The sequence below is a fragment of the Rosa chinensis genome, chromosome 3 (genome assembly GCF_002994745.2).
Source record: "Rosa chinensis cultivar Old Blush chromosome 3, RchiOBHm-V2, whole genome shotgun sequence".
NCBI lineage: Eukaryota > Viridiplantae > Streptophyta > Magnoliopsida > Rosales > Rosaceae > Rosa > Rosa chinensis.
The window spans coordinates 19,444,234-19,584,660 of record NC_037090.1 but is presented as its reverse complement, the minus strand read 5'-3'; the positions used below and the strand labels follow the sequence as shown (position 1 = coordinate 19,584,660).

Genomic DNA, 140,427 nt, shown 5'->3' with positions numbered 1-140,427 from the left:
TTCGTCTTCATCATCTCCAAAACCAGGACTTTCTTCTCGGAGTACTCCAAACAGTAGCAACACTACGTACCCCACATTTTCAACTTTCCATTACTTTAGTTTACTGGCTCGGCTTCGTTTAGTGCAGCTTTGCTAAGCCCTGGTCTTAATCCAGGCACTAATTAATGATTAATAAAACTATAATTAGTCATTGTTTACACTAGCTAGAGTGATTTGGTGCTTAATCATTGTCTACATGAGGCAGTTAAGCTAGGGTTTATGGGTTGCTACGTATTCATGTAACTAACAAATTCCCTCCATTTTTTTATGTGTGTGTCCATGGATTATATTCGAGATCCATCAGAGTAATCCATTTTTGTTTCTGAATTTATTATAACAAATTAGTTAATTAGTAAGTTCTTGATACTTTTAGATGAGAAGTCCCAATCCGGCCAGGGTTTAGGTTTACCTACCAGCTCACTCTCTCCCTAGCTATCTATATATGGTGATTGTAATTATATATTTAAGTAGTACTGGGATTAAATTTTTCATCTTAATTTGTAGTTATTCCCCTGGAGAAGACCAACTTCCTTCAGTCTTATTTTAGAGGAGAAGATTGTTGCCATTTTAAAGCAATATTAGGAATCATGATGTAGGATTTATTATTAAACAAATCATGTTAGTTTTATTTGGTGTTGAAATATTTGAGCACCGTGATATTTGGTAGGTATATTTATCGTATCTCAAACCAATCTTGTGATAGATATATAATTATTACACAAAGAAATTGGGTGGTTGGAAACAGTTCATGGTTGTTAAATACTGCTGGAAATTAGCTACAACATTCTCCGATCACTAAAAAAGCTAACAGTCTCCTGTATATATTGTTCAAAAAGAAAATAAACACTAGCACATGAAATTTAAAAACCTTTGAAATTATGATTGATCATAGCCTGCCAATCAATTGGATCATGGATGACTATATCTTTCAAAACATATCATCAAACATATATCTTGACATAGCTAGAAGCCTAGAACTACATTTTCACTTAAAAAATTGAAACTCTCTAAAAAGCACAGTCGGCTAAAAACTCTAGAAGCTTGTTGTTATTGTCGACTATGCATGGTCAACCACATTGGCTTTCCTACTGATCTTTGGTTGTATGCCCTTCTTTTTTTTTTTTTTTTGTAAATTATTGTATGTGTTTTATGGTGCTCGGTATTTAAAATTAAGTATTGTTTTTTGTTATACGTCAAATACCATTTAAGCCTTTTTACCCTAATCAAATATATATCATTGCAGTAATTTTTTCCACTTCTTGATCACGAAGTTTCTGATCAATTACTGAGTAGCTGAACAAAATTGGATAAGAAACTATTACGAATGTATATATGGAATAAATTAATACGGGTAATTTATAGTATCAAAAAAACTGTAAACTGTAATTCTAAAAAAAAAAAAAAACTGTAAACTGTAAAGGAATAATTTGACGTACATAAAGAAAAAGAAATAAATTACTATGATCCTTATATGTGTTCCTGATGTGATAGATCGATCGCGATTGACATGGCAAACTACATGATATAAGTGAAGAGCAGACATGGAAACCTAAACACATGCAATCATGCACGGATGCTTCTTCAAGTCAATTGGTTATACTATGCTACCACTTCATGATTCTGTTTTTTCCCTGATTTTAAGGCAACTAAATAGAGATCCATGCCATTATGCTACAAATTGACCAACCACCTGCATTGCCGGCCTCACTTGATGTTTAAGAGATTTGTCTGTTCATAGTTAAGTTTCATATGATTCGTACCCTAATATGTTAATTACATACTATGCTCTTGTGTTTCTTCTTTCACTCTCTATTAAAGTAAGAGTAAGACATCAATTCTAGCTAAGTTTATGTTTAAGTAAGGGATAATTCTTAAATGAGCATATTCACCCTCATTATCGATTAACATATTTGTACTTAATAAATTTATAATTCAACGGTCCATATTTTAAATTAATCTTTAAAGATCATTTTTGCAAAAAATCAATCCAATCGAAAATTATTTAATTATCTAATTAAATCAAACAAATAGATGTATATATGACTCTCAAGATGCTCTTCTCGATCAACAATTGTAATCGTGATTAATTTCAATATACACGTTAATGATAATTTGCTCTTGGAACAAATTGTTCTTTACTTTACTTTATCTCTACTGCATAGTATTAAAGTGGGCATAGTACGTATAGATATTACTATACTTGATAACTTTGAGAACAGATTGAAGAGAGCAAAATACAACACTTTGTTATTGATCTAATTGTCATGATAAAGAACATGTTCAGGTGAAGTGATGCTCGAGCAATCCAATTGTCATTATCTAGAAGAAGGCGGTGCCATATATGTCCAAGCAGCTCAAATCTATTGGAGTTGGCCCTGGGAACAACTGGACAAGATTGCACATCTGACTTATTGGATCACTAGAGCAGTTAAATAAAATATCTATTGCAACTAGTTGTCATGGAATATTACTAATTCATCAGCATTTTTTTACTAAAACAAAAAATTTATTTTGTTTTTGTTTGTTCTTGTTAGATTTTGCTTTCTTTTTTATTGTTAGATTTGGTCATCAATTCATTTGAGACATTCGTTTTTTTTTTTCTTTTTCCTTCTTACATGAAGTATAGTACATATTTTTTCAAAATTTTACATGTGAACTGCACTGAAGAAATGCAGTCTAACTAAGTGTTTAGACCTAATTTTTGATCAAATAAGAACTTCATTAACAATGAATGAATTACAATGAGTTGTGGAGCAAAAGTCCGCAAGAGCACCAACACGGTTACTATTGCGGGACAATTGACCCAACTAGACTTCACACTGGAAATCCATAATGACAGACTGATGGAGCCAAAAAGACCCCGACTCCAAACAAAGTAACGGTTGACTAACTTTTAAAGCCTCTTTTGCTAAACGGTGAGCAACCTTGTTCCCCTCCCGTTTCACAAAATGGCAACTACAAAAAAGAAAAGACTGAATTAAAGACTTAACTTCATCAATTAAATGACCTTCAAAACTCAAATCCGGAAAATGATTTGTGGCCTCAATGAGGCCTAAGATTTATGGCCTCAATCTTAGGTGTCATGCCATGTCACCTACACACATCAACTATTTGTCAAATCATGTTATGTAACTCTTGAGAAAAATACCATTTTGTCATTCCAAAATCTAATGACTATGTTATTTTGGCTTTCTAAAAAATATTTTAGTTTTTTTTTTTTTTTGCATTTTTTCTTTTCATTATACTCATGCTTAGATTTCAATAACAATTTTTTTCTCCAATCAAGAATAGAAAATTTTCATGTAATTCAGTCAATGGATTTGCACATACATTCGATCACAATAGATTTGCTTAACACATGTATATGAATTCAACCTTTGTTGTTTTCTTGTAAATATTGAGAATATATATAGTGTGAAAAATACATATTCATACGATTATATATATATATATATATATATATATATTCTTTTGTTCATTTCTTCTCTTTATGTAGCTAGGGTTTAAATGTTATATTTGAGTTTAATATTTTTTTTATTTTTCCCCTATATATTTAGATTGTAGATGATAATTAATGGCTGCTACTAACATGAAATTTTTTCTTATCTCTTAATTTAGACATGTGTATTTTCCAAAATCAATTTATTAATGCTAGTTTTTTGGATGAAATTAATCAATGTTTGGAAAGAAAAGTTAATGCCTATTTCTTGACACCTAATTTAATATATTAATACTATTTGGAAAGAAAAATTATAGGAAAGAATTTAATTAAATTAAGAAAAATATTGGTCAAAGAATTTGTAGACATATCTCTTAAACTAATACATAATTAATAGCTTATCTTTTTTTTTTCGTCACCTAATTAAATTCATATTGTAAGTAATTCACCCCCTAACATCTAAAAGGAAGTATAAAAGGGTAGAGTTGATGTTGCAATAGTATGATGTGGCAAGATATATTATGTCAAATTAAAAATAGAATTTATATTTGCTTACATGGCATGACACCTAGGATTTGAGGCCACAAATCTTAGGCCTCATTGAGGCCCTATATCATTGCCCTTATCATGTAGACTATTGATAACTGAGAGTGCATCACCTTCAATTTCAATGTGAGAGAAACCAACATGAGCTGCGAATCGAAGGCCATGCAGTAACGCCAATGCTTCAACTGATCTTGGGGGGAGGTGGCCAATCTGTGGGACAGCAAGTGCTCCTTTCATAATTCCTCTATAGTCTCTGAAAATTACTCCCAAACCTCTAATTCCATTCTTCAAGTCGCATGCACCATCAAAATTTAGTTTGAGGTGGCCAATTACAGGAGGAGTCCATGCAATCCGGTTGGAAACATTACCAACCTGCCCTCCATTACAGTTTTTACCATGCTTGGGAAGCGCAACTGTTGTATATTGCTTCAACCACTCACTAACAGAACTCACCATCTCAGAGGGTTCTAGAATCTTCTCACCATGCCTGTGGAGATTTCTGTTTTCCAAAGCCACCATGCAATGGAGCAAAAGTGATCAAACTCATTCTCAACTACAGTAGAGATGACATGATGCACAAGGTCGAAGAAAGATGGTTCCTGCCAAACTTAGTTTAGCAAAGTTCACATGGTAGATATGGGGGTGGTCAATTAATTTCACCATGCAATTAAGACATTTAAAAGGAAGTAATGACGACAGTAAATGCGATTATTATTATAGCTGTAAATGCGACGATTAATGCAACATTCAGTGTGGCAATCATGGCCACTAATAAGTGATGGTTATCGCAGGAGTGAATACAACCTTAATGGTGGTTTGCCGTCCAAGTACAAGAGACTTGCCGTGCAAGTTTACTTGCAACCCAAGTTGTAAGTCGCCTATAAAAGGAAAGCAAAACCACCAGGTATGGCATGGAACTCTAATTGAGCCTTCTATACTTGACTCAGAAAAATACTGATTTAGGCATCAGAGGGTCTTTTGCAGGTACCCCCCCCCCCTCTCTTTCTCTCTCACCAACAGCGAAGAGGAGTCTTCGCTTCTTCATCAAAGCCAAGAAACAGAGAGAGATTACGGAAAGAAGTTTATGAAGCTAGGGAGGTTACAGAGGGAGCTTGCATAGGGAGGCTACGGAGGGAGCCCGCATAGGGAGGCTACGGTGCGAGCCTCCGTAGGGAGACTACAGAGGGAAGCGACGGAGAGAAGTTACGGAGTGGAGGAGTCTTTGCTTCGTCAACATCCAGTCAACGACGAATAGAAACTTCTCGATTGTCCCCGATTCAGCTTCCGCTCTAGTCCGCATTAATTGTTGGGTCAAATTCCTAAACAAAATTTTTCACCCCCAACAGTAGACAAGAGGTTATGTTCCTGTGTCACGTTTAATTTTCTTTTCCTAGAAATATTTTTCAAAAATCAAGTTCTTTTATGGGTTTTGCGGGTCCTCCTCAAATGCATGATGACTTGGTGCAATATATGTCAACCTAAAATTTCAGCAAGATTGGAATGAGAATATATATAATGTTCGAGTTGAATTAATTGATCGATGTCTGCTTGGAGTTCAAATGAGATAATAGTTTCCTATTATCACTTATAATTATGTACTCCTACTTTTTTTTTTTTTGAATATGGTTGATTTTATTAATAATCAAGTCATGATAAACATACCAAAGCTTAAAGAACTTACATAAGAAATTCTGAGACAAACTGGATAAACCTATCTAAGCCACAATTAAACTCATTAAAGTCTAAAGAGACGCTAGCTGAACAGCAAGCCTAACCTAAACAAGAATAACCTCTCCCTCTAAGGAAAAACATATTCATCTAGTCTAATCTGCCAAGCATGCAATTGTGGTACAAACGTAAACTAGAAACGTCTTAGAAAAGCTTATAGAAATTACCCCTACTGCAAGGGCTCATGTCTAGAATGTTTTATCTTGTTGAAACCCCTAAACACGTACCTTCTCCTTCCCCTTGGGGTCAGAGTTAGTACCTGCCTCAAGCTCTTCAGCATCCAACAACCTCGGCATCAGGTTGGTCCTCTTGCTTTCCAGCTCTCCATCTTGAAACTTAGGCTTGTTCCGACGACCCTTAGGCCGACCCTTCTTCTTCAGAGTCTTCCCAACAGTAACCAGGACCTCCACAAGTTCACCAACATAAAATTCATGAGGTATCATTGCCAAGGTAGGTTTTTGCCGCTTCTCCATAGTCCATTCACCATGGCTGAATTTTCTCACCCCCAAAATTTTTTGGTAAATAGTAGCATCAGGCCCATATGCCATCTCAGAAGCTGGCCCACCAACATTCTCATCCACTAGCCCATCCAACTCACCACCCAAGTCCAAAGTCAGTCCCCTAGACCCACCTGTAGGCCCACTGTCACCCGGCTCAGCAGAAAACCCTATTTTCAAAATAGGGTTTCCCGCCTAGAAATTCGGATCAGCTGCACCCTTCACCCCAGAACTTGAAGACGCCGACCCAGCAGCCCTAGCCTCCTTCATCCAGAGCTCCACACCCAGACCCACCGCTGGCAGCACCTCAGATTGACCTGGTGACCCATCTCCGGACACATCAACTGCCACCAACACGCTACAGTAGCGTATGTAGTGCACAACTTGGATCATTTGCACGTGATCTTTCTTCTGCAGCGCAGCTTGGTCATACCTTACAAGGTGTTCTCTAGTAGGGGTAGGGCACGATCATTACGCATAGCCATCCGCAATCCTTTCACCGCCACCTAAATCTCCATTGAATTCAGCGAAACCTCCGCTAGATCACAGATGCCGTCATAATCCGCCAAGAGAAGCATCGAATTGTTAAAGAACCACGGTCCTCCGTTTATGATGTGATTCTTCATCTCCTGCTCCTTGAACTGGAAAACAAGGATCCCTCCTTCCTCTTCACGAATAAGAACTTGCTCTTTCAAACCCCAGATACCGGAAATCGCCGTGGAGAACGACGGAAGCAACACCTGTTTCTAAGAGAGCAAGCGGCCACATACATAGAAAAAAGGATCTTGGATTGCATCCTCGCCCTCAACTAAATGCATGATAGTCTCCTCCGCTGACATCAGATCAGAGCTCGATTAGTTTCCCCGCTAAAGAAAAAACCCTAGCAGAGAGAAAAAGTCGACTATTCTAACTCATACACCTACTACCCTCTATTGCGGAGTATTTCTGGGACCGTTCATGATTTTTACTTTTTAAGCCTAAAAAACAAATTACATTCTACGTATGCTACAAATTTCAGCCAGTCTTGTATACAAGAAAAATGAACATATACCTGCCTTATATATAAAAATCTAGATTATGTCCTCCTACTGTGATTAAGTTTAGGAAGAAAATAAATTAAAGAATGACTTTCCTTATGAAAACTCCTCTCAATGGATTATATCAAACTAACTAAATTTTGATAGAACTTCTAATTCTACTGAAGTCTATGCACATTCTATTCTTAGAGATGACGATGGCGATGCACTTTATGACCCAGGGTTAGAGCTGTCACTTGGTCGGTTCGAATCGGTTATAGGTATTACCAACTTCAAAACCAAAGCTTTCGGTTTCAAAATTGAGCTACCAATTACCAACCAAAATTTTTGGTTTTTATTCATATCTACCAAATTCGGTATTTCGGTTTTCGGTATTACCAACTTTAAAACAACTAATTCTTTGTAATATAAATTAAAATGAACAGAATTAGGTTTTTCAATTTTATAACCGTAAACTTCATATTCATCTACTAATCATAGCTTCCTTTTGTATATATGACATCAAATTTTATCTATTTTCAATAAAACTAGGTTATTTAACCATCTTGGACTAGGTTACTCAAAATACATGTACTATTAATTATGTAGTATATTGAGTAATGTTCATACTATTATTAAAACTTTTATGTTTATTTCTTAATATACATGTATGTGTATTGAAGGGAAAACATCACCAATGGTCACTGAGTTATGACTTATTCGACACTTAACTCATTGTATTTTCAACAATATCACTTAACTCACTCAGTTTTATATCCGTCTTTCACTTAACTCACTGTCGTTAATTCTGCCGTTAAAAGCTATTAAAATTGAGGGTATATTTGTCTAAACGCTAAAAAAATGCATTTCTAACTTTTTTTTTTTAAAAAAAAAGATAAACTTTTTTTTCAAATTATATTTAAGTTAAAAAAAATTCATTTTTTATTAGAAATCTCAGAAATTTAAACAATTGAAAAAAATCTAATAAATGTAAATTGAGGGTATATTTGTCAAAACACTAAAAAAATGCATTTCTAACTTTTTTTTTAAAAAAAAGACAATTTTTTTTCAAATTATATTTAAGTTAAAAAAATCATTTTTTATTAGAAATTTCAGAAATTAAAAAAAAATTGAAAAAAAGTCTAATAAATATAGTTTTTTTAAAGTTAAAAATGATTTTTAAGTGTTTTGATAAATATACCCTCAATTTTAACGGCTTCTAACGGTAGAATTAACGGCAGTGAGTTAAGTGAAAGACAGATGTAAAACTGAGTGAGTTAAGTGATATTGTTGAAAATACAGTGAGTTAAGTGTCGAATAAGTCATAACTCAGTGACCATTGGTGATATTTCCCCGTGTATTGAAAACCATAGTATATAAAGCTAATATTTAGACAATCAGTAGATTCGGTATTTACCAAAATCAAACCAACTTTTTCAGTAATTTTCGATTTCGGTTACCAAAAAGTCAGTTTACCAAACCTAAAATATCGGTTGGTATTCGGTCGGTTTGGTAATTATCAAACCAAATGGCAGCCCTACCTAGGGCTATCCAATGTAAGCCTTATCCTTTGAAATAAATCTTCTGGGGTTCATAGATGTGATTGGTTTGTCATGAATTTCAGGTCTCGTATTTTGTGTAAAACAGTAAAAGAGAAAAAAAAATCAAGGACCGGTAAAATGGGTGCGCGTGAGGCGATGGCCTGCATGTGTTAGGAATTGGGGTTTCAGATTAAATCGTAAGAGTTAATTTAAGTTCAACATTCAACTCAAAGCTTTCGTAAGGTAAGTTATAATTGATTTCCCAAAACATTGTACCAAAGTCTCTGATATCTGCCGAAATTTCCTGGTAGATGAAGTATGAAAGCAATGGAATTAAAACCAGGCATTTATTTTCCTCAGTTTATCCACTAATAATTTATTAGAAGATGAATTACGTACATTCTTTAAAGTCCCACAAAGTCAATCCAGATTCAAGGGATTATGTCTTTGGCAAGTTTGGAACCATTTGGAGTCTTATAAGATACGTAGGGTCATGGTTAATTGTTTGGAACTTAATAATTACCACGGTATATTGATTTGTTGAAATTATTTCTTATTTCTTAAGTAAAAAAACTCAGATGGGTGCTATATTACATCTTAATATGTGTTTCATGCACCTTTCATATTGTCTTGCTCTCTTAGCTTCAGTCACTAGTTAAAAATTTATCTTTTGTTACAAGAAAATTATCAATTAACTAAAGGTTATCATAATTATGAGATTTTCATTTTTTTCTTTTCTTGATACGTTAATGTACCAAGAAACAATCTTCCAAAAATAATAATCGAGTGAAGATTAGTGACACTAGCATGAGTGATCAAGTGATCAACAACTAGGAATTTATTACTAACTAATCCCGCTAATCTTGCACATGAGTAGCAAATCAACATGAAAGCCCTCTTTCAAGCCGAGCCGAGCCGAGCCGAGCACGAGTAAAACAAACATTAAATTCCATTAATAAAATTTAAGAGTTAATAAACAAGTTGATTAGTGAAGTATAACCTAATGCAATCAGCTCGTACGTAAAAAGCAAATCAGCGTTTTGCACCGTCTGCTTTGCTTTCGTCTTATTTTGACGAACCAAAAAAAAAAAAAATATCCCCCTTTCTCTTTTCCCACATGGGGTCTCTCTAAAGTCTAAACCAAACCACCAGGTAGAAGAGTCAACCGGTTAAACTGTAAAAAGCCCTAAATATTTACCACTCTTTCAGGTCTCGGAGACTTAAGCCTCCAGAAAACACATCTACCTCTCTCTTATATAAGCTCCTCTCTTTCACACCCACCTTCATCTTCTCCAACCTTCTCTCTCTCTCTCTCAGATTTTCTTGCTCTTCACTTCTTCCGTGACATGCCACAAGTCGATTTGGAAACCCTAGTTGCGGCCTGCGCCGGCGGCTCAATGGATCGGAAAATCGCCTGCGAGACGCAGGCCGACGGCGGAGACCATGACCGGCCGGAAGACGAGGCCGCCGACGCCGACGAACCGGTTGTGGCGGCGGATTTCCCGCCGGAGTCGTTCTGGCTGTCGAAGGACGCCGAGTACGACTGGTTCGACCGGAACGCCTTCTACGAGAGGAAGGACTCCACCAAAGGGAGCAACTCCAACTCCACGAACCTGCATCCGAATTCGAACAACAATTCGCAGCGGTTCTCGAAGAACTTGAAGTCCAAGGCGGCGATTATTGGCCTACCGAAGCCGCAGAAGACGAACTACGCCGATACGAAGCACCGGAGGAACTGTAAGGTCGGGAACGGGAGGCTGTTTCCGAAGCGGTCCGGATCGGTCGGGAAATCGACGGACGGGTCGATGATCGAGCCGTCGTCGCCGAAGGTTTCGTGCATGGGGAGGGTCAGATCGAAGCGCGACCGGAAGCGGCGGTGGAGGAACCGGCAGCGGTCGAGCAACGACGCGCCGTCGATGGAGAAGTCGGTTAAACCGGTCGAGAGACGGAAGTCCGGGTTTCTAGCGAGTTTTCGGGGGTTGTTTCGGCACGGCCGCCGAGGTAAGTCTAAGAGTGACAGCCACGCGCCGTTTGGTGTGGCGGAGTCGCCGCCGAGAAGGAGCAGCATGGCGAGGAGAGCGGCGTTCGACTACGAGACGGCGTCGTGCGACTCGCTGCCGAGGCAGAGCACGGAGAGCGAACCGCCCGGTCTGGGAGGGATGAAGCGGTTCGTGTCGGGTCGGAAATCCGGGTCGTGGGTCGGGGAGCACGGCATCGACGTCGCGTAAAAGCGGCTCCGGGCCTCGGGAATGGAGATTTCTTGATCCGACGGCGATCTGTGGGGGCCCCACAAGCGACTCGGGAAAGGGAAGGAAGTGCGTGCGTGGCGGTCGTGAATGGCAGTCGTGAATGGGACCCGCTTTTCCCTCTGTTTCAAAAAAATCTGTCGTTGGGATGACGTGGCACGTAGAATAAAAACGGTTTTCCCTCCAACGGGGTTTTTGAGAGGTATAAAAAAAAGTCTCATGACCACTTTTTTGCCGTTTTCTACATTTCGTTGTCGTTTGTATTTTCATTGTTTTAGGCGATGAGGGTATTTGTAAATAGATATGTCTTTGCGAGCGAGCCGTTGTAAATTTCATTGTAATTTAGGGTAATATGGTTTTGACGAAATTCTGGTTAATTCTGGTGGGTGTGAAAATCAATTTTGAATGATGTGAATTGAAATTTACGGTAAGATTAATTTGCGACGACACAGTGGTAAAACCTGTTCAAGCATGTGCGTTCTATCACATAGACCACATGTTGAGGGCCTTCAATGGAGGTGTTCTCGCCTACCGCAATATAGAAGTTGGGTTGTCTTTACTCACTTTTCAGATTTGGATACTTTTCTTCATTATTGTACTATGGAGATATGCCGAGATGGAGATGGAGAGCAACCTTTGAAATTAAATTTATAATTTCTCTAAAAAAAAAAGAAAAGAAAAAGATTATAGTTGCTCTCTTTTAAGATAAGAGTCAAAGACACAAAGTTAATGCAATTTTATACAAAACTTTCGGCGAGTCCGACACAAATCCTTTAAATAAAAATGAGTTCTATAAATGGTAAGAAAAGCAAAAACTGTATTAGTGTAAAAGATCACAGTGATGAGATGGCTCTGTAAGCTTTAAACTACTCCAATTAGAGAAGCTACACTCATACCCTAAGATAGAACTGGTAGTTATAGATATCAATAATTGGAACCTCCATCAAACCACCAATTAACTATCGTCACTTCTTTGGGAAAAGAAGTAAACATCTTGCAGCACATCCCAACTCAAACCAACACTCATCTCCAACTTAAATCGCGCTTGTTTGATTCTCGACTGAACTAGCATCAATACCTCATTGTGTTTTTCAAAACTTAGGTTTTCTTTGAAAGATTAACCTCGCAGATATAATGAGTTTGTAAATTGGAACAGGTAGTAGTTTTATAACGTCCCGAACCTAAATTCACCGGTTTACTAGTTGTTGGACAGTGAACGACAATTTGTTTTACCTTTACTCTTTTTCGGTAACTTTAGTGGCCCTAAATTGTTGACTTTTGTTCGGGTCAAAATTTGAGAAAGTTTTCTTCATGAAAGTTGTAGAGGGCGTTAAACCGAGCGCATGCATATGTGGTACGTAAAAATCGGAGCTCGTATGCGAAATTGTGAAAGTTACTGTTCATGGTAAGTAGTATAAATTTGAAAAAGTTACTGTGGCCGGTAAGTTTTTTTTTTTTTTTTTCTCTTTTCTCTCTTTCTGCCGCGTTTTTCTTCCTCTCCTCGGCTCTCTCTGCAACTCCGGCCATCTCCCTCTTCCGGCCACCTGGGAGCGAACAACCAGCACCTGTCGACTCCTCTATCCCTACCCAACCTCCCCACGGCGGTAACTCACGGCGACTTGGCCGGAAAATGACGCATCGGGTCCTTGAAGTTTCACTGTAGCAGAAGTGGTCAACGCCGATATCTTCCGTTTCCGGCCACCAAACCGGCGTCGAAGGTGGGGTTTTTGCCAAAGATCATTTCCCCCCTAGCCTTGAGCCGCGATTTGCAGCGTGGAAGGAGAATCAAGGAAGCTCGATCCTAGGGTTTGGGATTTTTCTGGAAATTTTTCACCGGCCGAATTGGAGCTCTTAAAGGTAAAATTGGATTGTGTTGTGGTTGAGAAAAATGTTGGGTCTGATGAGTAGGTGGCGCTGCTGAAATTTGGTGACCATTGGAGGTGGTGGCCACCGGCGCGTGAGCCCCACGCGCGGCCACTGTAGGTGGCGCGTAAGGCAATGTTTTAATTCCGGTTTTTAGCCCATTAAATCCTATAAATTGTGTAGAGCTTGTATGTGAAGTTTGGTAATTTTTGGAGAAACTTGGAATTATTTATGAATTTTGAAGTTTAGGGTTTCGATTATCGAATTACGAGAATCCGACCGTCGGATATCTCTGGGTTCTGCCTTGGAACCTTTAAATTAACAAATTGGTATTAGTGGTATAATTTGGGCTAAATCCGAGGAGAATTGGGAGGTGAAATTATGAGGAATTGATTTTAGGAATTGTATTAAATTATTAAAGAATTATTTACGGAAATATAATTGTGTACAGGACGACGTACCGAGCTATTGCTAGATGACGGAACACGAATGCGTGATCGTCGGAATAGTACTGTGAGTGGACTTTTGTTTTAAATAGCGATGCATGCATTTATTTTCTTAAAATAATGCTCTAGTGATTATTCATATTACTTTTTGAGGAAATGAATTAATTTTCGGAAATTGATTTCGAATTACATCATGGATTTACTTTCAATAATGAGTTTCAAAGGTTGGTTTTGATTTATAATATTATTTGATGAATTCCTTATTTCCGAGGTAAATTTCCAGAATTAAGCATATCCCTAATCACCGAGTTAAGTTCCTGGAAGATTTTTAAGATGAGTTTCAATGGAGTTGGATATTCTCAATTGTTTATTGACTTTCGATTTTGGCATCGGGAATGCCTAATTAAGGATTTTGGATGTGGTTGGCTTCTTGGAGATTTTGAGCGATTTTTGGAAATGGGATTTACCTATACTAATTTCCTGTTTTGGTTACGGATTTGAGAATATTTGGGCGTGTGGGACACGCCGTCGATTTATTCCTATTTCTCACTTATCCATTTTGAGATTGAGAGTAATCTTGGCGTGCGGGGGTCACGTCGTTGAATACATGGTTTGTATCTTGTGAGAAATGTGGGGAAGCTACATGGATTTACTGGTTTTCGATGATTTTTCCTCACCATATGCGGGTTATGTGATTAGGTCTCCTCCTCACTGACTTTGTGTTGGTGAGTGGCAGTTGAGGTAGCTTGTTCTCCTCCTCACCTACTTTGTGTTGGTGAGTGGCAGTAGAGGTGATTTATTCTCCTCCTCACGGGGGTGGCAGTCGAGGTTATTTGGTCTCCTCCTCGCACAATCTATGTGTGAGTGGAAGTTGAGGTTATTAGTTCTCCTCCTCGCACAATCTATGTGTGAGTGGCAGTTGAGGGTAGGTAGAGCCTGGGAGGCTCCATTTCCCGTATGGTGATATCTCTTCCTCATATCCTATCATTTCTCGACTAGCGAGGCCTAGTCTGATTTCTGTGTAACCAGCGGGGCTGGTCTTATCCTGTTGAGTATCGGAGTTTCGATCTTTCCTCTCAGTTGTTTATGACTAGCGGGGCTAGTCGGTTTTTCTTGAGCGGAGCTTCTCGTGATTTGTTTTCTAAATCGTTGCATGCATCGAGAGTTTTTTAAGGAAATAAATGTGGGAAAATATAAAATCCATTTGGTTTAAAAATTGTTTATTTTTGTCCACTCACGCTAACGTATTTTATGTACTTTCCCCTGGGCCCTTCGGTTTCAAATGCCCAGTTTGCAGGCGAATTGGTTGAGGTCGGGCGTACACGGAGTTGAGGCATAGTCCACAGCATGGCTTCCGCATCTGCCTTTGAATTAGGTTTTCCTCTTGTATCTTTCTGTTAGAATTGCTCTGATTACCTATGAGATTTATGCTATTCGAGTTGAGATGTGTGTTTTGTGAATTGGAGACTGATGTTGATTTGGGGAGCAGGGTGGCTCCAGGAGCATAAGGATGAATTGATTGAGAAGTGTAAATGTTTTCTACAGGTTTGGGTAGCCCATTTTATCTGCCTTTGAATTAGGTTTTCCTCTTGTATCTTTCTGTTAGAATTGCTCTGATTACCTATGAGATTTATGCTATTCGAGTTGAGATGTGTGTTTTGTGAATTGGAGACTGATGTTGATTTGGGGAGCAGGGTGGCTCCAGGAGCATAAGGATGAATTGATTGAGAAGTGTAAATGTTTTCTACAGGTTTGGGTAGCCCATTTTATGGGAAGTTCCGCCAAATTTTTGGTAGAATTTCTTCTAAGGTGGGCCCCGCAGGGTCACTTCGGATTTCAGGGTGAAATCCGGGGCGGGTCCTGTCAAGTTTGATCTACATGGCTCCTAGTTTTAGTGGTAGAGTACATTGTCAAATTGTTAACACATGGTGTAGTCATGATTACTGTTCAATGGACACAAATTGAACCGAAAGCTTTACCAATTTTCTTTTATCTTAAAAAGGACAGACATTTGAACTTGAAAATTCATCGATTTTTGTCAAGAGAAATACGATTGGATTATCACTATATTCAAAACATACTATTGGATAAAATTTTATTAATCTTTATTAAAAATTATTATTGGACAAAAATAAACAGACATTTAAACTTGAAACTTTATTAATCTTTATTAAAAAATTATTATTGGACCATGTCTCATTATTTATTTAAAATGTACTACTGAAATGACTTCTTTAAATATTGACGTGAGCAGCTCTCCACACATATATACTGAAACAAACAATTCCTCTAAATCTAAAGTGTGAAGGTTAATATTTTGATGACTTTTGGCAGAAAGGACCAAGATGTTAGATGTTTGCATCATCCAGTCGTAGAATTTTGGAGTCTGGTCATCTATTTGGACATTGTGTTCTGTTGACTCGGAATGTGAAGGTGGAACAATTCTGTGAAACTGTATATATATCATTGAGAATATGACTGGATTCTCACTCTCATTTTTTGATGCGGAGAATATCACTCTCTTTGAAAATGTCCACCTTGCCGATTAGTGTAGAGAGTTATGTCATTGGAGAAAGTTGATCCCTAAACTAATTAAACTAAACATATTCACACGTTTTTCAACCCTTTGAGTCCTCCAACCCACATTTGTTCTCATTGTAATCATTCCACTTGCTTACCAAACCTTACATTATGTTTGTCTGGGTTTTCGTCACAATACAGTTGCCCAAAATAGAGTTAATAACTCGTCCCTCAAATTATAAAAAAAGTCACAAATAGTATGCTAATTGATATTTCTGTGAAATTTTTTATTCGTTGTACTTGGTTCTAACACAATCCTGCCAGTCTGTTCATCCATAAATGATCAAATCCAGTTGCTATGATTGTAAGAACAAAATTAGGGCGGATATTTAGGAGAGAATGAAGCTAGTAGTTGTGACTTGTGACTTGTAGGGTTAATGAGCCACACAATTAGTTGTTTTTGGTCCTTGTGTAATCTTGATATGCAACCTTCTCATTATCAAAACTGAAAGGGAAAGGCATCGACCCCAACTATACATCATCCCAATATCATGCGTTTCATGCTGAAATTGATGCATATAGATGAGGTTGATTCCTTTCAAACATGAATGTTCTAGCTAATCACCCTTTCAGAATGTGATATACATAAATCGAACTGTCTATTCATAGAATATCTTCGCAGGAAGTCAAACAAGTTTTAAAATATGATCAAACATACATACAAACAAACAATTATCACTCAATAGGACAAGCATAATATTTTGGATAAAACATTGAATTATATGTGATACAAAATAAATAGTTAAACACAATTGTTTTTATCTAATTTTCTGCAAAAAATAATCTTTCAAATAGAAATTAAAAAAGAGATAGACTGTCCAATACCATTTGGTCTAATGGCATAGTCATCCCTTTATAAATGAAAGGTTCTGAATTCGACTCACGAAAGAATAGTTATAGCATTTGATTAGTTGTTTATCTAATAACCCCTTATTTTCTGCCTCCTGAAACTGCTGTGGAGAGCTTGCCACTCGTTTTTGCCTTGTGTTGAGTGTTTGTTTAAGTGTAGAATTTGTTCCCAATCGGGGTGTAGTGCTAGAAGTGGAGGTCCGGAAGAAACAGTGCTTCATTGCCTTTGGGAGTGTCGTGTGGTTAAGGAAATCCATTGGTTATGGGCAGTCTACAAGATTTGGAGAGAGCTATATTTTGTTGATCTGTTTGCACATGTGATGGCATCAGGGGAGCTTGAAAAAGTGGAACTTTTTGGCCTCTTAGCTTGGTGGATCTGAAAGGACCGAAACAATGAAGTTCATAGACAAACTATTATGGATCCTGGTGAACTGCTAAGGAAATGTTGTGACTGGCAGGGTGAATTTTTGCAAGCATTAGAGAATAAGCAGGTAAGACAAAATATTGATAGAAGCTAGGGATGATGAGGAGGTTGTGGTTTGGCAGAGACCTCGGACACATTGGTGTAAGCTGAATTTTGATGGAGCTTGTGATACAAATGAAGGAAGATCAGGGCTGGTTGCAGTGATCAGGAATGATATTGGAGATTTGGTGGGTGCGTTGGCTGTTCCTATCACTGCAGCATTGAAGCCTATTGCTGTTGAAGCTTTGGCGTTGGAAGAGGGACTGTGGTATTGCAGGCTGCTGGGCATAACAATACTAGAAATTGAAGGTGATGCGTTGTGCATCATTAGTGCACTTTCAAGCACAGAGTTAAACTTAGATTGGAGCAGTGTAAGAGGGAGTCCATTTGCTGATACAAGATTTTGAAATGGTGAACTGGAAGCACGTGTGAAAAAGCCAACCAAGTAGCTCATGGTCTGGTGAGATCGGCTTTTTTAAAGATGGTCCAGTCTATGTTTCGTAGGGAGGTTGGTCCTCCGTGGCTTGGTATCAATATCAACTTAAGAGAGCATAGACAAAAAGACTTGAGAAAGGCATACACAAACTTATTTTTCTCTTCCATTCATCAAAAAAAAAAAAAAAAAGTACACTAATGTCGACAAAATATCAGCTAGATGGTGACTTATACTACTCTCTTCTAGTTGCTAAGCTCATGGAAGAGCTCAATTTTGCGTCCATTAAGAGGCTGCAGCGGTCTCGAGTTGTTCTTGTAATCTGCTCCCAATGGTGCTTTTATAGCGTCTATCTGAGCCTTGGAAATGTACCTCACCTGCACATATGCATTTATGCTTCATCATATGTTCCATCATTTTCATCAAGCAGATCGATATATAGGAACATAAGATGCTTATGCATGTTATCTGCATTCAATCTGCCTCGAATCTAAATCATTCATTCAAACAAGAATCAACAAAATCAATTGTCCAGATTCACGGTCTGTGTTTATGTTGCCGGATTCTCTGTAAGTGAATATTTCGATTATTTCCAATATATACAAGTATAACAGGGAAATGAGTGATTAGTAGTACCTTTCCAAGGATGTTCCAGATGACATTCTCAGTGCATGGAGGAGAAGAGAGAGAGCCAACATATCTCCAATATTTGCGGGTTCTTTTATCAAACTCTTTCATGTCTATATTTCCGAGGGGAATATGTGCATCCTTATCTCTTCTACATACCTCCTCGGCCAACTCCGCCAGCTTGTCCTTGATCTGCAAAATCATAAATTGTAGTTATATATGTCAAATTATTCCAACTAATGTAATTTTTAAATAATCCATTGAATCTTTGAGCAAATTTGGCATGAGGTTTGGTGCATTGGAATTAAGTTTGTCATGGAATTAGCTGCATTCATATAGAATGGTATTCGATCATTTGATTAATACATGATTTGTATTTAATGGTTTTTTCCCCTCATGTTAGACAACCATTTTCCCCAAAAACTTAAGCTACCTGGGAATGGATCATCCCAGCAGGGAGAAGGGAATGGCTCAACCAGGCGAAGCTACATAGGGTCTGAGGTCGCCCCAGCTAGAAACCTCTATGTACCATGTTAACCCACATCTTGAGACTCCTCGCTTCAAACCCCCAACTCGGACTAAGGGATCATATACTAGTTCTTTGGTAAATACATGCATGTAACAGGAAACTAAATATATGTACCTGAGAGATGAAGATATCATCTTTGCCATATTGGAAAAGAATTGCCACAACTGCGATGCTATTATCATCTGCCAGGTGAACTAGATGAAGCTCCGCTGGAAATCTGTAGAACTCAATGAAATGCCAATAAGCTCTGCAGCTTTTTTTTGTAATTAGGACACAAACAACTCTTTTTTTTTTTACAGAGAATTCCTGGCTAGATTTCATCTCAGTTTGTAATATTCATGTGCTAATCTATTCTCCTCTGTAATTTCAAGTGTCATCAGTAAACCAGAAAGAGGAGTATATTGGCTATGAGAGAGAGAGAGAGAGAGCACATACTGGACTCCATTAATACGGTGTTCAGATGGAGAATGCCAGTGCAGCTGCTTCAAGTTGTAATTCTTACCATCTATGACTAATGTTCCGGCAATTTGTCCATCGAAATGCACCTGCATAGTGCATACAACAAAATCCGTTCCAAACTTTGAGCTAGCTTAGTGGTTAAAATGAATGACAATACGTATATCAAGCTAATTACTTGACATTCTCCCTCACTTGCAGCCTCAACTGGCATGGCACGTGGGTGCAGACAGTATGGGGGAATGGGGTACGCAATACAAGACCTTTCGTAAATTAGGGCGCTCATACCATGTTAGGTAATCACTAACCCCAAACGTTTAATGGAATGGACAAACACTATACATCAATATCTAGCTATAACTAACAACTTATGGATCGCATAGACAACAAGAACATATATATATATATATATATATATACACACACGCGCGCGCGCGCCCCTTTTTGGTGAGGGATTCCTTTTTTTGGCAATTTCAAGGGATTGCTTATTAGACCGACTTTTCAATCACATATCGACATCTCTACCGTTTAGTTTTCAACAAATTTTTAGCCAATGAAGTTGATGATTGTTTAGGTATTCATAATCATGATTTACTATTTAGAACATAAACAATTCAGGTTAGACAGATTCGGTTTGTCAATTGATTTGATCTAGTTCGGTATTCTAACGATTATCAATCTAGCTGAAAATTTACAGAAATAATATACTCATAGAAACCTAAAAATAGAATGGTGGAGATGCTGATATGTGACTGAAAAGTCGGCCTAATAAGCAATCCCTTAAAACAGCCAAAAAAATGGATCTCTTAGTGGAATATATATAGTGGATCTCCTTACTCTAAGAATTATATGATTTTTACTAGTTTACACTAATATATGACCTAACTAATTGATTTCAACCGTTGATAATTTAGATTCCCATGCAAGAATTGTGTTTACAAAAAATTAACCAAATCCTTAAGCATTTGGTCATTCAAAATTGTATAAACAAATGTAGTCTATTAGATAAAATGAAAACAAACGTTATGCTAATTCAATGGTTAAACGGTTTCCGATTTGGCTAATTTTTTATAGAATTCATATGTGTGTATGCAACTAGAGAATAAATGGTTTGGATTATTAAAATACATGCTAAAAATAAAAACATCATCACATTTCAAATTTAAGGAGGTTCTCTCTAGATCCTCCCTGTATATTGTCAACTCACCTTAACGGAGTAGCAAAAGAAGTTTCACGTAATCCTACCAATATAATGATAGTAATAACATGAGGACTATTTTGACTATAAGATGCACAAAAGTGTGGAGGAAGTTAAGGAACGAGTACCCCAATGTTAAAGCCATTGTTGTATAATGTGGCATTCAACGCAAGGTAATTTCGGGTTAATGGCTTGAAATTCCTGCTACGAATAACCTTGTCCTTGGCAAGGTCCAGAGGAGATTGCTTCTTTCCATTACATGCTGAGAAATATGGACTCAAGTTTCCCCATCTCTGAGGGCCAGTCGCACCCGAGTAAGTAAATCCAAGCGACTTCAGCTCTGGTACATAAGCGGATACGTTTGTTTCAAACAGAAATGATTAGCAACAAGTTCAACCATTTTATGACAATAACCAATCAACTCAAACTCATAGCGGATAATTGTAAATGCATGGAAGATAACTAACACAATTGATAGCAGAAACCCAGCAAGCTTAGTCTGCACTTTACAATGAGAATTGGGGGAGAAACTAACAGAGAACATTCAAGAAAACAAACAGGGGAAAGGTAAAACAGAGTAATAGATTAGAAAACATCATCTAAGAGCCCAAGAAGTTGGACATGAACTATGAGCATATGTATATGCTAAGAGCATCTGAGGGAGATGGAGATGTCATACCTTCCACAAAGCAAGCTGAAGAACCAACAAGCAGCAATGTCACCATGAGGATCGACACCGAAATTCTTGTACCCATTTAATCTGTTCAATGTATTCTAAGCTCGTCCAACCTTAAGATTCAAAAGCAAAGAAAGAGTGGATGTGGCTAAGTTTTGATCCAACGCCTGTGCTTATATAGCCGTTATATCTCGACACTCTTGAGCACCTTAGCACATCTGTCTCTACCTATTTATACACTTTCTGCTAGCCCAATATTCCATTATTTACAGTTGATGATTGGCTTTCTAATTAGTATTATGTGCTTATTATGATATGTCCGTCTCTTTTGATCTATCAGTTTATTTATAGGGGCCTTAGATGTAAAGTGTAAAAGTAGCTTTTCAAGGTTTGATAAGGAATTGACAAGCAGAAAGTGGAGACACAGAGAATTGCACTATAGCATAATTTTTTTATATTTTTTTTATAGAAGTTGCACTATAGCATATTGAATAATAATGAATATGCATTTCAGCCTTCAGCTCAGAACAAAGGAAAAGAGAAGCAACCTACCTCCCTCATCTCCTATTGGGTAGGGGTCAGAACATGCTTGCCTAATCGAACACTTTGCCTCCACCTCAGAAATATATAAAACTGAGAGGTGATATGTCCCACTTGCTCCAACATAGATCCACCGCCCATTGAAGCCATTGGCTTCTGATCATAATCTGGAGATTTCGTTTCTTTGGTTGTCTCAGCGTTCCAAAATGTAACGCGAGTTTCGTGTCACAAATTCAAAAAATACTCGCTGGGAGTTATCTTAGATATTATTATTATTATTCTTAGAGACTAAAATTATTTTACCGTTCTGAACTTTATACTTAAAATTAGTTGTGCCTCTAAACTTCTAATTTGATCGCATATGCTCTTCACTAATTTATTAATTTATTCATATATTGTTGTTCACTCAAACTAGTTTTTAGCTTTTAATCATACTAAAAACACACTATTTACATGATCAAAGCTAAAAATTGACCCTAAGTGGACATGCATTGTTACTAATTTATGAAGAAATTAAGGAATTAGTTTACTAATGATTATGATTGATTATATTAGAGAGTATAAGGGCATATGTGATTAAATTAAAAGTTTGGAGGCATAGACGATTTTAGACATAAAGTTCAAGAAGGTAAAATGAATTTAGCTCTTGTTCTTATAATTACTGCTGCATCATGCTGAGTTGAACTCAAAACTTTTCATTTTAAAAAAACTGATGAAGAAATTAAAAAGCTTTACATTTTGAACTCAAAACTTTTCATTTTAAAGAACGCGCTTGACCACGCACTTGACAGAACAATGAGCTTTTCCTCCCTGTCCGGCGGCGAGCCTTTTGCCGTCGTCAGACGAGACTTGTTGACTCCGTGTGAGTCCAGTGAGTGACCGGACTCTTCGATTGTCGTTTTCGTTCGTGTCGGGGAGATTCCAATAGTGGTGTGTGCAATGAGGAAGAGGGAGATCACGGAGGTTGCCGAGTTTGAGTTTGTCCCTTGCTGGTCTGGTCGGCAGAGGAGACTGGGGTTGTGCCGTCGGAGGCGGCTCGGGAGTGCCACGGTCGGGCTCTGCTTGGACGAACCCAATCTGGGTTGGTTTTCTTGGATCCGATCTGGAGAAGGTGTTGTTTGGCTGGGGTGGTGATCCATGGCGCGACGGTGGCAGAAGAATGCTGAAGGTAGTCGGGTGAAACCGGCGGGGCGATGCAGTCGGCGGTGGCCAGGGTGGGGCTGGTCCGAGCTTGGTTGGTAGCCTACATTCTCTCGGATTCCTGGGTTAAGGCATGGGCTTGGGCCTTATCTTTGGGCCTTGCCTAGGTTTGTTGCTTTACTTTTGTTTTAAGTTTTATTTATTTTAGTTGGTCTGTTTTGTCTCGCCTTCGACGTGTAATAAATCCCTGCAGGTATTCTGTAGGACTAGTTAGGCTAAATGCTTTTGTATGCACTCTATGTGCCTTGTCTAGCCTAACGTACGAGGGGACAGTCCATGGTTAAATGGTCGCACCCTCCTAGTGACAGGATGAAACTAAGTGCCGTTAGATTTCTTCCCTGGCGGAAACATAGTAGGAAAGCTGTGATTTTGGTAATTATGTTTCGTTGTAATCGAGTTATATTTCCGGTATGTCACCGGTATGTCAAAGCAAATAGAGTAGCCAGTTGAGCACTCTTTGCTATTTGGTGCTTGTTAGAATACAGGTATTTTGTAGAGACTCCTGATATAATTTCGGGATGTTCTCTATATGCTTATTGTAATAAGGGGTTTAGGCTCAATGTCCCCCCCCCCCCTCTTGTATTCGGCAATTTCATTAATCGAGACTTGAGGGCAGCGACACCAGCCCTTTATTTCAAAAAAAAAAAAAAAAACTGATGATACTAGACTAAATGGTTGTAGACAAATTTTTTTTTTTGGCCGGTATGACTCTCAATTCTCTATTAATGAAACTTTTGAATACAATGTACGTGGAAACAATACTAAACTTATAGGGTTCGGATCAAGAGACACATAATTATACACAATTTTTTACACTCCTTATGAGCCCTTAGATTTTAAAATATTAAACGGTTTAGATTAAGTATGAGAATGACATGGCATTATATTTATTCCCTAACATAAATAAATAAATTATTTTTTTTCTGAAGAAAAAATAAAGGACTAAATACTTGTTACTCCTCATATTTTTCCCTGAAAAACAGTTTAGTTCCTCGCCTTTTAAATTAAACAGAATAGTCCTTATTCTCCTTAATTCTCACACAACAGGTCCTAAAATGACTATTATACCCCTCACTTCTTCTTCTTCTTTTTTGTCTCTTTTTATTTATTTATTTATTTACTCTCTCTCTCTCTTTGAGATCGATTCTTGTTCTCCGTTCGAATTCGCCAGTAGCACCAACGAACTCAGTGTTCCAGTGACCAGTCTCTGCTGCCTCCGGCGTCAGACCTCTCCTTCCTCAACAACAAGCTCCGAACTGATCAAAATCTGAGCCAGGCTCCGACTCTCCTCTCGGAGCTCCAGGCCTACTGCGGCGAATTGGATCAAGCCCTAATCGAGAGGAGAGTCGGAGCCTGGCTCAGATTTTGTGCCTTTATTTTTTTGGACAGTTGTTGTGTTGGACAGACTGCGAGAAGAGAAGGAAAGGAGACAAGACAGATTCGTGATTCCAGACCCCGACAGTAGTTTTACTCGTCGTAAGCCCCGGAAACAATAACTGTTCTAAATTTTTTATACCAATCGCCAATTTCAAACAACGCGGCTGATGCAATTAAGACATTCGATAGAACGTTAAAGTTAAGATAGAACGTGCACGCATTACTCACTAACTATTGGCGCAATAACTCTTTATCATTATGTTCTTAATGACTCTGCAGCGTTATATAAATTTTACATTAATTAGTTATTACATAGACATGAGGAGATCACTCGTTACCCAAAAAAGCAAATCACTGCTTTATTTTAAGTGCATTCTTTAATCACTCCTCAAATCAATCACAGGAGGAGCCCTAGTTCTTTTTCATCTACAAAAAGTTACTTCTGCTTCAACTAAAATCTACAAGGTCAGAGTTAAAAAAAAAAAAAATACTGAGTAGGATATTTTTTTTCCAAAAGAACTTAAGAAGAGTCAATTTTTTCTTATTGACAATATCACAATAATTTATTATTTGTTTTACAGGAAATCATTGAATTTATTAAGAAGGATAAAATTATACATAATGAATTTAAAAGTGGTAAATTAATTTTCCAAAAAACAAAGATTCGGGGTGACAAATGGGCTAATCCGGCCAGTCGGTCCATTCGTGCTTTGCGCCGTGCTTGAACAAGCCCGTTTAATTTTTTGTCCACAGTTATTACCCTAAACATATTTTGATTGTGGAATTGTCTAGAATTTTGAGAATTTAAATGATCTGATACATAAATAGTGTAATATATAATGACCACTTGTTGAATACTTATCTTCATTCAAAACTTGATAATTTAGCGGTAAATCATTGAAACATAATCGAGCTATCGAAACACGTACGCACTGTTTAAATGTAACTCTCTTATTTAAAGTTGATAGGCAATTAAACACGTTACTTCTTTTAAAGAGCACATAAGCGTTTACACAGTTAGTTCATTTGAGTCTTAAATGCGATTATGTTTTCTCCCTTATAAATATATTATCACATGAAACTAAACTCCAACAAAGCGATCATTACCATAAAACACATTCGTGAGTGATTCACATAACATTGCAAAGGGAGTTATGGCCGGACCAAGCAGGTACCATCTTTTGGTGATTTTTCTCTTGCAGGTGACATTAAATGTTTTTGCAACCCCAACACTGGAGGGGCCAGCAAATGTTAAAGACTGTGAAAGACAGTTCACTGGAAAGTGCGGGATCGAAATAGAAAACAACATTTTCAATAATGGATTTTTGAGTGATGATTGTTGTCGAGATCTTGTAAAGTTGGGTAAACCATGCCACGATACCTTCCTCAACACGTCCCTTGCGGCACGTCATCCTAGTGTAAACAAAGCTCAAACTTTGGCAAAGGGCGAAAAAATTTGGACTGAGTGCGTTGCCATCGACAATTCAGACAAACACGAGACCAAGCCCGTAAAGGAATGCTTGGAAAAGTTCCCCCTAAGTGTGGAGAGGAAGTAGAGAAAAGCATTTATCAAGGTACGGTTGTGACTGATGCTTGTTGTCGTGATCTTGTCTCATGGGGAAAATCATGTCACGATATCATCACAGAGCGAAACCACTATGTACGTCATCCCAGTGTCAACAAAGCACAGACTTTGGCAAGTAGCGAAAAAGTTTGGAATCTATGTGCCGCGATCTCACGTTCCCCTGCTTCTTCTCCATCGAATTAGAAAAATTAAATTGGTTACCAGACATGCTATGATGTGAAATACGCGATATTTTTTATTATATGATAAATTTTATTCTTCATTTTAGAAAATGGCCCTACAGTTTGTGTTTAAATTATTACATTTTGCATTTCCACAATACATGCACATCGAAGAACACAATACACCTATAATTAAGCGCCCAATTTGCACATCGGTCTCGAATGCCTATTTTCTAGTAATGTTTCTTAAAAGGCCCGTAAGCTGTCCGACGGATGTTAGATTTCGAGATATTGTAATACAACTTGTGTAAACTTCAGTGCTCAATTTTATTAGTCGGCGTGTACGTGAATAAGCGGCAAGTCTTATTCCTCAAAATGTTGCACAACTTTAAAGTTTATTGGTTGCATTAGCAAATGGAAGATGTTTGTTGACAATAACATCTAAAGCTTCACTTCTAAAATAAAATGATAATGGTAACAATAATTGCTAAGATTAAAGTGAGTGCATGCCAAAATTAAAGATTTTTTAATACAAAAATGCTTGAGATCCCAAATAATTATACCAAATATCAATACCAAATGATGTGACGGGTGTCATATCATCAAACTATTTTTAGCATGTATTTTTATGTTTATTTTTATTCTCTAAAATGGAAAGATCAATAATTAAAAGTTATTGTTGTTTAATTAGAAAAAAAATGTATATGATAGACAACAACAAAAGGAATGAAGAACCCTAAACCAACCCCTTAAATCATGGAGACTTTAACACGCAACGGTAGGAAAAGGCCATCAACCAAAACAGAGTAAATAGAATACGAAGTTGTGTATGGCTTAATTAATTAGTTCATTGGTAATTGAATAATGATCTATTATATACTATTAGTGGTGGTGGATTTCATCCTGTTAGAAATAGAGATATGTAGTGATGGAATAAATGAGAAATGGTGATTTTCAATTGATGGCCAGATCCATCTCTACTGGGTTTCAAATGAGTTTCAAATGAATTTAATATGAATTCTTATATTGTTAGAGGGAGAAAGAAATAGTTGTACTATGATATATACAGTCTCTCAGATTTTATGTAATTTCTTTGCGCTATTCTCTAGATTTCTTTGCTCTTTTGATCTTGCAGATGTGGTTGCTTGATTTGTTTGAGGAAGAGCGGTAGCAGATTTGGTTGTTTGGTGAATCACGTTCTTCTTTTTTGCTGACTAATTAGTTTTTTAGATAAAATAAATGAAATTTGCTGGAAATTATTAAATTGAATGTCATGACACGTAAGACGCCAACTCAGACACCATGTCATTTGGTATTGCTTTTTGGTATAATATTTTGGGATTCAAATTTAATCACCACCAATACTTTGGTGGTGATACCACCACTCAATACAAAACTGTCATGTGTTATAAAACACAATTATAGTTAATCATGATGTTTTATTAAAAAATTATATTTTAAGTATTCAATTAATTTTATATGACGTGGCAAGTTTTAATAGGGTGGTGATATCACCACAAAATAAAAGTGTTGAGCAAATTTGAATCCAATTTTTTGGTGTCCGTTGCACCGCTCTTCTTTTAATTCCATTCTTCTAATTCCAGTATTATTTATTTTTGTATTATACTCTTTATAAAAAATAGTTTAATCCATTTTTATTTATTTATGTTAGAGAATAAATATAATGTCATGTCATTCTCATACTTAATCTAAACCAACCGGGTCCGGATCAAGGGACACATAATTGTACACAATTTTTTACACTCCTTATGAGCCCTTCAATTTTAAAATATTAAACGGTTTAGATTAAGTATGAGACTGACATGGCATTATATTTATTCTCTAACATAAATAAATAAAAATGGATTAAACTATTTTTTATAAAGAGTATAATACAAAAATAAATAATACTGAAATTGGAAGAATGGAATTAAAAGAATAGAAGGATATTGTACAACTAACGAAACAGAGCACCAAGAACCCCAAAAGAAAAGAAAAAATCATTGTTGTTCTTTTACCTATATCTAGACTCTTACATGGTAAGTAGGATTATAAGATCTCCTTCAATTGAGATTAAATCATGGCAACTGTGTTTCTCTTATTGAATTAGTCCTCAGATATTTGTTCTCTAATATTCAAATCTACCTGATATTCTTTGAATATGATAGAATAAAATCACAAGATATGCAATTTTGTTGATGCTTCCCATAATCCTCCCTCAGCTTGTACAGGGTTGGAAATCTGGGATTTCTGTCCCTTGTTGTTTTTTTTTTTTTTTTTGAATCAATGAAAGAGCTTTATTAATAGAACTCAACTGAGTTGATTACAGTCATGTAGAAGCACATTTCGAATATCCTTGGGTGCTTGTTCAAACCAAACAAAACCTTGCTCTGCCTCAAAACCTAAAGCAGCTAGGCGGTGAGCCACCGCATTACATGATCTAGGAGTGTGTTGAATTTTCACACCTTGCAGCATTCTCCAACTTTGTTTTATATCATCAATTAAACCTCCATTGGCTAGTAACTCGTATTGAGGGCCGGAAACTTTATTAACTGCTTCTAAGCAGTCACTTTCGATTACAACATTATGTAACTGTAATGAGAAAAGAAGATCCATACCTTCTCTAATAGCCAGCAACTAACATATCATGAAGCTTCTTTGTTTGGTGTTAGTGAAGTAATAGATATATATATAAAGAGACAAAAAAAAAAGTGCGCAGAGGCAATGCACAGATCATCATGAATCTCAACTCCAATATTTGGAGTTTGAGGAAGGTGATGGGGATGAAGATTTGGAAAGGGGATCTGGTGTTCCAGTTCTTGTTATTCTGTTCTTACTTTTTTTAAATATTTTTTTTATCGTGCTCTGATTCGAGTGTTCTTTATTTTTGTATTTTATTTTTTCTTCAGAAAAGAATAATTTATTTATTTATGTTAGGAAATAAATATAATGTCATGTCATTCTCATATTTAATTTAAACCGTTTAATATTTAAAAATCTAAGGGGTCATAAGGAATGTAAAAAATTGTGTACAGTTATGTATCCCGTGATCCGGACCCAAACCTATATATATTCAAACATGCACAGATTTGTCATATATATTGAAATCATTCAATAATAAAACATTCGGATTAAGTAATACCAAACCGGAATTGGCATGTCTATTCCATCTCTTCATGCGTACGGATTAAAGGTGACAAGCAAACAGGGTTTTGTGGGGGACTAATAGTTGAACCACTCTTAGATCTGGCCTATGCCTCATCATCCACCATTCCATCTTCACTAACGTGGGTTAAAATCACTCTTCAATATTCATCATCACGTCAAAATTGATGCCTTACAAGGAAAGTTTGCTGGCAGCATAATCTTCTTGAAGAAATCCTCAGGCTGATATGGGATATGAAATCAAATGGGAATATCCTTTAACGCTATAGATGGTGTTAAATCCCTGTGCAAATTGGTTCCATAGCTCAATTTATTAGCTGCTAAAAGAAGGTTCAGTGCTTAACTCTAAGTCTCTAACCACTATGAACGGTTTTCTCTTGATTATGATGGCAAGATTCGAACCTAGGTGTAGGGATAAAATACTCTGACACTAAAATTAGAAGTCCACACAACTACGTAGCTTAATCAAGTTCATATTAAACAAAAACTTGGACCTGAACCAAATCTCCGTCAACCTATGTTTAGGAAAAAGTTAAGGACCATAAATAAAAGAAAAGGAATAAGAAAATCAGGGAAAACCAGTAACACAAAGTGTAAGCTTTTCTATAGAAGCTTCAAGATGGAGAACACAGCATGAAGAAGAATGTGGCTAACAGATGCTCCTATATCACATTTGTGGACCATCTAACACAGATGACCAAACCAAACTTAATGGCTGGAGCACCACTACAAGTCAACTATCTTGGTCAACAAGTGCTTTTGCATACTGGTATGTTTCACTAAACTCATGAAGGAATCAAAACAAAAGGGCGCAAGTTCAAAAGGTGATTGCTGCTCTTGGTGTCAAGGACATAGCCAATTTGGATTGGGTGTCCTACATTCTTGTTCACATTGACATGATAACCTCAACATGCACTAAAGGAGAGCACAATGGATGAAAGGATAACCATTTCATTGTTCCTTAACAACTTAACCCACACAAACCTAAAATGCTTAGGATAATAAAGAGAAAATTGTTGTCTATATCACCGGTAGAAACAGTTATCCTCATATCCGTTCCTCAGCTCTATTTTTCAAGACAAATACTACCCCACTGCTACACATGGTTTGGTTCCTTACTGATGTACACCAATGCAAGACTATGTCCTGTTGTTGCGCTTGTGATGGGTTTCTGGTCCCTTGTTCAGAAGATATATGCTAGGCCTGGTCCCTTGGTTCTGGAGTATTCTAATGTGTTGTCCCAATACACCACTGATATAATTTAAATATAATATGCAGATAAACATTTGAAATTCTACAACGGATACACCTCTATATCCTTCTATATCCCCTTTTGTGTGTCTCTGAATTCTGCAGAAAATATAGTTCAACGTGTTTGTCAACCTAGAAAGGGAGAAAGCAGGAACCTTTTCGTGATGGGTTCAAACACTGGATGTATAGATTTCTGCAACACAGAAACACACTACTAACCAAACTTCCACCATACAGCCTACATCTAGAACATAAAAAGTGACTAAAGACTGAATAAACAGATAGCAAGAGAGTAGCACACAAGCTCAAATATTTACCTGCCAAGACTTAAAATTGGCGAAGCTTGGGATTCATTACGGTAATGAAGTTCCACAATGGTGACATGATCCAGTAATTTCAGTAACCTTTCAAAACATAATCAGAAAACTTAAGTAACAAACTATAACGTCTAGTAGAACACAAAACGATAATATGACAAGCACATATCGGTAATGAAGGTAAAGTGATTTTAGATATGTAGTTGAACACATACGAGATGAGTAATGTAACTGATATTCATGATAAATTATTATGGAGGATAATAACTTAACCGAGACACAAGAATAATTTTGAAACGTGGTATTACAATACTTTAATAGCAATAATTTTCTTTCAGTATTGGCTTTAGTGTCTGATTGCCTGCTAATCAGATACTTCATGGAAAAAAAACTAATGTTATGAAGATCATAACCAACAAATGCATGATGACCAAGAAACCCATAATTTTCCTTTTGAAACGTTGCCCGACAATGATGTGAATGACTGGACTGGAGTACTGGACATACAAATTGAAGCTCGTTTTTGTTAGATAAAGTGAAGAATCAAATGCTTTATCTGACCATCACAATTCACGAGCACTTGGATTCAAATCTCTTTGTGAAAGGGGAGTGTCTGGCACTCTGGTATTATGTCATGATCAATCATGTAACATGCCCAAGTTGCCACAAAAAATGGCCACATTAGTCCTAAACTGTTGACAACTCTTTTCTTCTCCGCTTCAAAACAGAGATAGAGATTCTCCACCTAAGTAAAGGCTCCACTTTAGATATACTTCAATCACCCAAGTCAGATGATCATAGACGACACTCCTACATTCTTTTGTAAATTACCTTCAAAGCTAGGTTTGTAATCTTATACTCAGTCAAAAGTTTTGATTAATTAGATAGACAAGGGGCAGAAGTTATAGTAACTCCTATTCCTCTGGGAAAGCACCAGTACTCGCGAAATCTAATATCAACCATTTTCTCAGGGAGAGTAACAGGAACATACCTCAGTCCAATGTAATGGGGACTGGGTACTCCAGAAAACATTATGAAGATACTTATTCCTAGAGTCAGTGAATGAAATCCACTGTATATCTTCTTTCTTGGTTGGGTAACATTTTTGAGCATTCAATCTTGTCGGTTAATGTTTCTAGTTGAGTAAAGTTAAGGTCAGCTAACAATGACAAATCCCTGACCGAATCACTTCTACACACTAAGCAACACTGTCCAACGAATCAAAGATTTGTTCATCTTCAGCCTTTGAGTTTGCTATTAGTTTTTACTCATATTGCACGAGTTCTTTTTGCGAACTGATTTTAAAAGCTTCTATCTTATGAACTTCTTAATCAAGACTTGAGGACAGCAGCACCAGCCCTTTATTCAAAAAAATAAAAAAAATCTTATGAACTTCTTAAGGATCACCATCAATGACACATGGGTTTAAGATGATAAGCGGATAATTGTCTTCCACACACAAAAGTATACGGTGTGATTACATACTAAATTTAAAGCTAATCAGCACATATATCTTCAAACATCATTCTTCAAGTTACTTCACATTATGCAGTGAACATATGGTGACGTACTCTAATTTAAAAGGAATTTGGAGTAGCCAATATGGAAAAAATTAAAGGAGAATGCCATTTTTCTTTTCTTTTCAAGAGCAGCCTATCATTTGCCAATAACTGAAGTCAAATTCTATTACAATTTCCTCCAAGGAGGGAACTTAAGTCCACAGAAAAAGTTACTATTCTGCTAGAAAGAAAAAAAAAAACGTCTAAATATCTGTTTATTCCGGTAAGAGAGTAGGGCATACATATATATACTTATAAATGTGAGAAAATATACAAAGGAAAACTCTTAAAAATGAAAAGAGAGCCCACATGCCTTCAAAACGTATTGCTCATTGAAGAGCATAAGTTGCTTTTAGATATTCGATAATTTCTGCACTTTCAAACATGTTCACCCCAGTATTGGGATCTTCCAGGTATGGTGCCTGTCAACCACCATTAATGCTAGATTAGTATTTGTATTATGCATGTCAAACAGCAAGTAACTTTTCATTATCATACGATCAAAATCAAACTTCAGGAACTGACTGCATGATATTGAAAGTACCTGAAAATGTCCGACTTTCTGATATAGTATCTGTCGTTTGGGGCTGCCACGAGCACAGCTGAAAAGAGGTATTGATATTGTCTCAATAACACAGATACACAAACAGAAAATACTGAAAGGAAGGCTGAACAAAAAGCTCCCAAAAAAGGTAGTGGATTGTTTCACATCAGAATAAACAATGAGACAGACGCAAAAATCTTTTACAACACAAAAGAAAAAATTATCATTTAGAAATTTTTGAGATAACATGTATATTCACATCTCAGAGGAATACATGATAAACCCCTGAGCTGAGAGAGTATAGCTATGAAATGCTACCTATAGAAGATTTAGAACATAGAACCACACTGACAGTGCCAGCATACTGTAATGCATAAGGGCTAAAAGTATACATAGCAGATAAAATGTAACAGTCGATGATTTGTTCATCATATGCAATCAAGATAAGTACAACTAAGCACACTAAACAATGAATACCAGAGATTTAGGGAGAAACTATCACTCTATGTCCACCTAACTCGTTGTTTGTGGCTATACGTGTTACTGTGTTAGTGCAGATTCTGTTATGTTTCTATGAAAAGCATTGTGCATGAACATATAAAACATTGTTGCTAAGGTCATATAAATTTCTGAATTTACACCAGACTGCCAAAGAGATGATATTGTAAGAATTCTTCGTACCAAGGAAAAAATCATCATCCCACAGCACAGCCACAAACAAAATCAAAAGTGTGCAGATAAAGAGTTCCAGTTTTATAATTGTGCAGTACCCCGTGCTGGATCTTTTCCAATGACTGGATGAGGGTTAATTATAATATAAAGATGGTGCTTATTTACCTGCGATATAAGTGCGGCAGTTCTAACTCTACGAGTACTTCACGTACAAGTTTGCAGAAAGGGGATCCCTGAAAGAGAAAAATGGTTAGAACTAAAACTTGAGAGAACATGAGTGATTGTACCTACGAAATAAACCAAAATTCAGATCATGTAGGAGCAGTGTGCATATCTATGAAATAGATCAAGTCATATGCATCTAGTATCTTACCAAGGTGACCTCATCACAAAATTATGATCTAAAGTTAAACTCAAAGATCATGATAGTCTAACCTCATATGCCCATATTTCTAGTGGTTTGGGTGGTAGTTTTGATGGAGTATAGATACTTCCCTGAATAGAAATAGAATACAGGGGACTGGTCAGTGAAGTTTATTTTGCATATAATAGCAAAAACTTTATAATCTAGCATGTGCATTCCGTGAGGATAAACTAAATACAAGAAGTAATTTTGGAGATCAACCTGCAAAGAAGATAAATTTTGAAAACAATTGGCATACTTAAAGCAATTCAAAAATCTAACCTTTCCCGAGCGACCAATCAGAGCAAGGCCAGCAGTCAAAGTCTGCAATAGACAAATCAAATAAATATATAAACAATAAAAAACTAGCAAATTGACCATAGATTGAGAAAACTGCTAACAGAAGAGTCAAATGCTAACCGTCAACAAACCAAGAGACAATGCAATAGGAACATTTCCATCACCTGCACAAACATTGAGGGGGAAAAGGAACTATTTAAAAGAATTTGAGGTGAAAGTTGGCATGAATGATAAGAGACCAAAAGGTAACATAATTGCTAGAAGTGAAAAATAACTTCCACCAACAAGTAAACAAAGGAAAAACTGATCATCATGGGAATCTAGAGAAGCCAAATTTGTAAAACTTTTCAAAAGGGACAGTCTCTAATTGCCCTTTAGAAAAAAACACTAAATCTCTAGTTGTCTATCTATTCACTGGTTTGTGAATATAAATGAAGGTGATACAATAAACATGATAAAACATATTGATCATAGTCAGATTAACATGATCACACACCATACTTCCCAACCAAGTACTTGATTATGTCATCTGATTCGTACATTGAAACTCCAGTGTTTGGATCCACCTGCAACCAGACACAAAAGTTTTAAGCATAGCTGCAACTCTAAGCCCATGAGAAATCACAATAAGCTGAACAAAAACAGAATATTGCAATAGACATAAGAACAAAACTAGAGAATGATATTAAAGATTAAAAACCACAAAAAAAAAAAAAAAAAAAAAACTACATTATAGTATTAGAAAACTGTGAAAAAAAATCCTAGCATCTTTGTCAAAAAGAAAATTTAATGCCAAGTGCTTTCTAAAAGAGTTTTTATTCACTGGATAAGTGAACTATATTTTAATGAGTCTTTATATATGAACATGACTTACCAAATATTGAGATAAGTCCTGTTTATGGAAACGGACTTATAATCTCAAAAGAATCTGAACAAAGAAGGCGTTAGAGATCAAACATCTATGCCAGCTTATCAAACATTTAGGCACTAAAGAATCTCAAGTGCTTTCTCAAACGGATTTATCAAACATTTTTCTGCCAGCATCTGACACAAAAGAATCTCAAACCAGCACTAAAGATCCTAAGCTTATCTGAAACTATTACAATTGAGGATGACCATAATAATGACATTATGGAAACAATCCATAATCTCAGAGATTAAAGAGTGCAGGAGAAATTAGAGATAGAATATGCATTACAGACATGTATTTACAAGCTGAAGTTTTACGAACAACAGAGAAAGCTACTTAAATCCATCTAATTTCCAACAAGCACGGTATAAAAAGCAATTGTCTTTCTTTTAATTATAAATTTCCCATGTCTAGATTATTATCAGTTGTTCCCCACAGAAGTGAGGATAGCTGGGAAAATAGTAATTAGAGAAAGCTATGATATCTGACCATGTAAGGAAACTGCTTTTTGCCGCCCATCTCCCCAACCTTTGGACGGAAGTTTGGACCATTTCTTGGGCAGGGATAAAATATAACATCAAGGTCCAGTACTGCAACAATTTCCCTAACCTGCATACACTTAGAATGTCATCCCCCAAAAAACAGAGAAAGCGCAACATGTAGATTCAGTGATCTACCACCACTATAATAATCAATTGATAAACACGTGATGAACTTCAATTACAAATTATAATATTTTGGGGATCTTAAACACCATACAAGCACATTTTAAACCAAAATATTGACAATCTAACAACTCTCTTAATCGGTCGGAGGGAGGTGACGCTCAAATTTGGTTATCTACCAGATAAATATAAGATCACCGGTATGATCTTGATTACAATACTTTCTATCAATATGCCTAAATCTAAATGCCTGAAGTTGAACTAAACATCTTATCATATTCATTAGAACACATTTTAGCATGATACCGAATTGCCAATGGAAAATCAATGTGCACTTAGTGTCTATACACATGAATGGTTTTTGAAAAGTATCCCAGCTGGACATTTTGTTTCATCAGGTATTATATGAAAAATCTTCAGAAATAAAGATAAGTCCTTTGTTGTTCAAGTTACCTTTCGGCAGAATGGACAGCTGCAAATTATCCGTTGTAATTCGTACGTGTGGGGAACAAACAAAAATACATGCAGTCAGTTTTACGCCGGTATAGATCAAACTCTGGGCGGGGGCAAGAAAATGCTGCCAGAAAGTATTGAAATAGGGGAAATGAAGTACCCTTCAAACTCATATATCTCAACAGGCTTATCTGGCCGTGGTCCTAATTTTGAAGTCTCCTTGACCTTGGAATCTGTCACATGAAAATTGAAAAGAAAAACTCTTAAAACTCTAATACACTGAACATTAGCACACTATTGGTTATTCTTCAAAAAGACTGATACACAATAAACCAAAACTCTATATTTATAATGAGAACAAAATGTTCAATGCTTATCATTGGAACATACACTACCACCAGTCATTTAACAAAAACTACAGAAATCAATTTTTATCAACAATGCCATAGCAGGACATTAATTAGATTAACATCTACCATTGAAATCGAGAGCATACTGGTCTGGAGGAATCTCATCCTTCGGAACAAACGAAACCGAATACCTGCCATTGTACATCCAAAAACAGAACATACAACATGTCAGCAACCATACATTGCTACTATTATAACTGGAGCTCAGTACCTAGAACAGTAATTCTAGCTGATTGAATTCATCTCCGTTTCTAAAGCCACCTACTTTCAGTAACAAATTGACAAATTTAAAGGAAAAGGAAATCAATTTACTTATAGTACTCAAAAAAAAAAAAAAAGGCAAAAGATGAAGGGAATACCCAGAAACGAAAACGCCACAGCCCAATCGGAAGAACAAGGCAAGAGAAGCACCCAACACGTCCAAAGACTTATCGGGCCGGACTCCGAACCGCTTGGGCTCCGGAGCCTTGAAATTGGGTGGAGGAGAAAATGTTAAAGGTTCAGGCTTTACTTCTTCGGGTTTGGTCTGAACTGAAGCTGAAGAACTTGTGGGCGTCTCAGGGGACTCTGTTGTGGCTCTAACAGAGAGTAATCTCCTTGTGGGTATTCTGGGGCATGAAAATGGCGGGAAAGTTGAGGTGGGTATTAGGTTCAGAGCTCTGGCCATGGTTTTTGGGGGGTTTTGGATTTGGAGATATGGAGAGATTGAGAATGTGAACTAATGATATCACTATGAAGATCAATTTTCAGTTGGTGGACACTAAAGAGACAACTTGTCTCAGACAAGTACTTGCATTTAGTTACTGAACTCCTGGAATGAATTGACTGGTTTTGAGACCATATGATTGGAGTTTGAAATCATATTACCTTTTTTGTTTTTTTTTGAGGGGAAATATCTGATTGGTCTGTGTGTGGGTATGGTGTAATCTATCAAGAACATGTGATTGGGTAGAGAAATCCTCTTGTGCATGAGAAATGAGAATCATGGCAATTGTTAGTGAAATATCTTAAACTCAATGAGACACATGTGAAACGTAAGTTGGGCAGTTGTCAATTCCAATCATTTCTAGTTATGAGGAAAAGAGAAATTAAAACTTGTTGTTTAGCATTTGAGGTTGAAATGCAATTCTCCTCTTCTAAGGACCCGTCTTGGTCCTCTTGGGGCTGGACCATCCTTGGGGCTTGGGATTGTAGTACAACCTACCCTACACTTTCTTTTTTTGGTTACAACAACCTACCCTACACTTTCGTAACATTGATTGAATTATTTTTATTATTATTGAATAAGAGATTTTGATAAAGAATTGCATGATTCTTTATTGATAATAGGGTCTTTTATACAGAGGTATTGAGAGTATAAAAAGTACATAATATTATAAGGAATTTTATGTTAAAAAGAGATAGAAAATCTCGATCCTGATCACCTGGTCAGCAACTGACCAGGGATTATTTGCACACTTACCGTTCGATTGAAATCGGACGGTTGACAGATCTCCTTCCAGAAAATCTAAATATCTGTCAACCATCCGATTTCAATCGAACGGTAAGTGTGCAAATAATCCCTGGTCAGTTGCTGACCAGGTGATTGGGACTGTAGAAAATCTTTGATTAAATATACTCTTTCTATTACATAATAAATATTGTTGTTTGAATCAATCACACTAGGTTAACTGTAACACTCCCTCCTGTGATGTCCAAACATGAAGTCATGTAATGTTGATGAAGCTTTTCATGTTGTCTTGTTAAAAACCTTGTGGCAAAAATATTTTAGGACAAAAATAACTTCGGTCGAAGGGGAAAAATTATACAACACGCCTCACATTTCGAGAAGAGTAAAATCCTCAAATGGTATCCGAATTATCACGAAATGTACTTTTTGGTACCTATAAAATTTTAGAGAGTCTAGTGATACCTGCACTATTCTTCCATTAGCCCTTAGAGTATTTCCGTCCATTATTCCGTTAAAAAAGCCTACGTGGCGGCCATGTGAGACTCATGTGAGTAAAATAATAAGGATAAAATGGTCTTTTCATTCATATATAGAATTATGGTATATAGTATATTGAAGGTCTATAATTAAAAAGTAATTTGACACATAAAAAAATAAAAATAATACCCAATCCATTCTTCACTATTCTCGGGTTACTTGGGGTAATTAATTTAAGTATTTTGTTTGTGTTTAGTTATTTTTTATAAAAATTTTATATATATTCATTTGGTCAACTAATGAGATAATTTTTCTCAAACAATTAATAGGATTAACCAATGGAAGTAGTAAGTAAATCTAGATATTCACTAATTAAATTCAATTCTAGCTCTTTTTTTTTTTTTAACCAAGTTTAATTTAGTTTTATAAAAGATTTGTAAAAAAAATATAAAAAATAGGGTTTTTACGATTTTATCCCTACTTTAACGGAATAATTGACGGAAATCCTAAAAGGGCTAACTGAGAGATACTACATGTACCACTAAACTCCCTGAAAATTTGTAGGTACCAAAAAGTGCATTTCGTGATAGTTCGGGTACCATTTGAGGATTTTACCCTTTTGAGAATACCAGGTAGGCATCAAAACTCCCCCCCCCTTCTCGATGCTAACGTCTCCTCCTGATTTCTACAATTGTGGGAGCTCGGATATTTTTGGTAGACCAATACTACACACATGTTTCTCGACTATGATTTAGTAAATAAATCTGCCACATTATCCTCAGATCGGCCTTGATTCACTTCGATATTGATGTGGACTTGTTGTTGCTGATTATAAAAGTACTTTGCGATATATGTTTGATGTTGTCGCCTTTGATGAAACTTTACATCATTCGTTCAATGCAAGCGGTATTATCCTCATATTCACTCGTAGATTCATCTGTGGTTGATTTCAAACCACATATGCTTCAAATATGCATAATTATGGATCTAAGTCATATGCATTCACGAACTGTTTCGTGAAAAACTATAATCTCTACACAATTCGTAAAAGTAGCGACGATAGTCTGTTTAGTAGACCTCCAAGATATCGTGGTGTTTTCGATGATAAATATATAACCGTTTTGGTAACGACCTTTGTGCGGGTCAAAGAGGTACCTGACATTAGCAAAACCCATCAAAACAACACTAGGATTTTGATGGAGAGAGGCAACAACGGTGGGGAACCTCCGACAACCATCCATTGTGATTATATGTATGGAGTCTGATTCCATCACATAACGATCAAAATCCATTTTCTCTCTGTAGGGGTAAAATAGGTCCATATCTATTGTACCTCTCAAGTATCGAAAGATGTCCTTTACGCTTGTCCAATGATGACGCGTTGGCGCAAAGCTAAATTTAGCTAACAAGTTCACCGTGAATGAGATATCTGGTCTTATGCATTGTGCTAAGTATAATAATGCGCCTATTGCACTTAGGTAGGATACTTTGGGTTCTAGCACATATTTGTCATCTTCTTTGGGATGAATGGATCCTTTTTAAGATCAAGACTTGGTACAATCATGGGAGTGCTACTAGGCTTGACTTTACCTGCATTAAAGCGCCTGAGTAGGCCTCGTCAACGGCCCAGCCTGTTCATAGAGGGCTTGGAGCGGGGGCCTTACTACATTTTTAAATAATAACGGGCCGGCTGGGCTCGGGGTTCATTGGAAATCGCAAGATCCAAGCCCTTCCATATAAAGCGGGCATTGCGGGCTTTTCCGGGTAAGGCCGAGTAGTTATCATTTTTTTATTTTCTTTTTTAGGCTAGGTCGAGATTTATTTACAAATAAATCTTTAAAGATACTATTTTTTTTAAAGGGTTTGCCACATGTCCAACAAAGATAAGTAAAATCGATGACATTGCCACTTCCAAGAACAAAACTAGTTCCAGAAGTTGTAACGACTAGCATGCTGAAGTGCAATTGATAAAAAAATAATAATAAAAAAAAAACAGTCAGATAACTTCTTAAACTGATCGAGTTCATGTGACAAAAATTTCACAAGCCCCAGTAAGACCCTGTGAGAATCCAATACAAAAGTCGAGGGTACATGTATAGGTGGAACGGTCTAATTGCCAATAGCGAGTAAACTCTGACAATACTATCTTGCATTTGACTATGAAAGTACTGGGAATGAAGAATCAACAAGACTATATAAGACCTTAGAGGCTAGTGTTATTTAAGAAGCAGCGACAACAGATGCAATTTGAGCATACTTACAATCATAGTACACAAGAAAGGATCAAATCCACAAAATAAAGTTTACTCACTATTTCCAACATCAACAAACTCTATTTGTTGACCGCTGCCGGTCCCCATTCAAAATGGAGAAACCTGCTCCACATCCCGTAATCCAATCTCAGCCCTCCAATGCTGGTTTTTCCTTGTGACCACTCAACAAAACCAAGGATTTGAAACTTTCAGGTTTTCTGATCCTTATCGGATTGAGTTTGATCCAGACAGCGGCGGACCTCCAGGGGCGCGACTCGTGCGCCTTCCTCCAAGCGACAATGGTAGCGTGCTCTTATGAGTGAATAAAGTCTTTGGCCCTCGACAGTAAGGAGATTATGCATCTGGGGCTTTTCTTGAGTCGAGTCTCCGTTCTACCTCATGTGGGTGGTTGGTAGGAGGCTTCTCTTGGCCTCGTCTTGCATTGGTCACACTCTGGGATCTGAGGAAGATGGTGAGATGGGTAATTCATCGCCGAAGCAAGCCTGTAAGGGAAGATTAATTTGGTCGGACTCCACCGCGTCGGGGGCATCTCAAACACAAACTTGGTGATTCTCGGCATTGGGTAAGACCTATGCTAACGTGGAGAGAATTGTCTCAGGATCCACGGTGGAGATGAGATCGCCTACATCTCGTATGTGCGGCGGCAATGGTGGCCACGACGGAGATTGGTGCAAATGGTGTGCCCAATCTAATTTGGGTGCCCAGATCATGGTTAAGGCCCAACTCGGGCCCCAAAGATTAGCGGCCCAAATTGATGCTGAAGTCCAAAGAGATATGGGTGCCCACAACATATCTGAATGTATGGTTCTTTCATGGACCAAACTGATAGGCTTTCATTATATGAGTTTTCGCATTTGGGATCCAGGATGATTGACTCAGCTAATCGCCATTTTGTTCTCTATGTTTTGGGGTGCGTCTATGTACTATGTTTATTTTCATAGATTTATACGCTCGCTCTTAATAAGTGTGCACTGGTTGTCTAATGAGTGGTGCTAGCATGCCACTTTCTTACTTGCCCGTTCTATTAGGAGTGGAAGGTATGTATTCGTGCCGTTCTGACTTTAGATGAATGAGAAATTACTATATCTTGATTCCAAAAAAAAAAAAAAAAACTCTATTTATATATATAATATATTTTAGAAAATTATATAATATATATATATTTTATATAATATATATTAATTTACAAGCTTTTTTGGGCAGGGCCTAGAGGGCTTTTACTAGCCTTTGGCTAGTCAGGCTTATGGGCGGAGCCCGGTTTTAATCCCCTAAACTAAGCTCGACCCTCTACCCACCTAGGCAGGCCTTTGCGGGCTTTTGTGGGCGTCGGGCTGGGCTTTTACCCATTGGGCTTGCGGGCCTCCATCGGCCCATTTGATCCACATGCTAAATGATGAGACCTACGCCTGACATCTTTTGTGTGTAAGCCGATTGATGAACAAGGTTCTAAAAAACGCTAGGCGCTAGTCGGGCGGTGATCCGGAGACTAGCGCCTAGGGGCCTAGGCTGGGACTAGGCGGTTTTTATTTTTTAAAATTTTAAATTATTTTTAGGACCTATAATAATAAAAATAAAAATAAAAATATTTAAAGTCTGAAAATTAATTATAAATATAAAAATAGTCAAAATATATAATAAATTAGGGCTTAGGGCCGCCTAGTCCCCGCCTAGGCGGACACCTAGTAGCCCAGCGCCTAAGGGTAACGCCTATGCCAAAATCCGATCGGTTCCTTACCACCTAGCGCCTAGGCACCGCCTAGGCCGTTTTTTAGAACATAGTTAATGAACTATAATTCCATCGACACGGTGCTCGAGTTCTATTATGAGGCAAAACATATATTGTTTTCCCAAGATCTTTCATCTCGAATTTGGATTTCATGTGCTTTGCATTTTCCTTTAAATCTTCTAGAGTTCTAATTAGATTCATGTAATCGACATCTACCGCAACAATAGCAAGCCCAAAACTTGTCTTCTTAATGAAAATGCAGGGGCATAATTCATTTTTGACATATCCCTTTCTGATAAAGTATTCGCTTAGATGGTTACACCATATTCATCCGGATTGCTTTAATCTGTACAGTGAGCATTTTAGTCTCATCGAAAATGCACTCGGTGGCTAAGAGTTACTCAATTCGGGTAGTTGAAGTCCATCAAGAACCTTTATACACACACACACACACACATATATATATAACCAATCAGAAGTGGATGCTGCAACCTAGAAAAAGTGTAGACGTCACTCCTCCGGCCTCGATCAGGTGTCAATGGCTGCATTTCTGTTGCCGGATGAAGGCTTTGGACATCCCGAATGGCAGAGACATCAACGTGAAGGCGAAGGTGATCAGATTCTCAATGATGCACCGCGAGCTTGCCTGAAACCATGGAAGCACCATTAAGGTCGACTTCGAACCTTTCATCGACGAGTTCAACAGCAAGAAGTGGATCAACATCGTGGCTTGGTTCCATCTGGCAGGAGCAGTGCTGCCCATCGGCACCTAATGCAGCCTGGAGGAGTGACGTCTGCACTTTTTCTGGGTTGCAGACATCCACTTTTGAACGGCTCTCTCTCTCTCTCTCTATATATATATATATATATATGTATATTTGTGTCTAGATCCCCATAGAGATATGCAGTAACTATATTCATAAGCTGCATATTCAATTTTTTCAGAAACTACCAAACTGACAAGATAGCAGAAAGTTATAGTATCCATGACAGGAGAATATGTTTCCTCGTAGTCGATATCAGGGCGTTGAGAGAATCCTTGTGCCATGAGTTAGGCTTTATATCTCACGACCTTGTTTTTCTCATTATGCTTTCTAACGAAGACCTATTTATGTCCAATGGGTTTAATATTAGGAGCTGTTAGCAGCACTGGCCTGAAAACTTTCCTCTTTATTAGTTAATCTAGTTCAGCCTGGATCGCATCTTTCCATCTAGGCCAATCTGATTTACCTTGGCATTCATCAACGGAGCGGGGTTCAATATCATCGAAGTCAATGATTTCCCGCATAACAAAGTATGTGAATATAACATCAATGTTCATCATGTTTTGATTCCACGTCCTATTTACACTAGTGTAATTAACAGAGATCTCTCTATATTTGGGAATTAGTTCTAACATTGAAGTGTCCTCCAACGATATCTCTTGGACATGACTATAATCTGAAATATTATCATGGGACAAATCATAAACATCGATGTTTAATGGATTAGTTTGTGCAAACACGCTACAGACATGGGTGGGGGTTGTGCTCGAGACCTCCCGAGGTGGCGCTACGTCTTTTGGTGAGGATGTTTATTATTGCAGATATGTTTACAGAAGGTATGTGTGATCTTATCACTTTAGTGATGTCGGAAAACATATCAGGTAATGAATCTGCTACGTTATGATGATCAATAATTCGCCTCACTTCAATTTTGGGGTATGCGATTCGGGGATCAAGATGAGACAAAGTCAGGACAGACCACAACAATTCACTTCATTTCTGTTGAACGTTGACGTTCTGATCTCCCCTTAACAATGAGAAGACTGTCTCATCAAAATAACAACCCGTAAATCTTATGGTAAAGAGATAGTCTACCAAGGGTTCTAAATAGTGGATGATTGAAGGAGAATCACATCCAACATATATACCCATTCCTCATTGAGGAACCATTTTGGTACTTTGTGGTGGTGCAATCGACACATAAACCACACACCTAAATATGCATAACATGTCAGGTTCGTATCCAGTCACCAACTTTGATGCAGAAAAATGTTGGGTGGCAGTAGGCTTAAATGAATGAGTATAGTTGCGTGCAAAATTGCATATCCCCATGCAGAAATTGGAAGGTTAGTACGTGTGTGGAACGTTCGAGCGACCATTTGTAATCTTTTAGTAGTGGCTTCTGCGAGACCATTTTGAGTGTAAACATGGAGAATTGGGTATTCAACGTCAATTTTAATGGACATACAATAGTCATCGGGATGTAAACTCTCTAGCATTATTGAGTCGAATTGACTTAATCGGATAATCCGAGGGGCGAGCCCGTAATCAAATGATCTAGGCTGGGAGTTTAGCATAAGCAGCATTGCAAATGGACAGGAGCGCGTACAACATACTACCAGTGTGTCGACGCGTCACAACACCATAAAGTATCTAAATGGTTAGCAAGTTGGTTGGATATGTTCACAAATATCCCCTTGGATTCTTTGTCAGAATGTGATGGAGTTTTTGGAATCCTTTGCGTCAAACGATCTTGGTTCTAATTTTCCTAAGGAATATACTTTGCAAAATGAGCTATAGGCCTTGCCGATAACTAATGAGGAAGACAGCTAGCCCAAATAGGCATAACTAATTGCTGGGACACCAGAGGAGGTGCAGGCAGCCGTTGGCCTAGAAGGAGTAGCGGCGTGGCAACAAGTGGTGCGGCAGTAGTAGCTTGAAGGTTGGCGACCGGTTAGTGGCTACTGTTAGTTAGCCGAAGCATAGAACCACGTTTTGTGGCTTGAGGAATCGACTTATGATTCTTGCTTCGTGTAGCTTGAAAGAAAGAATATCCGTGTGAAGTATTAAGTAGACGGATCATCATATCATGACCATGACGACTTAACTTGTCGTAGCAAAGCCAGTATGTGTCAGAATTCAAGAGATCATCTCTTATAATATTATTGGATTCAATAGCTCAAATAGTTGTGGCATATAGCCCGCTATAGAGATACATAACCTTCTCTAAGAAGCGTTTAAGACAACAATCATTAAAGGTGATGCAAAGAAATTCTTTTCCATTCTCATAATGCATTTCCACATAATATCCGTTAGATTGAATATCTCTAAAGCTCAATATAAGCCAACGATTACATCAAAAATCTCGAAAAAATCTAATTCAAAAAGTGGTCATTGGTTATCACTCAACTCTTTTAGCAACTCCAATCGAATACGACTAGGTATCGGAGAATGAGGTTTAGGTGGAGCGAGGCTCTCTTAAGTACACAGCTTCATTCAAATGTTATCTAGACATCGCATCTAACCGGATGAGCCTATCACCAATGACATTTAATAAAACATGACTTATGCCATTACATAATTTTCTTGGAAATATTAGAGGTTTCTAGTCATCATATTCAACGGTATCCATGTCTGCGGCTTTGGCAGACATAAAGTTTGCAACCTTGTGCTCTACATCTTGAATCTTGATCATGTTTAACGTGATAAGTTTCCTTGCGTTTTTCACAATCTTGTATGCTTCAACTACTTCATTTAGTGCTTTGCATACATTTGCTCAATGATCGAATGATCCACAGCGAAAACACATCTCTTTATTTCTCTATTTCTAGTTGTCCCTCCTTGATTGAGGCTTGGAATTCCCGCAACTACCTTGGTCTTTTTGGCCTCCGCAGCTGCGGAGGGTGTCATGCTGGTTGTTCCGGCGGTTTCCTTCCTGCACAGAGCGATTTTACGAACCAGATCATCCAAATTTTTTTCCCCTTACAGCCTCCTTTATGGGCGATATTATAATTCTACTTTGGAAAGGCTTTCATTCTGACAGGTCGGGAATTATAATTTTTCACAAGAATAGTATTGTGCTTTTCAGCAACAGTCATCGCTGAAATCATCTGATGAAATATTGTGATTTGTCCTGCTTGAATATCGATTCCATATTGCTTAGCTAGCATCATAGCAAAGACTGGGAAGATAGAGAGAGTTTTCTCAATCAGGTTCTTGTCTGAAATAGTTTGGTTACAAAATTGCATCATTGTTCTAATGCTAAGGGCCTCTGAATTATACTCTAGTGCAAACTTATAGTCCGCGAAGTGAAGATTATTCCATCTCTAGTGTAATTCTGGGAGGTGGGAGTCTTGGACATTCCCAAAACACTATTAAGCGCAACCCATAGATTTCTTGAGTTATTTTCAACCATATACCCAAGTTGAAGCGAACCATCCATGTGGTGCGTTATAAAGATTAGGGCCTTGGCCTTGTTCACATTGGAGGCTTGCGCAATCAAATCATTAGCATGCTGGATCGTTGCTAGAATTCCTTTAGCGATGAGGTGATTTCTAATATCACGGAACCATTTGTGTTATCCACGGCCAGTAGTGTTTAATAAGGCGAAGTCAAGTTTGTTCAAGTTTGACATCCTAAAAAGGGTAAACGAGAACAATATTAGTATTTTGGAGAAAAAGAGGCTTCAATAAGAATAACTAATAAAATACGTTTCTGAGTGAAAAGCGCTACTAAGAAACATAAATTTCAAGAAGTTGGACTAGACCAAAACTTTTGACTTTTCTAAATGGTCGGGAATGAAAAATTATTCAAGGCTTCAACAAACCAAAGTTTAAAGCAGCGCAAACCCCCACAGTTCGGCTTAAATCTCACATGAGCTAGAGAAAGGAACATAAATTAAGAAAGCAAGAACTTTTATAAAAACTTACTTGGTTTTTCCATTGATTCTTGATTTCTTGCGCGAAGTAATTTGGAGAAGTCTTGTAGCTTGATGTGTGAAGAAGCTAGCAGGAGTAAGGCACGCAAGAGGATGTGCAAGGGCGTAGGAGTCCAAAGGGTGTGCGTAGAGGATGCTAGGGAGCAAGGAAAAAGGTGTTCACGGTGGTGATTTTGCGTTTTAGAGATTTTCTGGCTTTTTGGTGCTCCGGTTAGGGCTCGTGTTGATAACATATTAGAATGAGAGAATTTGAGAGAGAATTGTATACTTCTTCATTTATAATAGAGCCATTTATATAAAGAGATAAGAATACAAAGATTACATAACTAATATTACAAGGAATCCGGCATATTCTAAAAAAAGATAGGAAATCTATGATTAAATCTACCATACCTATTACATAAGAAAAACATATTCATGTTTGGACCAGTCACAGCAAAACTAGGCTAACTGCAACATTTATTTATTTATATTGACAGATTTTGAGAGGACCTGAATGATGGAACCAATTGTAGATTTTCCCAAAAAAAAGGGGGAAAAGATGAGGAAGACATTTAATTTGTTGAATGCGAAAGAGCCCAGTGCGAAACTATAGTTAGGATATGTGTGTAACTTTCTTTTAATTAAATATTCAAAGAATAATTCATCCAAAAATAACCTGAAGAAATATAATAAGAAAGCAAGTGTCGTTTGGAGTTGCCACCAAAGTTAATACGCTAAAACAAACATATTCAACTACTATACATATGCATGTATGGTAATAAAAAGTCCTTAAAGAGATTATGTGATAGAGGGTTGTTGGAAAATTGCAATAGAATGGAACATTGATCTCCCCTACGTACATCTTTTAGTATAGCAAGAATGAGGTTCTATACATATGCATAGCTAATAGATAATCGTTAAACCTTATTTGTAATGGACTTCAATTTTAGTCTATGTAAAAACCTACTAGAAGAACAATGAGAAATAACGCTGCATTTTCTTTGCACGTGCCTGAGAGAGAAAAATTAGAGTTTTCCCCTGTCCGGCGGCGTGCCCTTCCGCCGTCGTCGGACAGGCCATTGTCACCACTGAGTGAGTTAGATGTGTGGCCGGATCCCTTAATCAACATAGACGTTCCGATTGGGGTGATTATGGTGGTTGCCAGTGAGATGAGGGAAAGGAAGACCACGACTATTGGCCGGCATGGGTTCTCTTTGCAATGGCTTAATCGACGAATCAAGTCAGCAATCTGGTGGCGGCCATGTGGTGCGGCGTCCGGCGTGGCGGGGGCGGGGGCTAATCGGAGCTACCCGATTTGGTTTGGATCTTCAGATCCCGATCCGGTTGGGTGACGAAGATGGTTTCTCCATGATGTGACGGAGATGGCGTTGCTGCAAGGCTGTGATGACAGGTTCCCTAGGTGCGTCAGAGATGCCGGTTCGTGGACAGTGTTTTGGTGAAGGCAAAGGGGAGGCGATGTGCGAGTTCCGGCGGCGGTGGTTGTGGTGAAGTTGGGCCCAACCTGGCTAGTAGTTTGTGGGCTCCTTTTTCCTAGGATTGTGGCTTGGACTTGGGCTAGCTATGTTTTTTCCGTTTTTAATTTTATTTACTACAATTTTTTATTTTGGTCGAGTCTTTGGCGTGAAATAAGGGTCTACACTTGTTGTGTAGGACTAGTAGGGCCTTGTGCCTGTGTATGCACTCAATGTGCCTTATCTGTTCTAGGTTGGCAGCGAGTTATTTGCTTTGTCAAATTGTCGCTACCGCCCACTGGCAGGATGAAGCTAAGTGTCGTCAGATTTATCATATGACAGCAACATAGTAGGAAAGATGTGCTAAAGCGGGTAATTATGCTACGTTGTAATCGGGTTATATATCGAGTTATCTTTCCGTTATGTCACTACTATGTCAAAGCAAATGGAGTAGCCAATAGATCACTCTTTGCTAGTTGGTGCTAATGGATAATCGTTAAACCTTATTTGTATTAGACTTCAATTTTAGCCTATGTAAAAAGGGCTAAATACAAATTACTACCCTGTGGTTTAGGTCCAAAATCAATTCAGTCCCTGAACTTCTAATTTCATCAAAAACACCCATGCACTTTCAATTTTGATCTAATAGGTCCAATTTGTTAGTTTTCCGACAATTGAATTATTTAACTTGTTAATGTGGCTCATATATGGCCTATGTTTTATGATGTGGTGTCGAGGTAATCTGCATAGTCAATTTAGGAGTGAGTCCTACTATTAAAAATAAATAGTTTTTCAACAAATAATCCAACTATAATTTAAACTCATAATAGAATATTAACGAACTGGACCTATTAGATCAAAATTGAAAGTGCAAGGGTGTTTTTGATGAAATTAGAAGTCCAGGGACTGTATTGATTTTGGACCTAAATCACAGGGTACTAACTAGTATTTAGCCCATGTAAAAACCTACTAGAAGTACCGAAAAATTAATTTTGTAGCCTTATATATATATATATAATTTTTTTTTTTTTGGGTTTTGCTAAATGTACCCAGCAAATTTCTTAGTGTACCCAGCTTTAAAATATATAGTTTGATTTTCCAACTTTACCCTTAGGAAAAACAAAAGTTGTACCCAGCAAATCGCTCAATGGTGCCGCTGGTGGTTGTACAAAGTTCTCCATTCTCCAGAAAACTTGTTTCTCTACCTTAAACGTGAGATAAAAGAGAGAGAGTATAGATCCCAAAAATTAACTACTTAAGCTTGATTTTAATTGTGGTATAAACTGTAAATTGATAACTGGAAACAATTATCAATCATTTTTGTCAATCTCTATCTTCACTCGGGGAGGGAGGGAGGGGGAGGGAGAGGGGGAGAGAGAGAGAGAGAGAGAGAGAGAGAGAGAGAGAGTAGATCACTATCAGAAGCAATTCTAATAGGGTTGTTCAAAGAGTTGTTTTTTTAATGAGATTTGTTCATCATTAATCATATTTATGATTAGTAGTCTAGTTTCATAGAGGTACGTTAACTAATTTCGACTCTTCTTCCGCTTGAGAGAGAGAGAGAGGCAACACGATTGTTGGGTATGAGGTAGTTTTTTTTCCCCGATCCTTCTTCCTTTCTTCATGATCTAAGAATAGGAAAAATGGAGGTAGTTGTAAACACGGAAATCTGAAAACAAACAAGATACAGACACGTGTACAAAAATAATATATTTTATTAATTCAAGTGCGGGTTACAATCTTTGGTAATCCTCTAATTCGATCTCCGACGAAGAATTTCACTCAAGGGCTTGACGCTTGATCTTGAGTTGGAAGATGGTCACGAGAGTCGACACGTGACGAGTGCTTTGGCTTGAGGTTGGTGATGAACAGGCTATTTGGCAGCTTGAGGGTTCTTCACACGAGCTTAGGAGGCTTCAGGAATTTTGAGAGTATTTTCTTCTCTTTTCTGGCTGAAGTCCTTCTCTTGATTTGAGAAGGGGTATTTATAGTGTCGGCGTCTCTCTCAATTTGGAATGCCTTGATGACACGTAATTAATTGTATTTTCCTTAATTACGTAATCAAATTAATCAGTCTTAATTAACTGATTTAATCACGACTATTAAGGAATTAACCAATTAATTTGATGGCTGATTTTAATTGTATTTCGTTAATATCACAATTAATCAATCCGTTTTAGTTAACCGATTTAATTATGACTATTAAGAAATTTAGCCAACTAATTGGATGACTGATTGTCGTCTTGATCAATTTAAATAAATTGATATCTAATCAGCAGACGAGATTTAATACTTGATTTGACTCGGAATCAATTAATTTAATTTGATTGATCCGCTTTTATATCAATTGATTTAGCCGGAGCAAATTCATTTATTGCCGTCGGGCCTTTCATGTGTTGCCAAGTGTCATTCTCTAAGTCTGCGTGATTTTGCTAACTCACAAGTCACGTGAACATTTTGTGGGACCCACATGCCGACTAAATTTGTTCGGTCATAATTTTGAGTGTTGACCGAATTATTTAATGAATTTATTTTCATTAAATTTTTGGTGTCTACAGTAGTCTCAACACAGTTTCCTCTGTCTCAATCGGATCCGTCCTCAAAGTTTGGTCTTGACACACAGGTTTGTTTTCATCTTCAACTGGAATAAATGGAAGCTTTGTGGGCTTATTCTCTTTGTTGCTCGACTCCGAAGCTTTCAAGCTTTGTTGTTGGGAACAAAGGAGTTTTTTATGGGTGTTTGGATTTTGATGTGTTTAATTAAGAAAATGGTATAATCGGAAGATTTACTGGGTGTAGCTAGAAACTTTGTAATTTTGTTAGGTGTACAAAGTTTGCTGAGTGTACTTAGATATTTACTGGGTACATTTAGAAAGACCCTTATTTTTAAAACCCCGAAATTCGGACAGTGTAGTGTGGTCACATGTGTTGCACGTCCTCAAAACCGACCCGGCCGGTTCTGGAAGAGGTAGCTAAAACTACAGCTCAAAGAAAGAATTGGCAAATTGGGATGAACTAGACAATTCCTCCCGCGCGATGCCGCGGGTTTATTTGCTTGCTAATGATGAATACTTTGACGCTCATGTCAAGTCCAGGTACTGATTGATTCAATCTCTGAATTAACAGGCAAATAATTTCAATCACAAACCCAGACCCAAAGCCGTTGCAGCAGATCACCAAAGATGAAAAAGCTTTGCTAATCAACATAAAAAAGACAACAAAGCAATCAAAACTTGACCAATTACCCAAATCAATGTCAATGTCTTGGGTGAACATATCAAATTAAAACTGAAAGTAGCAAAGGCAAAGCAAAGGTAGAGAGACAGCCACAGAATTAAACCCAAAAACCATCAAATTCCATGAAAAGAAACAAAATCTAAAATTTACTTCTCTATCAATAGTATACAATGTCTGATTTACTTCAATCACCCAGAATTTAAACCAATCATCATTGAAGAAGATAGAAATAATAGTACAGGCTTCTGGTAGAAGTGGAAAAGTAAAAGACCTAGAAACTCCTTCCGCTTGTGGAAGACCTGATCGACGCACTTCTCCTTCTCTCTACGTCGGGCAATCTGAAAGTAAAATCCAATTACAAAAATCCAAAGCAATTCCAAAAGATTTGAAAGGAAAGCAATTCGAAAACCCAAAACCACAAAAACCATGCAACCAAGCATCAAACTACAAAACCCAGAAGAAAAACACAAATTAAAACACATAAAAGCAAGGTACTTCAGATCAATACCCAATTACCTAGATTCCTCTTCTTCTTCTTCTTGTCTCCCTCTTCTCCTTCTCTCTCCGATCAGTCTCGCGATGTGAATTTCCCTATTCTTCTTTCTGTGCATGTCTCTCGCAAAAGACCTCTCACATCCCTTTTCTTCTCTCTGTAATCTCGTAGAAGACCTCTTCCTCTCGTTAAAGACCCAGAAGACATCTCTCCCGGTCTCTCTTATCACCGTCAACATGTTGAATGGCAGTGTCGTAATTAAGAAACAAAAAGGGGCAAAAGAGTAAATCAATATGGCCTTTACTGTTCACAGGGAGATAACGCTTTAGTATAGGTAATAATTAAGCTTTGCATATATAGTTGCATGTTCCAACTGCAGGTAATGTGGAAACTGACCCAATCTTATGGAAAGCCTAGGGATCTTTCTAATGTCAACTCTCCCATTAGGAAAGAGCTAGCCGCCCTTATTCCTAGAGTTAAGAAGCATTAACAAATAAAAATTCAAAGTTCAACTCGCATACCCTGTTCTTCATAGCAAAGTGCCTCCCCTGATTGATCGAGGCAATTAACTATTAAGATTAATTAAGTACGTACTCTCCAGAACAAAAGAAAACTATTAAGTAATCCTGTAATAACAACCCAATTAAGCCACATTAATGGGGCGGCCGACTTGGTTGCCACACCATGAGTACCCCATCCTGATTGAATGGAAATATGGAACGAGTCCGACTAGAGTAACGTCTTGTGTTCATAAAAATGTCGCAACAGATCGAGATCATTGCCTCAAATTCTTCATATATATGAAATGTTATTAAAGTGTAAATGTAATAATTTATCGTTGGCATGTTGGGAAAAGCGGGAGTTTAAACATCTACGATCAAGTCTAGGCTACTAGAACGAAACCCTAGCCTAGAGCGTAAATGAGATTTAACGCAAAACTCTTAAGTGGGATAACCGTATCACTTGACATGTACGTGCGTCCCACTATTCTATCAACAAAGGTAGGGAAGTATTTTGTGTACTGAGTTCTAATTTGCTGAAATGTAATTGGTGAATATGATCATTTCACCCAATACTTTCTCCACACAAGCGCATCGACAATTACCCACAGATTATTAAGATATGTAAATGGCACATGTCGTTCTGCTAGACCACAATTAAGGTTCTTTGATAGTCTAATCGTCTTTATAGAGAGCTTCATGAGTGACTAATGAAGTAACGAGACTCTTAACCTAATCATCAGGGTCAACAAATAACAACCGAATCAGTGAAATTTTCTACTGGGGTGGCACCGTCCAACCAGTAAGAAGCAAGTGTCATGATCCTGTGTGCATGCCATGCAGGTCAGCCGACCATGTATTGGTCCCCAAAACTCTTATCTAGAAGCCTCAAAGTTACACCAAAAGATGGGAGGGAATGTTGGAGGAAAATCAATCAGCTAGCTTACGCTTACGTTTACGCTTAGCTATTCTGAAAAGCACAATAGTACTTTTAAGACTATATAGTCCGCGTCCATCTATAATCCTATAGAATTTTAAGATCAGATTCAAACCAGAATGAGAAAGGAATACTGTTGTTCTGATCTAAAAGTCTACTGATGGAGATAGCAATACAGTCGCTTTTCCACTTCGGGACGTTCTCCAAAGACAAAATACAAACTTTTCCAACGGGAAAAGAATTCGGTGAACAAGTCAAAAACGATCTTTCTTCTTTCAGCATGAAAGGATCGAGCTATCTATTATTATATCATTCAACTGCAGTCTCCAGCATGCATATAACTAATGATGCCCTAGAAGCCCGAACAGAGAAATGTGGGAGAAACCTATCGATTTGTTCGACCTGAAGCAAGCATGATTGTACAGATAATATAAGGTATAAGAGTACAGTGTATATAAACTTCAGGCTGACATAATAACACCATAAGAATGATCCTAGCTAACCCCTACGAGAATGACAATGAAAAGCTAGGTCATGATCGAGCAAAGAGTTCAGCTTGATTACGTAGTTGTTTGCATGCCTTTCTAGAAAATATATCATCTTCAAGTTTCAAAGCATTGAGTAGACGACAGGGATTTTGTATGATCTTCATCATTCATCATATTGATAAACGTGGTTTTTTTAATAGTTGGAATAGAAATCTTCTCTTCCTCTAAGAGGAAAGAGCCCGTTATTGTTTGCCAAGTTCATCTGAAAGTGCTTAGTGGTATATTCTATATGTAAAGAAATGACACTTCCACTATCTATTGAATTTATAACTAAGCAGTCTTTATCTTCTTTAGCTAAAGGAGGAGGCCGAAGAGAAGAAATTAAGGGTTGTCTTTGAAGAAAGCTATAACGTTTGATTTATTAAGTAAAGTTTTCTAAATTCAAATATAGTCGGTCCCCTTTAGTAAGGCCGCCCTTAATTTCATTTGGTAAGAACTAAAAGGATGACATCAATCATTGAAATTATATCTCTTTGCATTTCAGTGATTCCATCATGAAAATTCTAACGTTTAGGAGTCACCGGAAGTAAATAAAACTATTTGATCATTTAATGGCATTTTAGCGTTTTGTTTGTACCATGGTTCTGTTACTCTGTTAGTAGTTTTTTATATAAAATGTGAATAATACATGCATCTTAACGATCATCAATTTGGCTAAAAATTTCTAAAGATGATCTAAACATTATGATATAAAAACTGAACGGTTAAGATGTGAATACGTGATCGAAAAGTAATTAAAATATAGAAATCCGTTTCTTAGCTAAGGAACGGACCTCCTTAGCAGAGCAAGCCTGTATACACACACACACACACACACACACACATATATATATGTTTTTTTATACCTTGCGTACTTCATGCTTTTGAACTTAAAAATATTATGTAGGTATTATACACAATTTGTACATTTTCCCATATTTTACACATATTATGAAACAAAAATTAATATAGACTAGTATATTCAAATTTTAAAATTAATTTACTGAATTTTTCAACAAACTATATAAAATGTCCGAATCAAGGGACGGAGCCAGAAATTTAACCTACGTTGGGGGGCACTTAGATTTTTTTTTTCTTTCATTAAACTTATAATATTAGACAAAATAGGTTCATCATTTTATTTTTGTTCATCAACACTCTTAACCAGTTTTGTGGAAGTAAGAATTCCCCACAATTATACAAAGCTAATTGAATCAATAATACATGCATGCAACAGAACTCTAGTTAGCTAACATGCAAAATAATTTCCTTGCAGGAAAAAAAGAAGAAACAACGAAGACAAAGAACTTAAGGGTCGGTAGGTGCATAGGACCAAAACGATTAACAAATTAATAACAGTTAGGTGGCTATGATATAGATGCAGAACCACATATATCCAGTTAGAAACCAAAATTTGACTGGGGCACAAGACCAGTAGGTCCTCACGTAGCTCCGCCATTAGTCCGAATAATGCACGTGCATTTTTTCCGTCTTATATATGTCCTGAATTTTAGTCACATAAACATGTTTCCAATGGACGGCATGAAAAATGTAACACATTTCATCACAGGGATTAACCTAGGATCAATACCAATGCACCACCGAGCATGCTCATCATCACTCGATTCCCCCACCCAAATGGCTCAAAGCCCCAAAGCTATACCAGCTACATCCTCGGTATGATGATAATGGATCAAACAGTTTGGTTTCTAAGTTCAAGTGTGCTCTTGGTAAAGTTAGTTAAAGCAACCACATCCTTTAGTCAAATAAACAAACAGAAAAATAGCTGCGAGTGTTTAGTGAAAGAGATTGCCTTTTATGAATTCCAGCAGCTCCATGTTGAACATGGAATCGTTTGGATGGTGATGATATTGATAATCAAGTGCCTCGAGCATAGCCTAGAATTTACATACTGCTTTCAACTGCCTTGTCCAAATCCATTGCAAGTTTGTAAGTTGTAACCACATATATTGCATTATGCCATTAACCCATTAAGCAACTTGACTGGGTCAACTGTAAAATGATCAAAATTTTGCGACATGATTACTAAAACAAGATTAGACCAGCACCAATACAATATTTTATAATGCATTACTCTTGAAAATTCACAAATATTATAAACATTGTCCGTACTATCTTTTTTTTTTTTTTAATTAACAATAAAATTATACGAAATTAATTCCTCAAAAGAAGTCGATATATGATATCTTAATCCCAAAAGGATACCATTCTGGGGAGAGGCTCTAGAGATGACTAGTTGAAGACTTTTTATTCAACGGTTTAAGAGACCTATTGTTCGATTACATTTTGACAAATCAATCGTTAGATATTTAGATATTCATGAGTATATCATTTTTGCAAATTGTCCTTTCATATCCCTAAGCTCCCTCCTTGTCAACCAAATTGAAAATCGTTAAGACATTCATAATCGTGATTTATCATTTATAAACATGAATGGTTCAGGTTTGACAGATTTGGTTTGTCGATTGATTTAATCAGTTCGGTTAACGATTAGTAATTTGAAAGAAAATTTTCAGAAATGATGGACCCATGCATACCTAAATATCTAACAGTTGATTTGCCGAAATGTAATCGAAAAGTGGATCTCTCAAACCATTTATTAGAAACTAGAAAGTTTTTAACTAATCTTCATTTTAATGATCCTCATTGAAGCCTCACCTTCTCCATACAATTAATTTATTTTTCAGAGGTAGTCAACGGGATCATTTGTATAACTTTCTCGACTTTTATTCAGAACACGTAAGTACTGCAACACGGTAAATGAAACGTAATGCCACAGTTAGAAAGAAGTCACAGATCAGTCATCATCTCTAGTTGCATGTTTCTTGCCTGGAATTTCTGAGAAAGGGCGTACAACTTTCTAACCTCCCACTTGTAAAAAGAAATAACCAGCATTTTCATATCTCGAGCATGCGTGTTGACAACATCACACAGCACTAAACACAATCCACTGCCTCCCCTCCTCTTCTTCCTCTATCTTTCTTTCTTTATAACTCTCGCTAAAGTACTTATCCCCATGCCATGATTCATGCCCGATGTACCTCGCAAGTGGGTGTCGATCCCTTTCATTGCTACCTCATCATGATCATCATCTCCCTAGATAATTCATTCTTTCTAAAAATGACCTAATTATTCCACCAAATCACAACTCCACCATTTGTGTTTTATTTTTTCACTCGGCTTCTGGCTCAAGCAGTAAAGCAACAACTGCAGGTTAACCTCACTGAGTTTGAGTGCGCCTCAGATGGACCAGTCTGAGCCGTGGACGGCAGAGCAATGCCTAACTGACACGTAGCCATCTTGATAGGGATGGAAACTGATCAGCACACCATGGTCTTTAACCTTTAGCAGAGCCTACCAGGTCCAGCATTCTCATTTAGGAAACAACAATTTGATTCAAACTACTTTTTTTTTTTTTTCCTTCTCAAAAGTCAAAACAGACCAGATGCATAACAAGTTGATAACCGCTCTTCTGCAACAACATTTTCTCCACATATAAAGATCTCTCAGCTATGTTTGTATAATTTCTCTTCTGGTCATGAAACTACATTCCAAAACAAAAAAGACATATACTGATCTTCATCTGAAAAGTCTTCAACTCCAAACTCTTAATCCTATATCTTAAAACAAAGTTGTACTAAGATGAACTATCAGTACCAAAATATAAGCTGAGGATCCTATTTCACAAAAAAATCCTTGCCTGTCTCATAATTCAATCATTGCTAAGCAGCTAAGCTAGATTTCAAGAGCAGTCAGTGCCTTAGGGCAATGAACTCGATTGCATTCAAGTTACGCAAAAACTTGGTCATTCCCCCTTCTTTCTGGTTTAAACTCATTAATAAGTTTGAGACATACCTGTTTTTGGTAAAGAATAGGAAATATGCCTTACTATTTAGGCATCCACACACCATGGAAGGAGGAAAACTGTTGCTATGATTTTATGCCTTCCAACTTTACGGACCTCAATAAGCACGTTTGGAAGTAACTGCTGGAGGCAGCTATAGCATAAAACCAACGTTGCAAAAGGTGGTCAACCAAAGGACAGATCTGACGCACAGTAGTCAAACACTGAGCTTTATAGTGGCCCTACTGGATCTTAGCTGATCTTTCCCTGTTCTGCATAATAGGGTGGTCTGGTGAAAATCCATTTTGGCACAGATGCAAGGTATACACTACTGAATTGACTCATAGTCTTTTAACTCGGTGAGTCAACTCACACACCAACTAAATTACAGCCAAAAACAGATTTGTGCTCTAATAATTGCTTAGTAGTAACCCTATTGTATGTAACTACATGGTGTCCTGATTACTACTTTTTCTCACTCACCAACCTTTTCATCCACCCAACATAGGCGTGTATCAGAAGCTATAATTACCCACTTGAGTTATGAAATCTAACATTCTAGCTTGCTAGTTGCTACCCAATAAAAAATATGAAAAAAAAAAATCAGACAAATGGGGTCCAGAGACAAACAAGGTATATCTGTAATATTGATGAAGTATGAGGGGAAGGTTGTAACCATCTACTTTAAATACCACTCTTATTCCCACCACCCTCATTCCTTCACAACTTTTAAAACTAAAGTTTTGTCACCAGGCTTTGATAAAACAGGAGCAATGGGAAATTGCTTGGTTTTGCAACAAAATGTTACAAAGATAATGAAACCAGATGGGAAAGTCCTAGAGTACAGAGCATCCATAAAAGTTTACCAGGTGTTGTCCGAGTTTTCTGGCCACGCAATATCTGAGGCGACTCCGGTGTACCAGCATCTCCGGCCAGATACAAAGCTGCTCGGTGGTCGCCTGTACTATCTTGTACCTCTGCCTTTGCCGTCAGAGAAGGCATCACAGAAGAAGGTGAGGTTTTCAACTGATCCTGAAGGTGAAGCTCAACAAGAAACTAAAGTTGTAAGAATTAAGCTAGTTATAAGCAAGAAACAACTGCAGGAGATGTTGGGAAAGGGAGGGGTTTCAGTTGATGACATGGTTTCCAGAATTCAATGTCAAACAAGCACAGATAAGAAGACTAACAGCTCCGACAACGATGGTAGTTGTGAAGGGTGGAAACCAGTTTTAGAAAGCATACCTGAAGTAAACTAGCAATAGCCTATCCTTTAATTATCATGCATGCTGCTCTCTCCTGTCAAACAAACAAGAAAAGAAAAGAAAATATACTTCCCTCTCTGCTTCAATGGTTTTCTGTAGGGTAACACACGCATATATAAACACTGTATCTACGAATAATATTGCAAAAAAAAAAAAAAAAAATTAGCTTTTAATTTTTTTCTTCTCGAACAGAAGTGCTTATAAGTATCTTCTCATTTTTTATTTTGTTATAATTACTTCTGCAAGTAAATCAAAAACCTGTCTCTGCATATCTCTCAAGCCCCAATTAGGGTAACTGGGTTTTTATTACGAGAGTAGCATAGAAATGAAATAAACATCACCTATATAGAGAAAGATTCACAACTGGAAGTTAAACACTTGAATATATTGCCATGAAATTTCACAGCATATTGTTTCCATCTAACACTAAAGAGGAGAAGAAAGTCCCCATCTGACTACAAATAACATGTTACGGTTTGCCATATCATGGCGAAAAACCAAATTAGCATGCAAATATGACGAGAGTGTGATGTGGCAATACATATCACAGAAAGGTAGAGAAAGCAAAAGGAAAGCAATTTATGCATTGATGAAATATTGCCTTTGCCAATTTCCTTTCCCAAACTGTAGAAAATCGTAATGAATTTTTGTGAACATAATTTCTCTTGTCCATAATTATTACATTTGTGGTGCTGCAGCTAGTGATTCCATAGTCCCATTATGAGAGCATGGTGCTAGTTCCCGTAATTGATTAACCGGTACTGTAAGTCAAGTCAACTTGCTGTAGTAAAATTGCTAGTATATGTGTGTATATCTTCTCGAAGAAAACTCAGGATCCATACCTTAGGTTATTCATATACCAACACCAGTAGAATTATAGAGCTCTATTACTGCTGCTTAGGACTGTGCTTTGCCAATCCCATCCATTCACACTATTTCTCCTATTATTTAAATCCCAATTTCCTGCATAGGACAGTTAGAAAATAGCACTCGATTCTCTTCACAAGAAATATAAGAAACTAATCTTTAGAACTAAGTTTTAGAGGCCAAATCCACTAATGGTGGTAGTGGCTAGGCTAAAAGAAGGCTGATTGTAGTCATCTGAGCCTCATGTTACACAAATCTTCTCAGCACTAGTTGTTTAACAACAAAGGAGAACCTGATACAATTTACAAAACACAGAAAACTACTGCCTAGCTCATTTATAATACCTCCACAGCAGAAGCTTACGAAATATTACAATCGAGTAACTGAGTAACATAACTCAAAACAAGTATTTAGTGTAATGGTCTGCCTTGTCATAAGTTATAGGAAAGCCAAAATGACTTTTCATTCAGTAATTATCTGCTGGTCATTAAGTACAGGGAGCCATTCCAATAATATATCAGAATACAAAGTACAAGGACACTCGATCTGTATAAAGAACAAGTTGGTTCAATAATACTGTAAGTATGGACAAGCTTTTAACCCAGGTTATCCTACCCAAGTATGCTACTATTTGACAGTCTGAAATAAAAATCTTCTCTATCACTATCCTAACTACATTGCCATAACACCAACATAGGTCCCCTCCTAAACAAGATATAGAAAGAAAAGGTCCTGGAAAAGGCACAATAATTTAGGTTTCTTTATAGAAAATGATTGTGCTATTGAAATCCAATTTTCTAATTTATGACATGTAATTTTCTTTGAACAAAAAAGAGGGCAAATAAGATCCACTTTGGATCTCAGTGGATGGTAATATATTCAAGGTCCACTATGTAAATTATGTCCACTACAAAACCTTATGATTGATTCAGATGCCATTAGTAAGTTTGGCTTCCTATAGAAAAGACTAGACACTTATTTGTAGCGGCTACTTTTATATATGGGCTGACATAGGTATATGCAGTAACATATACGTTTCACATACTATTTAATTTACTGCCAGTGTTTCGTGTTAACAGGTTTATCAAGTCAATCAACAGAACTTCATGTGATATTCATTTGTATGAACAATGTATATATAAAACTATCAATATGCCAAAGGTAACAACTTAAAGAGGACGACAATGGCAAGGTATGAAACAGAACTCAGGCGTTTATTTACAAGTGCCCTCTTGCAAAATATGCTTGTTTTACATATTACAATTTAATAGAATCCAAAGAAATATGGTGCTAGTAAAGAATATATTGAGGAACTGTCCATCCCAAACATATGCTTGTCATTGAAACATAAGACTGGTATGTCATAATCTTTATGCATTTCCTAATCCCTATGACTATTCAAATGCTGTACAATATTACATAGTTTGATTGAGGAGATAACCAACCAGCTGACTTTAGTTTCTTTACAGGAGAGATGTTGTAGTTGATAGACCGCAAGATTGTAAATTTTCTGTTAGATAATAGAAACTATTATTCCTCTTTACTTTCAACTTCCAGACTGATCTCATTACGCCGTTGAAATGGAAGCGTAAATGGTGGGTTATACTGCAATCACATTAAAGGGGAAAGATGTAACTAAGAATTCAAGAATACTGTGTGTACATCAATCCCTAAAATAGACTATTCTATCACTTTCCATCAAAATGATTGGGTTAATGAACTCACCTGTGCAACTTCCACTGAAGTGCCCTGCTTCACTTGGAACTGTCTATCATCTTTCAAAGCTTCCCTTAACTTGGATTCCCGTTGCTTAATTTCCTCATCAGTGACAAAACCTGATTTACATCAAGAATCCACCAAGAGAAAATTAGATATAAACCCAAAAATTCAACCTTCTATTAGAAAAAACCCATACATACTTTTGTTTTAGTTTACACCCAAATCACATTGATAAACCTTCTATATAGAGTGATTCATAAAAATAAAATAAAAAATAAATAAAAAGAAAACCTTCCATATAAATTATAGGCCTATATATAATCAATATTTTTCCTTATTTTCATGTATATCTAATTTGCCCTTTTACATTCTCTCAAATAATACATGTCTAATATACCTACTAAATATGTATATGCAGGTAGGGCTTAAATAATAGAAACGTTCAAGCTTAATAGAGATTGATACACAATGATATATACCACAATCATAGGTGTAACATTTTTGTTTATACAATCATAGGTATAATATAATAGAAAACCTAACAAAGAGGTATGATACAGAAAATAATGATAAATTCTAATACAAAGATGTTATACGAAACCCATTAACATTTAGGCTGTAATCGAATGTATAAACCAAAAACAAAGCCTCCTATATGTTAGATACATACCTGAAATCAAATTATCTAGAAGAAAAAAAAAAGTATTCTAATGATCAGGTACCTTTTTAGTACACACCTTACAAATAGAACAACTGTATAATATGTTATTAACCTATGTTTGCTTTCCATTCAAGTGTTTATATGAAAAATATAACATACCTTTTATATAGAAAAAACAGACCACAAAATAGAAAAAATCAGATATAAACCTCGATCTAGGTATTGATTACCAGAGCTTCAATCAATGATCTAGTTCATCAAGTGTATTTGTTTAGAGCTTGTAGCATATTAAGAAATTTTTGACAAAAACATGTTTTATTTTCTATGTCACTTAATGAGAATTTATTTATGTAATCAACTTAATCAACAAATTTGGGTGTATGTTAAAAAAAATTATAGATGGGTTTAATCTAATAGGTGTAATCAAATTTGGGTGTAAAATAAAATGCCCCATATACCAAAACCTTTGTCAAGAAGCAGTTGACAATTCTAGACTTATCAAATCACAAACTATCTCTTTCCAATTAATGCTACAATTATGTGATAGTGTTTCATGCAATTGTGTTATCTATCTAAATTCAAAGTACAAAAGCAAAAAACTTCATGCAAATTTGCTTACGCTCAAATTACTTGTATGAATACCCAGATAAGTATTTAATTACAAACGCAATCATGTATAATCTGCAACAAACTCAAATTTATGCATATAGCCAATCCGTTAAGGAGAGGACTGACCAGAAAAGGCAACAACTGCAACTAATTTCTTTGGAACCTCTTTGACCTTTACAGATGGATCTTTAGGCAATGGCAAATTGGCACCGTATTTTGAGGGCATGACAAAGGACATCTGCCACTTATCTTCATTTTCCACCTATTACACATTATAGTTAAAATAGGTCACGATAAAAGGAAGGAGATTGCTCATAAAAGCATAAAATCAACTGCAGTCTGCAGATAGTACTAAATACTAACATAGGAAGCATGGAGAAGAATGTACCCTCTTTGTTATCACTGGAGTTGTCATTTCCATTTTCTCTCCATCAGATTGAGCTTTACGTGTAAAAACCGGTGTGGTCATCTCCATTTTCTCCCTTGTGGTATTCTGGAGAAGCAGAAGGACAAGGTAACAGTTGAATGAAAAACAAATCGGTATCAATTGATTCATTAAGACAAAACCTTATATACTAAATCATTAGGAGAACAGAGAAATCCTCAAAAGTAAAAGGGAAGAAATTTCAGAGTACCTTACCAAACAGGTATTCAGCTAAGACATTGAACGATTGCGAAGCACCATTAAAATCAAAACCACTCTTTCCAGGCATTGTCACCTCTGCTATAAAGTAAGGCTGATTTCACACAAATCACAACAACTGAATTGAATAATCACAAAAAACCTAAACATAGCCAAAAAAAATTCAAAACAGTGAACTTTCAATAGTACGATTAGTACCTCAACTTCTCTAATCTCATACTGGTCTCTCCTACTCAACACTTTGAACTTCACCGTTTCCAGGTCCGGAACTGAAGAAAAATAAGCACAACTAAATTTCAAAAAAATGCAAACAAAAACACATAACACTATCACTAACAGCAAAAGTAGCGGGAATCGGAATCAACCGTAAACAATACCTGACATGAGAGCTTCCTCGAGAGTCCGAGCCTCGAACTGCTTGGGGAAGACGTACTTGGCCGTCTCGGCGGCCAAATCGAGCAAAACTGCAACAACAAGAAACAAATCACCAAATGTTAAAACCAAATCGGAACGAATTAAACCTGAAAATCAAGGAAAAATGGATTTGAACATTTACGTCGCTGCGAGACGGTGGAGGCTTGGGCGGCGAGAGCGGCGACGAGGGAGATTCGGGCTTCGAGAGCGGACATGGTCCTTCTTCGCTGCGGCGGAGAAGGTGCTGCGGCGCGGTCGGCGGCCATGGAGGTTGTGGCGGTGAGTCGGTTAGGGTTTCGTGTGAGGGGAGTAGTACAGGTGAACATTGGAGCTTGGTGAAGAAGCATTTTTCTGGTTTTGGGTTTTTGAATTTTGAGTTGCAGAGAGAAAGACGAGGGTTTTGGGAGTTTTGAGAATCACTCGTGGAGTGTGGTTATGATTTTCCCGGGAATTTTCTTTTGACTATCAGATTCGCCCCCTTAATTGTTGGTATTTTCGATACTTGCCCAGGAAGTTTGCAGGTCTGACCCTGAGTTTGCACCAATTTGCAGGATAGTACTCTTTTTACACCTGATTTACATGATTTACAAAACAAGTTTATCAAGTCATGTTGTTTTTGTTTTAGACGTGTTTTTAGTAATCTAACCAGCTACAATACTATCGAAGCCAATAGTTTTTTTTTTTTTTTTTTTTGCAGGCATTACAATTAGTTGAATACGCACTAAATGTGAAATATTAGAGGAAACTAAGCATATTCACATATTCTCGGTCATTGAGTTGCGTAGGTTATGTGAGATTATAATAAGCGTACAACGTCTCCTACGTATATCGTGGTTCATTGAACTGTTGGATATCTCCCAAGGATGCTAAGAAATTGGCTATAAATTGAAGTGTGTCCAATTCATCTAGCTATGAATTGAAGCATGTCCAATTCATCTAGTAATCAATCATGAGGGACTACATTTATCTTTGTCAATTGTGATTATTTTAGAGACACAAAACATAAAATCATGGGGTGCATTTTGCTAATAGTTAATTGCTTCTCTGTTGGCGTCTAATCAGTGAAACAATTCGAACTTTGGATTTGTATCGAAAACATAGTTCTGAAACAATTTGAACTTTGGATCTATATATCCAAAAGACAAAAACATGTCTGAAAATCCAAACCCATTATTTTAGCGTGTGCAATGGTTCAACAAAAATAAATAAATAAATAAATAATAAATTTGTAATGCAGTAGCAAATCATTAAATCAAACCCGCCCCCTTGAGAGGGTGCTTCGAAACGTGGGAGGGGCAAAACAGCATCTCAATCAGGCTTTTCCAAACTCAGTTTCACACATTAGCTGTTGCAAGTTTTCAATTCAACTTAATTCCCCAAAAATTACTACTTTTATTCATAGGGTACAACAAGACCTCTTATTCAAAGTTACGGACAACTGAACTCCCCTTGGCATTTCAAGATATATAAGCCACAATCCAACTAGATATTAGATACAGCACAGGCTTGCACACCAACATATCATAGGGTGATACTAAACAGTCAGTGCTTCCTGCTGAGTATGCCAAGCAACGACTTCTTCGTACGGCAAGTTGCCCCCGAAAACATCCAAAGCGCTGCCGACGGAAACATCCACATGTCCTAGCCCTGCCACTTTTATCCTCTCCAAATCAGCCATTACTGTGACACCACCAGCATAAGTTACAGGAATCTGGCATCAAAATCACATTGCACATCAATAATTTACACATGTAATAATACTATAATAGCATAAAGCAACAATTTATAAATGTTGACACCCAAGGGCCAGGGGCCAGGGCAACAGTTCTACTATAACAGTAGTGCTTCGCACATTTTGGCTCAAAGAGAATTATTTAGATTTGAGGGCTTTTCCCTACGGTGTGGTCATCTGCCCGGCAATTCTCCCATTTTAATCAGCGTTCATTAGCAACTTAGTATACAAATCGTTTGGATGACAAAATACAATTTTTTGAGTTTTCTGGTTACGAAGCATGCATGGTTTCAACTCATTTTATTCTGTGTTTGGTGGAACATAAAACTTTCAATGGTTATCTAGATAGATGTGGAGATACATAGGAAAATTAATTGTGGAGCAATGATAAATGTGTCACAATAGGTTACCAACCGGAGAATGTTTGCCAAGCAACTCCACAAGCTCTTCATCAATCCCCAGTCTGCATAAACAAAAGCAAAAATGAGATAATCTTGACAATTAAGGAGCAAATTAAATTTTATGTTCTAAATTTCAATTGTCAGGTTGGGGGGCTACTTGTGCCAAATTATATGGTTGTAAACTTCCTACAACAGGAAATTTTAATACTGAGCTACAAAGTGGCCGAAGTTCTTGACAATCATATGTTTAGGTTTATAACTAATATTTTGTCTGGATCAACATCAGGCAGGATGATATGTATGCTTTCACCCCAAGCAGGCTATTCATATCAGTCAACATTTTAAGATACAGAATGTCAGCCTCTAGCAGTATTCAACTCAACTGCACAAAGCATTACACAATCTGGAAATCGCTTGATGCAATCCCCATGGCCATTGTAAACATTTAGGGCTAGCACTTAAGTAAATCTGAAATTACAAATTAAGCTGACCTAAAAGTGTACCTTCTTTAAATTCAACCCTTTAGAAATGAAAGAACAATCAAAAACCATAACTATATACACAAATATGCATATTAGTCTAATTGAACCAACTCTTTGCTTGATAAAAAGTAAAAATCAGTAGTAATTTATAATTTGGGAATCCATCAAATTTCCTGAACTATTCTAATTTATTGGTAAACAATGTTTTCTTGATAACAGCAAAAGAAGTGTGAACATACAAGGAACCAGACAACATAAAAAAGCCTCACAAGGAAATGGTTTTCATGAGCATTTATTTAAATACATGCATTTCTGCCGCGCTTATATGAGTGTATGTATTGTGGTAATGAAACATCTATGGCAATAAATATGACTTACTTTTTCCCTTCAACATCGACACCATGTACCAGAAACTCGTCTGCATACTTGGCAAGGAAGTCTAATATTTTCTTGTCAAGATATACATCACTGAACTTTTGCCATCTATCGGTGACAATTGCATATTTACCTTCCTGGACATGAAAGACCAGATGCATATTAAGGCCAACGCATAAAAGAGGGACATGAACGTATAAATTAATGAGCAGGCGAATGTGTGACAATGCACATTAGGCTAAATCGTAAAAGCTTATTAAACAAGGGACTTGAAAAACACTCAAGAAGGGTAATACAATAGTTTTGATAATATATGCAAAACCTCATTCACTCTGCTCTAGCATCAACGATACAATCTGAGTTGTAAACAACTAATATTTCAAAGGCAATAATAAAACTGCTCAAGAACACATAGTCCAATAAGACTGCTTAGCCACGTAAAGAAAGTGAACAAATGAAGGACATAGGAGGTATAATTCTGGATTGACTTGATACCCTCTTTCTGCAGCTAAGGTCTAAAACAAGCCTTTCTTTTCCAACAACACGAACAAGATCTTTAAGCCTTTCAAGGTCCATTTGCCCATTATTAAATACATACTGCAAGAAAAACAAGACAAGTTTAAGAAAATGTTTTCCTGATATCAATTGTTCTAAACAAGAATACATGGTTTTTCAATTTAAAAAGAGGAGAAAAGCAAAACTCACAGAAGTGACAATGACATGGCTAGCCCCTTCTTCTATGTACTGCAAAGAATTATCTGAATTGATCCCACCTCCTACTTGCAAACCACCTAGATTATACCAGTCCTCGCAGCAAGTTCAGCAGAGGAAAATCTGTAAGTTTTAAACATATCATCAACCCATAGAGAACAAAGTGAAATAGCATACTCCCAAGGTTCTTACTAATCTCAGTATATGCAGTAAATATTGAGAAAGCTGATCCTTTTGCAAAAGTTAGCATCTCTTTGATATCAGAGTTTCCCTAAACCTCACAATCCTCATAAATACAAGTTACAATCTTTCATCTGATTCAACTATTGTATCCAGCCATGTTACTACCAACCAAAGATAAAAGTATATTTGCACTGCACTAGGTAACATTTTACTGAACCTAATAGAACGGTCCAAAAAGAACCACTATCTCTGCTTATTATCACATCAATGGAATCAGGGGAGAATCGATTTAAAATGTATAAAAGAGCAAAAGAATCACAATAACAAGAAGGCAGCTAAAGACCAACCAGGATAGGCATGCAGAGCTTCAATGGCCGCAGCTCTACTCAAAGGGTCTGCTCCCAGCATTATCACATGGCCACCTGGAAGCCCATCTTCCTTATACATCTTTGCATACTCCCCAGCCGACTTATCCGACTCGAAATTGGTAACCAGCGCAGGCCCATCTTCCTTCGAATCCGAAAGCGTCGACCCAACAATCTGTTTCACTTTCCCCTATCAACAAAAACCCACAACACAATCACAGAAATGCAACAATACACAACAGAGTCAAGTCCCCAAAGATTTGAACTTTGAATCTCCAATACCTTGTGTATATCAATGCAGGGTCGGAAACGAACAGCACAGCTTATGGGTACTCGCCTAAACCCTATAACCAAACAACAACAACAAAAATGGGTTCCATGTCATTACTGCATACAAAGAGCTACAGACCAAAAACGGAAGCAGAAACTTACTGAACGTTGCAGATCGCCTATACCCATCAATCTTCTTCGTACCGAAAATCGAAGAGCTGCTGTGAAAAACTGTACCGAACTCAGAACCCAAAGTAGAACCGAGGCTCTCAACTCTCATTCTGCTTCAAAATTGGGGTTTTCTTTTTCCCTTCACGTCTTCTTTTATATCACAAAGTCGGGGCATTTTGGTCAAAACAGCTCTTCCCTTTAAAACCAGCCATGGCTAAACCAAGACAGAAGCCATTGTTGGTGATATGAGGAGGTTCCGAAAACCAAAGCTGATACCTTTACTGGAGCAAAAGCCTCCAACACTCCCACAGCTCTCTCCAATCCCAAACCCATCTCTCCCAAAACCCCGACAACACCCATCACCACCACCTTCCCCAATCCTCACTCTCTCCCACACCTCAAACCACACCCACCTCCTCACCTTCATCAAAACCCACATCAAAAACCCACCTCTCTCCCCCAAAACCCTTCTCCATTTCCTCAAGTCCAAGCTCCACCACCACCCCACCTTCACCCATTTCGACTTCCACGTCTTCAACTGGGCCTCCTCCGTCGACTCCTTCCGCCACGACCACTCCACTTTCGAATGGATGGTCTGCACTCTCGCAACCACCGACCGCTTCGCCGAGCTGGGCCATCTCATCGGTTTCATGGTTTCGAACCCATGCCCTTGTTCCGATGGTATTTTCTCTTGCCCAAGAACAGAACCCATTTTCAAATTTGCGATTAGTGCTTATTGTAGAGTAGGGAGATTGGGCGATGCTGTTAGTGCTTTTGATTCCATGAGGAAATTGATTGATGGGAAGCCTAGTGTTGTGGTTTATAACATTGTGATTAATGGGTTTGTGAAATGTGGGGCACATGATAAGGCTTTGGGGTTTTATGAGAAGATGGGGAGGGATAGAGTAAGGGGTGATGTGTTTACTTTCAATATTTTGATTAGTAGTTATTGTCGAAATTCGCAATTCGGGTTGGCTTTGGAGTTGTTTAAGGAGATGAGGGAGAAGGGGTGTAGTCCCAATGTGGTTAGTTTCAATACTTTGATTAAGGGATTCTTTAGGGAGAGGAAGTTTGAGGATGGGATTGAGATGGCTTATGAGATGATTGACTTTGGGTGCAAGTTTTCGAGTGTGACTTGTGAGATTTTGGTTGATGGACTTTGTAGAGAAGGTCGGGTTGAGGAGGCGTGTGAGCTGTTGATTGATTTCTCGAGGAAAGGAGTGTTGCCTAGATTGTATGATTACTATGGCCTTGTTGAAGTGCTTTGTGGGGAAAGAAATTCGGGGAGAGCGTTGGAGGTTGTGGATGAGCTGTGGAGGACGGGAAATGTTCCGAGCTTGATTGCTTGTACCACTTTGGTTGAGGGTTTGAGGAGGTCAGCGAAGATTGATGAAGCTTTAGAAGTGATGGAAAGGATGCTTGAAGAGGGTATGGTTCCAGATATTGTGACTTTTAATTGCCTCCTTCAAGATCTTTGCAATTTGGGGAGAACTGAGGAAGCTGATAACCTTAGGTTGTTGTCTTCGAGTAAAGGCTTGGAGCTGGACGGCATGGCGTATACCATTTTGGTGTCTGGGTATTCAAGAAAAGGGAAAAAGAAGGAGGTGAAAGTGGTGGTGGATGAGATGCTGGACATGGGATTTATACCTGATCTTGCTACATATAATAGGTTGGTTGATGGATGAATATGTGGACACTTCCAGTTATTTTGCTCAATCATGATTTTCTCTGAGGACTTTATTGCAAAAATGGCATGTTAGGGTGTATATCAGAGGTTGAAAGCTGGAGACATGAAACTGTAAACAAAATGGTTACACTCCTTTTTTATACTGTAATTTATCATTTTAACAGCATGTCTTCTGGTGTGGTGGGATTTGGAGACGATCAATCAGCCAAACCAAGTTGAAATGAGTATGGCTCAGTCTTTGCTTATAATGGAGCTTTTAGAATGCTGCATGATGAAAGTCTATTTGGAGCTTCCACAATGGGGATGGCAATACTTCATCATCTATTCGATAACTTGATGAACCTAAAACAATGTCTAGGCGCCGGACATATGATTCTACAATTTCATTAACACAGCAAGATTGGTTACGGTGGCCACAGGGGTCTAAATGAAGCCCTTTTCCCGGCCTTTGCCTCAAAGGTTCAAGTCTTCAAGACACCACCACCACTTATAGGCCTGGTGGTGCTGTCGAGAACGATAAGATCCCTTCTGATGTGAGAAAGCAAGCAATGGAAGCTCTAGACACTTGTGGAAGAAGAGCTATTGGTGACATGGCCGTTTGAGCTAATTTTATGCTCAATGAGGCTCTCGCTTCTGATACTGTGGCTTCTTGGAGATAGTTACTTTCAAAAATATTTCCTAAGGCTCCAAGGAACCTCTATTTTTTTTTTATTTTGGGGGGATTTTTGTGGTTGTATTTTGTTGAGGGGATAAGCATAGAAGGTTAAGATATATAGAAAGACTAAAATTTGTATTCACAATTCATTCAAATATTATAGCGTTATCGATAGTATAATTTCCTTTCTTTGTGAGAGTTTTTATATAGTACAATAAAAATTTCATGTTTAAAAAAAGGAGATGCACCGACTATTGACACCAGGCCAGGGGGTTGCTGCGATACCTCTAATTGACATAGCTAGCTCCGTCCCTGCTTGTAAATGGATTTGTAAAATTAAATAATGTTTCTAATTAATTTGAGTAGCCAAATTTGATATTCTTGCTCCTTCCGAAGTGCCAGACGAATAAGCTGATGCAATCTTGTCGACGTTATTAGATAACAATTCTCCAACTCTATGCACCGCCATCGTGAATAAACGGGTTTGACTTTTTATTGAACAATTACATCGATCTCATGAACAGTACCGCAAGGGAAATATAAAAAAAAGGCCTGTTAATGGTAAATATTGGATAAAAAGTGTAATTAGTGGTAATTTGTTATTTACAGCTACACAGCTGATCACCTAATCGGCCTAGGCAATAGTAAACGGGAAAGCAAAATCAGAAATCAGAACAACACTTGAAAAAGGAAACGTAAATCCGAATCAAGAAACAGGAAGAAGGTATAGAAAAATCTTTCAAAATAGGAAAATTTGAAAGATTTCAATATATATCTTGAGACTAATGGAAAAGGCAAGGCTTTAGCTGGTTCAGACTTCACACCAAAAGAAGGGCTTCTGGTTTCTTGATTCCCAAGATTATCCGACCTTCCTTCTCCTGTAAATAGGCCACAATCCCTTCATTGTCCTATACCAGAGTTCCTCGATCGCTTCACCAGTCTATATTACTGTCCTATAATCTTCTCCATTAGTTCTTATGGCGACGCCATATCATTCGCTTTCCACCATTGCAACTTCGATTGTTATTATCTCTCTCTTAGTTATCTCTCACGCACAAGATAATGCCCCTCACCATGGCGATGTAATTAGCCTCAACATGATCCATCGTGACACGCCATCTTCTCCCTTATACAATTCGTCGTTAACTAAATGGCAACGAGTAAGCAATGCCTTGCGACGTTCACGTGATCGCATCAACCGTTTCATCTCATCAGAAGATGAATCGCCTGATCATCTAATCTATAGCCAAGGAGAGTACCTAGTGAACATATCAATAGGTACACCACCAAGAACTTTCATTGGAATTGTTGACACCGGAAGCGATCTTATATGGACACAATGCATGCCATGCAGGGAATGTTTCGAGCAAAACCCTCCTCTCTTCGATCCAGCTTCTTCATCAACTTATAGAGAGCTCTCTTGTATGTCCAACGAATGTCATCTGCTAAGCGGAGCCGCCTCTTGTTCCAGTAATTCAAGCTCTTGTGACTATCAATATTCATATGGTGACGGGTCTCATACCACTGGAAATCTATCCCTGGACACTGTTACTTTGGATTCCACATCCATTCCCAACACTATATTTGGTTGCGGACACCATAATGGAGGAGTGTTCAGTGGGATCGAGTCAGGAATTGTTGGACTAGGCCGCGGAGCTGTGTCGTTTATCTCCCAAATAGGGGCTTATTTGGTTGGCGGGAAATATTTCTCTTATTGCTTGGTTCCTAATCCTACAATGTCTTTCCTGTCTAATAACTCTAATCCAATCTCCTCAAGCAAGATGTATTTTGGTCGACTTAATACTTCATCAGGTCCTGAAGTGGTCACCACCCCTTTGCTTTCGACAGGTGATAGCGCCACTCAGACCTTTTATTACCTTGAGCTTCAAGGCATTAGTGTTGGAGACAATATCACACTTGATGCAGATGCCAAGGCCGTTAAGGGTAACATGATCATAGACTCAGGGACTACCTTAACGTACTTACCGGAGTTGCTTTATGACAGGTTCAAATCAGCAATTAGAGAGGCACTTAAAGATCGATATCTGGAGGTGAAGCAAGATCCGACTGGTTCTGGACTTTGTTTCTTGACTAAATATGATATTCTTCCTGGCCCCAATGTCACTCTCCATTTTAATGGTGCAGATGTGAAGCTAAAATCTACCAACACTTTTATTAGGATGGATGATGAGACTGTTTGCTTAGCATTCTCCCCAAGTAGCGGTGTTGGAATCTATGGCAATTGGGCACAGATAAACTACTTGGTAGGATATGACCTAGATAACAAGACTGTCTCCTTCCAGCCAACTGATTGTACAACTAGCTAGCTAGACACTTTGGATAGCAGCTCTGTTTCTAAATGTACCCATAAATAGATTTAGTATCATATTAAGTTATTTGTATCTTGTTAAGTATCTTACAATTTAATAGATGATGTGTGCGTCTTTTTTCTCAATATCCGTGATATGTTGTTTTAAGCTCATTCGATAAAAGAGATCGAATAGATTTGTAATCATTTTTGTTGCTTTGAAAAGATGTTAAAATGTCATAATCTAGCTCTCAAATTTCGTGTCACAAATTTTAATTTCGTGAGAAACTGAGAATCATAAGCTTTTTTGGCCGTACGTGTGAGGTGTTGGTTTAGTAATGGTTTTTTTTTCAGACAACCTCATTGAAGCACGTCATTATCCAACGACGTACCCTATTTTTTTTCAGTCTGGCAACTCTGGAGTGACCGCTAGTGGTTTTTACCTTTTGTTTTTTCTCGCTCCCATGCAAGTAATTAAAGCCAGGAGCGAAACTGGACGTACTGTGTGTTGACTTGCGAAGCAAGCCAGAAGGGACACAACCCACACAAGGTCTTTGAAATCAATCAATGTGTCGCCTAGCTAGATTGTATGATTATTATGGTCTTGTTGAAGTGCTTTGTAGGAAAAGAAATTCGGGTAGAGCGTTGGAGGTGGTGGACGAGCTGTGGAGGACAAGAAATGTTCCGAGCTTATTGATTGCTCGTAACACTTTGGTTGAGGGTTTGAGGAGGTCAGCGAGGATCGATGAACCTTTGGAAGTGATGGAAAGGATGCTTGAAGAGGGTTTGGTTCCAGATATTGTGATTTTTAATTGCCTCCTTCAAGATCTTTGCAATTTGGGGAGAACTGAGGAAGCTGATAACCTTAGGTTGTTGTCTTTGAGTAAAGGCTTGGAGCTAGACGGCATGGCTTATTTTGGTGGTTGGGTATTCAAGAGAAGGGAAAAAGAATCGGTGAAAGTGGTGGTGGATGAGATGCTTGATAGGGGATTTATACCTGATCTTGCTACATATAATAGGTTGGTTGATGGATAAATATGTGGACATTTTCAGTTATCGTGCTCAATCATGATTTTCTTTGAGGACTTGATTGCAAGAAAGGCATGTGTTAGGGTCTATATTAGAGGCTGAAAGCTGGAGACATGAAGCTGTAAACAAAATGGTTAAAACTCATTTTTTTTATCCTGTAATTTATCATTTTAACAGCATGTCTTGTGGGGTGGTGGGATTTGGAGATGATCAATCAGCAAAACCAAGTTAAAATGGAGCTTTTAGACATGCGACATGATGAAACTCTATTTGGAGCTTCCACTATGGGGATGGCCGTACTTCATCATCTGTTCGATAAAATGATGGATCTAATACAGTGTTTAGGCGCCAGACATATGATTCTACAAAGATACATTCATGAATGCAGCAAGATTGGTTACTACAGCCAGGGGCCCAAACGAGGGGCATCCACAACAGTACCCCTTTTCAGGCCTTTGCCTCGAAGGTTCAATCTTCAAGACACCGTGTAGACCCTGTGGTGCTGTCGAGAACGATAAGATACCTTCCGGTGTGACCGTGTGAGAAAGCGAGCATGGAAGCTCTGGACGTACACTTGTGGACGAAGAGTGACTATTGGTGACATGGTCATTTGAGCTAGGCTTATGCTCAATGAGGTCAGACTGCTTCTATTAATGTTTATGAATTTGTTAGGAATTTGTGCTTGTATTCACCTAGGAATTCATGAAATTTGCTAATGAAGAAAGCGAATCGATTGTATTAGTGAGTGAGTGGAATTTTTATTTTTAAGGTGATCTCAACTGGTTTCCAGTGAAAACGACTTGTTAGATATATACAAGAATTCTTGCTCTTTCCGATCGAAGTCAGACGAAGTGCCAGACACCCATTAGCTAAGGCAGCCTTGTTATCCTTGTTAGATAACAATTCTTTCCAAGTCTATGCACTGCATGCCATCGCGAGTAAATGTAAAATGATTTGTGGTCTAATTAATGAGGCCTAAAATTTGTGGTCTGAATTCTAGATGTCATGTCATGTCACTTACACACATTACATATTTGTCATAGGGCAATGATATGGGGCCTCAATGAGGCCTAAGATTTATGGCCTCAAATCCTAGGTGTCATGTCATGTAAGTAAATACAAATTTTATTTTCAATTCCACATAATATATCTTGCCACATCATACTATTGCAACACCAACTTTACCCTTTTACATTTCCTTTTAGATGTTAGGGGGTGAATCAATTACATTAATGAATTTAATTAGGTGACGAAAAAAATATCAGCTATTAATTATGTATTAATTTAAGAGATATGTTTATAGATTCTTTGGCCAATATTTTTCTTCATTTAGTTAAATTTTTTTCCTTTAATTTTTCTTTCCAAATGGTATTAATATATTGAATTATATGACAAGAAATAGACATTTAACTTTTCTTTCCAAATATTGATTAATTTCATCCAAAAAAAAAAATAGCATTAATAAATTGACTTTGAAAAATACTTATGTCTAAATTAAGAGGTAAGAAAAAATTCACACATTAGCAGCCATGAATTAATATCTACAATCTAGATATAAGGGAAAAACAAACAAAAAAAATGAATTCAAATCTAACGTTTAAACCCTACCTACATAAAGAGAAAACAATGAACAAAAGAATATATACAATCATATGAATATATATTTTTCACATTATATTTCTAAAATTTGCAGGAACCCAACAAACGTTGAATTCATATACATGTGTTATGCAAATCTATTAATTGAACGTACGTGCAAATCTATTGACTGAATTTCATGACTTTTTTTGTACTCTGGATTGATGTTGTTTAAATCTAAGCATGAGTGTAATGAAACGAAAAAAAAAATGAAAGAAAGCCAATTTTTTTTTTCTTTAGAAAAAATCCAAAATAATTTAGAGTCATTAGATTTTGGAAGGATAAGATTGTCTTTTTCTCAAGAATTACATAGCATAATTTGACAAATAGGTGATGTGTGTGGATGACATGGCATGACACCTAAGATTGAGGCTACAAATCTTAGGCCTCATTGAGGCCACAAATCATTTTCCATTTGTCATATTATGCTATGTAATTCTTGAAAAAGATACTATCTTATCATTCCAAAAAATGTAATTGCGCTAAATTATTTTAGTTTTTTTCTAAATTTTTTTTCATTATACAACTTAAACAAAAATTTTTCTTCAATCAAGAATAGAAAAAAAATTTGATAAAAAAAAAAAGAATAGAAAACATTTAATGTAGTTCAGTCAATAGATTTGCACATACATTTGATCAATGGATTTGCATAACACATGTATATGAATTTTTTTTTTTTTTTCAATGAATAACTTCATTAAATAACAAAGATTACAATGATATTGGGTACAAAGAGCTCTAAAGAAGACTCTCCCCACTTTAGACTTCACAAGTGAAGTCCATACTGACACACTGATGGAGCCAACCTGGTCTCGACTCCAAACACAAAAAAGGTTGACTTAACTGCAAAGCTTCCTTTGCAAGGCGATGTGCAACCATGTTACAATCACGCTTCACAAAGTGCCAATTATAACTAGAAAACGATAAAACTAACTGCTTAACTTCATCTAAAATATGGATTTCCGAACTTAGATCACCACTCACATCATGCAATGTATTACGCCCCGTCTTCGATTTATCTTGATCTGTATCGAAGTGAATTTCTTTATGTTTTGCCGTCCTCGGTTTCAGTTTTTATCTTTTAGGGGGGTGTTAGAAGTTGACTTTTTATGGGTTAACAATTTGAGAAAATTTCCTTCATGAAAGTTGTAGAGGACGTTAAACCGAGCGCGTGCATATGTGGTACGTAAAAATTGGAGTTCGTATGTGAAAGTTATAGCTTAAAATGTAGAAGTTACTGTTTATGGTAAAAAAATATATATATATGGAAAGTTACCACTGTAGGTTTCCATTTTCGGAAACCCGGTAACTCTCCCTCTCTCTTCTCCCCCGACATTTCCTTCCTCTTCGGCCCGATTCTTCCTCCTCCGATTTCTCCCTCCTCCGGCCGACCCAAGGCGAAATCCGGCCATCCCCAAGCTCGTCTCCTCCCCCTTGACGCATCTGTGGTGGTATTTTGGGGAGATTTGGCCGGAGGAGCTTGATTTCTTGCTGGGAAGGTTACTGTAGCAATTTGCGGGTTTTGCCGATTTCCGGCGATTCCGGCCGTCTCCGGCCACCTAACCTGCGTCGAAGGTTCGGTTTTTGACATAGATCATTTCCCCTAAGGTCTTTCATTTCAATTTGCAATGTAGAGGTCGAATTAACGATTTGAAATTTCTAGGGTTCTTGGAGTTTTCTGGAAAAATTTCACCGGCCGATTTGGAGCCCTTCAAGGTAAAATTGGAACTTGTTGTAGTTGAGAAAGAGATTGGGTTTGTTGAGTAGGTGGTGCTGCCAAAATTTGGTGGCCATTGGTGGTGGTTGCCGATGGCGCGTGGGCCCCAAGCGCGGCCACTGTGGGTGGCGCGTAGAGCTGAGTTTTAATTACAATTTTTGACTCCATAAATCCTATAATGACTGTAGAATTGTATACATGAAGTTTGGTGGGAATTGGAAGAATTACGAATTGAGTATAAATGGTTAATTATTGATTTACGTGAATTCGATCGTCGAATCTCTTTCGAATTCACATTAGAACTTATTTATATCGATGAACGAATATTGTTGGAGTATTATGGTTGGATTCGATGTGAATTAAGAGTTGAATTTTGAAGGGGGACGTTATGAATTTCAATTTTTAATTATCGTAAAGTTAATTTCCGTCCTGTAAATATATTTTTACGAGTGCTATTCGTACAGGACGAGAGGAGTCTTCGTACGAGGAAAATACCGAGCGACGTCAGGATTGATCATATACTGTGAGTGGACTTTTATTTTTCAAAGAATGATGCATGCATTTATTTAATAGGTTCCGAGATTATAATTTATCCATCGTATTACTTTCCCGAGCATATGGTTATTCTCAGAAATGGTTTCGGATGTTTGGTTATTTGAAGGTTTTATGGCGTGCGGGGTCACGTCATTGGATTATGCTTATTTTCCTTTATTTATTTATTTCCGATGTGATTTTCGGATTTATACTATTTATATTTTATTTATATTTGGTGATTTGTGATTTTTATGAGATTTTCGTAATGAGATTTCGATGGAGTTAATCTTTATACTTATTTATCTCCTATTTATTTCGAACTTGAGATTATCTTGGCGTGTGGGACACGTCATGGGAAATTCTTTTACAAGATATGGGGAAGCCTTATGTATTTGTGGTTTTACTTGGTTTTCGGATTTTCTGTTGCCATACTTTGGGTGACTATTATCATTGCTAGCATTGATTTTCCGCCTTTGTGGCTAGGTGATGGGATCACCGAATCCCTCCGCCTTTGTGGCGCTGATTACTGTCTCTGTGACAGTAATTCTGAAGCCTAGTATCCTATCGCTACACTTAGTGGCGTAAGGGTATATTACGGGAGTAATGAGAGTACTTTAGCCTGGGAGGCTATCACCCGAGCCTGGGTGGCTCACTCGTATGGCTATTGTCTTCCCCTACTCTTTATACTATTTTCGACTAGCGGGGCTAGTCCGATTTATTTTAGCCAGCGGGGCCGGTTTTATTTCCTTGAGTATCGGAGTTTCAACCTTTTCTTTTATTCGTTTGTGACTAGCGGGGCTAGTCGGCTTTCAAGAGCGGAACTCCTCTTATTTTATTTTTGTTAATCATTGCATGCATCGGGAATTTTAAAGAAATAAATATGGGAAAGTATAAAATCCATTTGGTTTAAAATCATTTATTTTTGTCCACTCACGCTAACGTTTTTATATACTTTTCCCTGGGCCCTTCGGTTTCAAATGCCCAGATTGCAGTATTGCTGCTCGGCGTACCAGAGTGAGCCATAGTGACCGCACCTGCTTCCGCCATCACACTCTGTAGGTTACCTGTTTAACCTACTGCACTCCTTGTCCATTTATATTCCTAGAATGCTCTGATTACTATGGGATTTGAGACCCAAACTTGTATGAATTATATTTGAGGTCTATGACCTAACTTTGTGAATTGTAGTATTATAATCTTGGAGTTTCTTAGACTTGAATTACTTGATACACTCTTATTTTTGGGCTTGAGTTGGTTGAATGATGGGAGCAGGGTGGCTCCAGGAATTTGTGGTTGGATTATTAGAAGTGAAGTTTGTTTTCCACAGGTTTTTGGGTTGTCCATTTTTAAGGGAGGTTATGCCGAAATTTTTGGTAGACCTTCTTAAAAAGTGGGTCCCGCAGGGCCACTTCGGATTCCAAGGTGGAATTCGGGGCGGGTCCTGTCACAATGCATTTAGTACTGTTAGCGCATCTCCCTCAACTTCTAAACTCAAAAATCCAACATGTAGAGCAAACCTGAGACCATGCAGTAGTGCCAAAGACTCCACAGCCCTCGGTGAAATATTACCAACCTGGGGAACTGCCATAGCCCCCCATAGATTTCCTTGATGATCTCGGAAAATAACTCCCAGCCCACATACACCTTTCTTAACATCCGTTGCCCCATCAAAATTCATCTTGAGGCAGCCCAAATCAGGAGGTTTCCAAACATGACACTCCAAATTCAGATTCTCCTTCGCTGTTCCTTGCACATCTCTTCTCGGTTCACACTTGTTAGCTTTCGCATTGGCTTCATCAAATTGTAGCTGCCACTCTCCAGCTGCAGAAACTAATTCCTCTGGCTTTAAAGTCTTTTCACCATGACGATGAAGATTTCTATTTCTCCAAATCCACCAAACAATAAATCCAAAAGCTTCCAAGTCACTTCCAACAGTGGTATCAATGACATGCGCAATAAGGTCAAATAGAGATGGTTCTTGCCATACCTTACATACTTCACGTAAAAAAGAAAGCTTCCAGACCCTTTTTGCATGAGGACACTCCCAAAATACATGAATTGTAGATTCCACAGCTGCATTACAAAGCCAACACGAGGCATCTGGTGTTATCTTTCTTCTTTGCAAATTCTGGCCACATGGAATATAATTAAGAATAGCCCTCCAAAGCAATAGTTTAATTTTATGTGGTACTTTCAAAGCCCAAATTTTCCTCCAAACTACCGACACACTTGAAGAGCTACATTCAGCCACACTTCCACTCTTTTTTGCTATCAAATCATGAGCCACCCAATACCCCGTTTTCACACTGTAGCTTCCATTCTTCGTATAATGCCAACCAACCTATCCGGAATCATTCGTAACCCCAAAGGCATACTTAATATCATCTCTGCCTCATGATCTAGGAAGCTTGATTTTATTAAAGGAACATTCCAAGCCCCAGACTCTGTAAGTAGGTTAGCCACAGTCCACTCTGCTGGAAGATTTACAGGTGATACAACTTTAAAACTAGTAGGGCAAGGTAACCAATGATCGTCTCGAAGTCTAACGCGCTGACCATTTCCAATACGCCACCTAGTTCCACAATCAAGCACCTGTTTACCCCAAATCAATCCTCTCCAAACTGCCGAAGGGGTTGTCCCCAAAGAAGCATTCAAAAAACATGTGTTCGGAAAGTACTTAGCTTGCAAAATCTCACTAACCAACGACCTCCTACCCCAGAAAATCCTCCAGACAGTTTTAGCTAACATTGCTTGATTGAACGTCCGCAAATCCCTGAAACCAAGACCTCCATCTACTTTTCTTTTACATAACTTCTCCCAGCCACCCCAATGTATACCTCTAGCACCACCACCTTTACTCCACCAAAATTGGCTCACCTTAGATTGGAACTTCTTACAAACACCAATTGGCAACTGGAACACACTCATAGAATAAGTGGGAATAGCTTGAGCCACAGCTTTAATAAGAACAAGCTTACCCGCTTTTGAGAGGAACTTCCCTTGCCAACCCTGCAAATGAGTATGAATTTGAACTTAGAAAATTTTGAAAATATAATATGAAAAATACATATTCATATGATTATATATAATAAACGTTAGATTTGAGTTTTACCTCTTAATTTGGACACAAGCATTTTTCAAATTCAATTTATTAAAGGGAAATGATGGAACATGTCACATTACAGAGTGAAATGATAAAAATGTCACCTAGTTTCCCACTTGATAAAAAGGTCCATAATAAATTGTTAATAATATTAATTTAGTCCTTATCAATAATGAGGTGATGTTAAAAAAAGTCAGTTTTTGATTTTTCTGATTCCCATTCTGCCCTTAAAGCCTAAAACACATCTATTTTTTTGGATGAAATTAATCAATGTTTGGAAAGAAAAGTTAATGCTGATTTGTCGACACTTAATTCAATATATCAATGCTATTTGGAAAGAAAAATTATAGGAAAGAATTTAATTAAATGAAGACAAATATTAGTCAAAGAATCTATAGACATATTCCTTAAATTAATACATAATTCATCATATTATTTTTCGTCACCTAATTATATTCATTAATGTCATTGATTCACCCCCTAACATCTATAAAAAAATGGTAAATTAAAGTTGGTGTTGCAATAGTATGATGTGGCAAGATATATTATGTGGAATTAAAAATAAAATTTGTATTTGCTTACATGACATGACACCTAGAATTTGAGGCCACAAATCTTAGACCTCATTGAGACCCCCTATCATTGCAACGGGAAATAAGCAAATAACACTTTTAACTTTTTATTGAACAATTACATCATACAGGCATACAGCTGATCACCGAATCGGCCTAAGGAAAACACTAAAAGGGAAAGCAAATTCAAAGGGCAGAGATCCATACAAAGAGAAGTGCAAATAGCTAGGGTGGCACATCTGATGGCTGCTATCTCTCCCCGTGGAGACTTTTTATTTTTCTTCCCCTTCTTTTTTTCAGCTGCATTAATAAAATCTACTTTAATAAAATCTACTTTAGCAGCTGAAGTTGTGTAATTTTTAGACATCTTTCATCAATAAAATCTGACCTCCTTTCCCTCGAAAAAGGGCAGAGATCCAAAACAAGACTTGAAAAAGGAAACGTAAATCCGAATTACTACGAAACAGGAATGAGGTTCAGAAAAATCTTTCAAAAGCCACAGGGAAAATCAGAAAGATTTCAGAATATGTCTTGACTAATGGAAAAGGTTGATTACTTGGCTCCTAAGATTATCAGGCCTTCTTCTCCTATAAATGGGCCACCCTCACCCTCGTTCGCTCTCTCAGTCTGTATAACTGTCCTATAACCTCCATTAGTTCTTATGGCGACGCCATATCATTCACTCTCCGCCATTGCAAGTTCTATTGTTATTCTCTTTCTCTTAGTTCGCTCTAATGCACAAGATAATGTTCCTCACCATGGCGGTGTTATTAGCCTCAACATGATCCATCGTGACACACCATCTTCTCCCTTATACAATTCGTCGTTAACTAATTGGCAACGAGTAAGCAATGCTTTGCGACGTTCACGTGATCGCATCAACCGTTTCACCTCATCAGAAGATGAATCGCCTGATCATCTAATGTACAGCGAAGGAGATTACCTGGTGAACATATCAATCGGTACACCACCAAGACCTTTCATTGGAATTGTTGACACCGGAAGCGATCTTATATGGACACAATGCATGCCATGCAGGCAATGTTTCGAGCAAAACCCTCCTCTCTTTGATCCAGCTTCTTCATCAACTTACAGAGCTCTTTCGTGTATGTCCAACGAATGTCGTTTGCTAAGACCAGCCTCCTTTTGTTCCAGTAATTCAAGCTCTTGTGACTATCAATATTCATATGTCGACGGGTCTAATAACACAGGAAACCTGTCCCTCGACAGTCGACACTGTTACGTTGGGTTCCACATCCATTCCCAAAACTATATTTGGTTGTGGACACCAAAATGGAGGAGATTTCAGTGGGATTGAGTCGGGAATTGTCGGACTAGGACGTGGAGCTGTGTCGTTTATCTCCCAAATAGGGGGGTATTTGGTTGGCGGGAAATATTTCTCTTATTGTTTGGTTCCTAATCCTGCAATGTCTTTCCTGTCTAATAACTCTAATGCAACCTCATCAAGCATGATGTATTTTGGTCGACCGAATACTTCATCAGGTCCTGAAGTGGTCACCACCCCTTTGCTTTCGAACGGTGTTAGCGCCACTCAAACCTTTTATATCGTTGAGCTTCAAGGCATTAGTGTTGGAGCCAACAATATCACACTTAATGCAGATGCCAAGGCCTTTAAGGGTAACATGATCATAGACTCGGGGACTACCTTAACGTACTTGCCGGAGTTGCTTTACGACAGTTTCAAATCAGCAATTGAAGAAGAACTTAAAGATCGAGATCTGGAGGTGAAGCAAGATCCGACTGGTTCTGGGCTGTCTTGTTTCTTGATTAAGTATGATATTCTTCCTGGCCCCAATGTCACTTTCCATTTTAAAGGAGCAGATGTGAAGCTAAAATCTTCCAACACTTTTGTTAGGGTGGATGATGAGACTGTTTGCTTAGCATTCTCCCGAGGCAGCGGTGTCGGAACCTATGGGAATTGGGCACAGATAAACTACTTGGTAGGATATGACCTTGAGAACAAGACTGTCTCCTTCCAGCCAACTGATTGTACAACTAGCTAGCTAGACACTATGGCCATTCAGAGTGTTTCTAAATGTAACCATAAACAAATTTAGTATCGTGCAACTACTTCTGTTGCTTTGAGAAGATGATGAAAAACTTTGAGCGTGCTTCTTATCCGTTATATATTGTTTAGAAAATGGATATGCAACTACTTCTGTTGCTTTGAGACGATGTCACGATGTCGTTTTCATGTCACGAATTTTAATTTCATGAGAATTATAGACTTTTTTTCCCGTACTTCATGGCTTATGTGAGCTTTTGACTCATTGATGCCGTTCATTATCCAACGACGTACCCTATTTTTATCGGTTTACCAACTTTGGAGTGACCGCTAGTGGTTTTTACCTTTTGTTTCTTTTCGCTCCCATGCAAGCACTAAAAGCCAGGAGCCAACTGGACTATGTGTTGACTTGCGATGCAAGCCAGGAGGGGCAGAAGGTTTTAGAAATCAATCAATGGCATCCATGGCTACCTGCTTCACTCTTCCACCAATCCCTCGTCATCTTCTCGTTTTCAAAGCTGCACTTTTACCTAATCGTTCCCAAACCTCCAATTTCCCGGGCGCTGCCTCCAGGTTTCCACAATCTAGGGCTTCCGCGTCAGCTGTCAGAGCCAGCATTGCAGCGATCAGGCCCGGCGGTGCCGTCGAGAGCGATAAGTTACCTTCCGACGTGAGAAAGCGAGCAATGGACGCTGTGGACGCTTGTGGAAGAAGAGTGACTGTTGGTGACGTGGCCGGCAGAGCTGGGCTTAAGCTCCATGAGGCTCAGAACGCTTTGCAAGCTCTCGCTTCTGATACTCAGGGCTTCTTGGAGGTCCTAATTTTCACAAATTTATATACTCGTATGCATTATGTTAACAAAAATCATGAACTTTGTTAGTAAATTATGTTTTCTGAAGAAATTGAATGGAAAATGTAGTAGCTCATGTTTAGATTATTTTATAGATTATATTAGTGAAATGGTACAATTCTTATGGTCTGGATATATAGGTCTCCGATGAAGGCGATGTACTCTATGTTTTTCCCAGAGATTATCGAGCAAAACTTGTAGGCAGATCTTTCATAATGAGAGTTGAGCCGCAGCTTGAGATGGCAAAGGTAGTGATGCTTATGGGATTTGATAATTTCTTCATCGTGTTTCAAGTTATGCAAGACATCGGCATTCATATGATGCGTTTTGACAGGCTGGGGCTGAGTATTTAGCAAGGGTTTCATTTGGAACTACTCTGATTGCTTCCATTATTCTTGTGTTCGCTGCAATTCTTGTTGCCCTTATAGCCATTGCCTTAAAGTAAGTTTTCGGGATACTGTTTTCAATTGAATTTGAACACTTTTGTACTACTAGGACTGTTAATTAACTATATTGTTTTGATTAAAATAATAGTGAAAATGTTGATGTCATCCCTTCGACGTCTTCAACTTCTTCTTTCGCTAGTGGAGGAAGTTCATATCGGACGAGTTATGATTATTCAATTGATGTTTTTCCCTCGTGTCGGACTGAAGTGTATCGGTAACCCCTGCTATCCTTGTTTCTTATTAAGTGCTGTGGAAGTGTTGCAGTTCGAGTTATTTTAGTTGTTGAGAAGACTTTTGCGAATAACCTCCTTTATTGTTTATGTCATTAATGTACTGGGATCCCAATTGTTTATAGGAAGCAAAAAGAAAAACCACAACCAGTTGCTGGGACGTTAAAATTTGGTGAATCTGTAAGTGAGAGGCTGAAACGTTCATTATATTTATTCATTCAAGTTTTGCATGTTGAAAAGGAAAGAACTGACTGTTTGCATGTTTTCTTTTAGTTCTTCTCATTTGTATTTGGCGATGGTGATCCAAATCGAGGAATCGAAGAAAAGAGATGGAAGCTGGTAATGATCAAGTACTAAGTTCATTGGTTTGATGCTTACAACAATTTATTTCTGCTCATATATTGTTTGTATATATATATGTACACAGGCAGATTTCTTTCTTTGAGAACTTACCTACACTAGTAATTTAATGGTATTTGTAACTCTCTCTCTCTCTCTCTCTCTCTCTCTCTCTCTCTCTCTCTCTCTCCCCCTCCTGTCAATATATATGTAGATTCCATCTTATGATCTGCATTTGTGCAATAGAGAATATCCTTCGTGCAGAGCTTTAGACTGATTTGCAACATAAATGCTTTTAAAATTCCTTCATATATGTAGACAGACACTTAAATCGAAAAGAGTCAGAGAAAAAAAAAAAAAAAAAAAGAGAGAGTAGTGTTACTGTGATGTGAATTGGGAGAGAAAAGAGGACGCCTTTGATAGAAGTTTTGTTATATCTAGTCATAACATCAGAATCACACTGGTTCTGTGACTGTAACTTACCATGATTACTTCTTAAACTTTTATTGCTGCCCTAAAGATAGGTATATATATATTATAGGATGTGATATTTAAGATTATAAGTTTCTCCACAAATACTGAAGGAAATTGAGGACCCTACTCAGAAACTGTGGCCCACATATGATCAAGATGAAACTTTTGGTTGGGAAAGTTTTGTATGTGAGACTTTTTTATTTTTTTTTTCCCAATCTTTATAATTTGATAACCAATACATCTTGGACCTGTTATTATTGAATGTGATTAAAAATAATGATAAATCTTTATATAAATGTAATAACACAATCATTTATTGAACTTAACATGCAGATTGGGAACTACATATCCTCTAATGGTGGTGTTGTTGCAGCTGAAGAGCTTGCTCCATATCTTGATATAGAAACTACAGGGGATACTCTGGTCAGTGTAGTTATGATGGCCGTCATCAAATTCCCAATCGTTCATGTGAAAAAGTTTTGCTCTTGTGTTGGTCTCGTTACTAGTTTCTGCTGAGATTTATTTTATAAGATATAGTAAGCAGTTGTATTTAAGTTAGTTAACTGAACACTTCTAGCATTGGCAAATATTAGATACTTTCCCCCCTCCCCGTGGTCCCCGAAGAATGAATATTCGAAAGCTGCAGCATGCCTGATCATTTCATGATGCTCTATAGTTTCAAAGTTTTATTGAAGTTTCTGGTGTGGAAATCTAATAATATTAATTCGCATAAATCCTCATGAACAGTAAATAGAATCGTTCCTGTACATGGCATGACCTTTCTGTTATTGGAAAACAATGAATTCATTTAGTGAACAGTAACTAAATCCATGACCTTTCTGTTATTCGAAAACAATGAATTCGCATAAGTCCTCATGAACAGTAACTAAATCCGGGAGCTTCATTGATGGTAGGAGAGCTTTTATTCGACTAAAAGCTTTCCTACCATAAATGAAACTCCCGGATTATGTTGTGTTGGTTGACATCATATTGAGCATTTCAATCTGATCAGTTTTTTTCCAAATTATTTTCTGCTGTGAACTTCTTGTCCACAGCTCCTATACTTCTTTTCTTTTAATTGAAAGTGTTTCTTTTCAAAAAAATAAATAAACAAAATCAGATCAAAGTTCAAACACTTCATGTGTTTGGAAAATCTCAATTTTTTTTCTTTAGGTAAGTCTTTCCTTTTTATTCCTTATTCTGCCGCTTAACGTCTTTTTACTCTGCAAATTTCAGACTGATGAAGCATACATCTTACCTGTTCTTTCACGGTATGAGGGTCAGCCTTTAATAGATGAGGAGGTATGTTTAACATATTTGATTTAAATCAATGACATTTATTTTGTTTCTGCATATACATATTGACATAAATAAGTGTTGGAAAAATCAATTTCTGTTTTGGACTGTGATGTCCTTGCAATTTATGATATCATCACATTAGTTAGTAGTGTTTGTTGCACGGTGTTGATACTATTAACTCCTGGGTTTCAAGCCATTCTGCTTCATGCAATCCCACCCATGCCTTTTTTAATGGCTTAGTTCTCTTAGACAAGGAAATATATTATTCATTCAGAAATATTTAAATGTAAAAAATGCATATTATGCAGGGAAACATTCTGTACCAGTTTCCATCTCTACAGCGCACAGCTTCTAGGAAGATGAGAATATGTCCAGAGATTGTTGGAGAAGCTGATAAATTTTTGAAGGAGGAGAAATGGCAATTTAGGTCCTTTTTCTATTTGTCTTTTCCAATTGTTCCGTGAGTTTCATCTGCAAATAAATTTATCGATTAAGTTTTCTCTTTGCAGTAAAATTAGTATTGCTAAGAGAGCAATGGTCGTTGGACTTGGTGGACTCAATGTATTTGGGGTTCTCATTCTGAGAGGCCTATTACAGTATGTTTGACTTGAACTTTGTTATTGCTTGCTTCTGTGTGCTCTATATTTTTCTTATCTCACCACTCCATTCTCATTCGAAGGGATCCTATAGTTGCACAAGTTGGTTTTATCAAGTTTATTACAAGCATAAATCCTCTACTTCAGGTATAATTTAATTTCAGTTAAATAGAAATTTCCTACTTGTACCTCAATATGTACATATTTCTGTGAAATAGTTGCGAGAATTTGCATGAATATTCAATTATCCTCTGTTTTTGTGAAAGTAGTGTTACTTGTGTTTTCCTTGACTGTGATAATGGTGGCAGAATTTGCCCAACTGGCTACTTTCATATGATCATCCTATCAACTTGTTCAATGGCGTTACAGCTATCTTCTAACTTTTTTGTGTCATGTTGTTTAGCATGGCCTCTCGGAATTTCATGTGTGTCAATAAGTTTCTGACGTGGTTTCTTCTTTTTTGTCACCTTCAAACTTAAAAACTGATTTGTATGCTTGCTCTCTTCATACGGTAGCAAACAACTGGGCTTGATCGATGTCCTCGTGATGAATGGCTCAGAACATAGAATTCTGCTTGTGTGCATCTTTGTAGTTGACTTGTATAGAAATCTAATCTATGATTTCTAATGTTCAACTGCTAAAGATTTCTGAACTTGCGCCTACGATGCATGATCTTTTAGTTAACAGATAAGATTTTTAGTATATAATAGTTTCAACTAATCTCTTAAGTAGTTGCAAAGACTGAACTTTACTCAATGCTTATATGTTCACCATTAATTCAACAGACTCTATTGAGTTTGATTTATCTCCTTGAGATTTGCAGATTTATGCTGGTTTCTTCTTTGTAATTCCTCTGTTCCGGGGGTTTGTCTTGCTCAAGACAAATGCTGACATAGAAAAAAGAAATCAAGCCAGACAGCAATTTGCTCAAGACATTGAATTGCCTGATCTATCACTAAGACGAAAGGTATCTCTTTCAAATTTTGCATCCGTTTTTCAGTTAAAGGTTCATTGCTCTCTGCTATGTTCTCAAGTGTTGCATTATTATATGTTTGGATAACTATGACTCCCAGCTAATTGCCCTTTACTATTTTTCTATTTAAGTAAATTGTGTGTATGGACTTTTTTGTTTTAGGTTCAATCTGAAAGTGTACTAAATCATCATATTTGTACCGTGATGCATGATTTACTTCATTTTATGCTGTAAGACTGGAGGGGATTGTAGTCTAATGCTGCTTACAATTTCTACTTCTGCTGAAGGGGAGAGAGGCAATGTCAGAGAGCAATAAAAACAAATTAATATCCGCTACTGCTCTCTCTCTCTCTCTACTAAGATTACTTAATCTGCGAAACTACCTCTGTGACCTGTTACATACTGCACTTGACTGCTCCCATAAAGTTGACTTAGGGTATTAGGTACACTTCTAAAAACATAGGATCATATCGTTATTACTTAATGGGCGCTACTCCCATGAAGTTGTCCTAGGATTGGCTAGGAAGCTCAAGTTATTACATAATCATTATAGATTTATAGTTATGTTGCACACTGTCTACATTTTCTTTTGGCCTCGATCATTAAGACACAACTGATACCCAGATTTAATGATTGACTTGTTTCTTCACTGATGAATAAACATTTACTTTGTTACAATGCATGATTCTATTCAGCTCCTCAGTGCTCGGAACATGGCCCAAAGAATTGTCATAGGGCTGGACAGAATTGTTTATAGCTCTTCCAAGGATTTGTTTGAACAAGAGTTGGATAGAGGGTTTCAACAGATAGACAAGTCATAGAAAAAGGCTACTTTTACTTGGTAAGATCTCATTTCTCGTCTAATGCACTATGTTTCCATTCTAAAATTGTCTGAAGCAAATGCTTAGTTGGTTCAGGATTTAAGGACATAAGGATTGATGACCAAGGATCGGAATATCTTGTAGTGCTTTTTTCAGTTTACTGATAGCGGACTATATCACTTGTTTTGTTTCAGTGACTGAAGCTACTAAAGGCATTAGTGTTTCACAACTCTGGCTGCGAAAACTTTACACTTGAAGTCTTATTTCGCAAGCTGTTGATGCACCCTCGGTGGTACCTGCATTTGTTCATAAACATACTTCTTTTGTGCGGGTGCAGGCGTGCAGCTGGGAAATGATACTTTGTAATATACATTTCAAGTGGACAAGTTTACTATTTACAAATTAAGACTTTTAAGCATCCCAGCTGGCTCATGTATATATACGTTTTGTGGTGTACTGCCAAATTAATCCAGGTAACAATTGACCAGAATGACTCTCAACTTCAAAAAAGTCCAGTGACTTTTGTGCTTAACTAACACATGCAGTCCCTACAGTTAAAGGGACAAACCTGGAAATTTTGGAAGTTCAGACACCAATACTGCAACATATACCTTGCTTGAGCTACAAATGGCGAAGAAACTTAACATCTATAGTGATTTGTCGTACATATCGGGACGAAGTAGGTGAATTGAAATGAATCTAAATAAACTTAAATTGAACATCAGCAATAACCAAATAACTGAAATTTTTCGATTTGGATCTAATATTAGAGTTCCATATTACTGATACATCGGTGACAAAGTGAATATAGAGATGCCAATATCTTAAGCTTATGACCATCTTTTTTCATAGTTCAAATTCAAAAAATTCAAATTAATAACTAGATGAGAGTCTATAGCAAAGTCTTTGGCAAACTGCCATTTGTGCTATTCCCAATTGACGTTCATTGGAAGAGTGGGGGATTAATTAAGATGGTCTCCAGAAGTGAGACTATATTGCTTCCAAGTTCCAATTCATTGTCAGTCGTCACTAGAAGTGGAAGCCATTGACAGTCATCCCTCCATCAACGCAAATAGTCTGCCCTCTTATGTAAGAGGCTGCCGGAAGGCATAGAAATGCCACCAATGCAGACACCTCTTCAGGCTCTCTAGTACGTCCTAATGGGGTTCGAGAGATGACAGCCTCCAAAAACTTTTCGTTACTCAAAACCTGCATGTGAAGAATCGATACCGTGAATTAATTGGGTGAAAAGTATAGGTATGCGAAATCATTTATCTACTATATCTTACAGGTTCAACAAGAGGAGTTTTGATGAACCAAGGTGCAACACTGTTGATCCTAATCTTGTCTTTCGCCCATCACAAGCCAAGTTTTGGGCCAATTGATTCATTGCTCCTGAAATATAGTAGAGAAGAGATCGGCCATCACGTTTCACCTTCAATTTATGGTGTATAAAATTTGTGGAAATCAAAAGCGGACCTTTAGTTGCACCGTATATACTCCCAACCTTACCAAGTGATACCACACCAGCAGCAGAAGACACAGGAATGATGTTACCAGCTCCTGAAGCTTTCAGAAGAGGATGCATGTGCTAGTTGGCACAAGTGGTATGTGTAAGAATTTTTGGACTATATCCTAAGTTTACGTTCGGCACAACTTGTTATTATTTGCAGAATAAGTAATTAGAGAATCATTGAGAATCTAACTCCCAGAGACTTTATTTATGTGGATTCTAAATAAATAAAGTGTAGGAAATCTAATATATGACTTGGCTATTAAGTTAGCAAGTCAAAATGGATATGTATTAATAGAGATTTAATTGGAATATGATTATGTTTCTTTTATGGGAGGATACAGAATATACAAGGCTCTATATAAGGCTTAGGTCCCTGTGCTCTCTAATCATTGGTAATATAGTTTTCTTGCCCCATAATAGAATACCACATGAGAGAAGCGCATAACACTTAAGCTTGGATTGAGTGACCATTCAGGTTATGATTCATGATCCATTTATCAAATTACAATGAAGAATTGTATGTTTATATAATTGTATCTATATGCTTTTGTGAAGTAATCTAATATTTTTGTTTAAACATTGGATAAATTATTTACGGAATCTATTGATAGTTTGTGAGATTTGGGAAAGGGAACCTACCTGAAGTCCAATAAAATCGAACAGAACTATGGTTTTGGTACTCAATTGCAATTGCTTTGGTGGGGAATGATGGGAGCTGGCTTTTACTCTCTTTGGGACGCTAGAAATTCTATTCGTTTTGATGAGCGTCGCTTAACTGCTGATTACTCGATTCACTCTATCAAGCAGCAAATTCGAGAGGTTGATTCGTGGGGTTTTGGAATTATGTGTAACTCAGTAGATGAGCTTTGTATTTGTAGTGCTCTTGGAATCAACGGTAGAGCCTCAAGCACACATCAAATTCGTGAGGTAAATTGGCATGCTCCTTGTGCTTTTCAGTTAAAGGTTAATACAGATGGTGCTGCTCGTGGGACGCCAGGCCTCGCAGGCTTTGGAGGTATTTTCCGTGATCACTTGGGCCATTATTTATCCCGTTTTAATAGCATCAGGAAAAGGATGGACTTCTCTCTGGATTGAGTGTGATTCAGCGGTAGCAATTCACTTTCTTGCCAATAGAAATTGCTCAGTCCCTTGGCGTCTAAGTGTTGATTGGGTCAATTGTTGTACCATTCTCTCCTCTATGCAGATTCGTTTTTCACATATTTATCGAGAAGGGAATCAAGTGGCTGACTGCTTAGCTAACTATGGGGTGGATCATGAGGGGCATTATTGGGGGACTCTTGCCCTCCTTGTGCTTCAGCTGCCTTTGTTCACAATCTGCAAGGTTTACCGAATTTCCGTATTAGCTAAATTTTGATATGTGCTTGACAGATTTCATGCAAACGTGGTTTTTAATGCATGGTTGCTATATTTACATATACTTTATGCGTCTATAAGGCTCGACTTAATTGCGTTAGAATTAACCACACGGTTAGATAAGGACAGTATCGGTTGGTAATTGATATAATACAAATGATATAAATGGAATACTTAGGATATGATGTTTAGTTTCCTAATTGAAGAGTGATGAGACCTTGTTCATGAGCTCCTCTCGTTGGGAATTTGAGACCAAATCACAGACCGAACCTTTGTCTTCCATTGAGGCATTGACTCAACCGCTCATTTAGTTGGGCTTCATGCCGAGCACGAGTATGGACATCTGCACCTAGCGTCGCCAATTCCTCCACAATAGCATATCTAAAAATGAGATGAGGTAGTAAAACTATATTATATCTTTGATTTTTATTTGGTGTAAATTAAAACTGAACTAGATTTTTTCTAGTTTTCATTAGGATTTAACTAATTAAAACTAGAAAAAATTAACACAATTCAGGAAGGTATTTGACAGCTCGGTTGACAAGTTGGGCATGATGGTGCATAGACTTGAGGGGGAGTGTAGAATAGCTGTAAATCTGTATGTAATTAGGAGTTTATTTAATTAGGATATCCTGTAATTATGGAAAGATTGTTTCCTATTAGAGTTAGACTACTCCTTTGTACTTGTATATATACCCTCATTGTGGGATATGAATAAAATCATCAAATTAACCCTGAATTGAAATATTCTTTTCTACTGTCTTGTTGTTCTATTTTAGCCTCTATATATAGGCTACTCGTTGCATATTCTCCTTCCTATAGGCCACTCGTTGCAGATTCTCCTTCCTAATAGGAATGCAATACTATATTTTAGGCCACAGTTATTGGCTTTGAGTACAATCAAAACACTTATTAATTTTGATAACTATCATAGGCAGTAAGAGATTGCTTCTTGACGTAGCTAGATTATAGGCAAGGATTCAAATTTCGGTTTCCGTTTCTATTTCGGTACTTCAAATTTAAGGAAATTTCAGAGAATGAAGTCCTGAGTTACAAAAGTTGATTGATTATTAGAAATTGCAATGTTTTCATTATTTTATTACAAAAGAAAGGTCACAGAAGAATGATAGTGATGGGATATTTATCAAAGATAAGATATTCTCATGGGATTTTATTTATTTAAATAAACAAAGAAGATGCCTATGAATTGAGCTAGTAGTCCTTCGGGAACCATGGTCTCTTGTGAAATCCTAGCTTGAGAGGCATGTAAAAGATCTCGGGAGGCTTGCAATTGAGCTAGTAGTCCTTCAACGAATTCCTTACTAGGCTCATAAGCTTCTTCTTGTGGATATGCATCGGGTACAAATGTCTCTTGATACATGCCCATCTCGTACTCACACTCTTGCATAAAATCCGGGCACTCAAATCTCAAAGAACACTCAAAAGATGAATGCCACGGAGAATTACACAAAGCACAAGTTCCATTGCAAGAGGACATAGAACCCACCGCATAAGAATTCCACTCTTGATGACCTCCACCATAGAAGTTGTCTTGCTCATATCCCCTCGGGTCTTCCCATCCATAGCTCCATTGATCCATAGCTCAATGTGAGAAAAATATATGCCTATGAGTTTCCACAAGTGAGATTAGTAACCAAAAAAAATTAGAAAATATAAAATTAGAGAGTAAGCAAACAAAATAAACAACCAATTTTTTTTTTTTTTAATAACAAAGAAATAAAAATATGCTAAAGTGACCTAAAGAACCGATTTACCAATGGATTAAGGCTATTAAACCCTAATCCCCGGCAACGGCGCCATTGACTTGACTACACATTTACGCAAGCGTACGTATCATTGTCAAGATAGGGAAGTATAATGCCCAAAGTTTATCATACCACGGGGATTAGTGGCTAACCCACAATCCTTGGGTGATCGGAAATAAAGACACTTAGCAAACAAAGAAAAGAAAAAGAAAATAAATAAAAATGTTAATCTAAGGCACCAAGCCCTAACAATGCTCAGTTTTGGTTTTCACCAAAGCCTAATCAAAACTAAGAACCTAGTGGTGGATATGCACAAATGAGTGGAAGAGTTCAATATTTGGGAGTTGATTTCAACTTAACAAAAAGATAATGAATGTAAAGAAATAAAAATAAAAATGAAATGTAAACAATAAAAATGAGAATGTCGGGTGCTAGGGAGGTTCCTTCACCAAATCTCATGTGTCGGAAGCTAATCTAATGTAGATGCATATTTTCTATTTTGGCGGTAGTCGTATCCAAGGCGGTTCAAGGCTCAAGGCTCAAGGACCTAAATTCTCTTTCATGGTATTCCTACTCCGGTTCAAGGGCCGTAGGAACTCACTTGGCATGAATTAGAGCCGGTTCAAGGGTCACTAATTCACATCAAGAGGCGTAGAGATCGAGGAATTAGACTACTAAGCGACCCGCCCGCGCAATCACGCAACGGGTTTAAATCACCATACTCATAACCCCTCGAATACGAAATTGAAGGTTTCTAGCTTAGGAATTAGAGGGGTCAAGCCTCTAACTTCATCCTAGACGTGCTCAAAATACACACCCTAGAGTTGACTAGGCTCCTAGACATGCATTTTAACCCAACAAAAATAGATATAAGCATCCAACATATAAAAATTACATCATTACATTAAATTAAACATCTTTTACACAAAATTTGGGTTAGGGACACAACCCTAACCCCTAACAAGAAAATTACTCACAACCCATCAACAAACCGACAACAAAATTCATCAAATTACAATAAATTAAGAGAGTATAGAGTTGAGAAAAGAGAGAGAAACCAACACTAGTCACAACAACACTAGAGAGTGAGCATGACTAGCTTGGAATTATACTTTCTCTATACCTAACCCAAATCCTTGGACAAGATGATGAAAATTGGTTAGGTGTGAGGTTGTGGTCTTGGTGGGTATATGAGAAGAGAAAGAAATAGTGGTGGTTTGTTGTGGGAAGAAGGGATGGAACTGATGGGAAAGGGCAAAGCCCTTCCCCTTTGCGTTTCGGCGCTTTCTGTGTCTCTAGGGTTCTCCCCCAATGTGAGTGAGGGTTCCAATATATATAGCTGCAAGGAGACTGATTAATTGGAAACGTGGTCGTTTTGAATGGGTATGAGATAGGTGGCTGGCTGTTGATGCGCGAGAGAAGGAGAGGATTTTGTCTTTGGCGTGTAGTGAGGCAAAAACACGCTGCAAGCCTGCAATGCTTCCTAACTTAATTAAGCCACCATGCCTAATTATACTGCTGCCATGTGTCAACAATGATTTTAGACCCTTCCAATTAAGGTAACGTGCAGCACATGATTGGCCTTAATTAACCATTGGTTAATTAAAACTAATGGTTAATTAAGGTTGTAATTTTCCTTTTCTTCAATTTATTTCTTTTCCCCAATTTTCTTCCGCATTTCTTGACCGTGTCGACTAGTGCTTGACCGATGCTCTACTATTTTGTCCTTTTGTCGGAATACCTCAATTTGCTTCATTTTCGCGTCATTTTCCCACGATTTCAGTAACTCTGCTTATTTTCTACAAAATAAATAAAAGTGAATTAATTACCTAATAATTGACATGAGAATTAGCTTATTTATAGTGTTTTAGATATAATTATATGCATATAAATGCGTATAATCAATATACTAAGGTTTTAGGCCTTTGGGCCTTGAATTCAATATGATAGTATATCATTTTAGAATAAAGTTATAACTGGAGATTTAGAACTTACTTATAACAAACCAGACAAATAAATATATATTTATTATGTGTGTGTGTGTGTGTGTGTGTAATTCTCTTATATTTCAAACATACCGGTTGGTTCAAGTTCCGCGGTTTAAGTACAAGAGAAACCAAACCAACCCAGTTCATAAATGGTTTGGTTCAATAGTGAACCAATTTTCAATTTTTAAAGTTAAAAAACCTTAACCAAACCATATTTGTTGGTCGGTTTTGGCCGGTTTGGCCGGTTTGTACCATGTTTTGTACACCCCTATACAACGCATCAGATACCCACTAATGTGGATCCCATTATCCAGTCATTCTCATTTAAGAGACTGAAAGATTAAGTGGATATTAGCCACATGTATTGAATTAGGCAAAAAGAGTCAAATTAACCCCCAACTTTTTCCATTTTTGTCAATTTTTACTCCTTGACTTTTCAATTTTGATCACTTGCACCCTCCCTCTTTCATTTTCTGCCAATTTACCCTCTCTAGTCAATTTGAGGTCAAGTTTTCTGTAATTTCATCCAAATTTGTAGTCAAATTCAACTCACATGCATGCATGCTACATACATCAATGCATTTTGATGTTAATTTTTTTATTCCTAATAAGTTACCTAGACATGTTTCTAAATATTTTATCAATGATGTAAAAGTACAAAAGTTAACGTATTATGGTGTAAATTTTGAAAATAATTTCATCATATGTTAATTGAGTTTTATTATAAATTTGGATGAAATTACAAAAAAATTAATGAGAAATTGATAGTAAGGGGTAAATCAGTAAGAACTGAAAATGTTATGGTGCAACATATAAAAATTAAAAAGTCAGGGCTATAGCCCACCCCAAATTATTCTACTGTTATATAAAAAAGACATGCATTGATAGCGACTTTGATTCAGTTGGCAAACCAGCTGAGTCTTTTTCCTCCCTATTTATGGTTCGAATCTTCTTAGAAGCGAACTTGGTTCTTTTTATCCTTTTACCCCATTTTCTTCTTTCTTTATTCTTTGGAACAAAACTACAAACCACACACTTCACCATCCTTTCTTCTTTGGTTAAGTTACACTACCTTCATTGTCTGTTTTTTTTCTTCTTCCCATTTTCTTCACCTTCCTTCTTTGGTTACAATATTTTCTTTCATTGTTTTGCCAATTTTTCACTTTTTTTGCTAATGTTTCTTTAAAAAGAAATTCTAAAATATTTTGTTATATAATTCTACACTTCCGTTAGTGTTTCTTTAAAAGAAATTTTCCATTTAAAAAAGAAAATTATATTTTTTCTTATTTGATTTTCAATGCCTCTTTTGAAAGTATTGTTCTAATTTATATCTTGGAATCCGCTACTGCATTGAGTATGAGCCAATGGTAAGTTTTATGTTGATTTCTTCATTTTCATTTTCACAATTCAACAAAGATTTTTTTTTTTTGTTTGGATTTTTGGTCAGCACCGTCAAGTTTCTGCACAACAATAGAGCTTATACCCATTTCCAATATAATGTGATCAACTCCTAAGCTCCTGATGGATTTTCGATAATTAGACACGGATAATGCATTCGAGAAGTCTAGGAATGATCGTAATTAACAAAAAGGATCAGGGACTAGACTCACATTTGCCCCAAAATAATCCAACCATCCCTTCACATTTATTTTTTTCATTTTTTAAAATATGGAAACGTCCCGAAAGAATTAAAATGGGTGATTAATTGAGTCAAACTAGCATTGTTTTATTTCATAGCTGATGATGTATTTTGTAAACACTATTGATGAAAATAGTTATTACTTGCCCAAAAAAATTAACAATACTTATTATTTTCTGTATCCTCTTTTGGTAGATGAGAGGCAAAAGGCCACACCAAAAAAAAAAATTTAATAAAATAAAATTGAAAACACTGCACATTTATTGGTTTTTTTTTTCTCTCTCTCTCTCTCTTTTTTTTTTTTTTTTCTGTCGGTTAAAGTGCTTGTTTTCTTCTCTCTTTTTTTTGTCGGTTAAAGTGCTTGTAGACTCAGGCGTGGGGCTGAGCCTCCCAGCTAGGCTGGGTTCCAAAAAAAAAAAAAAAAGTGCTTGTAGACTCCGGTATTTGACAAAAATTTTAAATAAAATGTTAAAAGGGTTATTATCACAAATGGTACCTGAACTTATCCTCTATTTTATCGATGGTACCTGAACTTCAATTTTGGTCACAACCAGTACCTGAACTTTTCGATTTCATTTTAAATGGTACCTAAGGCCACCTTTGGTCACTATTCCGGCCAAAAAAGCCAAATCTAAGAAAACAGAAAACAAAAAAACAAGTTCAAGACAAGTCTATTACCAAAAAATCATCACTATATATGATTGCAACTCTCGAAATCATCAAAAATCATCACTATGATGGCCTCCCATGCCGTTTTTAGTCTGAATAGTGACCGGAGGTGGCTCTAGGTACCATTTAAAATGAAATCGAAAAGTTCGGGTACTGGTTGTGATCAAAATTAAAGTTCAGGTACCATCGATAAGATTGATGTATAGTTCAGGTACCATTTGTGATAATAACCCATATTAAAAAAAAAAAAAAACCCATGTTTTTAAGCTGTCCCTAAATCAACTTGGTGAAAAAGGGATCTAGGATTGGGAATATAGGTTTTAAATAATAATAATAATAATAATAATAATAATAATAATAATAATAATAAAAACAAATGAATGAACAATCTGAAGGTGGGGAAGCAAATCAACATTTGAATCACAAAGCAGAGCTCTTCCTACGTGAAGGTAAGACAATACAGATGGAATTGAGCAGACGAGGGAAGGAAAGAAGGAATAGATGGGAGGTGAGTCCCAGCAAGCAGATATTTAATGGGCTAATAGGAGCGCGCCATTCAGTTTCAACTGCTGCCCTTGATAGAAAAGGTAAATGTTGTCCATGATCAAAAGATACAGAACTAAAGCAGAGCCAAACCGGACTATGTGTTCGCAAGTCAAGAGGTGCACAAGGTCCTTGAAATCAATCAATGGCGTCCATGGGTACCTGCTTCACTCTTCCACCAAACCCTTGTCATCATCTCCTTTTCAAAGCTTCACTCTTACCTAATCGTTCCCAAACCCTCCCCATTATCCAAGCCCCCCTTTTCCCGTCCCTTGCCTCCAAGTTTCAACAATCTACGGTTTCTGCGCCGGTTGTGAGAGCCAGCATTGCCGCTGCCGCCACCGGGGTCAGGCCCAGCGGGGCCGTCGAGAGCGATAAGTTACCTTCCGATGTGAGAAAGAGAGCAATGGAAGTTGTGGACGCTTGTGGAAGAAGAGTGACTGTTGATGACGTGGCCGGCAGAGCAGGGCTTAAGCTCCAGGAGGCTCAGAACGCTTTGCAAGCTCTCGCTTCTGACACTCAGGGCTTCTTGGAGGTACCGATTTCTATACTACTACGCATTAATGTTAATGGAAATCATGAAGTTTGTTAGCAATTTATGTTTTCTGAAGAAATTGAATGGAAAATGTAGTAGCTCTTGTTTAGATTATTTTACAGATTGTATTAGTGAAATGGTACAATGCTTATGGTGTGGATAGGTATCCGATGAAGGTGATGTACTCTATGTTTTCCCCAGAGATTATAGAGCAAAACTTGTAGGGAAATCGTTCATAATGAGAGTTGAGCCGCTGCTTGAGAAGGCAAAGGTAGTAATGTTTATGGGATTTGAAAATTTCTTCATTGTGGTTTTAGGTTATGTAAGAAATTGGCACTCATATGATGGTTTTAGGTTTCATTTGGAACTGCTCTGATTGCTTCCATTATTCTTGTTTTTACTGCAATTCTTGTTGCCCTTCTTGCCCTTAAAGGAAGGTATTTTTTTAGGATACTGTTTTGAATTGAATTTGAATACTTCTATACTACTAGGACTGTTAATAATATTGGTTGGTTAAAGGAACAGTGAAGATAGTGATGACGGCAAGAGCTCTTCAACTTCTTTTGACACTAGTTTCAGTTTTTCTTCGTGTCAGGATGAAGTGTTTTGGTAACACCTACTATACTTGTTTCTTAAGTGCTGTGGAAGTGTTGCAGGTCGAGTTATTTTAGTTGTTGAGAAGACTTTCTGATACCTGCTTTATTGTTTATGTCATTGAGGTACTGGGATCCCAATTACTATAGGAAGCGACGAGGAAAACCACAAACAGATGATGGGGAGTTGAAATTTGGTGAATCTGTATGTAATTAGCTGAATTGTCATTATTTTTAATCATTCGAGTTTTGTTGAAAGGTGGAATTGACTGTATGTATGTTTCTTTTAGTTTTTCTCGTTTGTATTTGGCGATGGTGATCCAAATCAAGGAATTGAAGAAAAGAGATGGAAGATGGTAATGATCAAGTACTAAGTTTATTGGTTTGATGCTTTCAACAATTTATTTCTGCTCTTTCTTTCTCTAAAAAAAAAAAAAAATTTTATTTTTATTGGTTCTATATATATACACCTTTTATGCAGTTAGACTTCTCCCTTTGAGAACTTATGTACACTAGCAATTTAATGGTATTTGTACCTCTCTCCCCCCCCCCCCTCCTTTCAATCTATATGTGCACACCACCTTATGATATGCATTTGTGCAATAGAGTCAATATCCTTAATGCAGAGAACTTTTTAAACTGATTTGCAACATAAATGATTTTGAAATTCCTTAATATATGTTGAAAGATACTTAAATCAAAGAGTTTACAACTTGTTCGGTGTCTAATATCTTTTACATTTTATCATCCCTTTAAGCATAATATTACTTGGTAAAAGTATTTTCGTTTTTGTCTATTTATTTCAAGACAAAAAGCAAAGAGAGTAGTGGAACTGTGATGTGAATTGGGAGAGGAATTAAAGAACACTAATGCATTTGATAGAAGCTTTTCATATGTAATCATAACATCAGAATCACACTGGCTCTGTGCATGTAACTTACTATGATTACTTCTTAAACTTTTGTTGCTGCCCTAAAGATAGGTATATATTATAGGATGTGATATTTAAGATTTCAAGGATCTCGACAAATACTGAAGGAAATTGAGGACCTCACTCAGAAACTGTCATCCACATATTATAAAGTTGAAACTTTTTGTTGGAATGGTTTTGTATGTGAGACTGTTTATTTTATCTTTATAATTTGATAACCAATATCATCTTGGACCTGTTATCACTGAATGTGATTAAAAATAAGGGGAAATATCACAAATGGTCACTGAGTTATGACTTATTCGACACTTAACTCACTGTATTTTCAAAAATATCACTTAACTCACTCAATTTTACATCCGTCTTTCACTTAACTCACTACCGTTAATTTTACCATTAGAAGCAGTTAAAATTGAGGGTATATTTGTCAAAACACTTAAAAATCATTTTTAACTTAAAAAAATTAATTTATTGGACTTTTTTCCATTTTTTTTTTAAATTTCTAATTAAAAATAATTTTTTTAACTTAAATATAATTTGAAAAAAATTTGTCTTTTTAAAAAAAGAAAAAGTTAGAAATGCATTTTTTTAGTGTTTAGACAAATGTACCCTAAATTTACATTTATTAGACTTTTTTCAATTTTTTAAATTTCTGAGATTTCTAATAAAAAAATGATTTTTTTAACTTAAATATAATTTGAAAAAAAAATTGTCTTTTTTTTAAAAAAGAAGAAGTTAGAAATGCATTTTTTTAGTGTTTAGACAAATATACCCTCAATTTACATTTATTAGACTTTTTTTCACTTTTTTAAATTTCTGAGATTTCTAATAAAAAATGATTTTTTAAACTGAAATATAATTTGAAAAAAAAATTGTCTTTTAAAAAAAAAAAAGGTTAGAAATGCATTTTTTTAGTGTTTAGACAAATATACCCTCAATTTTAATAGCTTTTAACGGTAGAATTAACGACAGTGAGTTAAGTGAAAGATAAATGTAAAACTGAGTGAGTTAAGTAATATTGTTGAAAATACAGTGAGTTAAGTGTCGAATAAGTCATAACTCAGTAACCATTGGTGATGTTTTCCCTAAAAATAATGATAAATATTAGATCTTAAAAATAATGGAATAACACAGTCACTAATTGAACTTCACATGCAGATTGGGCACTACATATCCTCTAATGGTGGTGTTGTTGCAGCTGAAGAGCTTGCTCCATATCTTGATATAGAAACTTCAGTGGAAACTCCGGTCAGTGTAGTTATGATGGCCAAAATTTGTCTTCAAATTCCCAATCTTTTACGCGAAAAAGTTTTGCTCTTGTGTTTGGAGTGTCGTTATTAGTTCCTGCTGAGATTTATTTTATAAGAGTAAGCAGTTGTACACGTTAGTTAGTTGAACACCTCTAGCTTAGGCAAATATTCCGATCCATACCTCCCCCCTCCCCGGGGTCCCCCGAAAAAAGAATATTTGAAAGGTTCAGCATGCCTTATAATTCATGATGCTCTAGAGTTTCAAAGTTTTATTGAAGTTTCCAGTCTGGAAATCTAATAATTCACATAAGTCCTCATGAAAAGTAACTGGAATCTCTCCTGTACATGGCATGACCTTGCTGCAATTAGAAAATAATGAATAAAAACTTTCCTAACATAAATGGAGCTCACAGATTATATTGTGTTGGTTGGCATCATATTCAGCATTTCAATCAGATCAGTTTTGTCCAAGTTCATTTCTGCTGTGAACTTTTTGTCCACAGCTCCTGTACTTCTTTAATTTTAATGGAAAAAAGAAAAGAAAATAATAATCATATCAAAGTTCAAACACTTCATGTGTTTGGAAAATTTGACTTCTCTTTTTTTCTTTAGGTAAGTCTTTACTTTTTATTCCTTATTCTGCCGCTTAATGTCTTTTTACTCTGTAAATTTCAGACTGATGAAGCATACATCTTACCTGTTCTTTCACGGTATGAGGGTCAGCCTTTGATAGATGAAGAGGTATGTTTAACTTATTTGATTCAAATCAATGACCTCTATTTTGTTTCTGCATATACATGCTGACATAAAGAAGGGTTGGAAAAATAAATTTCTGTTTTGGACTGTGATGTCCTTGCAATTTATGATATCATCACATTAGTTAGTAGTGTTTGTTGCACAGTGTTGATACTATTAACTCCTGGGTTTCAAGCCATTCTGCTTCATGCAATCCCACCCATGCCTTTTCCAATTATTCCGTGAGTTTCATTGGCAATTGAATTTAACAATTAAGTTTTCTCTTTGCAGTAAAACTAGCAATGCAGAGAGAGCAATGGTCGTGGGACTTGGTGGACTTAATTTATTTGGGGTTATCATTCTGAGAAGCTTGTTAAAGTATGTTTGACTTGAACTTTGTTATTGCTTACTTGTGTTTGCTCTATTGTTTTCTGATCTCACCACTGCATTCTCATTCGAAGGGATCCTACAGTTGCCCAAGTTGGTTTTATCAAGTTTATTATAAGCATATTTCCTCTACTTCAGGTATAATTTAATTTCAATTAAATAGAAATTTCCTACTAGCTTATAGTTCAGTATGTGTATATTTCTGTGAAATAGTTGAGCTAGAAAATATTACAACTGAGAATTTTGCAAGAATATCCAATTATCTTCTGTTGTTGTGAAAGTGGCAGAATTTGCCCAACTGGCTACTTTCATATAATCATCCTATCAACTTGGTCTCTGGCAGTACAGGTGTACAGCTATATTCTAACTTTTTCATTGGCATGTTGTATAGCGGCCTCTCAGAAATTCATGTGTGTCAAGTTTCTGATGTGGTTTCTTCTTTGCTATCACCTTCAAAACGTAAAAACTGATTTGTATGCTTGCTCTCTTCATACGGTAACAAACAACTGGGCTTGATTGATGTCTGGTGATGAGTGGCTAAGAACATGTAATTCCGCACGTGTGCATCTTTGTTGTTGACTTGTATAGAAATCAAATCTATGATTTTCTAATGTATTTTTACCATTTAACTGCTAAAGATTTTAAAACTTACTCCTACGATGCTTGATCTTTTAGTTAACAGATAAAAGACTTTTAGTTTATAATCTGCTCAACTATCTCTTAGTAGTTGCAAAGACTGAACTTCACTTAATGATTAGATGTTCATTATTATTTCAATAGACTATTGAGTTTGATTTATCTCTTCGAGAAACTATTTTGCAGATTTATGCTGTTTCCTTCTTTGTAATTCCTCTGTTCCGGTGGTGTGTCTTGCTCAAGAAAAATGCTGACATAGAAAAAAGAAACCAAGCCAGACGGCAGTTTGCTCGAGACATTGAATTGCCTGATCTCTCACTAAGACAAAAGGTAGCCCCTTGAAATTTTGCATCCCTTTTGCAGTTAAACATTTATTGCTCTCTGCTATGTTTTCAAGTGTTGCATTATTTTAAGTTTGGATAATTATGATTCCTAGCTAATTGCCCTTTACTGTTTTTTCTATTAATTTAAGTTGTGTGTGTGGACTCTCTCTCTCTCTCTCTCTCGCTCTCTCTCTCTCTCTCTCTCTCTCTCTCTCTCTCTTCCCCTTCAGCCATTAAAACATACTAAAATTACTAATTGATCTGATAAACTACTTCTATGACCTGTTCTGGCTGAAACTAATATACGTAGTTGAAACAAAGATAACCTTGTGACTTCTCCCATAAAGTTGACCTAGGGAATTAGGTACTCCTGGCAATATAGGATCATATAGTTATTACTTCATGGGTACTGCTCCCGTGAAGTTGTCCTAGGAAGCTCAAGTTATTACATAACCCATTCAAGTCATTGTGCCTTTGTCTACATTTTCTATTGGCCTCATTAAGACACAACTGATACCCAGACTTAATGATTGACTTATTTCTTTACTGATGAATAAACATTTGCTTTATTACATGCATGATTCTATTCAGCTACTCAGTGCTCGGAACATGGCCCAAAGAACTGTCATAGGGCAGGACAGAATTGTTTATAGCTCTCGCAAGGATTTGGTTGAGCAAGAGTTGGATAGAACAGATAGACAAGTCAGATGAAAAAAAGGCTACCCTTACTTGGTAAGATCTCATTTTTCCTGTCTAATGCAACATGTTTCTATTCGAAAATTGTCTAAAGTAAATGCTTACATGGTTCAGGATTTAAGAGCATAAGGATTAATGACTAAGCTAGGATCGGAATTTCTTGTAGTGCTTTTTTCAATATACTGATAGCGGACTATATATATCACTAGTTTTGTTTCAGTGACTGAAGCTACTAAAGATATTAGTGTTTCACAACTCTGCCAGCAGCGAAACCTTTACACTTGAAGTCTTATTACGCAATCTGTTGATGCACCCTTTGGGGTACCTGCATTTTTTCAAAAGTGTACTTCTTTTGTGGGGTGCAGCTGGGAAATGATACCTTGTAATATAGCTTTCAGGTGGACAAGCTAACTATTTACAGAGACTTTTAAGCATCACAAGCTCATGTATGTATATGTTTTGTGGTGCTGCCATAATTAATCCAGGTAACAGTTGACCAAAATGTCTCTCAACTTTTAAAAAGTCCTGTGACTTTTGTGCTTAACTAACATATGCAGTCCCTATAGTTAGAGGGCCAAACTGAAAATTTTGGAAGATCGGAGACCAATACTGCAACACATACGCTTGAGCTACAAGTGACGAAGAAACTTATCACCTATAGTGATATGTTGTCCATATTGGGACAAAGGAGGTGAATTGAAATGAATATAAATAAACTTAATTTCTAGATAAGCAATAACCAAATAACTGATAGTGTTCTTCACCGACAAATATGAAATTGTCGTTATGAATGTAATGCTATAGTTCTATATTGCTGATACACCGGTGGCAAAGTGAATATATCTGTACATTAGGATACCACGACCATCTTTTTTCATAGTTTAAATTCAAAAAATTCGAAGTAACTAGATGAGAATCTATAGCAAAGTCTTTCAAAGAATGGGAGGCTTGACTCCTAGGGTTTTTCATATAGCAAGTTGAGTGGCGGCGGTGTAGAAATGTCTTTTGAAGTTTTAAGTGAGGTTGCGGCAAGGGCATCTGCCTGTGCCGGTGGTTTGTTGTGAACACAGCAATCAGCTTTCTTGTCTCTGGTATCACCGATCTTATCCATCGGAGGGTGCTCAAGATGGGTTGATCGATGCACGCGTTTGATGAGACCAGGACAAACAAGATTGGCAGGATGGCGGAAGCATGGCCAGGCGCATCAGACAATTGGTTTCTATCGGACTACCTTGTGGTCGATGTGAGAAGGGTATGATCGACTCTTCCGATTCCTCCAGGGCAGTAACGGTAGTGCTTTCAGGCTTCCAATTCTGTTTCCCTTAACTTGATATCCTAGCTTAATTAATACGCCAAACTGCAAGAAAGCATGTTTTTCAAGGTAATTAGGAGCCGATGTTAATGGCTAGCTGAAGATATTAGTTTGCCAAATAATTAGCCGGTTGCCGTGTCAAAGGGAAACAGTAGTGGTGGTAGAGAAAGGGTTTGAAATAAGAACTTAAAAGTAGGGTGGAGATTTATATAGGGCATATTTTCAGTCAAAGTTTCTTCTCTTTTGGTCAATATTCAAAGCTTGAAGATTTGATTCCTGAATCAAAGATTGGAAAGAGTACACTTCTGTCAGTCACTGCTGCAATGGGTTGATCATTGGGCGGACCTACCAATATAAATGTGATAATCTTTTGTTAAATTGGAGGAAATCGAACCACAATTTAACTTCATTAATATTTTAACTCAACTTTCCGCTATCTCCAAAACGTTGTGCAGTGATGGGTTACTTTTCTATTTCAAAATTTACTTCACTATGAGATTTGTAATTTGTCGACCGTCCAATATTTTATTTTATACATACGAAACAGATATTTTGTCATAAAAAAAAATAAAAAATAAAAACAGATTTTTTGTATTCTATTCTCACAAAAAAAATAATACAGATATTCTATAATGTTTTAGTTTCTTCGAATATATATAATTAGTATGGCGCACATGTCCCGTTACAAAACCCATTTTCTCCCGATAAAAGCCCACCGCATTGTAAGTCCAGCTGTCTACGTGCCTTGGTTTCCAAGGAGAACACGACCTTTCTTAAACCTCTCGGCGTGTATATACGAAACCCTAACCCCTTCTTCCCCCAAGTTGCATCTTAAAAAGAATATCGATCGTGCTCCATCTTCTGGAATCTTGTAAGCTTTATACTAATTTCGTCAGAATTATATTTATTAAATGTGAATGTGTAAACCTTCCTGTGTTTGTGGAAATATCCTCTTTTCCAGTTAAGTGCTTGATTCTCTTCACAAAATAATTTACTTGAATTTCGATACTGAAGAATTAGAGGTTCCAATCCTTGATACAATGATACACAGCACATGACATTGTTTTGTTGTTGAATGCTTTTTTCTTCTTATTTGATATGTCAGATCCTAAGAAAACCATCCAATCCAATTCCTGTTTGATAAAGAAGAAGAAGATGGATCAGTTGGACAAATTAAGCAACCTACCAACTGGTGTTACACACCAGATTTTGTCATACTTACCTATCAAGCAGGCAGTGAGGACAAGTATTTTATCAAGTGACTGGAGGTACAAATGGGCTCAGCTTCCATGTCTTGTGTTTGATGATAGAACTCATAGAAGTGGATATCCAATTGCAAAGGTTGTGGATCATGTGCTGTTACTTCATAGTGGCCGCATTGACACTTTCAAGCTTTCTACTTTTAACTATCCAGCCGCTAGGGATATAGATAAATGGATTTCTCATCTATCAAGAAGCAATGTCAAAGTGTTCGTACTGAAAGTATGGGAGCTGCTGCCTCGATACAATGTGTTTTCCTGCTTCTTTTCTTTTAAAGATTTGACTCATTTAGAGTTATGCAATTGTTTGCTTAAACCTCCAACGACATTCAAAGGCTTCAGGATGTTGAAGAGCCTTCATCTTCAAGAAGTTATTGTGTCCGGACATGTGTTGGGAAAACTAATAGCTTGCTGTCCTCAGCTTGAGAGAATAATTCTATGTGACTTAAAGGGAATCACTGATGTCACTATTGATGCACCAAGTATCCGGTTCCTTAGAGTTCGAGGCAGTTTTGAGGATGTTCTACTAGCAAATACCTTAAATCTTGTTGATGTTTCAATTGACTGGAAACAAGTTTCTACAATCAGTTCTAGCAAATTGCTCAGGTATTTTTTTGAACTGCCTCGTATTGAAAGGCTCACACTTAAGGATGGCTTTTTAGAGGTAATGAATTTCCTATTTTTCTGTAATGATTGTATTTAAACTCATTATTGATATTCTTGTTTTATGAATCATTATTCATATTCTTGTTTTATGTATCCTCTTTGCTCTAGTATGCTGTTGGTTCCTTGACCAAGAATCTGCTGCCTACACCATGTCTATGTCTGAAGTTTCTTTCTATAAGAATATGCTTGAATAATTTGGATGAGATTTCAACTGCTATCCACCTTATGAGAAGCGCACCTGCTCTACAAGAACTAGACATTTTGGTGAGTTATTTGAATCATGCAACTACTACCCTGTCACTGATCGAATTAAAATTTTCAACTTTCTTTACTTTAAAAGTTCGAGATTAATCTAATGCCATTGACGACCTTAATTTGTTACTTTGTGTAGGTTCGAAAAGGAGAGGAGACTAATGATGGAAAAGCAACCTATTGTTTAATTGACAAACAGAATTGGGAATTCACCCAACTGCAACGAATGAAAGTAACCGGCTTCTCTGGTGTCAAAGCAGAAGTAGACTTCATTGAATTTCTGTTATTAACCTCACCTGGTCTTCAAGAACTAGAAATTTCAGTAAGTTTTTATTCTAGTGGAGTATGCAGTATCTGTTGAAATCTTGAAATTAAAGAAACAAAACGAACTCAACTATAACAAATTGTAGTTTAAAAAATGAATTAAGAAATTTTAGATTCTGACTTATTGACCTTGTATGTGTAGTTTTGTCAAGATGTGAAAAAAGTGGACTTTTCTTGGTTAGATGACAACCAGAAGACTTGTGCATTCACACAACTGCTAGTTGTGAAAGTAACTGGCTTCTCTGGTGTCAGAGCCGAAGTAGATTTCATTAGATTTCTGCTTTCAAGCACTTCTAAAGTGATTCTTCAACCTGCTTCTGTCAAAGTTTATTGGGATGTATTTAAATTATTGCCGGTGTTCAGACGCGACTCATTACATGCAGATTTAAAGCTCTTGGGCCCATCAATTCATGTACAGGATTCTGATGACTCATCCTTCTGTCTCCGACTCTGATATGGATTACTGATGAACAATTCCTGATTGCTACTGAAGATTCTTGTTTTGGACTTTTGGTACATGTAGGTCTTCATTTTTTGAGAAATTTGCCAAAAAAATTTCTAGTTTGCTTCGTAAATGCCTGAGATATGGTTTTGTAATGCAAAAAATATGTGCTTCATTCATGTCATATTAGTAATGGTTTTGTATACGTACATATTATTTGTTCGATCATGCATGCTTTATGGCATTGCTATTAGGATTTTGAAACTTTGTGCAAGTCTGGGGAGACTGTACGTCTGTCAAAGTGGATCTGAGGGAGATGCTTGAAATATCATCCAAGCATTGTCGCGAGGAGGCACAGGGGGGTATATGGAGGAGGCTCGCTCAAGTTTCTCAGATTTGCAGCAGCCATTTCGTACATATGCCCCAAGAGTTAATGATGTTGCACACTCCATTAGGCACTACTTATGGAGGAGTGAGCAGATTTGGAATGAATCCAGTCCGTTGTGGCTGGAAGGTGTTGTAGAGAGGCAGACATGCATGCTGATGTTTCCAGGAGGAAAGTTCTCACACAAGTGAGGTTCTTGTTAGTGGGTATGGTTATTACTTGACCAAAACAACATTTCGCCTATGCTCTTTTGATAGATTGGGGCCAAAAGGCCAAAAACGAAAACACAATTTGAAAACTAGGGTTACACAAGTTATCAACGATCACCGAACCAAGAGGTTGCTCCATGAATCTAGTTTCGATTTCAGAATAAACTTAAAATATAGTCAATCATGTTCACTGCTCTATAAATATTGTGGTTCATTTTTAGTCACCAATCATGTTCACTGCTCTGTGAGACTCTTATCAGTAGTCCCAGTAATTATTATTGGACCCAGAAATTTTTTTTTTTTTTTTGATTTTCTCCTTATCCAAAAAAAAAAAAAAAAAAAAAATTCAATATCAACCAAGGAGTTTGGTCTAGCGAAAACCTGGCTAAACCTGCCAGTTGGACGAATGTGAGCTGGACACTCAAAGAGGTTCAGTGTTCGATTATCCACTTGTGAAAAACACCTTATGGAGAGAGCTTTATCCAAATCACTAAATCAAGTTCCGACTCAGAGTGGTAGCACACTTTATCATTAGTTTAAGAAACCGAAAAAAAAAAAAAAAAATCCAAATATCATTCCGAGGGGCAAGACCGTAAAATCAGCAGCATCATCCTGCTAGTCCAAGGAGAGAGTCTCTGGCTGTAAACCCAAGCTCAAATTCTAAGCCACTCGCCTCTCACAGAGAGAAACCAAGCTCTGTGTTTCCCTCTATGGCCAGAAATACTTAAAACCCAGACACTGCAACTTCCCAAACCAACCTCAAGCTCAAGCTCAAGCTCAATCCATGGCTTCCATTGCCACCTGCTTCACTCTGCCTCCCAAGCCTCTCCCTCGCCTCATCTCCAAATCCTCACTCTTCCCCAACCGCCTCCACGCCTTTCCTCTCTCCCAAACCCCCATTTTCCCTGGCTTCCCCTCCAAGGTTCGAGATTCTAGGGTTTCGGTGACGGTCGTTCGAGCCAGCCTCGACGCCGTCACCGGGATCAGGCCCGGCGGAGCTGTCGAGAGCGATAAGCTGCCGTCCGATGTCAGGAAGCGCACCATGGACGCTGTCGACGCGTGCGGAGGGAGAGTGACAATTGGTGACGTGTCCAGCAGAGCTGGGCTGAAGCTCAATGAGGCTCAGAACGCTTTGCAGGCTCTCGCTGCCGACACTGAGGGCTTCTTGGAGGTAGTTATTTTCGAAAAATTGATATCTATAGTTCTTTCTATGCTGTTAGGAAAGAATGAATGGAATGGAATTTGTGGTTGTAGCTTTGTTTAGTGAGTTGAAATTCTATTTTTCAAGATGGTCTCAACAGGTCTCGGATGAAGGCGATGTGCTTTATGTTTTTCCCAAAGATTATCGAGCAAAGCTTCTTGCCAAGTCGTTTCGATTGAGAATTGAGCCTGTGCTTGAGAAGGCAAAGGTAGTTCTTCTTTCTGGAATTTGGTTATGCCGGCGATGCTGTGTAGTTTGTGTTTGGAAATTGGCACTAAGATTGATGCTTTTTGATAGGCTGGGACCGAGTATGTAGCGAGGGTTTCATTTGGAACTGCGTTGATTGCCTCCATTGTTCTTGTTTATACTGCAATCATTGTTGCTCTCTCGTCTAGTAGGAGGTGAGTTTTAGGATTTTGTTGTTGAACTCTTTTGTAGTACTGGCAGGAAGTTTGATAATAATGCTTTGGTTACAGTGAGGATGATAATCGTGGACGACGTGGAAGATCATATGATTCGGGGTTCACTTTTTACATGAGTCCCGGTGACCTCTTTTGGTAATACATTTTATACTTGTTTCTTAAGTAAGCTTTGCATAATACTTTGGAGGGGTTTCAGGTTGAGTTATTTTATTGTTGGAAGAAATCTTTACTGATAGCTCCTTTATTATTTATTTTGCTAAGGTTCTGGGATCCATATTATTATCGGAGGCGGCGAGTGCAAACCGAGGATAACAAGCTGAAGTTCGTTGAATCTGTATGTGATTGGCACAATCATTTTTTTTTTGTTCTTTTGCTCTTTTTAAATTTTTGTTCACAGAAAAAATATTAACTCCCTGAATATTGTCTTTTAGATTTTCTCATTCGTATTTGGCGATGGTGATCCAAATCAAGGAATTGAAGAAGAGAGATGGAAGTTGGTAATAATCGAGCACTGAGTTCAGTGGTTCGTTGCTTTCAACAATTTATTTCAAATCATTGGTTGTATCTATGTGCTGTGCTATTAGATCTCTCATTCATTAGAGTTTGCACTAGTTTCGGGGTTACTCACTCACTCGGTTCTTCTTCCCCCCTCCCACCCTCCCCTTCCCTTCTCGAGCTATATCCTATATTTATAGACCACCTCATAATCTGCATTTATCGACTACTCAAAAAGCCTCCTGCAAAGACTTTAGACGGGAAGTTGAGATAAATTATAAGGTTCCAATATAAATGCTTATGTCATTCCTGAATGTAATACTTTAAATGAGTCTACAAAAGGTGTTTACAAATCTATTCAAGACTCCTAACATTACAGTTTATCATTATTTACCGTATTATAACTAGTTGGAGAAACACTTTTAACTCCATATATTATAGTGTTCCCAGTCCGAACAGGGAAATGAGGGAACTGTGCTTTAAAGTTAATTGATTGGAATTATTTATGATGTGAATTGGGGAGATAGAGGTGCAGATACTGCTTTTATATTTGATAATAAAATGGTATCAACACTATCATAATAAAAATGTTAAAGTTTTCTAACTTTTCGATGGAAGAATTCTTCTTACTATTCAGAAAGATTTTGCTTTCTTAGACCAACAGGGTTTAGTGGAGCCCTATAGCCTTAGAAATAATATTACATGTATCTAAAATGCAATGACACAATCATCTATGTAACTGTACGTGCAGATCGGGCAATACATAACCGCTAATGGTGGTGTTGTTGCAGCTGAAGAGCTTGCTCCATATCTTGATTTAGAATCATCAGGGGGAACTATGGTAAGTATGATTTTGATAAAGTGATTTTTTTTCTTGTAGTTCTGGTATTCATTTTATTTCAAGCTGTTGTTTGACTTAATGTCAGCATTTCAATCACATTTCAATTAGTTCAAACGTTTATTGACTTGTAAATCTTAAGTTTGTGTTTTTTTTCCACCTTTCACCATATCGGAACTTTCCTTTCTCTTCCTTGGTAGGCTTGACATTTTCATTTTCTACTGATTTCAGAATGATGAAACATACATCTTACCTGTTCTTTTACGGTACGAGGGTCAGCCTGTGATAGATGAAGAGGTATGTTTAACTTTTTTCAAGTTTAAAGCAATGCTTTTATTTTCTTTATGCATGTACATATTGAAATAAGAAGTGTTGCAAGATTTTGTTTCTGTTTACTATGAACTGGTTCATCCTTGCAAATTATGAGATCATTACATTAACTAATAGTGTTTGATGTATGGCATTGGTATTAAGTACTCTTGGACTTAAACTCCATAAAGCTTGCCACCCATGACTTTCTTAATGGGTTACTTGTCTTCTATATGATGAGGTATGTGCATTCAGTTACAAATTTTGAAACAGATATTGTCTCCTATTATGCAGGGAAACATTCTCTACCAATTTCCCTCTCTACAGCGTACAGCGTCTTCTCAAAGAAGTGGAAGGAAAGAATATGTGGGGAGAAGATGGGCTGATTTTGTTGGTGGAGTTGATAAATATTTTACAGAGAAGAAATGGCAATTCAGGTTCTTTTTTGTTTGGTTTCATAATTGTATCGTGAGTTTCACTTGGATATTAAAACTGAAAAAGAAATATTTTTTTGCAGCAACACTAGCATTTCTGAGAGAGCACTAGTCGCGGGACTTGGTGGACTTAATTTATTTGGGGTTATCATTCTTGGAGCCATCTTAAAGTATGTTCGATTTGAACTTTGTCATTGCTTAGTTGTTTTTTTATATATATTGTTCTGATGTCCCCCATTTTCACTTTTCATTTGAAGGGATACTACAGTTGCACCAGTTGGTTTTATTAAGTTCATTACTAGCATATTTCCACTACTACAGGTATGATTTGACTTCACTTAAAAAGAAATTTCCTTCTTTTGATTCAGCATGTATATTGTTTTGTTATATACTTTTTGTTTAATCAATATTCCCACTGCATTTTCCCCATAAATTTTCAACTATATTCTGGTACTATGGAAGTGGTATTTTTCTTGTGGAATAGTCATCACAATCCTGGAATCTGGATTCTGATTTTGGCAGCAGGAACTTGCCTGACTGACCACTTTCACATAATCTGGCTAATCTACTTGGTTGGTGGCATTACTGGTATATGAGATCTTCTGATCTGCTTTTGTTTTGTTTTTATTTATTTCTTGTTTCTGCATACTACAGTCTGATTTCATGTGTAGCCCATTTTTTAGGGTCATGAACAAGTGTTTATCATTGATGTGATGGTGTTGAGAAGTTGAAAACATGGAATAATGCATATTTTTTGCACTCAAATTGTAGAGAAACCAATATTGTGGTCACATGTTTGGTTAATCTTTAATTGCTGAATGATTTGAGCTTGTTATCGTGGGTTATCTTGTAGTAACAGATAGGGTTCTTGGTGTGTTAGCTCATCAATCTCTTTATGTCATGATACTGAACTTAATTCTGTCAGTGATCTATACATAATGCAGATATGTCCATTTGTAACAATTCTGCTTAAATCCACAGCATCTATTGGGTTTGTCTCAACTTTTGGAGCAATTATTTTGCAGATTTATGCTGGTTCCTTCTTTGCGATTCCTTTGTTCCGATGGTTCATTGTGAGCAAGACAAATGCTGACATAGAAAAAAGAAATCAAGCAAGACTGAAATCTGCTCGAGCCCTTGAATCGCCAGATATCTCACTAAGACGAAAGGTAACTGTACTAGTGCTTCTATAAAGTTCTAAATCCCATTCGATGTTGATTAAGGATTGCTGTTTCAAACTCCCACATCTTGCTTTATAACTATTGATAACATATTGACACCTAGAAACATAAAACTCCCACATCTTGCTTTATAACTGTTGATAACATGTGTCGTGATTTGTAACTTGTTAACTAGAGACATCCTGTACTTGTAGACATAAAACAAGACTGTTTCTGTTGGCCTGAAAAAACCAAATTGGAGTAAAGAAAAAAGAACAAAAATTGGATATTTGATTAACTTTCTTCAATGATAAAATGTAGCAGACTAAATTATTTACTGTATGTTGTTATTCAGCTGCTCAGTGCTCGAGACATGGCCCAAAAAACAGTCATAGGACAGGATAGAATTGTATATAGTACTGACAGGGATTTGGTTGAGCAAGACTATGAGGCCCAAGATTGGGATAGAAGATTTCGAGAGATAGAGAAGTCAGATTGAGAAGAGGCTACTGTTGCTTGGTAAAGTTGTACATTTCTTGTGGTAGGAATTTGTTTTTTTATTCAAGCACCATATGGGTGCGATTTTTATCAGTTCATGACTCCTAACTCCTTTTAGGAGTCGTGTCATTTTATAAACTGCAGCAAGTTCTAAGCTCTATTCATTGAACTTACATGTTCTGCTTGCGAGCATATCTACAAGTAGCAACATTAAAATACTGCTTGTCTAAAGAAAATGATTATTACGTTCAGGAAGTGAGAAATGTATGGATTATTGAATAATCAAACTCTTGTAGTGCTTTTTTACTTTACTGATTAGCTAATTCAATTGCAGGAACTAGAGCTACTAGTTTTCTCTTCAAGGACATGAGAGCTTCACAACAATTGTTGCAAAACCATCACACTGGAAGTTGTATTTGGCAAGCTGTTGATGCGCTGTTGAAGCCTGCAGTTGTTTACATTCTGAAATTTGTAGGGGTACTGCCAGGAGTTACACCTTGTAATATAGATTTTAGGTGGTCAGCATAACCATTTACAAATGTGAACTTGAGCATCACAGGGCTCATATATATTTGTTGGGAATCCTACTGCAATTAGTTCAACATTTGGGAGCGGAAAGGCTTTTTGTGGCAATGAAATTACTGGGAGGGCCAACACTAAGAAAGGGGTAATTCTGGCATACTTGTACTTTTATTTAGTGAACCAGTAGAACATTGATTGTTAAAAACAATTGCATAATTTTGTAACATAAATTGATGGTCTTGGAGATCCTTTCAAATGATATGCAATGACAATTGGGGTTTTCTTGCTCTGCTTTAATTGAGAAAAATTGAGACTGCTTGGAACTCCAGAAGTGAAATATGATAACGTTCATTGTCGCTTTCAACTTCCTAAAATAATTTGCTGCATTTACAACAGTGAAGTCCGCAAATGGGGAGAAGTGCCATTTGCGCCCAACAATTTAAGGGGATCTTCCATACCAAGTTTGTGATTTGCAACAGAGCATGAAGTTTGCTCATGCTGGCTAAATACATTTGGCTCAATACAAGCAGTAGTAATGCTATCAGATCAAATTTGAAAGAACAAAAAGGAAAAAGGGATACATTTGGCTCAATACAAGCAGTGCTATTGCTATCAGTAAAAGGACAATCAAGACGCAGCTATAAGGAAACCATCGTTGGACTCTGGACCCAAGTGCCAAAAACATTTCATAATAATAGCGGAGAAATCATGAAAGAATATTCAAATCAAAGGTATTTACATCATACAAAATGAACTGCTGCCCATGAGTGCACACTTTCTCCAAGGAGGGACGCAGGTATTTGCATCAAACCAAGTTATAACAGTCAGATGCTGAAAGAGCAGTCATTCCCACGATTAAAACTCGGAAAGAAAACCCTTGCATGACGGTCTGGAGTGTGGACTACTGACAAATGAATGTTTTAAACTAGAGACACCAGCGTACCTGCATAAAGAGTACATTCAATTAATAACCTAAATCTAGAGCAAACTAAACAATATCCAAAAGTGATGATTATGTAATCCCATTTTTTATACTGCATGTTCTTTATATAAATTTATTTTACATGTTTTTATATAGCACATCTGTAATTTAAGTCATAACATGCTAGTAAAATTAAAAACTATCTTTATATGAATTCTAGCTACACAGAAAACATCAATATTATCTCATCTTAGCATAACATATGCAGTGGTTATGCAAAGCCATAGCATGATATCAGTTAGTTTTATAAATGTGCTGTGAGATCCATAAGTTTTATTTCAAAAACTTATTGTTTGTTTTATAAAATAGTCACTATTTGATAGCTAAATGTAGTTGATATCACAAAAATAGTACGGGCATGTTCTCACCTAAAATAATGAGTCCAAATACTATTATCAAAACCAACTGAACAGCACGCCTCTGGACTTGGATGCGATAAGGTGACCTTTGGTATCTTGCCCTAATTACACCAAGCCAGGTCTGCAAGTGCATAATCTTTGTTCGAACCTGCACCGATAATACTTCAAAATTTCTATACCCATTGGCTAACCACGTCCCCTGATGACCCTGTCAAATAGAAGCAAAACCATAAACATCTAGGGTGATGCTTAATATGCCATGATAAACTGATTCAGAACATCAGGCTGAATCAGAAATAATTTACATTCATGCAACATTCTTTTCAAACTTCAACACAGAAAAAACTTAGGTACTGCTTTCTTATGATCTCAGCAGTTTACTAAAGAATATGGACATGACATCAGAAACCTGAAGGGTCTTCTTTATTTTTCAAGAAAGAAAACCCAATCCTTGAATCACAAATTTTGAGAGTAAGCAAAAAAGTTGTCTACTAGCAGACACATTTAATGTGTGAGCAATGATACTTAATATTCGAGTATAAACTCATTTCAGTCATTTGCAAGTGCACTATTTCAATCTTTCTTTTTGGTGGGTTCAGAAGAAGCAGGTAACAATGTACTTTCCAGCACATCTTTTCAAGTATTCATGAGTCCAAACAAGGGTCACACAAAGGCAGAAAGCCTTCCTAAGGGCAATGAAAAATAACCAGAAATAACATAAGCATAATGCATCAAATCAAATTATCCATGTTTATGTTATACATCCATTAAATTCATTTATTAAGAGTCCACTTGAGCTTAAAAGTTGGAAAGTTCTTTTCAAGGTCCTGTTGGAGAAGCTCCAAAATTAAGGCTCCGGAAAAAGCTTTTGCTCAGGTACTTTTGTAGGCAAAATCAATATTAACACCAAAAGTCTCAGAAAACATGAATAGACTTTTTTCCCATCTACAGAAGCTATGGCCAGAGGCCCTAGAGACATTTCATCCCTTTTTTTTTTTTTTTTTCCCATTGAAAGAAAAGAACATGGGTAAAGTTATCTTTCCATATTGGGCCCAAAATGCTGGACTGCCATTGTCCTAGCTTGAACTAATCTTAGTTATTTCCAACAAACTGAAATGAGCACTTGGCACTACAAGCAATCTAATTACCTGGGGAGCATGAGAAACATCAGCAGATGATGGGGAATGACTTTGTTCTTCTCCATCTTTAAATCTCTTTGTGTAATTCCTAGTGACCCTACTCCCATAAAGAGTCCATATGTTGGTCAAGAACCCATATGCATTTATTCTGCTCCAGACACGTCTCAACTTGTTCTTGGATAAGAAGCTTTCTGGTTTGGCTTCATTAGCCTCCAGATCCCAACTACTACCTTCACCATATCTGTTATAAGAGGTCTCTGTAAATTCAAAACCTGACCTTGTATTAGGATAAGAACTTACTTTCCTCAAGTTGTTCTCCTTCCTAGATTCCATATTATGGTCCACATGCACTACTCCATTCCTATTAAAATTCTCAATTTCTCTGCTTTTCTGCTCAACAATGCCAGAAGTACTGTCTTTGGCACTAGACGATGTTGTTGGATCAAGAAATCTTCTCAACATACTACTGTCTTCTCCATCATAAGAATCAGAGTGCTCTGTGGCATTTCCCCCCGAAAGAAACAATGCCAAGCCATCTCTATCTTGTTCATTCAACTTGACCCATTCCGTATTTCTCATTGGATCTCCTATTGATGTCCCCTCCAAGCTCTTCTCCACATAAGCTATTTGTTCCCTGATGGCTCTGATAAACTGCTTGTGCCTTAAAATTACATCCCCTTGTATCTGGGACTTGCCTGTCATAGCTGAAAAGCTGACTGCTCTTTCAAAATCTTCCAACTGGCATGACAGAATCACTAAAACCTAAAATAAACAGAAAACAAAACAAAAAAATCAAGAAAAAAAACGAGCTGACACTGACAGAAATTACCACCTGCCACTTTGCTGTTTCAAGTGTCGTTGCAAGATCACGTTTATGATAATCTATCGACGCGTGCAACTTTGGGTCCGGAAAGTCATTTTGAACAAGACTGAGCTCATGAAGCAGAAAGCGGAAAGTCGATTCCATCCTACGATTCACACCACACACACACAAAGAGCCTTAATTTCAGAGAATGCACAATCCATAAGCAATTTCACATTAATGTGAAAACGGAAAAAACCAGGTAGAACAATACCTCAAATGAACCAATATATAACAAGATACATGACTGAACATTATCAACATTGAGTAACAGAAGGGTATAGTTCCTCACAATGTATCTCCCAAAAGCAAAAGCACCCATGATCACATTAACCGAAATTAACAACTCCATGGAATCAAAAATGTACCACCATTCTTACACAACTCACCAACCAAGTTTCTATCTATAAACATTCCAGAATGTAATCAATTTCAGGTCTTTTCTGATTGGTTTTTCATCAAAAGCTAAATCAAAGCAAAGTGCTTTATGCTTTCCAAAAGCTAAAGAGAAAAACTTGAAAACGGGACGAGAAATTTACCGGTCAGCGGAATCTTGAACAACTTCAGCAGCTGAAAAAAGAGGGTCTGATTCCCATTGGTGCAAACCCGACGCCATTTTTATTGATTCCTTCTTTGCATTCACCTCCAGAAAATGAGAGAAAAAAATATACAAAGAATATTGCAATTTTATTCACACAGAAATCCCAAAAATTTCATGTTGAAATGATGAAATGGAATTGGAATTTGAAGGGTTTAGGGTTAGGGTGGGTGGGTTTTCAGCTAATTTCTGGGGAAAGGCGTTCGTTAATATGTGGAACTGAGATACCTTCTGTGGAGAAAAGTGAGAGGGTAAAGAGGAAGAATCTCATAACTGAAGAGACCAATTAACTTCCACCACGTGGCATACATTATTTATCTGCTTTACTATTTACAGGTTAACTATTTTGCAAGTGAATAATTTTTTTTTGTCAAATTAGAGAAGAATCGAAAGGAAAATTGAATGTCTGACCTAGCATAATCCTAACTCATTTTCAATGCTGATAAACATTGTAAAACTTATGTTACTTTATGTCACATTTTGCACCATGATGTCTTCCATTAAGTTTCCTATTTTGGGATGTTAGGAGAACAATAATGTCTCTAACTCACTTTCAAAAATAAGATTATTAGAACAAACTTTATAGTCGAGATAGTATTCAATGCACCGACGTGCACTTCCAACAACAGAAATAGATTGTTGGATAACATTAAATACATTTTTTTTGTTATTTAAAAAAAAATTGTCTATAAATATCAATTACTAATATCTGCTAGTGCATAAAAGAATTTTCTATTTTTATGTTGGATAACCTCGCTTCAGAGCTCAAAACTATGTATAATACATTTTCAAGATAGAACACTTATTTAGAATTAAGGAATCAATAAATAAATAAACATCATTACACCAAAATACATTAGTTTGATATTGCCATAGCAATTGTTTAATTATAACATAAGAGCTTTCACTTCCAGAACTCTTTCTATACATCACAAGGCAAAGGGAAACTAAAGGAACATGAAAACATTATAGTCATCAGTCATATACAATCTTTTGGCAACTCATATTCTCTTCATTACATGCTGATCTTATTTAGGTTGAAGATATAAGATCATCATTTTCAACTCTACTCAGAAGTATAGTCCTAAAACAAATCAGAAGATCAAAACACTTTTCAAATGAAATACTTCACCATCTGAATCTCTTTCTGCTTGTAGCCACATTTCTCATAGAATGCTTTATTATCAACACTGCAATCAAGAATCACCTTATAACAGCCCACAGAATGAGCATAATCCGTGAGGGAATTAATAATTTTTTTCCCTAAATGCAGTCCGCGAGCATTGGAATCAACCACAACGTCTTCAATGTGCCCAACTTTACCACAGTTCCTTATAAACTTCCTTTCAATGAACACACTTCCAGTTGCAACAATCTTCCCAGAACGATCATCTTCTATAACAAACACCTGATGGTCTTCAGCACGGGACTGAAGCTCCATGAATCGATCTTCAAAGTCTTTGTCAGATACAGAATCGCAAGTGGTTAGCTGCTGCAGTAGTTCTATAAATCCCTTCCTTTTATCCGAGAGCTCTAGTTTTCTAACTTGGAATTTCTGTTCTTCATTGCTTGCCATCTTTTCCAGTCTGAGCACTCGTTACCAACTGAAAGATCAGATTAAATCATAACTCAAACACGCGAAATAGATACTTATGTATCAAGCCATATGTGTAGCAAAAAGACACTACCACCAAGGTTCATTGGTTTGAACATTAGCAGTTGATGGAACAATAAATAGTACCAATTACAGTTGAGTTCCCTGTTAAGTTTCAGAAGTTTCTACCTTACCCTCAGGCTTTCACATTTTACTCTATTGTTAGTGTTGTTTTAGTTCATTCCATAGGAAGGAATTCCCACTCATTCCAGGTTCATTCAATCAAACATTAACTAATGAGGTTCATAACAAATCTGAGTCAGGATTGTATACCTACATGTTCAACTGGGATTTGATAGTTTATGAAAGATAAATTCAAATAGAATGCTGTAGGAAGATCAGTATATAGCTTCATTGAAATGAACCTTGAAATTTGGTTGATCAAAATGGGTATTCCTGTGTACCCAATTTCATTCCATTCATCCATTGCAATTGTAATGTTAATACAAGAAACACCCATCTTCTGTCATCTAACAATGGAATGGCCCATTCCCATTCTAAGGTCCATTGATTCAAGATGGGTGTGACAAAAGATTTAAACTTGATGAGTTGCAGGCTAGAGGCTTCAATTGGGTATATTAATTAGTGCTCTACGAAACAGAACCTACAACTATTAACGAAGAAATAAGTAAAAGTAAAAAAAAAAAATACCAAACTAACCTGAAAGATCCAAACTTGAACGATGAGAGTCGTGAATTGTGATCTGGGTTTCTGGGCTTTGTGGCTGTAGAAGATCCGCCAAGACTAGACTTTTGATATTTCTGAGGTTTGGTATTACGTGATATGAGATGTGAGTGATAAAAGCAGAAGGCTTTATATATAGTTGAAGACGTCAGGAATGTAAAGCACGTGACTTTGGGTTGTGTTGGGCACGAGAAAGCCAAAACCCATTTCTGAGGAGTACCCGACTTGGCGATTAGACATAAGAGACCTGTCGACGTAGGAAGACCAGAGACGCGAGCCTTTGTTTAGCTTTTTTAATGGCGTACTCTGATTGATATTCTAATTCTGATTTTGGTTTTGAGACGAATAGGCATCTTCTTCACCATGGCTCCGAGGACGTTGATTCTTCACCGGTTGACGGCGCACTTTGCCGGTCGAATCAGGCAGAACCAGAGGCTTCTCAGCTCTCATTTTTATTCCTCCACGGCGTTGGAAGAAGCCCCTTCCTCTTCTTCTTCTTCCTCCTCGCCGAACTTGGACGGCGTTTACATGACGGACACTTGTGTTCAGGTGCTCTTTCTTTCTTTCTGTTTCAGAATTGATGTGTGGGGCTTTGTTGGGTTCTCTTTTCTTGTTGTGAATTTGGGGTTTTTGAGATGGTGTGGTTCTCCAGAGTTTAGGGTTTGTGAAAAGGTTTCAGTTTGCTTCCTTTTGTGTGCTAAGAAGACCAATGCCAGGAATTGAACAGATGAATTCGATGTCTGCGTTCTAGTTTTAGTTTTGAATTGATTCTATTATGCTAGATTCTACATAGAGCATCCATTTTCTGGTGTGCTTTTAAGAAATTGAGATTTTGCATCCCAGTTCTATTGGTGTTGTTATATGCTATATCTTGTTGGTTGTTTCTCATAATGAAAGCAACTACTTACAAGGAGAGATTTTACATAGAGCTGTAGAAACCGGACCGTTGAAAATGGTTCCAAGTGTTTATCTACTCTGCAGAAAAACCATTAGTGGGTTGCGTTAATCATTAGTTGTCTGGGACTTTCTAGTGGATGAATCTCTTCATGTACCGATTTTTTTAGACACTAATGAGCCAAGAAGCTTTATTCTCGAAGTTGATGGCATTGTCATTTCTGATTTTTTTTTTTTCGTCATGAAATGTTTATGGCAACCTTGTCGTTAGGGAATTTTAAGGGAGTGTTGTTTAACATTGTGACGTTTTTGGGTTTCTGATGCTTATATTGTGAGTTTGCAACATGAATTTTTTCCGCTGATTTTGGCTTCCCAATGAATGTGTTATAGAAAATGAAACAACTGCAAGCCAGTGAAGCACAGGAAAAGCTGCTCCGCTTGAGTGTAGAAACAGGTGGATGTTCTGGGTTCCAATATGTTTTTGATCTGGTGGATGACAAAACCAATCCAGATGACAGGTTTTTGTTTTGCCCTTCCCGTTCTCTGTACATGTAATTCTTGACTAAATATGCTTCTGCATCAAGCTTGCTTGTTTGATTGAAGATTCATACACCAGCAATATATTTTTGACACTTTTTTCCTTTCTTATCCCCCTATTGGTAGGGTGTTCGAGAAAGAAGGAGTAAAATTGGTAGTCGACAATATTTCATATGATTTTTTGAAAGGGGCAACCGTTGATTATGTTGAGGAGCTGATCCGTTCTGCTTTCCAAGTGAGTTATTTATTTTTGTGTCCTCTGCATGTTTATTTAGTTTATTCTGTTTTGGCTTTCTCAGAAGTGCATGTGCATATTGACTCTTATACCTGTGTACCTGACATGGAAACTCATGGTTTGGGTAGAAATATAAGCAATCAATAAACTCCTCAGGACCATACTATTCAGAATTGTTGATGTATCTTAGTGAGCATGAGAGAAGTAAGAACCATCTACTAGACAACTAGCATAATGGTATTGTATTAGGATGTATACAATTGTAGATATCATATGCGCTTTAGCACACCTTGACAGGCATGGCTATGCTGTTGTTTGAGTGTTGCCTTTGTTTGGCACCTCTGCGTATTTTGTAACCTAATAGGTTGCAGAGCTCATCTGCGTATGCACGAATAGGTTATTACTGGTACTGGGTGGTTTGGATATGTTGTTTGTGCCCATTACCAATATGGTTCAAATAAGAAAATTTTTATGGTCTGGAACCTGGTGACCATTTAAATTGGTTAGAGATATATCTTTTGAACCTCCAAGTAGATGTGTCGCAGATTATATTAATTCAGACCGGCACTGAGATGATCCCAAGAGGCAAGTTCCACAATGCCAAGGTGTATTGTCCCCTGATGTTTATTTTTCAGAAAGTTTTTTCTAGAACTTTAGCCAAGACCAGTTAAGGACATAAAACCAATCACTAGATATAGTACTTTCTGCAGAATTTGAGGCACACCATTTATCTGATTGGAATAGTGCAGTCTTTTGCAGAACAGAGCAAATTAATAAAGCTGATCTAAAACAGTTTACTCATCAAGGATGTAGATCCACAGCTTTGATGTTTATATTTTAACCTGTATTTGCATTGCTATGTAGTTACTGGTTAGTGTGCCATATGCTCAAGAGGATGCATACATGATTTACTGTTTGCTTTAATGTTTCTATCTTCGGCTAGTAATCATATGATTTTTTAGTAGCATCAAAGCCAAAGGCTTTTAACACAAAAGAGAACTGTTATTTAAATGTTGACTTGATTCTGGTTTTATGTTCAGGTGACAGAAAATCCAAGTGCAGTGCAGGGTTGCAGTTGTAAAAGTTCTTTCATGGTGAAATTATAGACTTGTATTGTTATGCTGAGAGGGCTGAACTAGATTCAGCTCAAATCAATTTTTGAATAATGATTATTTGACTTCACTGAGTTCTTGACATATCAAGTGATTGTATCCACATGTCATAAAAATAGTTTACCACTACAACGGTAGCTCCCAACGTTTAATTTGTATCTGACCACCACAGAGTCCCAACTTTGGATTAATCTATACAACAACTAGAATCAGTTATTCTTTTTTCATATTGTTGCTTCATAGTGATCTTAACAGTGAACTACCATTTGCAAGTTGGAATCCAGAGATCATTAGCAATTTGGAAGCCAGTACTCTTGCAATTGAATTGAAATAGCTGTAACTGTGAGTGTGTTTGATTGAACTTGATGAACAGATGTTGGGTTTCAAAAAACTAGACTGAATTGGATTGGCAGTAGGGATATATAGTTGCTCATTACAAGTACAGGTTGGTATGAGGCAGATTTGGGAAACTGGAAAAATGTAATAGAGGCTGGAAAGCTGCTTTTAGTTGGCATATGGGAACCCAAGCAGTCATTAATAAAAAGGAAATGAGAGGTCAGCAATATGGTGCTTACAATTTGGCAATGCACCAGTTGATCTTATTTGAAAACAAACTGAAAATAACCCTCTATTTTCAGGATTCGGTATCCGCCAAATTCATCTTAGCTTCAAACGTAAAAGTTGGTTACCAAAACGTAGACATATTTAAGAAAGTAAATCCTTCATGGCAGCAAATTGTATATGATCAGCATCCCAAGTTCAAAAAGAAAATCACAAAACCCAAATGACAAAACAAGCAGATATTTAAGAAAAACAAAATCCCTTCAAAATTATCCATGAGCATTCACTTTTAACAAAAATCACGGTACGCATTGTAGTTTGGGCTAGGAATTTAAACTAAAGTCAACAAAAAGCAACATAGTTTTGCTAATGCTCTTCTTCCACATGAATGCCTCGGCTGAAACGCAAGAATTTAGTAAATTCGGATAGCTTTCCCCATGGTGCTTTTCAGGTTCAATGATCTCACCTATATGTGCATTCAGAGAGAAGAACAAAATTAGTGAAACGAAAGCAAAAGCACAAATGAGCTATCAAAAGACCCAAATGCTTCAAGTAGAAAATAGCCCTGAACTTACATTCTGCCAATTCTTCTTCAACAGAGAAACCAAGAAATTGACACTGAGTTGCACATTCTGGAATATCTGTTTCTCATCCATGGCAAGATTCCCGACGGCAACACCCATACAAAGAACCTTCTTGAGTTGGAACTTAACCATGGCCTTTGTTTCATTAAGCTTTGCCTCCAGAGATTCCTGGTGACTCACCAGAGTTGGAAACTTACCTGCAGTTTGGCAACCAAACACGACTTAGCCCATCTACTAGTGCCATCTAGTTATTTAGTAATTATTACAACAACTGCAGACGTGAACACTCCACAGAAGGAAACATACAGAGCTAATCATGAAAGATTAACAGTCTCAAATATTTTCAACAATAGTAATTGGTAAAATTTCAGGCATACACTTGAAATTATTTGAAAGACTTGATAAAAGAGTTCTGATGTTATATCAACAATACAATTTTACTACAGATACTTCTCTAATCAGTATCAATCAGATGGAGGGGCATGCGATACTAATCAAAATCACATTCAAAACTACCAAACAAGGGAATCAACAAGCTGCAACAGGTAAATTTTACTTGCCTGCCTTGTTAAGACCAGGGCCCAAAAGACGAGGAATTTGCTTGATGACAGCTTCAGAAGCCAAAAATGCATGATACTTCTTTGCAAGCTTCTTGACCAGCTTCTTGTTCTTGTTAAGCTTTTTCAGCGATTCCACATCCATGTAGGCCAATCCCATCTTCTCTGCCTGTAGTACAAAATAGCATTTATCCGATCAGAAACTTCTACTCAATAACAGATGCACCCATACAAAACATATACACGAAATGCGTAAACGCTTAATATACCTCTTCAACATGCTGAGCATCTCCAAGCATGCAAACCCTCATCTTAGGACGAGGAATGTGGGGAAGCTTCACGGAACCACTGAAACGCTTGTCCTTTTGTGGGTCATAGTTCTTCAACCCAATTTGCAACTCCACTGTCTCGGTGAACTTCCTCTTCTTCGTCTCCGAATTAGTCTTAATCTGGGAGATGGCCTCCCTCAATGCCTCACTTTGCAGCTTGCTGATACCAAACAACAGTAAACAATAAGCAAATACCCAATACGTATAAATCACTACAAACACATAGCTATCCCTAATCATCTTGAAAATCCATATTACCAGTATTAGGGTTTATCTTGTTATACACAACACCAGAAGTAACGCAACAAAACCATGACATACATACAGTTCCGAGTTCATAGTAACAGATTTCGAAACCCCAAATCAATTTCTAGCTAGAATAACAAAATGTACTAAGAGATGAACAAAAAGGATAGATCTTTTGGATTTTTACAACACCAACAAGTGGTTTTTACGATTCAGAACAAGCGAGAAACCGAAATGGAATTGAAATATGATGAAGAAGAAAGAGAAAAGGTGAGATTTAGATTACCTCATGGCGAAATCGTTACTGGAACAACTGGGGTGAAACCTAAAAAAACCAGAGGAAGGAGGAGACGGCTACAGCTGAGTGAGGCGAAAGGGTGAGGGAGGCGAGTGTAGGGCTTTTATAAAACCCTAGCTACGTTTATACACACTCCTCGCACGTGCCTCTTAACTTTGTTATTTACCTTGGAGCCCCCGAAATATGGCTTTTCTACACAATGCGCACCATTGTGTCGATTTTTTTTAATTTGCTACTTAGTTTTTTTTTTTCAGCCTTGCCTTCCCTCAAAAATTCAAGTCAGTCCTACTTTTTCTTTTATTTTTGAGTAGATAGGCGGTCCAGATTTCCCCTGATATTTTTGCTCGCCTTCATATGATTATTTGGGTGGTAGAGTTGGAATGTTAAATTTTAGTATCACCGATCTATCATCTCAAAAAAAAAAAAAAAAAGTATCACCGATCTCAAAAATTCATGGTATAGATTTTCCCTGATATTGTTGTTGTGAATCGTGTGATCTTGAAAACAACCAATAACGCACAATACACCAAAAGAATCACACACACGCGCGCATATATAATAATAATAATAATAATAATAATAATACAAGAACACAAATATATGCGGAGGTTCTTAGCAAAGAAGCACTATATATATATATATATATATATATATATATAATGGAAGACTGTTTCCTCTTAGTGAAGGCAGGCAAATTTGTCAAACCACATTATATTTGTGTTCTTGTATTATTATTATTATTATATAGATATATATACATACATACATATACCTACACACACATATATATATATATATACATATATACATATATATATATATATATATATATATGCGGAGGTCCTTCCATACTTTCATGAAACACTCAAAATGATACATCCATCTATAAAATACGGGTCCACATAATCGGACTTCTTCAATACTTTCATGAAACGCTCAAAAGGATACATCCATCTATAAAATACGGAGCCACATAATCAGACTTCTCTAACTAGGTGCACTGTGAGACGTACCATTATATCGAAAAATGAGGGAGGGAATATCTTTTCTAAACCACACAAAGTCAACACCAAATCAGATTGAAGCTTATCCAACTTTGATACATCAACCACTTTAGTACACAAAGCATTAAAGAATAAGCATAGCGTCATTATAGAAGTTCTAACATGTTTGGGAAACACAGAACGAATGGCCACCAGAAGCAATTGCTGCATCAACATGTGGCAATCATGAGACTTCAAACCATATAACTTCAAATCATCTATGGACACCAAATTTTTTATATTTGATGAATGACCATCAGGAACCTTTTTGAACAATAGAGAACTGCACATTTTCATCTTCTCTGCTCTCGACAAATTATACGGGGCAACAGGTAAATATGTTCTTTTCTCCCCAATTTTCGAACCCAAATCATGTCTAACACCCATTTGAAGCATATCTAAGCGAGCAGCAACACTATCTTTTGTTTTAGAAGGCATGTTTAACAATGTACCAATCAAACTCTCGCAAATATTCTTCTCAATGTGAATTACATCAAGACAATGGTGAACATGAAGAGATTTCCAATACTCCAAGTAAAAAAAAATTGATCTTTTCTTCCAACAAGGACAAGTAGCATCTGCAACCAAGTTTTTCTTCTTTTTTCCCTTCCCAAACTCATAATTAATATGCTCAACTCTCTTGAACACTTCCTCTCCGGATTGTGGTGTTGGTGCAACTTCAAATTCTTGCTCATTATTAAATGTTTTCTTCTGCCCACGGTAAGGATGATGGCGAGGCAAATACTTACGGTGGCTGCCATAAGACATCTTCCTACTGTGGGGCAAATGTATGGCAGAAGTTTTGTCACCACATATTGGACATGCTTTGTATCCTTTAGTGGTGCATCCCGATAAGTTTCTGTATGCAGGGAAGTCATTAATGGTCCACAACAAAACTGCTCTAAGTTTTGTATGTGCATCATACACATCATTAACATCATCTCATAAAGTTCTTAGATCATCAATCAATGGCACTAAGTAGATATCTATGTCATTTCTAGGCTGTTTCGGACAAGAAATTAATAAAGATAACATCATAAACTTCCTCTTCATACATAACCATGGAGGAAGATTATAAGTCACCAATATGACGGGCCAACAACTATGTGGATTAATACCATAGAGCTATGTGGATTAATACCATCTGCTGACAATGCCAACCTAAGATTTCTTGATTCACTAGCAAATCTGGCCACTTATAATCAACCAACTTCCAAGCAGGAGAATCGGCTGGATGACGCATGTATCCATCTTTAGGTCGCTTGTCATCATGCCAAGTAAGCATTTCAGCAATTGTAGCAGATTTAAACATGCACTTAAATCTGGGAATTATAGGAAAATACCACAATACCTTGGCTGCTTGCCCCACTTTAACAGTTTTATCTTTCTTTAACTTCCAATGAGACACACCACACTTGGGACAAGTGGTTTCATCAGAGAACTCTTTCCTATACAATATGCAGTCATTCGGACATGCATGTATTTTCTCATATTGCAGCCCCAAATTGGTGAGGTTTTTTTTTTGCCTCATATAAGGTTTGAGGTAGTACATTATCTTTTGGAAGTAAAGACCCATCAGTGGTAAGTAACTCAGAAAAACAAGTATCACTCATACCAAACCTAGCTTTCAAATTGTGAAGTTGCACCAATGCATCTAACTTAGTGCGTTCACTATCCTCAAATAATGGTCTTTCTGCTTCCTTAACAAACTTATTGAACTCATAAGACTCCTCATCATAATCACCTTCATTAAAGGCTGCTTGACACATGTCAACCGTTTCAAAACCAAAATGAGGGTTTTGAGATACACCTAAACCACTAGGTGCACTAACACAGGAGGACAAAGTAGGTTCTCCATGCCACATCCAGTTTGTGTAGCTCAAACTAAACCCATAAGCATACAAATGTCCCCTAATGACTTTAATCAACTTCTCTTTGAAGTTTACACATTTTGAGCAAGGACATCGAATTTTCTTAGGGTTACTAGCATTCTCTTCAGCAAAAAGCAAGAAGTTTTCAACACCCAATTCATACTTTAAAGTATCCCTATCTTTGTTAATCCAAGATTTATCCATTGCTGAAATTAATTAAAAAAATGAGAATATTGAAGACAGGACATCAAACAACAAACAACATACTGGAAATCAAGAATTCATCATAATTCATATACAAAATGAAAACCATGCAAAAGCAAATGAGAAAGCAACGAGAGATAAATGATAACTAACCTGACTTATACAAGCATCAACAAGGAATGGCCCCTTACTTCTACTTTCTACAAATAATCCTTTGATGCCTTTTTTCTTGACCAAACCCGCACCTGAATCACATTGATGATGCAAGGTAAAGAAAGGTGTTTAAAGTTCGTACAAATGAGTAAAATGAAAAAAAAAATCAGATTTACTCTTTAAGAAGCTTTATTTGCTAATGTAGAATAACAGACAATTATTAAGACATAAATAAGCATTATCAGCAGAGCTAAAAAAAAAATTGAAAAAAAAAAAAAGGTTCCCTGCTAGTATTCATACTACAATTCTAAGCAATAGAACAAGTTGTCACATTACTACGTACAAGCATAATCATTTAGGCATATTTCACAATGTTTAATTGTGAATTGATATGTAGCTGTTATCCCACCTCAGTAAACATATGGCTTTTTTTAGAAGTATAAATCATTATATTGCCAATATCAAGACATAATTAAACATTGTAAAATATGCCAACATGAATAATTATATTGCCAACAGACGGGGTACAGTAAAGAGAGAGAGAACAATTAAGATTTAGAATAGAAAAATCTTTTGATGAGATATCATACCTTAGTTGTGAAATTGTTAATAATCAAATGTGGATAAGCTATTGCAGCATCGTTCCCATGGCTTTGTTGTCCATGATGTCATGTCTTGAAACCTGCATATAGAAAATTATTATCAAAATACCCAGACTTAAATAAATCCAAAGTAGTCAGAATGATAGTCACAAAAGCAGCCAGAAAGTGCAAAGAAAAAACAAAGGAAAAGAAGAAGATAAATTGCGAACCAATCTGGGTCTTCCATATATTTCAATTGCTAAATGTTATGTATCAATCATGACCATCAACCAATAACAATACCAACAATATTTCTTTGCTTTTGAATGTCTACCTTACCAACAATTTCATTTGAGTAAGTACATAAAAATCCAAACGCAAGTACGCAAATAACTATTTCATGGTACAAATTAATTACCTTAGACATCTTTTATTTCCTTGTACACTTGAGTGTCTACAGTACTACATTCACTTGATGCATCTGTCTCCAAAAGATAAAAATAATTAGCCCCTCATTAAAAGGAAAACAGAAAAAGAGGAAGTTGGCTTAGTAGCAAATCAGTTTTGATAGACGACGGGTGATAGAGAGAAACTTACTTGATCCATGATAGACGGCTGCATCTATTTCTACAATTAGTGATGGAACTGGTTTTGTAGGCTACTCTTGGTTTCTTTCAGCGTTGATCAATCTAATCAATTGACTTCTCCAAATTCATTGAATTTGGATCTTTATCACTTAGCTGAGATCATTCACTGGTGCCCTGCAAAGCAGAATGCAGAAATTAAGTACTCATACGAACCATAAATAGCAAAAGGTCACAATGTAATGCTCTGAAAAAGGACTGTGAAGTGATTAACACAACCCACAGAGCATCGTCCACAATGCTTTCATATTCATATTTGGAAGTCCGATCAATAATGATTTATGTGCAAGTCCATTGCCAACTATTAGGTCTAATCTTTCTTAGTTATCACACAAACTATTTAGGTTTTGTAGAGCCTGAGTTCCATACTCTCAATTTGACTGAGGATAACTTATTCAACAAATTATGTCCACTATGATCTGCAATCAAATTCTTGTCTTTTGTACTTTTGATTACAAAGCCCTGCAACTTAGTAAATGCTATAACATTTTTCGGATCTTATTCTGTACAATAGGGTGCCTAGGGGACCTGGGGTTAATCATTAAGACTGTTATAGTCACCAATCTATTTGCTGAGCCTGGAGGTTTCCTCCCAAATTCCCCACGTCAGTTTAGCAGAGCATACATAATTACATAAATGGGTTGTTATCTGTCACTTAATTCTCTCACTCTATCCCTGCATGGTTTTTATTAGAATCCTATTTTCTCTGTTTTAGTTATCCAAAATTGTCAATGGTAGGCATGAACAATGACACACAATTGTAAATTTTTGTATGCATAGCCAAACTTGCAAGTTTCAGTTACTTTATGAAGACAGACTAAATACCCCAGCAAGAAATATATCAACCATGGAAAACATGTACTTTTCCAGTAACATACTTGAAAACTCAACCACATTAACTGGAGATAATGTTATACTCTCATTGTGAAGCACCAATCACCAATCGCTGCATCACATCAACTCCAACCTATTACATCACACGAAACTCAATACATTGCTAGCTTGATCAAATATGGAAAATCCTATCCGCCTCTAGTATTTGATCAAATTAAACTCACATTACTTTTAACAGTTAGTAACAGCCTTCGTAAGCAAATAAGCAGAATATGAAATTGGATATTCTACTTATTTCATAGCAGGTTAGTACATGATTATATATTCTGTTTATTTGCTTATTTGTTAAGCAAATATGAAATTGGATATTGCTTAGACCTATAGTAGGTTAGTGTTATATATATTCTGCTTTTTGCTTATTTCTTTTAACTCACATTTCAGACTTTGTAATCATGTACTACTTCATGACCATGATTTCAACCGAGGTGTACATATGCCACAAAATTCAAATACGCCAAGCACAACAAGCCTGGTCTAATATATTCATCTTTGTTACTTGTATTTTAGCATGAACACCATTACGGCATTACACAAGCATTTCAGAATAATCATAGCAAAAATAGTTTTAGTACACACATCTCTTCACTGAATTCACAATCCATCATTGTATTATCAAAAGGAACGAAGCAGGCTACAGTAGAAAGACAAACGTGCAAATTTTCAAGTCCGCCATTCGATGGATTCCACTTGGAAATAGCTGCCCAATCTTTAACACGCCCCTTGATAACCTTTTCAACTAGAGAGAGAGAGAGAGAGAGAGAGAACTAATTAAGAATCAAAGCCCTCCTCACCAAGTTTTCCAGAATCAAAATCGCTTCACAACAACATTGAATACAATTCAGTCAAAATGCATTAACAATGTATATGGAAAAATGCTTAGCATAACCATCATAAAATCGAATACTATACTACAACTATCCAATGTGCCAAGGGATGATTCTAGTGCTTTTTATATAAAACATATAGGTTCTCAAACAATTGAAAGCAAATAAGCAGATATATATAACACTAACCTACTATAGGTCTAAGCAATATCCAATTTCACACCTTACCTCACCCAACAAAGCAAATCACAACTTAAAATATGAATCTACGAGTAAAAAGTAAGAGCCGAAAACTGAAACCAAGTAAAAAGAGATTGAGAACATACCCAAGACACAGACTTTGAAGAATCAGAAATCGAACCCATAAACTTTTCAGCTTTGTTGCTTGAGGAAGAGAGAAACCAAGAGTTCGAAGCTGTTTGAAAACCCAGAAAATCATAGAGATGTTCATGAGATATAGATCGATTGAAAACCTAGAAAGTAAAACCCAGACACCTTCTTACCGAGTTACAGTCGATGAGAGCGAGGGCCGTCGACGCCTCAACGGTCAAAGAGAGGGGCTAAGAAGGGGAGGCCCATGGAAAGAGAAAGGAGAGACGGCGACTGCAGATCCAGCTTCGGCTTCTCGATCTCAACAATTGGCAAATTCAGTGGATTTCAGAAGAGAGATGAGAGAAGGGGGCGGACAAGGAGGAGGAGATCGAGCGGTCGGAGGCAGAGAAGGTGAAAGAGGAGGTCAGTTGCTGGACGGGGCGGTGTCGCAGTCTAGGAATGAAAATTGGCGGGGTGTGGGAAACCTAGTCAATATGAGTCGTGGGAAATCTGACTAAGTGTTGGGAGGGAGTGAAAATTTGGCTCCCCGCTTACATAATTTTAGACTTAGTATTTTCCGCGTTCTTTTTAAAATTTTGGATGAAAAGTATAGACATCAGTCAGGTATAAGAAACGATGTTAATTGTATGAATAGAAATCAGTTTTTTTAGAACTGATGTTATAAAAACAATTTACATCAGCTGAAATCTTAACTGATTTAAAAGACATGATGTCTATTAGCGTTATTCTAGTAGTGAATGCACTAAAAACATAGCAAATATTAGTCCGATCAGTCTATATTTGTGAATTGTTGTATTTGATAGTTAAATGATTAATATTCTCAGGACTTTATGCTTTAATTAGCATACAAATTAAGATAGCAGCCTATGACTCTGGACTTAACTACCATACAAAGATAGCAGCCTATGCTTTAATACAAAGATGCTTTTATTGGTTAAATGATTAATATGCAACAGAATGTAATGTTTTTTTTTATTTTTCATGTGATATAGGATCAAGGAGCTCCGTCATCAAGCAAGAGAAAGAAACAATCGTCTACTGGTTTAGTTGGTTAACACACATAGTAATCTTCTATATGTCTGTCGAAACCTAGCAGTAGATGGTTGTACCCCAGTTTTTATTTTCTGTTGCCAATAAAAGTTTCATGAATCTAGAGGGAAGTATTGTACTATTGTTGCACTCAATTTCTTGTGGGGTATTGAAGTTTGAAAGAGTATTAAATTCAAAAATTTCATTTGATTTTAAGCATGCCTTTCAGCTTTATCATTTCATTATATCTCGTTTATGGATTGAAGTAGTGAACAACTATATAGAGCAGTGAAGACTTCTATGTCTTGGGCAATTGTTCATTTTCTATGAAGAACAAAGAATTGCCAATGCTCAATCACTACTAGAATAATGTCATTAGACATCGCCACTATTAAATCGGTCAGGATTGCACCTGATGTTAAAAAACGTACTAACATCAGTTTGTGAAATAACCAATTTCTATGGTTATTATAGACATCAGTCACCAAATTAACCGATATGAAAAGTTTCGTTCGAAAATTTTTAAAAAACGCGGAGGAGCTAAGTTGAAAATTTTAGAAACACAGGGGGACCAAGATATTCATTTCCCCCAACACTTAGACTTTTTGCACTTTGTCTAAAACTTGCAAACCCTAATTACTAACTCTCACTTTGACTCTAGCGCGCGCCTCCTTCTTCGCGTCAACCTACTTCGAGCTCGTTCTCAGGCTTAAGCGGCCTCGAGCTCGTTCTCCGACCACCACCAGCGTAGGTCCTCTCTCTCCTCCCCACCACCAATATTGATTTTCTGTCGGCGTTTCATCATCTTTTTCTTTTGAAGAGAGAGAGTGAGATGGGAGAGGAGAAAGCAGAGGAGACGTTGGATTCGCTGATCGCCGGGTTCAATAGTCAGATCTCAGAGCTCCAAGAGCTCGTTATTGCATGAAATACTAAGACCCGACCTGATTACCCAACCTTAAATTTATGATTTTGTCTCCGATAACAAGCATAGCATCCACTAAAGCTCTGAAATTGAACGATTCAGTGTACCCAGCTAGCAGCCCAATTTGTCGGCCACCGATGCCGCCGTGAAGGACATGGAGCTTTAGGTCCAGGCAATCAAGGACCGGGTTCGTGATGAAACCCTAGCTATCCTCAAAGCAAAAGTAGTTCCCTCTCTCTCTCTCTCTCTCTCTCTCTCTCTAGGTTTTGTTCTTCACCGCCACCACCAGCTTCTGTAAGTTGCTTCTCTCTTTCTCTATAAAACAACAACCCTGAAATTAATTCAAATCGCTATTGTCTTTGTTCGTCTCTGTGTTTCTCCTTTAACCAATCGTCACTGTAATCTTAGTTTGAGCGCAGTAAGCAGCAACTTCTCCGATGTCGAGTTTCATGCTAGCTGCCAATCAGAACACGAATCCCAACAAGTCCTTCGAGGTCTAAATTCAATTCAACTTTTTGATTTTCTTTGATTTGATTCATCAATGTATATTATGTGGAACTACTTTGATTTTTGGTTCTCAAGCATGAATTCGAATGTTTACATTGTGTAATGGAATTATGGATGGACACAGTGGCTTACGAAGTCTGGATTTTGCGGATCTTTCTCATCACCCACTAAGACATCGGTCGGGTTTTTGTTTCTCATCAATTTTTTGCCGATGTCTGGGGCCATAATTCTAGTAGCATTAATGCTTGTGAGAAAATCAATTTCGAAAAGGAAATGCTAGACGCTAACTAAAGCGAAAGGGGACATCAGACTGCCTAATCTAGCTGAACAAGAATTTCACAGAAAAAGAATAAAACAAAAACTTAATAGAGGGCTGAAGGTTCAGATTTCCCATGTTTGGACTTCAAACTACAACTGCAGGCGAACCAGAAACCAATTGTTATTAATGTTACTAATATATTTGTATAAAATTTTTAAAATTGTCCAATATTAATCATATGGTCACCATGATTTATAAAAATTGAAAGTTAACAAAAATTAATAATGACATAATAAAGATTAAAAATAAAAACAAAAGCATTTGAACATTGTATTACCAAACAATTAAGGCAAAATAATCTCTCATGTCAAATTTGATCATTTCACAAACAAAAAGCACAAGCCAGTTTAAGTTTAACACTTTGCCAATGCTTTTGTACTGACAACACTTACAAAAAGTCAGTTTACCAAACACTCAGCTACTTTGCTTTTCAGCTACTTATTCTCAGAAATAAACATAAGCCAACTTTTCTTTGAATAGGTTCATACATGGTCGCTTTACGATAAGTAATGGGAATAGACGACACAGATCAGGTTAGTGCTCAAGAAGTAACCTGATGGCTCGGTTTTCGACTTTATCAAATACACCAGCTGCTAGCATTGGCTTATATCCTCTAGTATTGGAAAATTAGTGGCTGTAACAACTTACAACTGAACATTAATATCCCCTGTTATCTATCTCTCTACAAATATACGAGAGATAATAATTATAAAGACAATAACCAAATCAAAATGTCAAAATCCGATGGGAACCTCCCACCAGAGTTCAAAACCCAGCTTGCTAAAATTCTTGCCAGCGGCAGCCCATTCCGCAAAGAGAGATTAGTCTTCCGGCTTATCCTAGGGAGCTAATCCTTAAACAAAAAATCAAAAAGACATTTTTTTCCTTTTCTTTTCAATTTCATCATCAAAACTTTGAGATAACAGCTTAGGTATAGAGTTCACCTCTTCTTTTGTTTCTTCTACTTCTTCTTCTGCCTCTCCTCATCAATTTCCACTCTCTCTTCTTCATCAACATCATCTACTAAGAACCCATCTTTCACATATTCATCCGGTCCTTGTGTTAAAACCATAGCAACATTATAACCATTAAATCATTGAAATGAAAATATAAAAGACAATCGGGACACATGCAAAAGATAATCATGACTCATGAGAACCCAGAACTGAGTCTATCTCAATAACACATATTTGAAATGAAACGAAGTATGGAAAAAGAATTTACCTTCACAATTTGATCAAGAAGAGCAACCCACACCTCTCTCTCCCTCTGCAAGTCCAGCAAAGAACCAAAACCCTCGCTTTCTCACTCTGTACACACCGAGCAAACAAACAAAAACAACTTCACCTTAACGATTTGATTGAGTAGAGCCAAATACAATCCGTCGCTGTACAGAAAGAGAGAAGGCGTTCTTGACAGCCACTGAAGGGTTTTGAGAACAGAGAATTCCATGTGTCCATTTGTTCACTATGAAGAATGGAATCTAAATAGCTACATAATAGAAGGTCCTTGAGGCAACATCAGTCTAGAGAGCAATGTATGTATGATGCTGTCTTAATCTTTCAATATCCATTGATTAATATGTCTTAAATTACCGGCCTATACAGGTATATGGCCCTGATATATAGCAGCTTATTACGGGTTACTTAGAAGCTACCTGCAGGAAACTGCGTCTTAATTTCAATAGCATGCAAACATCACCTAAGATTTCTCACCATTTTCCTACATGTTTCTATCAATACTTTCATTGTCATTTGTTAATTATTGGTTAAAACTTATAAAATAGTGGTGTTCCTTGATGAACACTCAACTTTCCTTGTCAGCTGACGTTCATTATATCATTTAGAACTAACGCCCCTCATTTCTTCGAAACTTATGTACATGCACCCTCTTCTGTTTGGCACTATTTAATTAGGTTGAATGAGACTGATATATGAAGTAAATCCACCTAGCCACTTATATATAAACCCTTCAATTCTGTTGAATTCCTTCGTCTCATTTTTGAATCATGGCCCCAAGTAATACTATCTCCATGGCTCAACTCTGTTGTTGCATTCTCAAACCCATTTCTGGAGGGTTTTCATGGCGAAAACTTCCTGGATGGTTGAAATGGTTAGCCTTGTGCCGCTGCATAATCTGCCACATCGTTTTCTGGTTTGGAGCTTTCCTACTCATTTTCTGGCTGATCTTCCTTCCTGACGAGCCTAGATTTACTGTTACGAATGCCTCTCTAACCCAATTCAATTTCAACGGTAGTGACAACGAAAAAGGTACCAATCTTCACTACCACCTCGCCCTCAACATCACCATCAGAAACCCCAATAGAAGGGTCGGCATTGACTACCGTAGCATGACAGTGTCTGCTAGCTACAGAAAGAAGAAGTTTGGCCTCGTAAATTTGATGGATTCAGTACCATTTTACCAAGGCCACAAGAACACAACTTTTTTGCATCATCTGGTGCTTCAAGGGCAGCAGCAGTTGGTGAAATTCGGGAAGCGAGACATCTCCCAGTTTGACAAGGAGACTGCTGCTGGGGTTTATAATATTACTGTGCAGGTTACTTTTCGGGTCAAGATCAGGTATGGAAAGTTTAAGGCCAACTTTTTTAAACCAGAAACCTACGATGACCAGCAGATCAACTGCGAGCTGAAACTTCCTATAAGTATTACTTATAAT

General features: G+C 37.1%; 17 protein-coding genes, 1 long non-coding RNA gene and 1 pseudogene across 22 annotated transcripts in view; 10 read left to right on the top strand and 9 right to left on the bottom strand.

Moving 5' to 3' along the window:
- The first annotated feature begins 10,077 nt into the window (after positions 1-10,077).
- Positions 10,078-11,482, top strand: LOC112193177. Its single transcript, XM_024333252.2, has one exon. It carries the CDS (start codon positions 10,153-10,155, stop codon positions 11,032-11,034), a length of 882 nt encoding a protein of 293 aa, XP_024189020.1. The 5' UTR covers positions 10,078-10,152; the 3' UTR covers positions 11,035-11,482.
- A 6,336-nt stretch (positions 11,483-17,818) lies between these two features.
- On the bottom strand, positions 17,819-21,445 carry LOC112193578 (alpha carbonic anhydrase 1, chloroplastic). Its single transcript, XM_024333766.2, has 6 exons — positions 21,176-21,445; positions 20,625-20,836; positions 19,278-19,387; positions 18,957-19,059; positions 18,323-18,505; positions 17,819-18,063 (listed from the first exon to the last, which is right to left on the bottom strand). The coding sequence occupies exons 1-6, from the start codon at positions 21,249-21,251 to the stop codon at positions 17,932-17,934; spliced, it is 816 nt and encodes a 271-aa protein (XP_024189534.1). The 5' UTR covers positions 21,252-21,445; the 3' UTR covers positions 17,819-17,931.
- A 10,951-nt stretch (positions 21,446-32,396) lies between these two features.
- Positions 32,397-37,533, bottom strand: LOC112193624. The gene is made up of 12 exons (XM_024333831.2): positions 37,044-37,533; positions 36,751-36,815; positions 36,435-36,507; positions 36,275-36,293; positions 35,646-35,765; positions 34,743-34,812; positions 34,367-34,410; positions 34,229-34,270; positions 33,979-34,038; positions 33,709-33,776; positions 32,872-32,929; positions 32,397-32,749 (listed from the first exon to the last, which is right to left on the bottom strand). Exons 1-12 carry the CDS (start codon positions 37,349-37,351, stop codon positions 32,657-32,659), a joined length of 1,020 nt encoding a protein of 339 aa, XP_024189599.1. The 5' UTR covers positions 37,352-37,533; the 3' UTR covers positions 32,397-32,656.
- Positions 37,534-52,060: 14,527 nt separating this feature from the next.
- LOC121052045 lies at positions 52,061-52,827 on the bottom strand. Its single transcript, XR_005807843.1, has 2 exons — positions 52,519-52,827; positions 52,061-52,340 (listed from the first exon to the last, which is right to left on the bottom strand). It is a non-coding gene; the product is annotated as an uncharacterized LOC121052045 (long non-coding RNA).
- A 6,093-nt stretch (positions 52,828-58,920) lies between these two features.
- Positions 58,921-59,759, top strand: LOC112193923. Its single transcript, XM_024334187.2, has one exon. It carries the CDS (start codon positions 58,936-58,938, stop codon positions 59,578-59,580), a length of 645 nt encoding a protein of 214 aa, XP_024189955.1. The 5' UTR covers positions 58,921-58,935; the 3' UTR covers positions 59,581-59,759.
- Positions 59,760-61,646: 1,887 nt separating this feature from the next.
- LOC112193922 (heme-binding-like protein At3g10130, chloroplastic) lies at positions 61,647-64,931 on the bottom strand. Its single transcript, XM_024334185.2, has 8 exons — positions 64,642-64,931; positions 64,463-64,549; positions 64,284-64,354; positions 64,078-64,179; positions 63,831-63,935; positions 63,569-63,704; positions 62,179-62,288; positions 61,647-62,058 (listed from the first exon to the last, which is right to left on the bottom strand). Exons 1-8 carry the CDS (start codon positions 64,844-64,846, stop codon positions 61,984-61,986), a joined length of 891 nt encoding a protein of 296 aa, XP_024189953.1. The 5' UTR covers positions 64,847-64,931; the 3' UTR covers positions 61,647-61,983.
- An 855-nt stretch (positions 64,932-65,786) lies between these two features.
- On the bottom strand, positions 65,787-69,431 carry LOC112193040 (1-(5-phosphoribosyl)-5-[(5-phosphoribosylamino)methylideneamino] imidazole-4-carboxamide isomerase, chloroplastic). 2 transcript variants are annotated; one of them, XM_024333050.2, is made up of 8 exons: positions 69,181-69,418; positions 69,031-69,092; positions 68,731-68,938; positions 68,195-68,280; positions 67,985-68,086; positions 67,493-67,626; positions 66,646-66,694; positions 65,787-66,210 (listed from the first exon to the last, which is right to left on the bottom strand). In XM_024333050.2, the coding sequence occupies exons 1-8, from the start codon at positions 69,296-69,298 to the stop codon at positions 66,034-66,036; spliced, it is 936 nt and encodes a 311-aa protein (XP_024188818.1). In that variant the 5' UTR covers positions 69,299-69,418; the 3' UTR covers positions 65,787-66,033. The 2 variants fall into 2 exon arrangements, with proteins under 2 accessions (XP_024188818.1, XP_024188819.1); XM_024333051.2 differs by having other exon boundaries at positions 66,042-66,179; positions 69,181-69,431.
- On the top strand, positions 69,398-71,719 carry LOC112193039 (pentatricopeptide repeat-containing protein At2g36240). The gene has a single exon (XM_024333049.2). It carries the CDS (start codon positions 69,435-69,437, stop codon positions 70,872-70,874), a length of 1,440 nt encoding a protein of 479 aa, XP_024188817.1. The 5' UTR covers positions 69,398-69,434; the 3' UTR covers positions 70,875-71,719.
- An 11,900-nt stretch (positions 71,720-83,619) lies between these two features.
- Positions 83,620-84,456, top strand: LOC112194257 (aspartic proteinase CDR1). Its single transcript, XM_024334505.1, has one exon. It carries the CDS (start codon positions 83,620-83,622, stop codon positions 84,454-84,456), a length of 837 nt encoding a protein of 278 aa, XP_024190273.1.
- A 465-nt stretch (positions 84,457-84,921) lies between these two features.
- On the top strand, positions 84,922-90,486 carry LOC112191311 (uncharacterized protein At5g03900, chloroplastic). Its single transcript, XM_024330629.2, has 13 exons — positions 84,922-85,272; positions 85,449-85,556; positions 85,643-85,749; positions 85,843-85,968; positions 86,110-86,164; positions 86,258-86,323; positions 87,131-87,220; positions 88,034-88,099; positions 88,405-88,523; positions 88,606-88,692; positions 88,776-88,839; positions 89,516-89,659; positions 90,361-90,486. Exons 1-13 carry the CDS (start codon positions 84,922-84,924, stop codon positions 90,484-90,486), a joined length of 1,509 nt encoding a protein of 502 aa, XP_024186397.1.
- A 1,029-nt stretch (positions 90,487-91,515) lies between these two features.
- On the bottom strand, positions 91,516-94,976 carry LOC112194256 (annotated as a pseudogene).
- A 4,853-nt stretch (positions 94,977-99,829) lies between these two features.
- Positions 99,830-106,534, top strand: LOC112194255 (uncharacterized protein At5g03900, chloroplastic). The gene is made up of 12 exons (XM_040516988.1): positions 99,830-100,516; positions 100,680-100,888; positions 101,036-101,125; positions 101,236-101,314; positions 101,400-101,465; positions 103,199-103,288; positions 103,966-104,031; positions 104,303-104,403; positions 104,487-104,550; positions 105,235-105,378; positions 105,963-106,103; positions 106,277-106,534. Exons 1-11 carry the CDS (start codon positions 100,127-100,129, stop codon positions 106,080-106,082), a joined length of 1,419 nt encoding a protein of 472 aa, XP_040372922.1. The 5' UTR covers positions 99,830-100,126; the 3' UTR covers positions 106,083-106,103; positions 106,277-106,534.
- Positions 106,535-108,477: 1,943 nt separating this feature from the next.
- Positions 108,478-110,334, top strand: LOC112194254 (F-box/FBD/LRR-repeat protein At1g13570). Its single transcript, XM_024334502.1, has 4 exons — positions 108,478-109,302; positions 109,413-109,568; positions 109,696-109,878; positions 110,023-110,334. The coding sequence occupies exons 1-4, from the start codon at positions 108,478-108,480 to the stop codon at positions 110,332-110,334; spliced, it is 1,476 nt and encodes a 491-aa protein (XP_024190270.1).
- Positions 110,335-111,548: 1,214 nt separating this feature from the next.
- On the top strand, positions 111,549-117,092 carry LOC112192341 (uncharacterized protein At5g03900, chloroplastic). 4 transcript variants are annotated; one of them, XM_024332020.2, is made up of 14 exons: positions 111,550-112,087; positions 112,218-112,325; positions 112,415-112,518; positions 112,594-112,674; positions 112,801-112,873; positions 112,971-113,036; positions 113,786-113,875; positions 114,104-114,169; positions 114,476-114,618; positions 114,699-114,785; positions 114,873-114,936; positions 115,641-115,784; positions 116,131-116,294; positions 116,608-117,092. In XM_024332020.2, the coding sequence occupies exons 1-13, from the start codon at positions 111,701-111,703 to the stop codon at positions 116,272-116,274; spliced, it is 1,557 nt and encodes a 518-aa protein (XP_024187788.1). In that variant the 5' UTR covers positions 111,550-111,700; the 3' UTR covers positions 116,275-116,294; positions 116,608-117,092. The 4 variants fall into 4 exon arrangements, 3 of the variants coding, with proteins under 3 accessions (XP_040372324.1, XP_024187788.1, XP_024187790.1); XM_024332022.2 differs by having other exon boundaries at positions 111,890-112,087; positions 112,205-112,325; XR_005808263.1 differs by lacking the exons at positions 116,131-116,294; positions 116,608-117,092 and adding an exon at positions 115,141-115,203 and having other exon boundaries at positions 111,549-112,087; positions 115,641-115,761.
- Positions 117,093-117,261: 169 nt separating this feature from the next.
- LOC112192342 lies at positions 117,262-120,964 on the bottom strand. The gene is made up of 5 exons (XM_024332024.2): positions 120,677-120,964; positions 120,108-120,243; positions 119,285-120,013; positions 118,146-118,344; positions 117,262-117,738 (listed from the first exon to the last, which is right to left on the bottom strand). Exons 1-5 carry the CDS (start codon positions 120,751-120,753, stop codon positions 117,716-117,718), a joined length of 1,164 nt encoding a protein of 387 aa, XP_024187792.1. The 5' UTR covers positions 120,754-120,964; the 3' UTR covers positions 117,262-117,715.
- A 653-nt stretch (positions 120,965-121,617) lies between these two features.
- LOC112192472 (glucosamine 6-phosphate N-acetyltransferase) lies at positions 121,618-123,206 on the bottom strand. Its single transcript, XM_024332226.2, has 2 exons — positions 123,050-123,206; positions 121,618-122,339 (listed from the first exon to the last, which is right to left on the bottom strand). Exon 2 carries the CDS (start codon positions 122,309-122,311, stop codon positions 121,850-121,852), a length of 462 nt encoding a protein of 153 aa, XP_024187994.1. The 5' UTR covers positions 122,312-122,339; positions 123,050-123,206; the 3' UTR covers positions 121,618-121,849.
- Positions 123,207-123,291: 85 nt separating this feature from the next.
- LOC112192471 (iron-sulfur assembly protein IscA-like 2, mitochondrial) lies at positions 123,292-126,078 on the top strand. The gene is made up of 4 exons (XM_024332225.2): positions 123,292-123,622; positions 124,358-124,485; positions 124,631-124,739; positions 125,780-126,078. The coding sequence occupies exons 1-4, from the start codon at positions 123,437-123,439 to the stop codon at positions 125,843-125,845; spliced, it is 489 nt and encodes a 162-aa protein (XP_024187993.1). The 5' UTR covers positions 123,292-123,436; the 3' UTR covers positions 125,846-126,078.
- Positions 126,079-126,636: 558 nt separating this feature from the next.
- LOC112192470 (60S ribosomal protein L10a) lies at positions 126,637-128,554 on the bottom strand. The gene is made up of 5 exons (XM_024332224.2): positions 128,415-128,554; positions 127,823-128,042; positions 127,557-127,722; positions 126,988-127,193; positions 126,637-126,878 (listed from the first exon to the last, which is right to left on the bottom strand). The coding sequence occupies exons 1-5, from the start codon at positions 128,417-128,419 to the stop codon at positions 126,825-126,827; spliced, it is 651 nt and encodes a 216-aa protein (XP_024187992.1). The 5' UTR covers positions 128,420-128,554; the 3' UTR covers positions 126,637-126,824.
- Positions 128,555-139,758: 11,204 nt separating this feature from the next.
- LOC112195087 (NDR1/HIN1-like protein 3) overlaps positions 139,759-140,427 on the top strand; it is a 729-nt gene continuing 60 nt past the window's right edge. Inside the window, exon 1 of the mRNA XM_024335439.2 lies at positions 139,759-140,427. This exon is cut by the window's right edge and continues 60 nt beyond it. Coding sequence (XP_024191207.1) covers positions 139,759-140,427 — 669 coding nt within the window.

What these genes read in the sequence shown, in the direction of transcription:
- LOC112193578 (XM_024333766.2), bottom strand. Translation starts at nt 21,251, where the DNA reads ATGGGTACAAGAATTTCGGTGTCGATCCTCATGGTGACATTGCTGCTT. An exon ending in CACCGTATTAATGGAGTCCA is followed by an intron (nt 19,060 to 19,277) that starts GTATGTGCTCTC and finishes TGAGTTCTACAG; the next exon opens with ATTTCCAGCGGAGCTTCATC. An exon ending in ATGATATCTTCATCTCTCAG is followed by an intron (nt 18,506 to 18,956) that starts GTACATATATTT and finishes ATGATTTTGCAG; the next exon opens with ATCAAGGACAAGCTGGCGGA.
- LOC112192471 (XM_024332225.2), top strand. Translation starts at nt 123,437, where the DNA reads ATGGCTCCGAGGACGTTGATTCTTCACCGGTTGACGGCGCACTTTGCC. An exon ending in TGACGGACACTTGTGTTCAG is followed by an intron (nt 123,623 to 124,357) that starts GTGCTCTTTCTT and finishes AATGTGTTATAG; the next exon opens with AAAATGAAACAACTGCAAGC. An exon ending in AAAACCAATCCAGATGACAG is followed by an intron (nt 124,486 to 124,630) that starts GTTTTTGTTTTG and finishes CCCTATTGGTAG; the next exon opens with GGTGTTCGAGAAAGAAGGAG.
- LOC112193624 (XM_024333831.2), bottom strand. Translation starts at nt 37,351, where the DNA reads ATGGCCAGAGCTCTGAACCTAATACCCACCTCAACTTTCCCGCCATTT. An exon ending in TGTGGCGTTTTCGTTTCTGG is followed by an intron (nt 36,816 to 37,043) that starts GTATTCCCTTCA and finishes GTACAATGGCAG; the next exon opens with GTATTCGGTTTCGTTTGTTC. An exon ending in TAGAAATATGGGCATATGAG is followed by an intron (nt 33,777 to 33,978) that starts GTTAGACTATCA and finishes TTTCTCTTTCAG; the next exon opens with GGATCCCCTTTCTGCAAACT.
- LOC112193922 (XM_024334185.2), bottom strand. Translation starts at nt 64,846, where the DNA reads ATGCTTCTTCACCAAGCTCCAATGTTCACCTGTACTACTCCCCTCACA. An exon ending in CTCCACCGTCTCGCAGCGAC is followed by an intron (nt 64,550 to 64,641) that starts GTAAATGTTCAA and finishes TTGTTGTTGCAG; the next exon opens with TTTTGCTCGATTTGGCCGCC. An exon ending in ATGAGATTAGAGAAGTTGAG is followed by an intron (nt 64,180 to 64,283) that starts GTACTAATCGTA and finishes GTGTGAAATCAG; the next exon opens with CCTTACTTTATAGCAGAGGT.
- LOC112193923 (XM_024334187.2), top strand. Translation starts at nt 58,936, where the DNA reads ATGGGGTCCAGAGACAAACAAGGTATATCTGTAATATTGATGAAGTAT.
- LOC112193040 (XM_024333050.2), bottom strand. Translation starts at nt 69,298, where the DNA reads ATGAGAGTTGAGAGCCTCGGTTCTACTTTGGGTTCTGAGTTCGGTACA. An exon ending in GTCGATGTTGAAGGGAAAAA is followed by an intron (nt 66,695 to 67,492) that starts GTAAGTCATATT and finishes TTGTTTATGCAG; the next exon opens with ACTGGGGATTGATGAAGAGC. An exon ending in TGCTTGGCAAACATTCTCCG is followed by an intron (nt 66,211 to 66,645) that starts GTTGGTAACCTA and finishes TTTTGATGCCAG; the next exon opens with ATTCCTGTAACTTATGCTGG.
- LOC112193177 (XM_024333252.2), top strand. Translation starts at nt 10,153, where the DNA reads ATGCCACAAGTCGATTTGGAAACCCTAGTTGCGGCCTGCGCCGGCGGC.
- LOC112194254 (XM_024334502.1), top strand. Translation starts at nt 108,478, where the DNA reads ATGTCAGATCCTAAGAAAACCATCCAATCCAATTCCTGTTTGATAAAG. An exon ending in TTAAGGATGGCTTTTTAGAG is followed by an intron (nt 109,303 to 109,412) that starts GTAATGAATTTC and finishes TCTTTGCTCTAG; the next exon opens with TATGCTGTTGGTTCCTTGAC. An exon ending in TTCAAGAACTAGAAATTTCA is followed by an intron (nt 109,879 to 110,022) that starts GTAAGTTTTTAT and finishes TTGTATGTGTAG; the next exon opens with TTTTGTCAAGATGTGAAAAA.
- LOC112192341 (XM_024332020.2), top strand. Translation starts at nt 111,701, where the DNA reads ATGGCTTCCATTGCCACCTGCTTCACTCTGCCTCCCAAGCCTCTCCCT. An exon ending in ACACTGAGGGCTTCTTGGAG is followed by an intron (nt 112,088 to 112,217) that starts GTAGTTATTTTC and finishes TGGTCTCAACAG; the next exon opens with GTCTCGGATGAAGGCGATGT. An exon ending in AGTCCCGGTGACCTCTTTTG is followed by an intron (nt 112,675 to 112,800) that starts GTAATACATTTT and finishes TATTTTGCTAAG; the next exon opens with GTTCTGGGATCCATATTATT.
- LOC112193039 (XM_024333049.2), top strand. Translation starts at nt 69,435, where the DNA reads ATGAGGAGGTTCCGAAAACCAAAGCTGATACCTTTACTGGAGCAAAAG.
- LOC112194257 (XM_024334505.1), top strand. Translation starts at nt 83,620, where the DNA reads ATGTCGACGGGTCTAATAACACAGGAAACCTGTCCCTCGACAGTCGAC.
- LOC112194255 (XM_040516988.1), top strand. Translation starts at nt 100,127, where the DNA reads ATGGCGTCCATGGGTACCTGCTTCACTCTTCCACCAAACCCTTGTCAT. An exon ending in AGGTTTCATTTGGAACTGCT is followed by an intron (nt 100,889 to 101,035) that starts CTGATTGCTTCC and finishes GGTTGGTTAAAG; the next exon opens with GAACAGTGAAGATAGTGATG. An exon ending in GCATATTTCCTCTACTTCAG is followed by an intron (nt 104,551 to 105,234) that starts GTATAATTTAAT and finishes ACTATTTTGCAG; the next exon opens with ATTTATGCTGTTTCCTTCTT.
- LOC112192472 (XM_024332226.2), bottom strand. Translation starts at nt 122,311, where the DNA reads ATGGCAAGCAATGAAGAACAGAAATTCCAAGTTAGAAAACTAGAGCTC.
- LOC112192342 (XM_024332024.2), bottom strand. Translation starts at nt 120,753, where the DNA reads ATGGCGTCGGGTTTGCACCAATGGGAATCAGACCCTCTTTTTTCAGCT. An exon ending in ATGTTTCTCATGCTCCCCAG is followed by an intron (nt 118,345 to 119,284) that starts GTAATTAGATTG and finishes TCTATTTGACAG; the next exon opens with GGTCATCAGGGGACGTGGTT. An exon ending in ATTTGGACTCATTATTTTAG is followed by an intron (nt 117,739 to 118,145) that starts GTGAGAACATGC and finishes CTCTTTATGCAG; the next exon opens with GTACGCTGGTGTCTCTAGTT.
- LOC112191311 (XM_024330629.2), top strand. Translation starts at nt 84,922, where the DNA reads ATGGCTACCTGCTTCACTCTTCCACCAATCCCTCGTCATCTTCTCGTT. An exon ending in ATACTCAGGGCTTCTTGGAG is followed by an intron (nt 85,273 to 85,448) that starts GTCCTAATTTTC and finishes CTGGATATATAG; the next exon opens with GTCTCCGATGAAGGCGATGT. An exon ending in AGCCTTTAATAGATGAGGAG is followed by an intron (nt 88,100 to 88,404) that starts GTATGTTTAACA and finishes CATATTATGCAG; the next exon opens with GGAAACATTCTGTACCAGTT.
- LOC112192470 (XM_024332224.2), bottom strand. An exon ending in CCCTGGTCTTAACAAGGCAG is followed by an intron (nt 127,194 to 127,556) that starts GCAAGTAAAATT and finishes GCCAAACTGCAG; the next exon opens with GTAAGTTTCCAACTCTGGTG. An exon ending in TGAAGAAGAATTGGCAGAAT is followed by an intron (nt 126,879 to 126,987) that starts GTAAGTTCAGGG and finishes ATGCACATATAG; the next exon opens with GTGAGATCATTGAACCTGAA.